Below are 144,179 nucleotides of genomic sequence, written 5' to 3' on the forward strand. Positions count from 1 at the left end.
ACTGATTCCTGGACATTGGTCTCCAGAATCTGCTGATACTGAGTGGAATCCATGCGTCCCTCAACTTTGACAAGATTCCCTGTCCAATTGTGCTTTAGTCCACCTCAAGAGGCACTTTTTGTGCTGTGGGCGGAGAAATGGCTTCCTCTGCATCACTCTCGCATACAGCATCTCCTTGTGTAAAGTGCGCCGAATGGTTGAACGATGCACAGTGACTCCATCTGCAGCAAGATTATGTTGTAGGTCTTTGGTGCTGGTCTATGGGTTGACTCTGACTGTTCTCACCATTGGTCGCTTCTGTCTATCCGAGATTTTCATTGGTCTGCCACTTCGAGACTTAACTTGAACTGAGCCTGTGGTCTTCCATTTCCTCAATATGTTCCTAACTGTTGAAACAGACAGCTGAAATCTCTGAGACAGCTTTCTGTATCCTTCCCCTAAACCATGATGGTGAATGATCTTTGTCTTCAGGTCATTTGAGAGTTGTTTTGAGACCCCCATGTTGCTACTCTTCAGAGAAAATTAAAAGAGGAGGGAAACTTACAATTGACCCCCTTAAATACTCTTTCTCATAATTGGATTCACCTGTGTATGTAGGTCAGGGGTCACTGAGCTTACCAAGCCAATTTGAGTTCCAATAATTAGTTCTAAAGGTTTTGGAATCAATAAAATGACAACAGTGCCCAAATTTATGCACCTGCCAAATTTTGTTTAAACAATTATAGCACACTTTCTGTAAATCCAATAAACTTCATTTCACTTCTCAAATATCACTGTGTGTGTCTCCTATATGATATATTTAACTGACATTTTTTATCGTAACAACCAACGATTTATACAGGAAAATCATGACAATTAACAAGGTTGCCCAAACTTTCGCATCCCACTGTAATTCTTTAGGTGAGTGTATATACTTCCATTGTTCCAGTGCTGAAACACTCATCACCAACGTGCCTGAACGACTACCGCTCTGTAGCACTCACGCCTATAGTTATGAAGTGCTTTGAGCTACTGGTCCTGGCACACCTCAAGTTATGCTTGCCCCCCACACTGGATCCTCACCAATTTGCCTATCGAAGCAATAGGAGTACAGAGGATGCTGTATCCACAGCGCTTCACTGTATACTCTCACATCTGGACAACAAGAATTCTTATGCAAGACTTATGCATGGACTTTCTGACCAACAGACCCCAGCATGTTAGATCAGGAAATAACTGTTCCACCACCATCACACTCAACACTGGCACTCCACCGGGCTGTCTGCTGAGTCCGTTCCTCTACTCCCTTTTCACCTATGACTGCAAGCCTAGGTATGGATCCAACTCCATCATCAAGTTTGCAGATGACACCACGGTGATTGGTCTCATCACTGACAACGATGAGTCTGACTATAGGGAAGAGGTAAAGCACCTAGCTGTTTGGCGCACTGACAGTAACCTGCTCCTGAATACCAGCAAGACAAAAGAGCTCATTGTGGACTTCAGGAAGAAGAAGAGGAACACCCATGACCCCATCCACATAAATGGCATGGCTGTTGAACGGGTGTCCAGCTTCAAGTTCCTGGGGACCTACATCTCTGAGAATCTGTCCTGGTCAACTAACATCTCCAGCCTGGTCAAGAAGGCACATCAGCGCCTCTTTTTCTTGAGGATACTGAAAAATAACCACCTGTCTGCTGACATACTGGGTAACTTCTACTAATGTGCGATAGAGAGCATCCTGACCAACTGTGTCACAGTCTGGTATGGGAATTGCTCTAATGCTGACCGCAAGGCACTGCAGCGAGTGGTGAAAACCACTCAACGCATCACAGGGACTCCACTTTCTGCCATTGAGGATGTTCACAAGAAGAGATGTCTACGCTGGGCACGCATCATTCTTAGGGACTCCTCTTATCCTGCCAATAAACTTTCAGCTCCTCCCCTCCAGAAGGCGCTACAGGACCCTTCAGACTAAAACCAGTAGGTTTAGGAACAGCTTCTTTCCCAAAGCTGTCACCCTACTGAACTCAGTCCCCCGTTGAACCTTTTCATCCACACTCATTTAACCCTCTACACTCCTCCTCCCCTCCATCCTCCCAATGACCATGACTGTCATTCATTCTCAACATTCACTGTAAGTTCTGTAGGAAGGAACAAGGGGTCGTCATTGATGGGCGGTATGTGTCACCGAGGTTCCTGGCCTTGTTGAGGTAAGAGCTGTTTTTTCCCCCTGAAATGTCATTACTGCAGTCTGACACTTCAGCTGGTTAGTATGGCTGTAAAGCTGATCCGACTCTTACTGGGAGTAGCCAAAGTGCTGGGTGGGTGGCTACTCCCCACGTTCCAGGCCAGGACTTTCCATGGTGTGAACGAACACCAAGACTGCGAACTGTCATATTTTTTTTTGCCTTCTGTGTGAATAAACACTGAACTATATTGTGTCCGCTAACCTTCCTACCAGAGCGAATCCCCACAATTGGTAGAGAATGTGGGCAAACGCAGTGAGGCTGGCCTAAAGGCTGAAAAGTTTAAGTTTTTTCCCAGGCACGGGTGTATGCCCTATATTAAGCTGGCAATGTTAGGACCCGTGTCCCCTGACAAAATGGAGGCGGTTGTGAAAGTGCTCACCGAGGCTAGTTGGCAGCAGCTGGAGGCTAACAAGCAGCAGCAAGAAACCAATCACAGCATGTGATGGCGTTACAAGCGGCAGGAGCGTCTCAGAACATCCACGATGCCTGGAAAGCTGTCCGTGCGGTGATCCCCTAGATGACCCCTGCAGACGAGGTTGAGACCTATTTGGCGGTGTTCGAAAAGGTGGCCGTGAGGGAGAAGCTATCCCTGAGACCAATAGGCTGAGGTCGTCACTCAGTTCCTGGCATCCGAAACCCAGCAGGTGTTTTTTGACTTACCAGATGTGCAAGCAGCTGATACCCGACCGTATAAGGTGAGATTCTGGCAAGACTGGGGGTGAATGTGTTAGTCCGGGCCCAGCGGACAGTGGGAATTTAACCTGGCTGAACCTGCCAGACCGCAGTATTATGATCTGCTACACAGGTTGCAAAAATGGCTGCAGTCTGACGTACTGAGTCCCACTGCTATGCTGGACCATCTGTTGGCGGAATTGTTCTGGAGGGCTTTGCCGTACCCTCTCCAGCACTGGATCGGTCAGGTGTCTCCTGGTAATGCACTAGAGATGGTCGACCTGGTGGACTGCTATGAGGCCACCAGAAATCTACAGGGGGGTTCTTTTGGGAGGGGGCCATTTAAACCCTGGAAATCTCCACCCTCGACCAGGCGGCTAGTGCCAGCAAAACCCACTCGGGATATACTCCCTACAGACCCAGCTCCACTGGTCTGTTGGCGGTGTCAAGAGCCTGGTCACATAAGGGCCGACTGTCCACATTGGGGGGAACCAATGGAAACTAACTTTGGCTACCACCCCTCAATGTATGCCAGGAGGCTGTGTGCCACCGGTACCCCCGAGACAATAGACAATAGTCACCTGTGCCAGGTACAAGTGGGAGATACCCTGGCGGTAGCACTGCTGGACTCAGGGAGCCTGATGTCCCTGGTAAGGGCTGCCCTGGTGAAGCCCGCCGAAAATACTGGCCGAAAAGTCGGCGTTGTGTGCATCCATGGAGACTTTAAGGACTATCACACCGCCCTGGTCTCTCTGTCAACGGTGGCCGGCAGGTGGACTCATGAGGTGGCCGTCGCCACAAAGTTACATTATGAACTAATTGGGAGAGACTTGCCCGATTTCCCGTCACTGTGGTCTGAGGTGAGAGTCACCAATACACATGAGACAGGGATAACCCTAGCAGAGTGGTCCGGCTGAGGGGGGAGACCAGAACCCTGGGAACCTAAGACCGAAGGGCCAGCGGTAGTGGTGACCGCCACTTTGGTAGAAGAGGAGGAGACAACCCCGCTAAGTGTGATGGTGGGAGACATGGAGGACTTGCCGCCGGGTCCAGTGTTGGCAGACCTCAACTTCTCCGGAGATAATTTTGGTACAGCACAGCACCAGGACTCAACTCTATCTCGAGCCTGGATCCAAATCGCTATGGATCTCATTGGCCCAGTACCAAAGTCCACTAGAGGGCACCAACACATCTTCGTAGTTCTGGACTATGCCACTTGATACCCGAAGGCGGTGCCGCTGCGACATACAGTACAGACCAAAAGTATGGACACACCTTCTCATTCAAAGAGTTTTCTTTATTTTCATGGCTATGAAGGCATCAAAACTATGAATTAACACATGTGGAATTATATACATCACAAACAAGTGTGAAACAACTGAAAATATGTCATATTCTAGGTTCTTCAAAGTAGCCACCTTTTGCTTTGATTACTGCTTTGCACACTCTTGGCATTCTCTTGATGAGCGTCAAGAGGTAGTCCCCTGAAATGGTCTTCCAACAGTCTTGAAGGAGTTCCCAGAGATACTTAGCACTTGTTGGCCCTTTTGCCTTTACTCTGCGGTCCAGCTCACCCCAAACCATCTCGACTGGGTTCAGGTCCGGGTACTGTGGAGGCCAGGTCATCTGGCGCAGCACCCCATCACTCTCCCTCATGGTCAAATAGCCCTTACTTTCAAAGTTTTCCCAATTTTTCGGCTGACTGACTGACCTTCATTTCTTAAAGTAATGATGGCCACTCGTTTTTCTTTACTGAGCTGCTTTTTTCTTGCCATAATACAAATTCTAACAGTCTATTCAGTAGGACTATCAGCTGTGTATCCACCTGACTTCTCCTCAACGCAACTGATAGTCCCAACCCCATTTATAAGGCAAGAAATCCCCTTTATTAAACCTGACAGGGCACACCTGTGAAGTGAAAACTATTTCAGGGGACTACCTCTTGAAGCTCATCAAGAGAATGCCAAGAGTGTGCAAAGCAGTAATCAAAGCAAAAAGTGGCTACTTTGAAGAACCTAGAATATGACATATTTTCAGTTGTTTCACACTTGTTTGTTATGTATATAATTCCACATGTGTTAATTCATAGTTTTGATGCCTTCAGTGTGAATCTACAATTTTCATAGTCATGAAAATAAAGAAAACTTCTGAATGAGAAGGTGTGTCCAAACTTTTGGTCTGTACTGTACCTCAGCCAAACTCATAGCCAAAGAGTTAGTGGCGATGTTTTCCCGAGTGGGCCTACCTAAAGAAATTCTGACCGACCAAGGGACCTATTTTATGTCAAAAGTCATGAGGGAACTCAGTAAACTACTACAGATCAAACAGTTGCGGACGCCCGTCTATCACCCGCAAACGGACGGCCTGGTAGAAAGGTTTGATCAAACCTTAAAAAACATGTTAAAGTGGGTGGTGTCTAAAGATGGAAGGGATTGGGATCTGCTACTGCCCTATCTCATGTTCGCAGTGCAAGAAGTGCCCCAGGCCTCTACTGGGTTCTCGCCCTTCGAACTGCTGTATGGCAGACATCCGCGTGGGTTGTTGGACATAGCCAAAGAGGCGTGGGAACAACAACCCGCATAAAAGTGTGATTGAGTATGTCACTCAAATGCAAGAGCGGATGGAGACAGTATTGCCGCTGGTTAGGGAACATATGGAGGCAGCCTAGCGAGCCCAGAGTAGGGTCTATAATCGCCAGGCTAGGGTTCGGAATTTTAACCCGGGAGATCGGGTTTTGGTTCTGGTGCCGACAGTGGATAGTAAGTTCCTGGCTAGGTGGCAGGGTCCCTACGAAGTGCTTGAAAAAGTTGGGGAGGTAACCTACAAGGTACTCCAGCCTGGGCGGAGAAAGCCGGAGCAGGTGTAAACTTGTTGAAACCGTGGAAAGATAGGGAGACCATTGTGGACAACAGCCCCCAGACGGGTTTTCTGGGGGTAGAGTTTCCAGTCCCGCGGTCTGATACGAGGGAAGCAGTTGCCACAGTAAAGATTGCTGACAACCTTTCCTCTAAACAGACTCAAGAGGCCAGGGAGTTCGTCAGCAGAAACACGGATGTGTTTTTGGATCTCCCTGGACGCACTTCTATCATCCGACATGACATTGTCACTGAGCCTCAGGCCAGAATCCGGTTGAAATCATACCGGGTACCTGAGTCGCGGCGACAAGCCTTCTCGGAAGAAGTGCAGCTGATGTTACAGCTAGGTGTCATCAAGGAGTCAAAAAGTGAATGGGCCAGTCCGATAGTCTTAATACCCAAGCTGGACGGGACATTATGATTCTGTAACGACTTCCGCAAACTTAATGAGGTTTCCAAGGTTGACGCATATCCCATGCCCCGAGTGGATGAGCTTATTGAGAAGTGAGGCCAAACCCAGTATTTTTCTGTGTTGGACCTCACCAAAAGGGTACTGGCAGGTACCCTTGATGGGTGCTGCCAAGAAAAAAGCGGCTTTCATCACATCAGAGGGGCTGTATCAGTACAAGGTATTACCCTTTGGTTTACATGGTGCTCCCGCCACGTTTCAAAGGCTAATGGACCTTGTACTCCGTCCACATCATCGGTATGCTTCGGCGTACTTGGACAATATCGTTATCCACAGCACCGACTGGAAAAGTCACCTACCTAAAGTACAGGCGGTAGTGAACTCCCTTAGGAAGGCTGGCTTAACCGCTAAACCAAAAAAGTTTGCGATAGGGTTAGAAGAGACCAAGTACCTGGGGTATGTAATTGGGCGCGGAATTACCAAACCTCAGGTGAACAAAACTGAGGCAACTTGGAATTGGCCCCGACCTGTCACTACTCGGCAAGTAAGTCATTCCTGGGAATGGTGGGGTACTATATGAGATTTGTCCCCCACTATGCTACAGTCGCCGCACCATTGACAGGCCTTTTGAAGGGATGCAAGTCAATGACGGTCCACTGGAATGAGCAGGCGGAAAAGGCTTTCTCCGTTTTGAAGTCGCCCCTGCGTGGGTCTCCGGTTTTGGTGACGCCTGACTTCAAAAGGGAGTTTATAGTGCAGACCGATGCCTTCGAGGTAGGTCTCGGTGCTGTACTGTGTCAGGAAGTCAACGGGGAGAAGCATCCCGTTGTCGTCCTCAGCCGGAAGCTTACCCCACCCGAGGTATAGTATAGTGGACAGAGAGTGCCTGGCTATCAAGTGGGCACTCGAGTCTCTCCGCTATTATTTGTCGGGGAGAAAGTTTCATCTGGTGACCAACCAGATCCTCTCAAATGGATGAGCCAGGCCATAGACAGATATGCCCTGGGTCACCCGATGGTTTCTGTCTTTGCAGAATGTCAAGTTTTCGGTCGAACACAGGGCAGGCCGGTTACTAGGAAACGCGGATGCCCTGGTCCGAGTACACTGTTTAATGTGTGTCCACCTCAGGGTTGAAAAAAGGGAGGAGGTATGTAGGAAGGAACAAAGGGTTGTCATTGATGGGCGGTATGTGTCACCAAGGTTCCTGGCCTCGGTGAGGTAAGAGCTGTTTTTTCCCCCTGAAATGTCATTATTGCAGTCTGACACTTCCGCTGTAAAGCTGATCCGGGACGGCTCTTACTGGGAGTAGCCAAAGTGCTGGGTGGGTGGCTACTCCCCCCTTTCCAGGCCGGGTCTTGGGAGGCTTATAAAAAGCAGTCAGCACTGTCAGGTGGTATGGATTATCCTCCATCTCACAGTGATGCTGTGGCGTCTCTGTGTTTTGGGATCTGAAGATGTGTGCCGTGCTAAAGGGCTGAGAGTCGCATGCTGGAATACAGGCCCCTAAAGTCTGCTGGGGACTGCTGATGAAAAACTGCTAACAAGATGAATGTTTTGTTCTGTGGACTTTCCATGGTGTGAACGAACACCAAGACTGCAAACTGTCTTTTTTTTTTTTGCCTTCTGTCTGAATAAACACTGAACTGTTTAAGTTAACCACTTAAGGACCACAGGTTTATACCCCCCTAGTGACCAGGCCCTTTTTTCCAAATCGGCACTCCACAACTTTAGCGGTTTATTGCTCGGTCATGCAACTTACCACCCAAATTAATTTTACCTCCTTTTCTTCTCACTAATAGAGCTTTCATTTGGTGGTATTTCATTGCTGCTGATATTTTTACTTTTTTTTGTTATTAATCGAAATTTAACAAAATTTTTGCAAAAAAATGAAATTTTTCACTTTCAGTTGTAATTTTTTTTTAAAAAAACGACATCTATATATAAATTTTTCTCTAAATTTATTGTTCTACATGTCTTTGATAAAAAAAAAATGTTTGGGGGAAAAAATCGGTTTGGGTAAAAGTTATAGCGTTTACAAACTATGGTACAAAAATGTGAATTTCCGCTTTTTGAAGCAGCTCTGACTTTCTGAGCACCTGTCATGTTTCCTGAGGTTCTACAATGGCCAGACAGTACAAACACCCCACAAATGACCCCATTTCGGAAAGTAGACACCCTAAGGTATTCGCTGATGGGCATAGTGAGTTCATAGAACTTTTTATTTTTTGTCACAAGTTAGTGGAAAATGATGAATTTTTTATTTTATTTTTTTTCCTTACAAAGTCTCATATTCCACTAACTTGTGACAAAAAATAAAAACTTCCATGAACTCACTATGCCCATCATGAAATACCTTGGGGTGTCTTCTTTCCAAAATGGGGTCACTTGTGGGGTAGTTATACTGCCCTGGCATTTTAGGGGCCCAAATGCGTGCGAAGTAGTTTGAAATCAAAATGTGTAAAAAATGGCCTGTGAAATCCGAAAGGTGCTCTTTGGAATGTGGGCCCCTTTGCCCACCTAGGCTGCAAAAAAGTGTCACACATGTGGTATCGCCGTACTCAGGAGAAGTTGGGGAATGTGTTTTGGGGTGTCATTTTACATATACCCATGCTGGGTGAGATAAATATCTTGGTCAAATGCCAACTTTGTATAAAAAAATGGGAAAAGTTGTCTTTTGCCGAGATATTTCTCTCACCCAGCATGGGTATGTGTAAAAAGACACCCCAAAACACATTGCCTAACTTCTCCTGAGTACGGCGATAGCACATGTGTGACACTTTTTTGCAGCCTAGGTGGGCAAAGGGGCCCACATTCCAAAGAGCACCTTTCGGATTTCACAGGCCATTTTTTACACATTTTGATTTCAAACTACTTTGCACGCATTTGGGCCCCTAAAATGCCAGGGCAGTATAACTACCGCACAAGTGACCCCATTTTGGAAATGAGTTTGAAATCAAAATCTGTAAAAAATGGCCTGTGAAATCCGAAAGGTGCTCTTTTGAATGTGGGCCCATTTGCCCACCTTGGCTGCAAAAAAGTGTCACACATGAGGTATCGCCGTACTCAGAAGAAGTTGGGCAATGTGTTTTGGGGTGTCTTTTTACATATACCCATGCTGAGTGAGAGAAATATCTTGGCAAAAGACAACTTTTCCAATTTTTTTATACAAAGTTGGCATTTGACCAAGATATTTATCTCACCCAGCATGGGTATATGTAAAATGACACCCCAAAACACATTCCCCAACTTCTCCTGAGTACGGCGATACCACATGTGACACTTTTTTGCAGCCTAGATGCGCAAAGGGGCCCACATTCCTTTTAGGAGGGCATTTGGATCCCAGACTTCTTCGCACGCTTTAGGGCCCCTAAAATGCCAGGGCAGTATAAATACCCCACATGTAACCCCATTTTGGAAAGAAGACACCCCAAGGTATTCAATGAGGGGCATGGCGAGTTCATAGTATTTTTTTTTTTTGGCAGAAGTTAGCGGAAATTGATTTTTTTTGTTTTTTCTCACAAAGTCTCCCTTTCCGCTAACTTGGGACAAAAATTTCAATCTTTCATGGACTCAATATGCCCCTCAGCGAATACCTTGGGGTGTCTTCTTTCCAAAATGGGGTCATTTGTGGGGTGTTTGTACTGCCCTGGCATTTGAGGGTCTCCGCAGTCATTACATGTATGGCCAGCATTAGGAGTTTCTGCTATTCTCCTTATATTGAGCATACGGGTAATGAGATTTTTTTTTTTCGTTCAGCCTCTGGGCTGAAAGAAAAAATGAACGGCACAGATTTCTTCATTCGTATCGATCAATGTGGATGAAAAAATCTCTGCCAAAAAAAAAGGAGGGGAAAGGCGTCTGCCAGGACATAGGAGCTCCGCCCAACATCCATACCCACTTAGCTCGTATGCCCTGGCAAACCAGATTTCTCCATTCACATCAATCGATGTGGATGAATAAATCATTGCCGGGATTTTCTTTTTTTTTTTTTATATATACAAAGTGTTTGCCAAAGCATATGAACACCGCCGCCTCCTCAGCTCATATGCCTCGGCAAACGTATCTTTTACTGCAGAGGAGAAATCTCGTCCTGCAGCGCCGCATACACCGACTTTTGTGTAATCTGACAGCAGCGCAATGCTTCTGTCAGAATGCACATCAGTGCTGCAGCTGCTTGATCGTTTGGTCCACCTAGAAGGTAAAAAAAACAAAAAAAAAAACAGGCCGCAACGCAATAAATTTATTAACATTAACTTTAGAGAACAACTTTTTTGCTTATCGGTGATTTTTTTAAATTTTTTTACCTTTATAGGACAAACCTCTCCTTCCCCATGGGACAATGTGCAAAGCGCAAATCGCCCAAAGATGTGGCGAAGTACATTATGCACTTTGTCCCAAGTGAAAGGAGAGGTTTGTGGCAGCTCTGTGTGAAAGGGCCCTAAGACCCCTGTGTGCCTGTCCTGTGTACGCAATCCCTATGCTAATAGTGTACCTGAGTGTGGAACTTGCGGAAACACTCCCCTATGCATAGGGCAGGCTGGTCAGGACAGTCAGGACAAAAAAAAGGTGGTGTCATGCCTTATTTCACCCCTGCTACAGACACAAGATCTTTTTCTTGGGGAACGTTGAGTTGGGGTACCAGGATAGACAGACGGGAAGTGTCTGCCATGTAGCCGGCTCACTACATCAGGGCCTTGGGGCACGGACCCTCCTGGATACAGGATTTCCGAAATGATCTCTTCCTGGAATTTTAGGAAGGATCTTGTTCTCCCAGCCTTACTGTAGAGAACAAAACTATTATACATCGCCAATTGAATTAAATAAACAGACACCTTCTTATACCAGCGTCTGGTGCGTCGGGAAACTAAATAGGGAGCCAACATCTGGTCATTGAAGTCCACCCCTCCCATGTGAAGGTTATAGTCGTGGACAGAGAGGGGTTTCACAATGACTCCAGTTGCCCGTTCAATTTGGACAGTCGTGTCTGCGTGAATGGTGGACAGAAGGTAAACGTCCCTCTTGTCCCTCCACTTCACCGCGAGCAGTTCTTGGTCACACAAGGCAGCCCTCTCCCCCCGTGCAAGTCGGGTACTAACGAGCCGTTGGGGGAAGCCCCGGCGACTAGGTCGCGTGGTGCCACAGCATTGAATTCCAACTAGATGTAAGTGCCGAAAGAGGGCCACGCTTGAGTAAAAATTGTCCACGTATAAGTGGTACCCCTTGTGGCGTAAGGGTGACACCAAGTCCCAGACAATCTTGCCACTGCTCCCCAGGTAGTCAGGAAATCCGACCGGCTCCAGTTTTGAGTCTTTTCCCTCATAGACCCTAAAACGATATGTATAGCCTGTGGCCCTTTCACAGACCTTATACAGTTTGACCCCATACCGGGCGCGCTTGCTGGGGATGTACTGTTTTATGCCAAGGTGCCCGGTAAAATGTACTAGGGACTCGTCTATGCAGATGTTTTGATTAGGGGTATACGCATCTGCAAATCTGGATGACAAATGGTCTATGAGGGGCCGAATTTTGTGGAGCCGGTCATAAGCAGGGTGGCCTCTTGGATGACAGGTGCTATTGTCAGCGAAATGCATAAAACACATGGTGACCTCAAAACGTGCCCTAGACATTGCAGCAGAGAACATGGGCATGTAATGTATTGGGTCTTTAGACCAATATGACCGCAATACATTTTTTTTAGTTAGACCCATGCTGAGGATAAGGCCCAAAAAAAAATTCAACTCGGAAACTGTGACTGGTTTCCACCGGAAATGCTGGGCATAGTAGCTTTCCGGATTGGCGGTAATAAACTGTGGCGTAGCGGTTGGTTTCTGCCACAACTAGGTCATAGAGATCCGCGGTGAAGAACAGCTCAAAAAACTGAAGGGCCGATCCTAAATGAGCCGTCTCCACGCGAACTCCAGACTGGGCGGTGAAAGGGGGCAATACGGGTGCGGCGGAATCAGGGGATTGCCAATTAGGATTTGCCAGCACCTCTGGGAGACTAGGGGTTCTACGGGCCTGTGAACGCGGTGGCTGCGATGGGGGAGTTATTGCACGTGGCACCGCACCAGCTGGAACTGCCCTTCTGGTGCTCGCCACTTCACCAGGGAATACGGCAGTGCTGGTAGAAGGTCCAGGGTGTGCTGCGCTGCTGGTGTATGCCGCACCATAAACAAGATCAGCGCTAGCACCACTCTGCTGCAAATGAGGATCATCATGCGGGGTAGGCAGAACACTGACATGGGATCGGGTACGCCTGACCGTAGCAGGGACCTCTACCTCGTCATCTTCGCTAGCGGTTAGAGTGCCACTGCTGTCTACAGGTTCATATTCTGAACCACTGGATTCAGCGGATGAGGCGTCCCCATCGCGTCCCCATATTCAGCGGAATACCCCTTGTTCGACATTTTGGGTTCACTAAATTTAGGGGGTATTCCTCTGAGACTACCCAGGAAAAAGAGCAAACCTACCTAGTAAAAAGGAGTGCTTGCGAAGTAAAGCTGCGATCGCTAATAAAGATCCAAAAAGCTCAAAAGTGATCTTTATAGCGGCGCAGCGATTTTACAGTGTTTTTGCAGTGATCAGAAGAAAAAAAATTCTGTCACTGCGGTGGGGCGGACTGAACGCAAGTGTGCGCACAAGATCAGGCCTGATCAGGCGAACACTGCGTTTTGTAGAGCCTAAGGTGACCCTAATGTACTTATATAGATCTGAATGCGATCAGTCTTGATCACTTACAGATACTATATAGTACACTGCTCAAAAAAATAAAGGGAACACTTAAACAACACAATGTAACTCCTAGTCAATCACACTTCTGTGAAATCAAACTGTCTACTTAGGAAGCAACACTGAGTGACAATTAATTTCACATGCTGTTGTGCAAATGGGATAGACAACAGGTGGAAATTATAGGCAATTAGCAAGACACCCCCAATAAAGGAGTGGTTCTGCAGGTGGTTACCACAGACCACTTCTCAGTTCCTATGCTTCCTGGCTGATGTTTTGGTCACTTTTGAATGCTGGCAGTGCTTTCACTCTAGTGGTAGCATGAGACGGAGTCTACAACCCACACAAGTGGCTCAGGTAGTGCAGCTTATCCAGGATGGCACATCAATGCGAGCTGTGGCAAGAAGGTTTGCTGTGTCTGTCAGCGTAGTGTCCAGAGCATGGAGGCGCTACCAGGAGACAGGCCAGTACATCAGGAGACGTGGAGGAGGCCGTAGGAGGGCAACAACCCAGCAGCAGGACCGCTACCTCCGCCTTTGTGCAAGGAGGAACAGGAGGAGCACTGCCAGAGCCCTACAAAATGACCTCCAGCAGGCCACAAATGTGCATGTGTCTGCTCAAACGGTCAGAAACAGACTCCATGAGGGTGATATGAGGGCCCGCCGTCCACAGGTGGGGGTTGTGCTTACAGCCCAACACCGTGCAGGACGTTTGGCATTTGCCAGAAAACACCAAGATTGGCAAATTCGCCACTGGCGCCCTGTGCTCTTCACAGATGAAAGCAGGTTCACACTGAGCACATGTGACAGACGTGACAGAGTCTGGAGACGCCGTGGAGAACGTTCTGCTGCCTGCAACATCCTCCAGCATGACCGGTTTGGCATTAGGTCAGTAATGGTGTGGGGTGGCATTTCTTTGGAGGGCCGCACAGCCCTCCATGTGCTCGCCAGAGGTAGCCTGACTGCCATTAGGTACCGAGATGAGATCCTCAGACCCCTTGTGAGACCATATGCTGGTGTGGTTGGCCCTGGGTTCCTCCTAATGCAAGACAATGCTAGACCTCATGTGGCTGGAGTGTGTCAGCAGTTCCTGCAAGACGAAGGCATTGATGCTATGGACTGGCCCGCCCGTTCCCCAGACCTGAATCCAATTGTGCACATCTGGGACATCATGTCTCGCTCTATCCACCAACGTCACGTTGCACCACAGACTGTCCAGGAGTTGGCAGATGCTTTAGTCCAGGTCTGGGAGGAGATCCCTCAGGAGACCGTCCGCCACCTCATCAGGAGCATGCACAGGCATTGTAGGGAGGTCATACAGGCACGTGGAGGCCACACACACTACTGAGCCTCATTTTGACTTGTTTTAAGGACATTACATCAAAGTTGGATCAGCCTGTAGTGCGTTTTTCCACTTTAATTTTGAGTGTGACTCCAAATCCAGACCTCCATGGGTTGAAAAATTTGATTTACATTTTTTTATTTTTGTGTGATTTTGTTGTCAGCACATTGAACTATGTAAAGAACAAAGTATTTCAGAAGAATATTTAATTAACTCAGATCTAGGATGTGTTATTTTTGTGTTCCCTTTATTTTTTTGAGCAGTGTACTAGTGCTGATTAGCGACAGCGATGACGCTAATCAGCAACTAATCAGTGACTGCGGTGCGGTGGGCTGGGCGTTAATTAAACTACCTAGCAAGTAGCTAACTACCTGGCAAGGATGAGGGACCCTTACAGGGGGGGTGATCAATGACAGGGGTGTGGACAAGGGGGTGATCAGGGTGATCAGGGAGTCTAATATGGGTGATCAGGTGCTAAATAAGGGGTTAATAAATGACAGGGTAATGTGTAATGTGTAGTGTGGTGATTTGGTGCTACTTACAGAGCTGCCTGTGTCCTCTGGTGGTCGATCCAAGCAAAAGGGACCACCAGAGGAGCAGGTAGCAGTTATATCAGACGCTATTTTCAAAATAGCGTCTGATATATCGATTTCATTGGGCGATTCAAAAATCCACAGCCTGCCAGCCAATGATCGCGGCCGGCAGGCTGTAGATGAACTTGTGCACTACGCGATCCTGTGAACGCGCGCTCCTGTGTGCGCGCGTTCACAGGAAATCTGGGCTCACGCGAGATGACGCCAATCGGCGTTAGTGTGACCTGGGAGCGCCGCAGCAATGACGCCTTTCGGCGTTAGTGTGACGGGAGGTGGTTAAAGACTTTGTGGTTGCCTCTATACTGCATCCGCTGACCTGCCTACCAGAGCGAATCCCCACAGTTCACATTGGTTACTGCTATAGTTTGGGACACTTGCTATAGTTGGGATACTTGTTCATAGTACATCTGTATATTTGCCTGTTTGTATAGCACTATAGAACAGTCCATCTGTATATATGTATACATTAACACATCTGTATATATGTATACATCAGCACATCTGTATATTTGCTCTCTGTATAGCAATATAAAACACCTGTACATTTAACTTATTTGTACATAACTATTCCCGCCTTCTACACTACCCTTATCTGTATATAACATGTTTTTATTGCACTTGCTGCTCTTTGCACTTTTGATTAGATGCAAACTGCATTTCGTTACCCTGTATTTATACATGTGTAATGACAATAAAATTGTCAAATATTCACACACACATAATGGAGGGCATTGCTACTAATGGGGACCATTATTACTATTGGGGGTACTGTAGGTGGCACTGTTGCATCCGATAGTGCCGGATGCGGTGAATACTAGCAGACTGTTCCGGAGGTGTGAACGTAGCCTAAGATGTCTATGTGCCAAATTTTGCAGAGAAGAGACGTGGCTCATTATGGCTTCCTGGTCTGAAAGGACTAGATCAGTGATGGTGAACCTTTTAGAGACTGAGTGCCCAAACTGCAACCCAAAACCCACTTATTTATCACAAGGTGCCAACACGGCAATTTACCCTGAATAATACAGTCCAATATAGTGCATCTTCCATGTACTTTATCACTTAGCTATAATAGTTACATTCAGTGCGCCGTCTGTGCTGTTCATAGTGCGCCCTGCGCTGATGAATGGCAGGAAAAGTCTAAGGCATATTAGACTTTTTCCAGTGGGTGCCCACAGGGAGGGCTCTGAGTGCCACCTCTGGCACCCGTGCCATAGGTTCGCCACCACTGGACTAGATGAACAAAGATAACCTTTAAATCAGAGGAGACGTCACTGGATGTAAGAGGTATGTGGTGCTGTATAGTCCTGTATGTTTTTTTGCTATATATTTAATGCCCATCCAATTATGTCTTTACCAGAAGGGCTGGACGTAAGGGGTTAGACTCAGCGTACCCTCATACAAACTGGCACCTCGTTTCCTTAGTCCATTTGAAGTGATTCATAAATTGAATCCAGTCAGTTACAAGTTGCATCTCCCTGTCTCTCTCTGTATATATAATGCATTTCAAAACTACTGTGAGCAGGCACATATCTGGCATAACTACTGTGAGCGGGCACATATCTGGCGTAGCTACTGTGAGCGGGCACATATCTGGCGTAGCTACTGTGAGCGGGCACATATCTGGCCAAACTACTTTGAGAGGGCACATATCTGGCGTAATTACTGTGAGCGGGCACATATCTAGCGTAACTACTGTGAGCGGGCACATATCTAGCGTAACTACTGTGAGCGGGCACATATCTAGCGTAACTACTGTGAGTGGGCACATATCTGGCGTAGCTACTGTGAGCGGGCACATATCTGGCGTAGCTACTGTGAGCGGGCACATATCTGGCGTAGCTACTGTGAGCGGGCACATATCTGGCGTAACTACTTTGACAGGGCACATATCTGGCGTAATTACTGTGAGCGGGCACATATCTGGCGTAACTACTGTGAGCGGGCACATATCTAGCGTAACTACTGTGAGCGGGCACATATCTAGCGTAACTACTGTGAGTGGGCACATATCTGGCGTAACTACTGTGAGGGGACACATATCTGGGCATCACTACTGTGAGGTGGCACATATCTAGCGTAACTACTGTGAGGGGGCACATTTCTGGGCATAACTACTGTGAGGGGGCACATATCTGGGCATAACTACTGTGAGGTGGCACATATCTGGCATCACTACTGTGTGATGGCACATATCTAGCGTAACTACTGTGAGGGGGCACATTTCTGGGCATAACTACTGTGAGGGGACACATATCTGGGCATCACTACTGTGAGGTGGCACATATCTGGCATCACTACTGTGTGATGGCACATATCTAGCGTAACTACTGTGAGGGGGCACATTTCTGGGCATAACTACTGTGAGGGGGCACATATCTGGGCATAACTACTGTGAGGTGGCACATATCTGGCATCACTACTGTGTGATGGCACATATCTAGCGTAACTACTGTGAGGGGGCACATTTCTGGGCATAACTACTGTGAGGGGCACATATCTGGGCATAACTACTGTGAGGGGGCACATATCTGGGCATCACTACTGTGAGGGGACACATATCTGGGCATCACTACTGGGAGGGGGCACATATCTGGGCATACCTACTGTGAGGGGGCACATATCTGGGCATAACTACTGTGAGGGGGCACATATCTGGCGTGGCCTAGTGCCAAAGGAATTTGCCTGCTGCACATACTGCCCCTCTTCTTTATTTTCAAAAGTTGGGAGGTATGCAGGGGCATTTGTGGCCGAATTATTGAATAGATACCAAGACAAAAACTTTTATAGGAGCCTGGGGCATTATTTTATTACACTTGGCATTATTGCAGGCTCTATAACAGTGGTACAAGAAATATTAAAGGGAAGTTATATAGGCAGGTACTGCAGAAATGTATTGTAGTGACTCATTTGCTCTACTCTAGAGGCACTCTGGCTGGCATGATTTGGACACTGCCAGTTATAGAAACTGTGGCTGATAGTAATAGCCTGCTGCAGCCGCTATATACTATTAATTAGTATATGGATACTCTAGTCTAGATCTAGAAGTCAATATGTAGTTACTTATATTATGCACCGTTATAATACCCTGGTATCAGCATTGTCGCACGCTCCTCTCGGAGTGAACAGCAGGGGGCGCTGCGAATAAAAAGTCAATGAATCATGGATAATCAGAGAGTCAATGTTGTGCGACAGGATGGCGCGTCCTAAGAACCTGTTCGCCGGTGGACCGCAAACACGGAAGTGGCGTGGAACGCACAGACGGCAGAGTGATCGTCCACTGGAGACGTGCGCCGCGCAGTGGGAAGTGTGGACGTGACTGAGGCGGAGCGCTCGGTGTGCCTCGTCACTTACCGTCAGCACGACAGTCTGCCAGACCAGGTATGAATAATGTATTAATATGGGAGTAAAGGAACTTCTGCCAAGCGGAGAACCCCCGGTGATGAGTGGCACCTGCAGTGCCCATAGAGATGCCGGCCTGGATCCATAGGCTTCCCTTCCCACTCGCAGTGTATGTTTGGATGCACAGCGGATAATGTGCCCTGTGTGTGAACAGAGTCTGAATGCCACAGTACTTCCCTAGTAACTGCAGACACCGTGCCCCTGTACAGAGGTGACAGCCAGATTGGTCCTATCACTCCAGTACTTAGGACTGAGTCTCTTTTAACCCCTTTGTGGTATATATATATATATATACGTCGCTGTTGGGAAGCACTTCCTGTAAAGCGCTGTACATGTCTGGCGCAGTGGGAAGGGGTCAGCAGGCCAGCATTAATTATCACCCAAAAAGAAATCATGCCATACCCCCCCAACTCCCATGCCCGTGTGCAACGGCTATCATTGTGATTGTGGCCTGCCAATCGCAGACATTTTCAGTAGAATCCAAGCACAGACCAACCAAACGGGACATCAGTGGACATTTGCACTAACAAAAGGAGGCCCTGCACTGTTTTGCTATGCCAGGAATTAGCCGAGTGGAGTGGGCACAGCACCGAGCTCACTGCACCTGTATTCCAGTAGTATTGGGGAATCTGTGCACCGCATACATGTCAGCAGTGTTCGAGTCTATGGGTTCCAAACACTTAGACACCCTGAACTTCAGGTGACTATTTTTTCAGTAAAACAGTAAAATCGATAGTTTATTAGAAAATTTAGTTACAGTGCATATCGAATATTGTTACGCTTTAAGTTTTACTACTTTTGCACAATAAAACCCCTTTAAAAAAAATAATATTTTTTTTTGCTTTGCTTCATCCCAAGACCCATTTTTTTTATATTTTATTTTGGAGTTCATGAAACTATTGGATGTTTAAAGGGAACCTGTCACCTAAAAAAAAAAAAAAGCCCCCCAAACCGCCAGCATTACCTTAATAGCCAGCAGTATGTTCCTAAAGATCCTTTTCTTCCTCCGGCCAGATGCACCAAAATCTTGAAAAACAAACTTTAATCCCCTGCACGCGCTATGTAACAGCAGAGTTTGAAGTCAAGAGGGCAGCGGCCTCCTCGCTTCAAGTCAAGCTAAGCCCGCCCCTTACCTGCCCTCCCTTCACTGTGATTGACATCCTGCTGTGAGGCCGGGATCGTGCAAGTCTCGCACATGCGCAGTGCGCTCCTTGTCACTGCGCAATCCCGGCTCCCGCACTCAGCCGGCCGCCTCCGCTCCTCTGCGCATGCGCCGGGCGCGCACGATGGAAAAGCCTGGCGCATGCGCAGAGGAACAGAAGCGGCCGGCTGAGTGCGGGACTTCAAACTCTGCTGTTAGCGCGTGCAGGGGATTAAAGTTCGTTTTCAAGATTTTGGTGCATCTGGCCGGAGGAAGGAAAGGATCTTTAGGAACATACTGCTGGCTACTTTAAAGGGATTCTGTCACCTGGATTTTAGTGACAGAGCTTTTAACATCATCACATCAGTCTGCTCGTTTTGTATTAAAATATACTAGTATTACTACCCTAAGACTGGGTTCACACGGGCAAGACTTCCGCGCGGGTGCAATGCGTGAGGTGAATGCATTGCACCCGCACTGAATCCGGACCCATTCATTTCTATGGGGCTGTGCACATGAGCAGTGATTTTCACGCATCACTTGTGCGTTGCGTGAAAATCGCAGTATGCTCTATACTGTGCGTTTTTCACGCAACGCAGGGCCCATACAAGTAAATGGGGCTGCGTGAAAATCGCAAGCAAGTGTGGATGCGGTGCGATTTTCACGCATGGTTGCGAAGACTAAAGTCTATTCACTGTATTATTTTCTCTTTATAACATGGTTATATGGGAAAATAATAGCATTCTTTAATACAGAATGCTTAGTAGAAGGTCAATTGAGGGTTAAAAAAAAATAAAAAGAATTAACTCACCTCCTCCTCTTGATTGCGTAGTTGCCGGTCTCTTCTTACTACTTTAATCATGAGCTGCCGGCTAAAGGACATGTGGTGACGTCCAATCACATGGTCCAATCACATGGTCCATCACTGTGCTGATGGACCATGCGATTGGACCATGTGATGAGCTCAGTGACGTCATCACAGGTCCTTTGACAGGTCCTGAAGAAAGAACAGGTGACCGGCAGCTACGCGATCAATTGGAGGAGGTGAGTTAATTTTTATTTTATTTTTTTAACCCTCAATTGACCTTCTACTAAGCATTCTGTATTAAAGAATGCTATTATTTTCCCTTATAACCATGGTATAAGGGAAAATAATTACATCTACACAACCTTGAACCCAAACCTGAACTTCAGTGAAGAAGTTCGGGTCTGGGTGCCACATTCAGTTTTTTATCACGCGCGTGCAAAACGCATTACACCCGCGCGATAAAAACTGAACGGAACGCAATCGCAAATTGCGTACCTACTCGCGTGGGTTTGCTGCAATGCACCCGGGACTCATCCTGAGTCAAAACGTGACGCCCGTGTGAACCCAGCCTAAGTGTTGTCCTTTGTCTAGAAAATCACTTTCATTATTATGGTAATTACCTGAGTAAGGTGCCCAAGGGGCTGTCCCTCCGGCCGTTGGTGCCCAGCCGCGCCCCTTCTCCTGGAGCCCAGCACCGCCCCACTGCTAATTTATTCACTCCTCATTGCTGGCTGGCGCATGTGCAGTGTGTCCTGTGAGGCCGATCCTGGCGCTGACATGAGTATCCACGGCGCACGCGCGAGCTTATGGCTCAGCGAACGCATTCCGTGGATACACATGTCAGCGCCTGGAATCGGCGCAATATCGCTTATAGCTATCTCCATGCTGGATAAAGAGAGCTATTGAGTCCATAGTTAATAAAACATGTAGAATTATACATTAAAAATCCTGCGAGTCTCACAGGTAGTAAGTGCTTTCTAATTTACTTAACCCAACAAGTATTCCTTGTATACTAACCAAGTATCACCTAATGAATACGTGGCATTTTTGTATATACTAACAACCCATTAATACCTAGGCTGCTACTGGAGGTGGCATGTGGGATGAGTTATTAAGTATGTCCGTCTTAATGTATTATAAGCCCATTTATATTACTCCATGCGCCAATAGTGCTATATGTGTTAAACGCTCTTAATGTTTGTTTTGGACGTGGAGCAGACGTTACTGCTGACCTTACTGACTGAACCGATTCCATGGCGTGCCATAGCTCCAGTTACTCCCCATTGCGAAACCACAAGGAATATATGTGATTAGCGCTCCACCTAATAGAGTATAGCTTCCTCTCGCCATGGATACTATTTACAGCGCATGCGCCATGGACATGTACTGTTGGTATATAGAGATTCCCCTTTCCTATATTGGCCTTTGTCATGGAACACAAGTTACTATCGACCTTACTGATAGCGGTCTTTTGTTATTTTTACATGGGCTGCCCAAGTTTTATTTGAACTTAGAGAATCTCTTTAAATGTGTACAGTCTTGAGACCACTATCTTGATTAGTATATATTTGTATATTCTTATACTTTACATGGGATTGGATCGCAGTCAGTTTTTTTTTTTCAGTGTCACATATATGAGGAAGGGTTTGCTTTATTATTCTCATGTGTGTTCTCTGTTAAGAACAAAAGAATTGTGGGTGGGCACTCATACTACAGACAAGGCAGAAAGCAATTTATGAGGTCAATAAAATATAAAATACAAACATAAATAGTCCTAGTATTGATGGACAAATAGCATGTATATTGCATATAAAATCCTAGTATGCTAGGCAAAATGTATATCAAGACCTGCAACATGTACAATCCTAAAGTTGCAGGCAATGTAGATCACAATGTGTGTACTAAGACCTGCAACAGTATAGCAATAGGACTGAAACTTGCAGCAATGTGAAGACTAAGTTGCTTGAGACATCCAAAAAGTCAGTGAGGACCAGTCTTAGTGAATGCTAACACAATGTCTCTAGTCATGGAGTTCAGCAGTGGTATATTATGGCCCAATGTCTCTGGTAACATGTGCAAGGCTAAACAGCCTCAAAGGAATTCCTTCTGGATGAAATCCCGTATGGATAAAATAGCCAGCCTATATGTAGGTAGATATAAGAGGGAGTATAACAACTTATGTACCGATATCTTCCTGTGCGGCGTCCCGCATCAACGGTACAGTGGACTCACCTCTATGTCCGTATATTAGATATTGGAAGCTGCCCTCCTCTCCGCCGAAAGTTCAGCAGTTTCACTTGTCAGTGGTGGCGGGGAGCAGACTGCAATCAGGGCCGGTGCTATAATAAGGCAGACCAAGTGGCTGCCTTAGGGCGGAGAGACAGGGGGAGGGGAGGGCGGAAAAAAGGAAATTTTTTTTAAATACCCTGTATATTTCGCCCCTGGGTCTTATGGGGCGAATACTAATGAAGCGCTTCATTAGTACCGGAGGACCGGGAAGCGGTCCTCCGCTCGGCTGTCTGCTGTAAAGGGCTGCGCACCATGTGACCTCACTGTGCAAAGCCTTCACAGCTGAGAACCAGGAAGAAGAGAGAGAGCGCTGGTGATGAGGAGCGGCGTCGTCCAGGAGCAGGAGAGGTAATGGCGCTAATGGCTGATATGGAGGGCATGATTGATGGCGGGCATGATGGCTGACATGGGGGGCATGATGGCTGACATGGGGGGCATGATGGCTGACATGGGGGTCTGATCTGAGGCATTGGGGGCCTTATCTGAGGTCTGATTAACATTGGGGGCCTGATTGCTGGTCTGACCTGAGGTGCAGTGGAAAATATTTTTTTCTTATTATCCTCCTCTAAAACCTAGGTGCGTCTTATGGGCCGGTGCGTCTTAGAGGGCAAAAAATACGGTCCTCAAACCAGCTATTGTCTGAAGCAGAGAGAAGATACCAGGACCACACAGAGGAGAAGCCAGCTGCTGCAGACGGGACCAGGGCCAGGAGAGCTGTGAGGGGAGGGGGCGCCAAAATGGAGCTTGGCTTGTGTTGGCAAAAATCCTTGCACCGGCCCAGACTGCAATCACTGTTCAGCTGGTCGATTTTCATGCACCAGTCTCACGATATTTTGCAGTGTTGGTTTCGGCTATATTGCCGCTCCAGCTGTAAAATTTCTTCAAACAAATTCCATCGACTGTGTACAGCTTGGTAATTCCTACAGCATATATTTCCACGCCAAACGCATTTCGAAACGTTTCAACCTCAGTGGCTAAAATATGCTGTTTCTCATGATACTTTTATAGGGCACCATCTTGGGATATTGGTAAATCCTGAGTTGGAATTCTTCATTGCATCATCTGACAATTTCATTCACAGTAACACTAAAAGGGTCTATGTGCGGTTCATTTGCGATTTTTCATATTGTGATTTTTCGTCCAATAATTTTTCTTTATACAGTCCAATTTTGTTGCATTTTCCTATGTACATACTGTTGCGAATCTTTATTTTTATTTCATTTGATCTTATGTAAATTTTTTTTTTTTTTTGGGCTAGTTAAATTCCTTATACTGCGATATATGAAAATATAATGGTCTTACTTACTTTCCTTCAGCAGTTTCTTATAAAAACGAACTTTTATAATATGTAAATTAGGTCTCTACCAGCAAGTAGGGCGTCTACTTGCTGGTAGCCGCCGCAAAAAACCGCCCCCTCGTCGTGTTGATTGACAGGGCCAGCCGCGATCTCCTCCGGCCGGCCGGCCCTGTCAGCACTTCAAAAATCGCGCGCCTGTGTTCATTCGGCGCAGGCGCTCTGAGATGAGGAGGCTCACCTCCTCAGCACTCCCTCAGTGCGCCTGCGCCGATGACATCTTCTCTTTCGGTGATGTCATCGGCGCAGGCGCACTGAGGGAGTTCTGAGGAACACAGGCGCGCGATTTTTGAAATGCTGACAGGGCCGGCCGGAGGAGGAGATTGCGGCTGGCCCTGTCAATCAACACGACGAGGGGGCGGTTTTTTGCAGCGGCTACCAGCAAGTAGACGCCCTACTTGCTGGTAGAGACCTAATTTACATGTTATAAAAGTTCGTTTTTATAAGAAACTGCTGAAGGAAAGTAAGTACCGGTAAGACCATTATATTTTCATATATCGCAGTATAAGGAATTTAACTAGCCCAAAAAAAAAATAATGACTTTAGTGGGGTGACAGAAGCCCTTTAAATTTGATGCTTTCGTATATACGAATTTAGGACTATCGGCCAACAGGGAGCCTATAATTTTATCCTTTTTAATATGAAACCAATATTTTTTGATTTTTTCTATTTTTTTATGGTTAGTACTATACGGCAGAACAATGTATGGAGTGTCATCTCCATTCACTGTATTGTCCACAATCTGTGCTTCTTCCTGAGTATCAAAGGAGGTTTGTCTATTCATCAGTATGACCTTCTCAAGTGATTGGTCAACTGCGTGTATGGGATAATTTTTACTGAGGAATTGTTCCTTCATCGTATTGGCTTCTTCCCTAAAAGTCTCGTCCTTCGTGCAATTTCTTTTTAACCTCCTAAACTGTCCTAATGGAATGTTTAGTAGCCACCTAGGTAAATGGCAGCTACTAAACAAAATGTAGCTATTTCTGGAGGTTGGCTTTTTAAATGTACTACAAATTAACTTTTTATTTTCCATTTTTATTAATAAATCCAGAAAGTCTGTTTGTTCTTTATTTACACTTGCTGAGAACCGCATCTTCAGGGAATTGTTGCCTATTTCCTCCAGAAAATGGGAAAGTTCTTCTTCATCTTTTTTCCAGATAAAGACTATATCATGGATATATCTATGCCAGAGCACCAGGTCCGTCCCCAGCCTTGGGTCGATGAATTCATCTTCCCAATTAGCCATAAATAAATTGGCATAGATGGGGCGAACCTGGTGCCCATGGCAGTCCCGATCTTCTGGAGGTAGTAGTCCGTCTCAAAATAAAAATAATTATGGGACAATATAAATTTAACACCTTCCACTAGATACTCAATCTGTTCTATGTTTAGGTCACTCTCTTTTTCTGCAATTAGGATCTCATTGCCGCTATCCCTTGTTCGTGATTTATGATAGTGTATAACGAGTTCACATCCAACGTTCCCATGATCCAGTGGGATTCAAACTCAAGTTTCTCTAAGATTTTTACAATTTGGGTAGTGTCCTTTTATATAGGATCTTGCTTTCCTCACTGTAGATTGTAATAAACGGTCAATCTACTGGGAAAGGTTGGATGTGAACGACCCAATGCCCGAAATTATGGGGCGTTCAGGAGGATCTTGTAAGCTTTTGTGGACTTTCGGGAGACAGTAGAAAACAGGTCATCTTAAATCCGTGCCTACTATAAAATCAAATTCTCGTTTTAGTAAAATGCCTCTATCTAGGCCTCTTTTACAATATTCAATCAATTTACCGTTGAATTATTTTATCGGATCTCCTTTTAATTAGACATATGTCTTATCATCTGTCAGTTGCCTAAGACATTCTGCCTTGTTCTTATCAGCATCCATCAGGACTATCGCACCCCCCTTATCCGCAGGGTGGATCACTAGATTCTCTTGCTCTTGAAGTTGTTTAATTGCATTGCGTTCTTGTCTAGTTAGATTATCAGTTTTAGTATGTATTTTCATTTTTCTGATAACTGCTTCCACACATTGGCGGAAGGCCGCAATTTCTTGATCTATTTCCTGCTTAGGGAAGTGATTTGAAGCCTTTTTCAAACCCGTATGTTCAAATGTATGTCTCTTTTCTTCTGTGGAGTTAATGGGATTTTTTTAATAATATTTTTTAAGGCAAAGTTTTCTAATAAATTTTTCAATATATAGGTCAAATTTGCTTGAAGTTGTAGTAGGAGTAAACTTAAGGCCCTTATTTAGTAATTTGCTCTGAACCGTGGTTGGTGAGAAGGAGCTCAAGTCAGGGATGTAATCTGATGTGCCCTATAGAGACATCCCAAATATGTTCTAAGAAAAAACGAAAAAGATACAACAAAATCGTATAGATAAAAAATGTAATAGAAAAATATGCAAAAAAAAATCGCATGGTTTTTCTGAGAATGCAATTTTACATGAGATCAAATAAAATAAAAAGAAAGATTCGGAACAGTATGTACATAGGAAAATGCAACTAAATTGGACTGTATAAAGAAAAATTATTGGAAGAAAAGTCGCATATGAAGAAAAATCGTAAAGAAAAATCGCAATATATAAAAAAATCGCAAATAAACCGCACATAGACCCTTTTAGTGTTACTGTGAATGAAATTGTCGGATGATGCAATGAAGAATTCCAACCCAGGATTTACCAATATCCCAAGATGGTGCTCTATAAAAGTATCATGAGAAACAGCATATTTTAGCCACTGAGGTTGAAACTAGTCGTTTTGAAACGCGTTTGGCATGGAAATATATGCTGTAGGAATTACCAAGCTGTACACAGTCGATGGAATTTGTTTGAAGAAATTTTCCAGCTGGAGCGGCAATATAGCCGAAACCAACACTGCAAAATATCGTGAGACTGGTGCATGAAAATCGACCAGCTGAACAGTGATTGCAGTCTGCTCCCCGCCACCACTGACAAGTGAAACTGCTGAACTTTCGGCGGAGAGGAGGGCAGCTTCCAATATCTAATATACGGACATAGAGGTGAGTCCACTGTACCGTTGATGCGGGACGCCGCACAGGAAGATATCGGTACGTAAGTTGTTATACTCCCTCTTATATCTACCTACATATAGGCTGGTATTTTATCCATACGGGATTTCATCCAGAAGGAATTCCTTTGAGGCTGTTTAGCCTTGCACATGTTACCAGAGACATTGGGCCATAATATACCACTGCTGAACTCCATGACTAGAGACATTGTGTTAGCATTCACTAAGACTGGTCCTCACTGACTTTTTGGATGTCTCAAGCAACTTAGTCTTCACATTGCTGCAAGTTTCAGTCCTATTGCTATACTGTTGCAGGTCTTAGTACACACATTGTGATCTACATTGCCTGCAACTTTAGGATTGTACATGTTGCAGGTCTTGATATACATTTTGCCTAGCATACTAGGATTTTATATGCAATATACATGCTATTTGTCCATCAATACTAGGACTGTTTATGTTTGTATTTTATTGTAACATTTTATATTTTATTGACCTCATAATAAATTGCTTTCTGCCTAGTCCGTAGTTTGAGTGCCCACCCACAATTCTTTTGTTCCTAACTTTATTTATACTGGCAGGGTGAGCCACGTTGGTTGGTTGCGCCTACATCCATATATTGTCAGACCTTTAGCCGTCCCTTTTTTTGGATCTATTATTTGTGTTCTCTATGTACTTACTTTGGCCGAGAACAAGATCCAAGAAGGACTGAAATGTTATTGAATATTGTGTGATGATGGAAGGATAAATGAATGCATATTTGGAGTGCTGAATGCTGATCTCATTGATTATGTCATCAGTGACATCTTACTGGGAAATCTTCATCTTACCTTATTTGTTCTGTGTCTGTAGATAGAAGTGTGGATCCAATGTATTATGGTTGTCTGCTGACGATGATCCAGCACTTCTGGAAATGGGGAAACCTCAGAGCCAGCTGAATGAGAGGATATTAAACATCACCTTGGAAATCATCTTCCTGCTGACCGGAGAGGTGACTGCTTGTGGGAACTGTAACAAGACATCATTATTATTTCTTTCAATAAAACATGGACAAAACTGGAAAGAAGAGAGATTTTGAAATATCATGACATAATTTTCCGTGTATAGCAAAAAAAAAAAGTGATCAGGGAGCAGATTTAGTATTCTAGTCATTTACGGTATTTAGACAGCATGAATGTAATCTAGGCAGTCTAAACTACTATGATACATTAGGTGCATGTTTAGTAGACATTTTAGACACTGTTGTCTAACTTTACACCACCTATTGGTTTTGCGCCAAATATTGGCATGTACTGTCGCATTGCAAGCCACACCCCTTGTCTAGTAAGACAAAAATGATCTAAAACACATCACAAATGTGGTTCAAGACATGTACACCAGATTTTGGCCATAATTTAAACAGGGCTGTGGAGTCGGTAGATAAATGTTCCGACTCCTCAGTTTTATGTACCTCCGACTCCCCAACTCCGACTCCTCTGTATTATTATGCGAATGTATTTTATACATTCCTTGAGGGAAAGAAATGCAACCTACCACAGAACTACTGGCTGGGAAGCCAACAGACTACTGTATTGCACAGTTTAAGCAAAAGACAAACACAATGAAAACAAAGTTTTATAAAAAAAAATTATTAATCCATCAAGTGGCTGGATAGTAGCAGCAGGCATAAACATCAGGAACAGGATCTTTACCAGTTCAAAAATAAAAACCACATTATTTGGTTGTTTTAGAACAAAAACAAAGCTTATCTATAATGAACCAAAAACAAAATCTGTAAAACCTAGAAATGGTTTATATTAATCTTGAAATGTAGTTATAGGCTTAGCAAATGCAAATCAATTCAATGTAGAGTTCTAAGGAAGAGAATTGCCTCTGCAAGATCTGCTTTCATAGAGGCTCTTAAGTCAGACTTTATTATTTTTAGGGCTGAAAATAATCTTTCGACACTGACTTGGGTGGGTGGCATTGCAGTAACTATTCTGGCCACATCACTAACGATCTCTGGATAAACAAGGATTGTGCGTTGCGTGCCATATAGTGAAGCACATGAAAAGCATGCTTCTTCACGGTCACTTAACGTGTTCGTTTTGCGGTTACGTGAGGCACTGCATGCATTGGTCTTTATTCTTACAGTAGAGAAGTCATTAATTATAACTTTTTGTGAATTGGGACATTTAAACTTGCATTTTTTTTAAAATTCCAATCTAAATTTAGTAGGAGTCGGAGTCGGTGCATTGTTTGCCGACTCCGACTCCAAGTACCCAAAATTTCCCCCGACTCCGACTCCTCGACTCCGACTCCACAGCCCTGAATTTAAATGCAATGCACTCCGAAAGCAGCATGTTATAGAGCAGATAATATAGTTTTGTGGGGAAAGATTCAGTAAAACCTGTAATTTTATATATTTTTCTTAGCTTTTTCCACCTCCTGCAAACATCTATCGGTACAGGCGGGAGGTATTATCAGTGACTGACAGCTATCTCTTATGCACTCTAAAGGCTGTATTACACTGGCCGATATTTGGGCAATAATAGCCAACAAACGTTTGCATGAACGCTCGCAGATTCCCGATGAATGAGCAAATGCTCGTTCATTGGGAAATTCTGATTTCTAAGCATGCTTAAAAATCAGCATTTGCCGCCGGCGGATCGTGCTATCTAATAGCGATCTGATGGCAGCAAACCACTAGACAGTATGGGGATGAGCGATGGCATAGCGATGCTGACATAGAATTCCTTTATGGTCCTTGGTAGCGGAATCCATAACGGGATTCTTAGATAACCCTAACCTGTACACCAAACTTGAAAACACAATTTCGCTCAACACTAGTGACAGGTCCTCCTTAAAGGGGTTGGCCACTTTCTGGTTACTGTTGACCAGTGTGTTTGTGAGATGATTATATGGCACTTACTAATATTGTCTATTGAAATTTTCCACCATTTTCTATATTTCATAAGCCATGCCCCTTGTTTACAAAGTCTTTTGAGCTGTCCACACAAAGGTCCTGTCCATAAAATGGCTGCTGATGGAGGGTCATGTGACCAGGCAAATCACCTCCATGTGATGTCTCCTCCATTCTAATACACTGCACCTGCCATCTGCCAATAGTGGAGACATCACATGGCGGTGATTTGCCTGGTCACGTGATCCTCCATCAGCAGCCATTTTATGGACATGACCTGTGTGTGGACAGCACAAAAGACTTTGTAAACAAGGGAGCATACCTTATAAAAAATAGAAAATGGTGCAGAATTTCAACAAAGGCTATATTAGGAAGTGCCATATAATCATCTCACAAACACATTAGTCAACAGTAACCAGAAAGTGGCCAACCCCTTTAAGCCTGAATTCTGGTGCATTTAACTTAGAAATTCTACCCTATTATGTTTTTAAAATTTGCTTATTTTGAAGGATTATGGACCTGTAAATGAAAATGTGATACGCAGCAGTGCCCACCATGTGTCTGGAGGATGTAGTAGCACTCAGAAACCCATCACAGAGCCACCAATTCACTCACTGATACATGAGGAAAACCATGAACACCAGATCCTGGACCTCACCAAGAAGATCATTGAGCTGCTGACTGGAGAGGTGAGCGCTGCTGGGAATTCTGGGACATTATACAGTAATACAAGGGAGGTGTCAGGTTGGTGACTGTATCATTGTGTGTGTCAGGTTCTTATAAGGAGTCAGGATGTCGCTGTCTATTTCTCCATGGAGGAGTGGGAGTATATAGAAGAACACAAGGATCTGTACAGGGATATTGTCTTCACTTCCCCGGGTAAGAGGAATTATTGGTGTCTCTTGTGTTGGTATGTGGGGATTGTGTGTTTTTGTTTGCCTTTATAGAACAATTTATGAAACCATCTAGGCTGGAGAAGTACATGGTTTCAGAAGTGGCAGACTGCTTATCGCTCTTCACTTTCAGCCAGTGTGTGGCCATTTATTTAACTAGTTAAATGGCTAGCCAATACAAGAGTAGAAAGGGGCTTTTTGTTATTCATAGCTTGTCATTCCCAGACTTTAGAATTGTTGGATGAAAGACCTTTTCCTGAGGAGTAGAAAATCTGGCCATGCAGAGAATTCATTCAACGGTAGTGTTTTACAAAGAGAGCTTGATACTAATAGTTGAATGAAGTGTGCAGTTACCCGGTCAGAGAACCATCACCTGTGCCTGTATGGTACCAGACATCCTACTGTGATTTCACCATCATGTAGGGTCACACTAAGACTTTTTGTTGCACTACCAATTGAGTCATAAAGCTGCACTGAGCTGTATGCAAGCATAAGCACTCCAAAAAGTCTGCTTTGTAAGCATTTGGACGGGGGCTATAGTTCTATTACTCGGTAGCAGTACAAAAAGTCTGAGTAGCCCTGGTCCTAATGGTACATACATGCAGAATAAAACCAAAGGTTCTGTGGAAGAGAAATTGCATGTCTGTGTATGGTTAGGTAGCTGCTAAATACTATGCATGTCTGCATAAACATATCAAATATACAGGTTTGTTGTGGGAACCAAAGTACATAACATGTACAATCATGTCAAAAAATTAGGACATGTCAAGTTTTTTATTTAACATATGTCAAACTCTTTCCTGTACCAGTTTTTCTTTTTTCTTTTTCGTCTCCCCTATAACTTTATTTTTCTGTTCTGCCATGTTTTTTGGATTTTGCTTTTACGGTGTTCTCTGTGCTGCAAAAATTACATGATAACTATTTTGCAGGTCAGTATGATTATACTAAATGTATAGCGTTTTTCTTGTGCTTTACTGCTTTAACCCCTTCCTGACATGTGATGGACATGTACAGAGCACGTCAGGTCTTTGAAGATGGTGCCCGCTCCAGAGTGGGGCAGGCGCCATGGCTGACACCCGGAGCTAATGTCTGTGATCGGAGATAACATTTAAAGGCTATGTACACCTTTAGTGGCAATTTGTTTATTATTGCATTGTACTTATTTTGAGCTAAAAATAATTTTTTCAATTGGTCTTTATTAACAATATAGAATCCTTTTTTCTGTACAGAGCGGAGATGCTCTACTAGCCGCCTGTCTTTTCCATCATCCGGGGAGCAGACGAACACCTTATCTCTGACCTCCTAAACACTCATTATAGCTCAATTCTTATGTTACTGGTAAGAATGTGGCTTAAATAAGTGTTTATAACCTCTTAGAAGTTTAGAGATAAGGGTTATTAGATGACCCAAAGTGAAAGTACCAGTCACACAGAAAAACAGTTAAACCTTTGTGACAGAATGGCTCAATATTTTTAATAAAGGCCAATTGAAAATATGATTTTTAGCCAAAAATGAGTAAAATATATTCATAAACAAAAATTGCCTCCAAAGGTGTACATAGCTTTTAACCCCTCAGGTCAGTTGTCTTCATGGCAACTGAGAGGCTTTTCCCTGAATGGCTTTCCCACGTGTACATTGTTGGAGCCGTTCATTTTTTCTGATAGCCTCGAGCCTGCTAAAGGCTCTGAGGCTACCACAGCAATACTTCCAATGGAACCCTGCCTGTGGTAGGGCTCCATAGCAACATGGCGAATCTCCCATAGACTGCAATGGTAATTCTTTCCCTAAGGTGACCTAATAGGTGTAAAAAGAAATAAAATTAAAGTTTTTAAAAATATACAAAACATATAAAAATTCAAATCAAATAAACGGTTTAAAAAATAAAAAAAAGATGATTTGCCCCGCTTTGTCTCAAAATGCCCATATTATTAAAATACAGTCCTGATCAAAAGTTTAAGACCACTTGAAAAATGGCAAAAAATCATATTTTACATTGTTGGATCTTAACAAGCTTCAACATGCAAGAAGAAGAAATGAGAGTGAGACAAAACATTTTTTGAGCATTCAATTAATTGAAAATAACGATTAAACTGAAACAGGCAGTTTTTCAGCTGATTCAAATTTTAGGACCACATGCCTTTTAAAAGGCCAAATCTGTGAAAAGATGTGGATTCATTGTCATTTTCTGTCAGGTAGTCACACGTTGTGATGGCAAAGGCAAAAAAACTCATTTTTTGAACGTGATCAGGTTGTTGAACTGCATAAGCAGGGTCTCTCACAGCGCGCCATCGCTGCTGAGGTGGGACGCAGTAAGACAGTAATTTGGAATTTCTTAAATGATCCTGAGGGTTATGGAACAAAAAAGTCAAATGGAAGACCCAAAAAAATGTCATCAGCACTGAGCCAGGGGATCCAATTGGCTGTCCGTCAAGACACTGGACGATCCTCGACCCAAATTAAGGCCCTTACTGGTGCTGACTGCAGCCCCATAACAATCAGACGGCATCTGAGACTGAAGGGCTTCAAAAACAAAAAAACATCTTCAAAGACCTCGTCTCCTTGAACGCCACAGAACTGCTCGTTTGGACTTTGCAAGAGAGCACCAAACATGGAACATTCAAAGGTGAAAGAAAGTTTTATTCTCTGATGAGAAAAAAATTAACCTTGATGGTTTCCAACGTTATTGGCATGATAAGCAGATCCCACCTGAGATGTTTTCTACGTCCCACAGTGGAGGGGGCGCCATAATGGTCTGGGGTGCATTTTCCTTCAGTGGAACAATGGAGCTTCAGGAGATGCAGGGGCGTCAAACGGCCGCTGGCTATGTCCAGATGTTGCAGAGAGCATTCCTCATGACTGAGGGCCCTCGTCTGTGTGGTAACGACTGGGTTTTTCAACAGGACAATGCTACAGTACACAATGCCCGCAGGACAAGGGACTTCTTCCAGGAGAATAACATCACTCTTTTGGCCCATCCTGCGTGTTCCCCTGATCTAAATCCAATTGAGAACCTTTGGTGATGGATGGCAAGGGACGTTTACAAAAATGGACAACAGTTCCAGACAGTAGATGGCCGTCGTGCGGCCGTCTTCACCACTTGGAGAAATGTTCCCACTCACCTCATGGAAACGTTTGCATCAAGAATGCCGAAACAAATTTTTGAAGTGATAAACAATAACGGCAGAGCTACTCATTACTGAGTTCATGTTTGGAAGTTGGATTTCTCTTTTGGGAGGGGTTTAGTTTTTTTTTGGAGGTGTGGTCCTAAACTTTTGATCAGCTGAAAAACAATCCTGTTTCAGTTTATTCGTCGTTTTCATTAAATTGAATGCTCAAAAAATGTTTTGTCTCACTCCCATTTCTTCTTGTTGCATGTTGAAGCTCTACTTGGAACCTTGTTAAGATCCAGCCATGCTTAAACTTTTGATCAGGACTGTATTAACTTATTTATCCTGTATGGTGAATGGAGTAATATGAGAAAATCTGAATGGGTGATTCGCTGTTTTTTAAGTTCCTTCATTTCACAAAAAATTTAATAAAAAGGCATACACACTCCAAAATGGTATAAAAGCTGAAATGAGCCCTCACACAGTTCCGTAGATGAAACTATAAAAAAAATGTTAGGGGGGGTCAAAATATGGTGATGTAAAGCACAAAATTATTTTTTTCCCAAAGTTTAATTTTTCTTTATTAAAACACAAAAAATAAAAATGTGGTATTGCTCTAATAGTACTGACGTGGAGAATGAAGTTTACTTGCTAGTTTTACTGCATAGAGAATGATGTAAAACTAAAACCCATAACACTTTATTCACACAGTCCAGTGTTTGGTCAGTTATTTCCATCAGTGATTGTGAGCCAAAACCAGAAGTGCAGCCTCCACAGAGATGAGGGAAAGATTTGCACTTGTTCTGTGTTTCTGATCCACACCTGGTTTTGGCTCACGATCATGTATGGAAAACACTGACCAAACACTCAAGGCCTAAGGCCGGGTTCACACGAACGTGTGTGACCCGTGCCTGTGAAGCGGCCCGCAAATAGCGGGCCGCAATGCTTGTTCGCCGGCCGTAGGTCAGCCGCATCGGATCGCGGACCCATTCACTTTAATGGGTCCGCGATCCGGCTGTTCCGCGAAAAGATAGGACTTGTTCTATCTTTTAGCGGAATGGAACAACGGGACGTAACCCCAGGAGGCACTCCGTAGTGCTTCCGAGGGGTCCCGTCCCGTGCGGCCGTTCCGCGTTTCCGGATTAGCGGACCCATTGAAGTGAATGGGTCCGCATCCGTGATGCGGAATTCACACAGAACTGCGGCCGTGTATTGCGGCCCGCGATTTGCGGGCCGCAATACGGCCACGGGTCACGCACGTTCGTGTGAACTTAGCCTAAGGCTGGGTTCACACTTGAGCGTTTTACAGCGCGTTCAAACGCGCTGTAAAACGCTCAACACATGAAAACCAATGCTTCCCTATGGCCCTGGTTCTCACTTGAGCGTTTCACAGCACGTTTGAACGCGCTGAAAAACGCCCTACGCTCAAACAAGTTCTTGAGCTTCTTTGGGGCGTTTTGACGCGCGTTTGTGGCCATAGGACACTGCAGTCAATCACACAAACGCGCGTCAAACGCGCGTTTACTATTTCAAAAAACGCGCATAACAATGCGCGACAAAAACAGCTTCCCACTATACAATATTAAATGGTGCCATTAAAAAGTACAACTTGCCCCGCAAAAAACAAGCCCTCATATGGCTATGTGCACAGAAAAATAAAAAGTCATGGTTCAAATGATATGCCCAGCAATCTCCGTAAAACAGGAACTTTATTACATGCTTTATATTTATAGTATATGCTATTACATGCTTTGAGAAAGGGCCAGTTTATCCTGAAACATATCAACGTTACTTGCATTTTACGCCCGCTATAACAAAGTTCCTGTTTTAAGGAGATATTGCTGTGGCGGACATATCATTTGAAGTCTGTCTTGGAGCTCCAACTGGGTCCCAGCCACGCCACTTTCCAGGTGAATTTTATTTAATTAGATTACACTGTAGCTGGTGAGAATTGTTATTGTGCTTATGTTTTAATAAAATATTATGGCTCTGGGAAGGCAGAGAATGAAAATGCAGAAATGGAAAATCACCCAGTTGGGAAGGGATTAAAAAAAGTATACATCTACAGAGCTGTGTGACAGCTTGTTTGTTTTTTTTGTTTTTTATCACATTTATGCAATACTCTGATAAGCTTCAATGGGCTCTACAAAAAACCATAATGCTGCTGACAAACTGAAGGAATTTGCCCAATTGCAGCCAGATGAAGGCTCGTGCTCATAACTTCCTCAGCATGCTGTTCAGACATGGGCTCACAGTATCCCAGATCCCACTAATGTACAGTCGTGGCCAAAAGTTTTGAGAATGACAAAAATATTAGTTTTCACAAAGTTTGCTGCTAAACTGCTTTTAGATCTTTGTTTCATTTGTTTCTGTGATGTAGTGAAATATAATTAGTCGGTTTTTGTTTGTCCACCCGCCTCTTGAGGATTGACAACAAGTTCTCAATGGGATTAAGATCTGGGGAGTTTCCAGGCCATGGACCCAAAATGTCAACGTTTTGGTCCCCGAGCCACTTAGTTATCACTTTTGCCTTATGGCATGGTGCTTCATTGTGCTGGAAAATGCATTGTTCTTCACCAAACTGTTGTTGGATTGTTGGAAGAAGTTGCTGTTGGAGGGTGTTTTGGTACCATTCTTTATTCATGGCTGTGTTTTTGGGCAAAATTGTGAGTGAGCCCACTCCCTTGGATGAGAAGCAACCCCACACATGAATGGTCTCAGGATGCTTTACTGTTGGCATGACACAGGACTGATGGTAGCGCTCACCTTTTCTTCTCCGCAAGCCTTTTTCCAGATGCCCCAAACAATCGGAAAGAGGCTTCATCGGAGAATATGACTTTGCCCCAGTCCTCAGCAGTCCATTCACCATACTTTCTGCAGAAGATCAATCTGTCCCTGATGTTTTTTTTGGAGAGAAGTGGCTTCTTTGCTGGCCTTCTTGACACCAGGCCATCTTCCAAAAGTCTTCGCCTCACTGTGCGTGCAGATGCGCTCACACCTGCCTGCTGCCACTCCTGAGCAAGCTCTGCACTGGTGGCACTCCGATCCCGCAGCTGAATCCTCTTTAGGAGACGATCCTGGCGCTTGCTGGACTTTCTTGGACGCCCTGAAGCCTTCTTAACAAGAATTGAACCTCTTTCCTTGAAGTTCTTGATGATCCTATAAATTGTTGATTGAGGTGCAATCTTAGTAGCCACAATATCCTTGCCTGTGAAGCCATTTTTATGCAACGCAATGATGGCTGCACACGTTTCTTTGCAGGTCACCATGGTTAACAATGGAAGAAAAATGATTTCAGGCATCACCCTCCTTTTAACATGTCAAGTCTGCCATTTTAACCCAATCAGCCTGACATAATGATCTCCAGCCTTGTGCTCGTCAACATTCTCACCTGAGTTAACAAGACGATTACTGAAATGATCTCAGCAGGTCCTTTAATGACAGCAATGAAATGCAGTGGAAAGGTTTTTTTGGGATTAAGTTAATTTTCATGGTAAAGAAGGACTATGCAATTCATCTGATCAGTCTTCATAACATTCTGGAGTATATGCAAATTGCTATTATAAAAACTTAAGCAGCAACTTTTTCCAATATTTATGTAATTCTCAAAACTTTTGGCCACGACTGTAGATATGCCCATGGAAGATGAGTTGGGAGAACCCACGCTTAAACAAGTTACGGTGTAGTTCCTTGCAGCCATCACAACATATAAAACCACCATCACTGGCAAAATAGAGGACATAAAAGTAGATGTAGGAATCCTGAGGCAAAACTTACAAAATCTGTGAAATAGGGTTCACACTGCAGAAGAATCCATTTCTCGCCTGGAAGATACTACTGCTAACATACCTAGAACCATTTCAGATCTGACCTCTAAGTCAGAGATGTGGAAGCAAAAGGCTGATGATCTGTAAAATCACTTATGCTGTAATAATGTAAGAATCATCGGTCTTCCTGAGAGAGCTGAGGTCAGATACCCTGATGAATATGTTGATAGATGGATAAAATAACTTTTTTCAGAAACTGCCTTTTCTGCGGCCTATGCAGTCAAGTGGCTCACAGAGTCCCTGCCAGGAGCCCTACCGCACCCCTTATTAGCAAGATTTGTAAATTGCAAAGACCATGATAAAATCCTGATGCTGGCTAGGAAAAAGCAAGACCTAAAGGTTGACAACATGCGGGTATCCATTTTCCTGGACTTTTCTATGGAGCTGCAGAAACACAGAGCTTTGTTCCTGGATGTGAAAGGACTCATCAGACAAGCGAATATTCCATATTCCATGGCATACCCTGCCAGACTTTGCGTGGTGGATGGGGAAAAAGCTGTATTCTTCACCACTCCCAGAGAGGCATCTGAATGGCTATTCTTGCAGAGACGTTCCCCTAGAAGATCTATTTGTCACAGGTTTGGACTTGGTCTACCTGATATCCTTTTATTTCATGGTTACAGCTAAGCTTGGTTCTGCCCAGTAGATGCATGTCTTTGCTGTTTCAAACTTGAGTGGAGGTTTAGAAATGTTTATCTTCTCTTTTAGATTTGTTTGTTTTGTTCTGGATTTGTTTGTTAATAGTAGCTGGCTGGGAGTGAGTTCATATCTGTCTTCCATACCATGGCGAAACTATCCACTTCTAGACCATGCCATTTACTCCCTTCCTGACCAAGCCTAATGCCTCATTCACACGTCAGTGTTCGGTCAGTGACTTTGAACCAAAACCAGGTGTGGTTCTAAACACAGAACAGGTGCAGATCTTTCCCTTATACCTTATGTCTGTGGAGGCTCCAATCCTGATTTTGGTTCACAATCACTGATGGAAATCACTGACCAAAACACAGACGTGTGAATGAGACATCAGTTTGTGAATCTGACACGTGTCACTTTATTTGGTAATAACTTTGGAATGCTTTTAATTATCCAAGCCATTGTGAGATAGTGGTTTTTTTTTTCCCACACATTGTATGTCATGTTAATGGTAGATTTGGAAAAATTCACTATTTTCTAAATTTGAATCGCTCAGTTTATAAGACAGATAGTGATACCTCATACAATACTTATTAATTACCATTCACCCTATGTCTACTTTATTATTTTGGTAATGTTATTTAATTTTTTAAGGACGTTAGAACGTTTAGATTTTTAGAAGAATTTTTTTTTTTAATTTGAGAAAATTTCCAAAATCAATTTTTTTAAGGACTAATTTAATTCTGAAGTCCACCCATAAATTACCCATTTTAGAAACTACACCTCTCAAACTATTCAAAACTGATTTTAGAAATGTTAACCATTTAATTCCACAGGAATTCTACAGGAACTGTAGGTGAAATTTCACTTATTTTGCAGATTTTCCATTTGAATCCTTTTTTTCCTGTAACACATCAATGGTTAACTTCAAAACAAACATCAATATTTATTACCCTGATTCTGCAGTTTACAGAAACACTACATATGTGGTTGTAAACTGCTCTATGGGTACATAGCAGGGCTCAGGAGGGAAGGAGCGCCATATGGTTTTTGGAGGGCAGATTTTGCTGGAATGGTCTTAGTTGTGCTTAGTGCTATGTTGCATTTGAAGAGACCCTGAGGTACCCCCACAGTGAAAACCACCAAAAAGTGACCACATTTTGGAAATTGCACCACCCAAGAAATTTTTAATTGGTGTATTAAGCACTTTGATCCAACAGGCTTTCATAGAATTTATAACGCTTGGCTGTGAAAATAAAAAATTCCTTTTTTTTTAAATTTATTTTTTAAACAAGAAAATGGTACTTTAAGCCCAAACTTTCTTTTTCAAAAAGGGAAAACAGGAGAATGCCACCCCACAATTTTCTACCCATTTTCTCTTGAGTACAGAAGTACTATAATTAACTAGATACCACTGGTGCGGGATTGTACTTCTCTATTACTACTCCAATAGTTCTCTTCCTGGAAGAGTTTTACTGGATTGATTTATTAGAGACACATCAATCCCATCACTAAGGAATTTTCATGTCCTAACAGTAGTCACAACTCGCTATCTCGCATAGATGACACTGTTGGAACTAGGAATTTATTCCTTCAGCTTAAATCCATAAGTTATCTACCTGGAGGAATATTAGACCATTCTCCACTATTAGGTATATTTGAGCGCTTTGCCCCATCAGTAAGATATAAAAATGAACATACATCCTTTCTGGCTCACTCTTCTTGATAGTACAGATAAAAGACCACTTAAATACTTTTTTACAGGCCCACTCGAATGAGCATAACCAAATCCTGCTTTGGGATAGTCTCAAGGCCAATCTGAGAGGCAGCCTACAATCCCATATATCATATATTAAAAAGGAATCCGGCAAGAAAGAGAAGGCTCATGCAAAAACCTGTATGGATAAGTAATGTCAATATATTACACAACCTGGTGATTCCAACAAGGCTGAATGGTTAATGGCAAGTAGACCATGCCTAATCGTACTGAAAGAACAGGTGGATAGGCAACCGTTTTTCTTAAAACAGTCTGCATTTGAGCTAGGCAACCAGTGTGGGTGGTTATTAGTACACCAGTCTACCCCATCTTCAACCATACTGTCGATTCGCTCTCCATCAGAGCAGGTGATGACTACTCAGTCCAATATCTTACACACCTTCACACAATTCTTTGAAAACCTATATTAATCTAGCATTGACAGGTTTGAGGCGGACAGTCTTATTTGGCAGAGCTGTCCTTTGCTACACTGGACTCTGCACAAAAAGAGGCCCTTGATACACCAATTTGTTTGGAGGAGGTTAAACCAGCCATATCAGATCTCAATAATGGCAGATACATTAAAGATATGGATATTTTGGCACCTGTATTGTTAACCACATATCATTTGGCACTAGACACTGGTTCGCTCCCTACATAATTTATGGAAGCATCAGTCATTTTATTACTGAAAGCAAAGAAAGGCCCCCCTAGATTGTGTATCATATATAAGCTGATAGCATTACTCAATTTATAGATTATAAAATTCTCACTAGTATATTGGCCTCTAGACTTAACCAAGTAATATTATTCCTGATACACACAGACCAAACAGGCTTCATACTTGGGAAATCTACCACGGATAATATAATGTGGGTGCAGGTGGTGACCCAGATAGGTTTTGCTACAAAGGTGGATTGGGCCCTATCAATGCTTTTGATTCTGTGGAGTGGACTTTCCTGACTGCCTGAAAAAGTTTGGTTTTGGTCCTAACTTCTTGCAAAAAAGCCATGACGTCGCGGTTCCTGGGACGCATCGCCGCGCCGGGCCGCCTCTCCCTGCGTTCCACCGGCCATGTGACTTCCTTTACTCGGAGTCACGTGGGCGGAAGTGGGGCGGGTCCGGGACACTGGCGCGCTGGTCTGGGTTTTTAAAAGCGCTGACAGGTAAGCGTCCTTTGCTGACAGCCGTTCTGGATAACTTAAATCCTGGGTCATATTTGGACCTTTATGGGCGTCACCCACTGGTGAGCTTGTACTTAAGCTATCTGTGGTTTGTGGTGGTCTTGGCTCCACTGGCCTGGCCCCTCTTATACCTGCTGGAATATCTGTATACCAGCTTCAACCACCGTATGCTTATTCCTTTTTCCCCATTTTTTGTTTTTTTCAATGCAGGCTTCACCATCAGCCTGGCATTGTATTTGTACATCTCCCCTGATGAGTTTGTCTTGAATGAAACGTGACACGTCGGGAGTCTACCTTTTATAGGGTGTACTAGGGATTCCGCCCGTTATTAGGGATAGGTATTCGGACGGGGACGCTCCTTGCGGGGCAAGTACCTCGTATAGGTAGGCAGGGTGATTTAGCCCCTACCCCTTCACCAGGGTTGATTAGGGATTCCTTGCTCCTGTTTCCTGCCTTGCTGAGGTTGCTATGTTGGAATTATCTCCGTTGGTAACACATCTATGCAATCCATCGTATGGGAGGCCGCATGCATTCAAGTGACTCCACCATCTACGCCTACAGCACCTGATGTGTGAGAGCGTTTTTTTTTTTTTTGTCTGCTTTCCATCAGTGTTACCCATTTGTGTTTGTATGTCCTGGCCCCATTGGGCTGTCTTCATGTTAGTCTGTTTAGAGGCCCTCCAGGCCGATACTTTGTTAGTGCTTCACTTTTTTTAGACTTCGGAATAAATGTTAAGTTTTACCCCTTTGTCAAATAAATATTCACAATAATCTAGTAAAGAAGTTTTACGTCCAATATTACATAAAATTATCTGCCTGAGTAGACGTATGAGGAAAAAAATAATAAAGGATTTATTAAATATAAATAGGGAAAACTGAATATCACGTCTGTGACAATCAGGCTTCCAGACTCCAATGGTGGTGTAGGAGAGGGATTAAATCCACACCACTATAATAGAGTCCGGACTAGAATCCTATACAGCTAGCACTGCGGTGCTAATATAAGCTGATCAGGAAATTGCACACGGCTCAAGGGGTTAAACCAGGCACAGGTTTGTCAGGTGTGGATCAACCTGGCTGGGCGATGTGGGATAGCTGACGAGTGAATCAAGCCCCCTTGGGGTAAAGCATCCACCAGATGCCACAATATTGTGGACGCTCACTCAGCCATCTCCATCAGCCCAAACAGCCAAGGTGTAATGATAATCACAAACCCTAAGTACACAAGTCAGCTGTAGCGCTGCCTGAGTCAAGCACACACCCTGCCTAAAGAGCCGTGTAACAAACACAGGATCACCGGCTCAACGCGTTTCCCTATGGCCATATGAGCCACAATTCATCAGGAGCGAAGCGAAGTGTTTAAACAGTATTAGCCTGTGGAGCAGAACCGCCTCACACTGTTGTGTGTAGAGGCATTCGGCGCTGTGATGGCGGTTCTGCTCCACAGGCTAATACTGTTTAAACACTTCGCTTCGCTCCTGATGAATTGTGGCTCATATGGCCATAGGGAAACGCGTTGAGCCGGTGATCCTGTGTTTGTTACACGGCTCTTTAGGCAGGGTGTGTGCTTGACTCAGGCAGCGCTACAGCTGTCTTGTGTTCTTAGGGTTTGTGATTATCATTACACCTTGGCTGTTTGGGCTGATGGAGATGGCTGAGTGAGCGTCCACAATATTGTGGCATCTGGTGGATGCTTTACCCCAAGGGGGCTTGATTCACTCGTCAGCTATCCCACATCGCCCAGCCAGGTTGATCCACACCTGACAAACCTGTGCCTGGTTTAACCCCTTGAGCCGTGTGCAATTTCCTGATCAGCTTATATTAGCACCGCAGTGCTAGCTGTATAGGATTCTAGTCCGGACTCTATTATAGTGGTGTGGATTTAATCCCTCTCCTACACCACCATTGGAGTCTGGAAGCCTGATTGTCACAGACGTGATATTCAGTTTTCCCTATTTATATTTAATAAATCCTTTATTATTTTTTTCCTCATACGTCTACTCAGGCAGATAATTTTACCCCTTTGTCCCCTAGGGGATCAGTACATTTTGTCACATATTATTGGGAGTAACCTGTCAAGTGTACAGTCGTGGCCAAAAGTTTTGAGAATTACATAAATATTGGAAATTGGAAAAGTTGCTGCTTAAGTTTTTATAATAGCAATTTGCATATACTCCAGAATGTTAGGAAGAGTGATCAGATGAATTGCATAGTCCTTCTTTGCCATGAAAATGAACTTAATCCCAAAAAAAACTTTCCACTGCATTTCATTGCGGTCATTAAAGGACCTGCTGAGATCATTTCAGTAATCGTCTTGTTACCTCAGGTGAGAATGTTGACGAGCAAAAGGCTGGAGAAAATTATGTCAGGCTGATTGGGTTAAATCATTGTTCTTCCATTGTTAACCATGGTGACCTGCAAAGAAACGTGTGCAGCCATCATTGCGTTGCATAAAAATGGCTTCACAGGCAAGGATATTGTGGCTACTAAGATTGCAAACTACAAATTGGCGTGGTATTAAAAAGCAGGAAGTGCTCAACCCCGTATGCAGTGGTGCATCTATACCGGGGGGGGGGCAGATCCTGCACTTGTGGCCCGTTGCTAATGGCAATCCCCAGCAAAAATGCATACAATGGAGGATGCCTGCAGCGGACCACAAGTACCACAATGGACATCCTACACAGGATAGCAATTGTGTGGATGTGATAGACAGTCAGTCTACTAAGATTGCACCTCAATCAAAAATTTATAGGATCATCAAGAACTTCAAGGAAAGAGGTTCAATTCTTGTTAAGAAGGCTTCAGGGCGTTCAAGAAAGTCCAGCAAGTGCCAGGATCGTCTCCTAAAGAGGATTCAGCTGCGGGATCGGAGTGCCACCAGTGCAGAGCTTGCTCAGGAATGGCAGCAGGCAGGTGTGAGCGCATCTGGGCAAAGACTTTTGGAAGATGGCCTGGTGTCAAGAAGGCCAGCAAAGAAGCCACTTCTCTCCAAAAAAAAACATCAGGGACAGATTGATCTTCTGCAGAAAGTATGGTGAATGGACTGCTGAGGACTGGGGCAAAGTCATATTCTCGATTGAAGCCTCTTTCCGATTGTTTGGGGCATCTGGAAAAAGGCTTGTCCGGAGAAGAAAAGGTGAGCGCTACCATCAGTCCTGTGTCATGCCAACAGTAAAGCATCCTGAGACCATTCATGTGTGGGGTTGCTTCTCATTCAAGGGAGTGGGCTCACTCACAATTTTGCCCAAAAACACAGCCATGAATAAAGAATGGTACCAAAACACCTTCCAACAGCAACTTCTTCCAACAATCCAACAACAGTTTGGTGAAGAACAATGTATTTTCCAGCACGATTGAAACGTATGAAGTGCGTGTAATTATATTTCACTACATCACAGAAACAACTGAAACAAAGATCTAAAAGCAGTTTAGCAGCAAACTTTGTGAAAACGAATATTTGTGTCATTCTTTAAAACTTTTGGCCACGACTGTAGTTACTTGGCGTTATAGATTCGTTGTATCCTAACTTCTTGCGATGGATATCTCCGTTTATACTCAACCCCTACTAGCAGACTTCTAATAAATGGAAGCACCGGCTATTAGAATACAAACCACCGAATTGTATAAGTGTGCTACACTGGGAGAAAGAGCGATCCGTATTGATTTATATGCAGATGACATCATTCTTTTTTTATCCTTACATAATCCATCACTAACCCATGCCATTGCTTTTATTGATACATATGCCACTTTCTCGGGACTCCCAAGTGAATTGGGAGAAATCAGTATATATGACTCTCGACAGGGCTAGTTGGACAGGCCTACACCTGTGCATCAGTTAAAAGTTGTAGACTACTTTATTTAGGCATAATTATCACTAAATCATATTCACAAGCTCTACAGCTTAAAGGGGTCGTCCCACGAAAAATATTCTACAGCTTTCAAACCAGCATCTGGATCTGAATACTTTTGTAATTGCATGTAATAAAAAATTTTGCATAGTCACTGAGTTATTCAATAAAATGTATCTGTACAGCGCCACCTGCTGTTTGTTTTTCTTATTTCTTTGACCTGCTCACTAAGAAGGCCGCACATGCTCAGTTTCATCCTTTGACTGCCTCCTGAGCTGTGATAGGGAGAGCTGAGACACGCCCCGTTAGCTGCAGCAGAGAAGACACTGCCCTTGATCTGTCAGCTTGATATAAATCTAGCAGAGCAATGAATGAGGAGATCTCTGGACCCATGTGAGCTACAGGGCAGGTTCTAGCTTTGTTAGAAAGAGGTTGTCATGTACTATATGATGTCTGATTTTCATTTTTTTACATTAGTCGTGGGATAATCCCTTTAACTGCCTCCGGACCGCCTAACGCAGGATTGCGTTCCGGAGGCGGTCGATTTGTTCCTCTTCGGCGCGTCATCCCGCGAGACGCGAGATTTCCTGTGAACGCCTGCACACAGGAGCGCGCGTTCACAGGATCGGGAGGTAAACGAGTACATCTACAGCCTGCCAGCGGCGATCATTCACTGGCAGGCTGTAGATGCGATTTATTTTTCTTAACCCCAAAAAGGTATATTAGACGCTGTTTTGTTAACAGCGTCTTATATACCTGCTACCTGGTCCTCTGGTGGTCCCTTTTGCTTGGATCGACCACCAGAGGACACAGGTAGCTCTGTAAGTAGCACCAAACACCACTACACTACACCCCCCCCCCGTCACTTATTAACCCCTTATTAACCCCTGATCACCCCATATTAGACTCCCTGATCACCCCCCTGTCATTGATCAACCCCCTGTAAGGCTCCATTCAGACGTCCGTATGTGTTTTGCGGATCCGCAAAACACGGACACCGCGGATCCGCAAAACACGGACACTGGCAATGTGCTTTCCGCAATGTGCGGATCTGCACATTGCCAGAACTATATAGAAAATGCCTTTTCTTATCCGCAATTGCGGACAAGAATAGGACATGTTCTATAGGCTCTACAAAAAACGCAGTGTTCGCCCGATCAGGCCTGATCTTGTGCGCACACTTGCGTTCAGTCCGCCCCACCGCAGTGACAGAATTTTTTTTTTTTCTGATCACTGCAAAAACACCGTAAAATCGCTGCGGCACTATAAAAAGATCACTTTTGAGGGGCAAGGCGAGTTCATAGAAGATAATTTTTTTTGTCACAAGTTAGCGGAAATTGTTTTTTTTTTTTGTTTTTACCATACCCCTCACGGAATACCTTGGGGTGTCTTCTTTCCAAAATGGGGTCACTTGTGGGGTATTTATACTGCCCAGGCATTTTAGGGGCCCTAAAGCGTGAGAAGAAGTCTGGAATCCAAATGCCTAAAAATGCCCTCCTAAAAGGTACTCATTGGAATTTGGGCCCCTTTGCGCACCTAGGCTGCAAAAAAGTGTCACACATGTGGTATCGCCGTACTCAGGAGAAGTGTTTTGGGGTGTATTTTTACATTTACCCATGCTGGGTGAGAGAAATATCTCATGTAAAATGACAACTTTGTATAAAAAAAAATGGGAAAAGTTGTCTTTTACAGAGATATTTATCTCACCTAGCATGGGTATATGTAAAAATACACCCCAAAACACATTGCCCTACTTCTCCTGAGTATGGCGATACCACATGTGTGACACTTTTATGCAGCCTAGGTGTGCAAAGGGGCCCAAATTCCAAAGAGTATCTTTGCGATTTCACAGGGCATTTCTTACACATTTGGATTCCAGACTTCTTCTCATGCTTTAGGGCCCCTAAAATGCCTGGGCAGTATAAATACCCCACAAGTGACCCCATTTTGGAAAGAAGACACCCCAAGGTATTCCGTGAGGGGTATGGTGAGTTCATGTAAAATTTTATTTTTTGTCACAAGTTAGTGGAATATGAGACTTTGTAAGAAAAAAATTAAATAAATCATTTTCCGCTAACTTGTGACAAAAAATAAAAACTTCCATGAACTCCCTATGCCCATCAGCGAATACTTTAGGGTGTCTACTTTCCGAAATGGGGTCATTTGTGGGGTGTTTCTACTGTCTGGGCATAGTAGAACCTCAGGAAACATGACAGGTGCTCAGAAAGTCAGAGCTGCTTCAAAATGCGGAAATTCACATTTTTGTACCATAGTTTGTAAACGCTATAAGTTTTGCGCAAACCAATAAATATACACTTATTGCATTTTTTTTTTATCAAAGACCTGTAGAACAATAAATTTAGAGAAAAATTTATATAGAAATGTAGTTTTGTTTGAAAAATTTTACAACACAAAGTGAAAAATGACATTTTTTGCAAAAATTTCAGGCAATTTCGATTAATAACAAAAAAAATTTAAATGTCAGCAGCAATGAAATACCACCAAATGAAAGCTCTATTAGTGAGAAGAAAAGGAGGTAAAATTAATTTGGGTGGTAAGTTGTATGACTGCGCAATAAACCGTGAAAGTAGTGTAGTACAGAATTGTAAAAAGTGGTCTGGTCATTAACCCTTTCATGACCAAGGGTCATTGATGCCCTAATGTCCAGGTCAAAATTTACAAATCTGACATGCGTCACTTTATGTGGTAATAGCTTTGGAACACTTTTACTTATCCAAACGATTCTGAGATTGTTTTCTCGTGACATATTGTACTTCATGATAGTCATATATTTGAGTCAATATATCTCACCTTTATTTATGAAAAAATCCAAAATGTACCCAAAATTTAGAAAAATTCACAATTTTCCAAATTTCAATTTCTCTGCTTCTAAAACAGAAAGTCATACCTAATAAAATATTTATTACTTAACATTTCCCATATGTCTACTTTATGTTGGCATCATTTTGGAAATGTCATTTTATTTTTTTAGGACGTTAGAAGGCTTAGAAGTTTAGAAGCAATTCTTAAAATCTTTAAGAAAATTTCCAAAACCCACTTTATAAGGACCAGTTCAGGTCTGAAGTCACTTTGTGGGGCCTACATAGTGGATACCCCCATAAATGACCCCATTGCAGAAACTACACCCCTCAAGTTACTCAAAACTGATTTTACAAACTTTTTTAACCCTTTAGGTGTTCCACAAGAATTAAAGGAAAATGGAGAAGAAATTTCTAAATTTCACATTTTTGGCAGATTTTCCATTTTATTGCATTTTTTTATTTAACACATTGAGGGTTAACAGCCAAACAAAACTCAAAATTTATTACCCTGATTCCGCGGTTTACAGAAACACCCCACATGTGGTCGTAAACTGCTGTAAGGGCACACGGCAGGGCGCAGAAGGAAAGGAATGCCATACGGTTTTTGGAAGGCAGATTTTGCTGGATTGGTTTTCTGAACGCCATATGTTTTTTATTTTTCTGCCGATCGTCTTGTGCAGGGGCTCGTTTTTTGCAGAAAGTGTTGAGGTTTTAATTTGTACCATTTTTGGGTACATAGGATTTTTTGATCATTCATTATTACACTTTATAGGGCAAGGTGACCAAAAAATTGGCTGTTTTGGAACAGCTTTCATTTATTTATTTTTACAGCGTTCATCTGAGGAGTTAGGTCATGTGATAGTTTTATAGAGAAGATCGTTACGGAAGTGGCAATACCTAATATGTATACTTTTTCTTATTTATTTAAGTTTTACACAATAATAGCATTTCTGAAACCAAAAAAATTATGTTTTAGTGTCTCCATAGTCTGAGAGCCATAGCTTTTATATTTTTTGGGCGATTGTCTTAAATAGGGTATCATGTTTTGCGGGATGAGGTGACGGTTTAATTGGTACTATTTTGGGGGTCATAAGCCTTTTTTATCGCTTGCTGTTGCACTATTTGTGATGTAAGGTGACAAAAATAGCTTTTTTTGGCACAGTTTTTTTTTTTTTTTTTAATAGTGTTTATCGGACTGGGTCTATCATGTGATATATTTATAGAGACGGTCGTTACGGACGCGGTGACACCTAATATGTGTATTTTATTTTTTCATTTTTTTTATAGGAAAAGGCAATTTCTTTTTTTAATTTACATTTTTATTTATTTATTTATTTTTCATTTTTATTATTTTCACTTTCCTTTTTTATCAAGTCCCTCTTGGATCATGAAGATCCAATGGGGCTGATGGCTGTACTATACTTTGCAATGCTCTTGCATTGCAAAGTATAATACTATTAGATGCCCTGTAGGTGGCAGCACCGGATGCCTTTGCCATGGCAACCGGACGCCTTTGCAAAGCGTCCGGTTGCCATGGCAACCATCGGGCGCTGCTATCAGCGCTGCAGCCCCGATGGTTCAGAGAGGGAGCTCCCTCCCTCTATTAACCCCATGGATGCTGCAACCGCAGCATCTATGGGGTTACAGCAGAGTGTCAGCATAGAGCTGACACTCGCTGCTGATGGCGGCGGCTCAGGAATGGAGCCGCCGCCATCACACACAGCGGGGGCACAGGATCGGGGGCAGCGCTGGATGGGGGGGGGGTATTGGGGTACGGGGGCTAACCTTGAGGGTGAGGGAGGCTGGGGCAGGAGGGGCGGGGAGACAGCATGGGGCGGATCGCATCAGGGAGGGACTACATGAATATGGATCGGGCGGGGGAACTACTGCATCAGGGGCAGGCGCGCACAGGGGGGTGTTGGAGGAGCACAGATCGGGGGGCACAGGAAGGGGGCACAGATTGGGGGCCACAGAGACACTACCTGATTTCAGGCTGTGATCTGCAGAGCGCAGATCAGAGCCTGAAACCGGCATTTTTTCCACTGCCGCGATCCGATTGGTTAGTCTGCACAGACTAACCAATCGGATCGATTGTCGGCAAGGGGCCACTCTGATTGGTCCCTTGCCGACATTACTGCACTGTATGCTGTCCGTGACAGCAGCAGGGCAGGGGCAGAAGCTTTAATCCAAGCGCTTTGCAGCGCTTGGATTAAAGAACTGTCTTGACGTTTATAGACGTGATAGCTGCACGGGGCATGTGCAGCTATCACGTATATATACAGATTGCAGTCGGGAAAGGGTTAAGGGGGTTTAAGCTAGGGGGGCTCAGGTGGTTAATATCCCTCCCCTATTGGCCTATACCTGTGATGTCTAATCTCCGGAACTCCAGCTGTGGTAAAACTACGATTCCCAAGATGCACACTTGCTTGGCTGTTCTCAGAACTCCATAGAAATGAATGGAGCTCACAAAGTTCCTACTAGATCATTGCATCCAGGTTCATCTCCCAGTCCTGTAACATATGGGGTCATTGATCAAAGTGGTCTAAAGCAGAACTGGCTTAGTTGCCTATAGCAACAATCAGATTCCACCTTTCATTTTCCAAAGGAGCTGTCAAAAAAGAAAGGTGGAATCTGATTGGTTGCTATGGGCAACTAAGCCAGTTCTACTTTACACCACTTTGATCAATGACCCCAATAGTTTGTTAGGCTGAAAGAAGACATACATCCACCCAGTTCAGCCTGTTATCCTGCAAGTTGATCTAGAGGAAGGGAAAAAAAAACTGTAAGGTGCCAATTTTTGTCAGTTTAGGGAATAAAAACTCCTTTCCGACTCAAATCAGGCAATCAGAATAACTCCCTGGATCAACAACCCCTCTCTAGTAGCTATAGCCTGTAATATTATTACACTCCAGAAATACATCCAGGCCCCTCTTGAATTCCTTTAATAAACTCACTATCACCACCTCCTCAGGCAGAGAGTTCCATAGTCTCACTGCTCTTACCGTAAAGAATCCTCTTCTATGTTTGTGTACAAACCTTCTTTCCTCCAGACACAGAGGATGTTCCTTCGTCACAGTCCTGGTTATAAATTGATCTTGACAAAAATTAAATGAACATTAAGGACAGAGATACAGGGAATATTCAGAATTACAAATAGGTTGCACCAAGATGGCAATATGTCTGGACTTTTCTACAGAAGTACAAAAATAAAGGGTGCAGTTTAAGGCTGTAATAAGGAGACTCCAAGCTCTTAAAGCATGTTACTTAATGGCATTCCCAGCTAGACTGCAAGTGGTTGCACTAAATACGTTTCTTTTGACAAAAGCAGCAACTGGCTGGGTTGATATGCAGATCCATGGGAGCACTATCTAAGGCCTCATGCACACGTCTGTTGTGCGGCCGTTCCGTGCATTGGGGACCGCAAGTTGCAGTCCCCAATGCACGGGCAACATCCGTGCGGCAGACGGGACGGATCGAGACCCATTCAACTTGAATGCGTCCATGATCCGTCTGCATCGTAAAAAAAATAGAACGTGTTCTATTTTTTTGCGGTGCGGAGCCACGGACAGAAACACCACGGAAACACCTCCATAGTGCTTCCGTGGGCTTCCGTTCCACACCACACCTCCCGGATTGTGGACCCATTCAAGTGAATACTTTATCTATAGTTATAGTTGCTGTTTTGTGTTTCTGGTCTTGTGGAGATGCATATAATTGGAGCTAGGCTGGATAGTGGGAGCAATAGTGAGCAATAGTGAAAATAGTAAGGCTGGGTTCACACGAGCTTGTCCGGATGCGTCCCGGTGTATTGCGGCAAACCCGCGCGAGTAGGAACGCAATTGCAGTCAGTTTTGACTGCGATTGCGTTCCGATGTTCATTTTTTATCGCGCGGGTGCAATGTGTTTTGCACGCGCGTGATAAAAAACCGACTGTGGTACCCAGAGCCGAACTTCTTCACAGAAGTTCAGGTTTGGGTTCGGTGTTGTGTAGATGTTATTATTTTCCCTTATAACATGGTTATAAGGGAAAATAATATCATTCTGAAAAAAGAATGCTTAGTAGGTGATCAATTGAGGGTTAAAAAAAATAAAAAAAATTAACTCACCTTCTCCTCTTGTTCGCGTAGTTCCCGGTCTCTTCTTTACTTCTTTAATGATGAGCTGTGGGCTAAAGGACCTTTGTTGACGTCAGATCACATGCTCCAATCACATGGTCCATCACCGTGGTGATGGACCATGTGATTGGAGTATGTGATCTGACGTCACCACAGGTCCTAGCCGGTAGTTCATCATTAAAGAAGAGACCGGGAACTACGCGAACAAGAGGAGAAGGTGAGTTTATTTTTTTTAACCCTCAATTGATCACCTACTATGCATTCTGATTTCAGAATGCTATTATTTTCCCTTATAACCATGTTATAAGGGAAAATAATATAGTGAATAGACTGTCACCTAGCAGCCATGCGTGAAAATCGCACCGCATCCGCACTTGCTTGCGGATGCTTGCGATTTTTCACGCAACCCCATTCAATTCTATGGGGCCTGCGTTGCGTGAAAAACGCTGAATATAGAGCATGCTGCGATTTTCACGCAACGCACAAGTGATGCGTGAAAATCACCGCTCATCTGAACAGCCCCATTGAAATGAATGGGTCGGGATTCAGTGCGGGTGCAATACGTTCACCTACCGCATTGCACCCGCGCGGAATACTCGCCCGTGTGAACGCAGCTGTCACGGCCACGGTTATGGCCGTGACTCCTTGGGAGCCGCATACTGTTGCCCGCGGTTTTGGGTTGTAGTGTCAACTGCAGCTTGAGGCATAATGTAGTTGGCCTCAGGTGCGGTTGCCGCGGACAACAGCTATGTGTGCGGTTCCCTGGGAGTTATGTGCACGTTTGTATGCACTTATGTATGTCTGTGTGCACTCTGTTTTATGTTTGGTGTGCACTGACATCTTCCCTTCACTGTGGTTGCCCGTGGCAACGTTAGGTTGTATTATGTACATGTGGTGGCAGTGTCCCGGCCTTCGGGCTGACTCCCAGGACACGCTTGCCACCCATGTCGCTGCCTGCGGCAACAGCCACAGTGTGTTTGTTGTTTTGGACACTTCCCCTTTAAGTTGTTTTCCCTTTCTGTGGTTTTGGAAGGGTTAACTCCCTTTCAGTGTGTGTGAGTCACGGGGTGTGTCTGATTGTTGGGTGTGGCCTCTTGGCCCTATATAGCCTCAGTTGTAGGCAGTAGCCAGAGAGGGTGTTTCAGCCATGCTGGCTGTAGACATCCTCCTGGTTACTTTCCAACTGCCAGTGGGGGCCAACCTTCTGGTCATAGTTTGAGTTTACAGTTCATAGTATAGTTTTATGTTTGCCTATGTCTTTATGTGTGTGTTGTAGCAAGTTTGTCTGTTGGGATTTTCATATGTGTTTGTGCAGCATAACGGTTCTGGATCCCTGTCTGTTTAGGGATCCAGTCAGCAGGGCTGTGGCAGGTTGGTGAATGTCTGTTCACCTGCCATTTCCGTATTGCTGTTTCTGTTCCCCTTTTCCCAACAGCTTGGCCATTGAGGCTCCTGCTCCTCCGTGTCAAGGAGGAGTAGGTTGCCTTACCCAGCTCCTAGCTCAGGGATCTGCGGAGGGTAAGACAGGGCTCCGAGGTTCCGGCGCATGGGCCCTCCTACCTTAAAGGTCGGCCCATGCAGGTTAGGAGTTAGGGTCAGGGTAGGGACGCTGTAGGAGGTGACCTGCTCCCGGTCCTGTGGCTTCATGGCCGAGTAGCTACTTCAACACCTGGCACCTCACGGCTGAGGGTTTCCCCCATCCTCAGCCGTGACAGCAGCCTTAAGAGTGATAGCAAATAGAAATAGTAGTATAGTCGTATCTATGAATCTCAGTGTCCTGTTAATATTGCTTAGATTGCAGGATTATATGATGCCCTATGGGTAGTAGTTGGGGGGGCAGAAGATGTAGGTTTGTTTATGGTATATACATTTTTTTTTTTTTTTAAGTATGAGAGTTATTTTTCAGTGATTACTGTAAAACAGATCACCTATATATTACCTTGGGAACTAGGGGGTGTGAGAAATTAGATCAATATATTATATTTCCTATTTTTACAAAAGGATACAGTGATCATGGCAAAGCTAGTGAATTTTGTGGCATTGAATGTGAGAGGACTGGGAAGTGCTACTAAATGAAATATTTTTGGGGAATTGAGTCAGCACAACCTGTATATAGGTGCAGACCACTATGGCGAAATACATATACAAACGGAGAATACAAATGTGATCGCACTCTATATCCAGCATTCTGCCCTGCCTCCATGCTGGATGAGACATTGGTGTACATTTTGGCCAAAGCGTAATAAGCCACTCACCACGTCAAGGTTGCCTCCATTTGAGTGGTCCCTAACGCTAGTTCCCACCTGTTCATGGGCCATGACAGCCACACAAAATCCAGGGAATGCAGGTCAGCGTGCACGCCAAGCACACTCTGCTTTTAACCCCGTCCGGTGCCATTACAGCTTTCATCGGATCCAGGGATGCAAGTACCAACATGCACGCTGAGCCCACCATATACTTCTCCTGGAGCCAAATGGCCACTGGTAGGTTCTATATAAGCAGACTCAGTTTTATACTGACTTTAAAACCAGCCTCCAGGACAGATTGACTGGTCAGGTGTGCATGACTCAAAGGAGATCGCCACGCCTCCAATACATGCTACAAAGAAATTTTTGGGGGCAATTGAGTCAGCACAACCTGTGTATATAGGTGCAGACCACTATGGCGAAATACATATACAAACGGAGAATACAAATGTAGTATGTATTGGAGGCGTGGCGATCTCCTTTGAGTCATGCACACCTGACCAGTCAATCTGTCCTGGAGGCTGGTTTTAAAGTCAGTATAAAACTGAGTCTTCTTATATAGAACCTACCAGTGGCCATTTGGCTCCAGGAGAAGTATATGGTGGGCTCAGCGTGCATGTTGGTACTTGCATCCCTGGATCCGATGAAAGCTGTAATGGCACCGGACGGGGTTAAAAGCAGAGTGTGCTTGGCGTGCACGCTGACCTGCATTCCCTGGATTTTGTGTGGCTGTCATGGCCCATGAACAGGTGGGAACTAGCGTTGGGGACCACTCAAATGGAGGCAACCTTGACGTGGTGAGTGGCTTATTACGCTTTGGCCAAAATGTACACCAATGTCTCATCCAGCATGGAGGCAGGGCAGAATGCTGGATATAGAGTGCGATCACATTTGTATTCTCCGTTTGTAAATGAAATATTTGTATTATATTATTTTCTATACTGCAGACATTATATCTGGCTGTCATTTGTCTTTCTGAGACACATCTCCTACCAGATAAGGCTACTTTCACACTTTCGTTCGGGGTTCCGCTTGTGAGTTCCATTTGAAGGCTCTCACAAGCGGCCCCGAACGGATCCGTACAGCCCCAATGCATTCTGAATGGATAAGGATCCGTTCAGAATGCATCAGTTTGGCTCAGTGCAGCCCCCCTCCCTCCCTCCCCCAGTATTATATTCATTGGTGGCCAGTGCGGCCTCCCCTCTCCCCCCCCCCTAATTAAAATCACCCCCCCCCCCTATCATTGGTGGCAGCGGAGAGTTCCGATCGGAGTCCCAGTTTAATAGCTGGGGCTCCGATCGGTTACCATGGCAGTCAAGACGCTACTGCAGTCCTGGCTGCCATGGTTACTTAGCAATTTTAGAAGCATTATACTTACCTGCGATGTCTGTGACCGGCCGGGCACTCCTCCTACTGGTAAGTGAAAGGTTTGTGCGGCGCATTGCTTATAGCACAGACCTTTCACTTACCAGTAGGAGGAGCGCCCGGCCGGTCACAGACATCGCAGGTAAGTATAATGCTTCTAAAATTGCTAAGTAACCATGGCAGCCAGGACTGCAGTAGCGTCTTGGCTGCCATGGTAACCGATCGGAGCCCCAGCGATTAAACTGGGACTCCGATCGGAACTCTCTGCTGCCACCAATGATGGGGGGGGATTTTAATTAGGGAGGGGGGGGGAGAGGGGAGGCCGCACTGGCCACCAATGAATATAATACTGGGGAGGGAGGGAGGTGAGCCGCAGTGGCCATCAATGAATATAATACTGGGGAGGGAGGGGGGGCCGCACTGGCCACCAAATGAATATAATACTGGGGAGGGAGGGGGGGCCGCACTGGCCACCAAATGAATATAGTACTGGGGAGGGAGGGGGGCCGCACTGGCCACCAAATGAATATAATACTGGGGAGGGAGGGGGGGCCGCACTGGCCACCAAATGAATATAGTACTGGGGAGGGAGGGGGGCCGCACTGGCCACCAATGAATATAATACTGGGGAGGGAGGGGGGACCGCACTGGCCACCAATGAATTTAAAACTGGGGGGGGAGGGAGGGGGGTCTGGCCCCTGCTGCCTGGCAGCACCTGATCTCTTACAGGGGGCTATGATACGCACAATTAACCCCTCAGGTGCCGCACCTGAGGGGTTAATTGTGCAGATCACGGCCCCATGTAAGAGATCGGGTGCTGCCAGGCAGCAGGGGGCAGTTATGTACACAGTTTTTTTTTGTATATTCTAACTTGAAGCGTCCCCATCACCATGGGAACACCTCTGTGTTAGAATATACTGTCGGATCTGAGTTTTCACGATCTGAAAAAACTGTTATGCAGACGGGTCCGTTCTGAACGGATGCAAGCGTTTTCATTATAGGTGCGGATCCGTCTGCAGATACCAGACGGATCCGCACCTAACGCAAGTGTGAAAGTAGCCTCAAACACATTTAAAGGCTATGGACACCTTTGTGCACTAAAAATCAATAACCCCATATCTTACCGTAGTGCAGCACATAATACAATTGCACTTGTTTGTTTACTGGTATCAGCTTTGCTCTCAGAAATGTTTTTGCTTCACATGCTCTCTCTGTTTTGCTCTGTGCAGTCATCTCCTGTTAGGCTCTGTGGGCGTTCCTGTTGATTTCAGCAGCTGCCCCGCCCCCACATCCTGTTACACAGCACAGCTCTCAGCTACTTGTATGCTACAGCCTGTAATCCGAGATCTATTTTCCCTAACGCCTCCACAACGGCACTTATTGGAGGAGTGTCCCCGCCTCGGACAGGAAACAACGACGTAGAAGCAGAAGATTTAAGAACCTCCTCCCCCTTTACCTAGTCAGTCGTTGTTTCCTGTCCGACGGAAGACGTGGAAGCCGCTCCTGTTGCAGGAGTAACTTTTCTTCCGCCCAGCCTCACCTCGATCCTGGGGTTCTCCCCACTTCATGTGGGAGGGCTGGAGCAGGGAACGGGCCCAGCGGGGACGCATGGCCTCCCTTCCTGTTCCTTGGAGTAAGTCCTGGGTGCAGGCGTCCCCGGGCGCATGCGCGGTAGTTGCCAGAAGCTATCACGGGATCCGGCGTGTGACGTCAGCGGTTGAGATTCTCCTTGGGCAGGAGAATCTCGCGAGAAGGCGGAGCTCCAGCGGCGCGGATTTTAAAAAGAGTTCCTCAGACACAGCGTCCTCGTGCTACGAGGACGATGCAAAGCCCTGGAGATATGGACACCGCTAGAAAACCCGTGAATCCTTCAGCCTCAGCCCGGTAAGCCTCCTCCCAGAGGAGAGATATGCTTAATAGTGTGTGTTTCTGTTCTTACCTAAAGTATGTACACACTTGGTGCTTGCTGCTTTCCACCACCGGTGAAGGGTCTGGCCTCTTAAACAATTTCTAAGCCACTGGTCTCTAAATATTTCCCATTCTTTTGTATAATTGATCTTAGGCCAGAGAGACCGCGACCCTGAAACCGCCTGGTGGAGATTTGGCACGGAAAAAAAATGTGGCATTTGTCGCAAAGCACTCTCCTCCAAATCAAAAAAACCTCTGTGCCCCAAATGCACAGAAAAAATTGTCTCAGAGGAATCCCCTTCCCTGCTCGAGTCCATGAGGTCAATAATTAAGGAAGAAGTGAATGCGGCAGTAGACCTAAGAATGCCGTCATCCCCAAGGCCATCCACCTCTCAAAGATCCCTAGCCTCTGACGCCGGGTTTGAATGGGATGAAGGGGAAATCTTTTCTCAGGTAGTCTCCTCCTCTGAAGACGACTCGGGTAAACCCCTCTTTCTGCCGGAAGAGACAGATGGATTCTTAAAAATCATCCGAGCAACTATGAACATCGAGGAGGTGAAGGAGGCTCACTCTGTACAAGACCGGATGTACCAGGGGTTAGGGGAAAGGAAGAAAAGAACCTTCCCCATTCACAATAACGTCAAGTCCCTCATTGCTAGGGAATGGAAAGATCCAGAAAAAAGGGTGGCTATATCGGGTGCCTTTAAACGCAAATACCCCTTTGATGATGCTGATTCTAACCTGTGGGAAAAAACCCCAAAGGTAGATGCACCAGTAGCCCGCATCTCTAAAAGAACCTCGCTACCCTTTGAGGATAATGGCCTCCTCAGAGACCCCATGGACAAAAAGTGTGAGAGCCTCCTAAAGAAATCATGGGAGACTAACACAGCTATGCTGCGACCAAGTATAGCTTCCACCTGTACTGCAAGAACACTCTCAGTATGGCTGGCTACAGGAGGCTGTGAAGGCGTCTAATTTTCTTGCCGATGCATCTGCAGACTTAGTAAAGTTTTCTGCCCGGTCAGCAGCCTTATCGAATGCCACAAGAAAAGCTGTCTGGCTCCGCACCTGGTCAGGGGACGCGAGCTCAAAGAATCGCCTATGCTCCATCCCGTGTGAAGGCGATAGACTATTTGGGTCCACCTTGGATGATATTCTGGATCAGGCGGCGGACAGGAAGAAGGGCTTCCCTATAGAGAACCGCTATTTCCATCAGAGGCGTTCCTTTCGGAATCAAAGAAAGCCCAAAGGAGATCCTAAGGAAAAAGAGGGTTCAAAGAGGTGGCAGCCCTCCAGAGGTAGGGGTAGAGGGTTTCTCTTTAACCCCGAGAATGCTTCATCCTCAAAACAATGAAGCTAGACATCAAGTGGGGGGCAGACTAATCCACTTCGCTGCCGTCTGGGAAAATATAGGAGCATCTCCCTGGGTGGTGGACACCCTAAGTCATGGCCTAAAGTTAGAATTTCTGTCAGTACCCACAGATCATTTCATGATCAATAGAATCCTGCCTCATCGAGAAAAACAATCTTGCCTAGAGTCAGAAATTACGTCACTCATTCAGAAAGGAGTAATCTGTCAGGTTCCTGCGGAAGAACAGGGTAAAGGGTTTTACTCCCCTGTCTTCTTAATCCAAAAACCCAACAAAACCTATCGACTGATTATTAACTTAAAAGGCTTAAACAAGTTTATCGTTTACAAACGTTTCAAGATGGAGTCAGTGAGATCCACCATAAATGTCCTTCCCCAAGACTGCTTCATGGCGACCATGGACCTTCAGGACGCCTATTACCACGTCCCGATTGTTTTGGCCCATCAAAAGTATTTGAGAATTGCTATCTATATAAATAACCGGCTCTGTCACTTTCAGTTCATAGCCCTTCCCTTTGGGCTCTCCTCAGCCCCAATGGTGTTTTCAAAAGTTATGTCTGATGTCGTCAAGGCCCTCCACCTAAGGGGCATCCAAATTGTACCTTACCTGGACGACTTTCTGGTAGTTGCTCCCTATGCAGAGACCCTTCTGTCCCACCTAGCAGACGTTCAGAAATTTTTTACCACCCTAGGGTGGATAATAAATTTCAAAAAGTCAGACCTAAATCCAGCACAAAGGAAAACCTTTTTAGGGGTAACATTAGATTCCCATCGATTAATGTCTTTTCTTCCACAGAACAAACAGATCGAGCTCCAGGAAAAAGTCTCACTATTCTGCAGTCAAAGATCCACAACGATAAGGAACCTCATGACCATTCTAGGTATCCTTACGTCCACGATCCAGTCAGTAAGGTGGGCCCAACACCACACAAGACCACTTCAGGCGTTCCTCCTATCTTCCTGGGATGGCACCTCCTCGGCCCTAGAAAAGCGAGTGTTGATTCCGAAATCGGTAAAAACATCTCTTCTGTGGTGGAGAATCAGAAAACACCTTCAGACGGGTGTTTCCTGGAGACAAGGAGATCAAATGATCATAACCACAGACGCCAGCAGCATCGGCTAGGGAGGTCACTCAGGCGGGAGAGTCGTCCAAGGCACTTGGGGAGCGGATCTACTACAAGCCTCCTCCAACTTAAAAGAACTCTCTGCGGTATACAAGGTCATGGTCGCTCTCTTTACGCCCGCATCACCAAAAAGTATAAAAGTCTTCTCAGACAATACTACTACGGTCGCCTATTTAAACAAACAGGGAGGAACCAGGAGTCGCTCCCTAGCAGCCGTAAGCGAAAAAATCTTCTCCTGGGCAGAGAGCAACCTAATTTCCCTTACAGCCTTACATGTCAGAGGAGAAGAAAATACTTTGGCCGACTTCCTCAGCCGTCAGACTCTGAGAGAAGGAGAGTGGTCCCTAAATCCACAAATATTTCACCAATTGTGTCTCAAGTGGGGGACTCCAGAAATAGACCTGTTTGCGACAAGGTCCAACAAACAGACCAAACAGTTCTGTTCCCTCTCCCAAAGGGACCAGCCACTATGGATAGATGCCCTATCCCGACCATGGCCAAACAGCCTTCTCTATGCCTTTCCTCCCTTCAGCCTAATATCGAAGACTCTGATAAAGGTACAGGAAGAGAAGGCCAAGGTAATCTTTATAGCCCCTCACTGGCCGAGAAGATCCTGGTTCCCCTTATTACTTCACCTTTCAGCAGGGGAATCCTGGGTCCTCCCATCCATTCCGGATCTCCTTCAGCAAGGCCCAGTAGATCACCCAAGCGTCAAAAACTTGAATCTGAGGGCCTGGAGACTGAACGCAACACGTTAAGAAAGAAGGGACTCTCGGATTCAGTTATCTCTACTCTCATGCTCAGCCGAAAACCCATAACATCCAGAATTTTGTTGCGGACCTGGAAAGTCTTTCAGAAATTCGCGGGTGACGCGGGTTTGCCCAACATTCCTCAAATTCTGCAGTTCCTTCAAGCCGGACTTGACAAAGGCCTCAGGCCAGCAACCCTTAGAGTGCAGGTATATGCCCTAAGTGTGTTTTTGGACGTCAAATTGTCAGAATCCTCTTTAATAAAGCGTTTTCTCAAGGGCGCAATGAGAAAGTCTCCTGTAGCCCGTCCGACCATTGCTCCCTGGGACCTCAACTTAGTGCTGTCTGTACTTATGTCTCCTGTGTTTGAACCTATAGAAGATATATCCCTGAGACTTCTAACGTTGAAGACAGTATTCCTTACGGCCATTACAACGGCTAGAAGAGTCGGGGAGATACAAGACTTTTCATATAAACCTCCTTATCTAACAATCTTCGATGATCGCATAATTCTGAAACATTGCCCAGCCTTCCTACCTAAGGTAGTGTCAAGATTTCACTGCGAACAAGAAATATCGCTGCCCTCGTTCTGTCCTTCACCAACCTCGGAAAAGGAGAAGAGTTACCACAACTTGGATGTAAGAAGGGTGGTAATCTGCTACCTCAACAGAACTTCATCTTTCAGGCACTCAGACCAACTGTTCTTACAGTACCAAGGGCCCAACAAAGGTCACGGGGCAAGCAAACCTACGATATCCAGATGGATAAAAAATATGATCCAGTTAGCTTACCTGCAGAAAGATCTCCAACCCCCGGTTGGAATAAGGGCTCACTCCACCAGAGCAGTATCATCCTCATGGGCGGAGGCAGCATCAGTATCATTAGAACAGATATGTAGAGCCGCAACCTGGGCCAATCCTATGACTTTTTTTCAATCACTATAGGTTAGATATCCTTAAGAACCAGGACTTATCCTTTGGGCGCAGGGTACTTTCTGCTGCTGTCCCTCCCTAAATCCTATTACTCTGTTAATCCTCCAATTTTGTCCGTTGTGGAGGCGTTAGGGAAAATAAAAAATTACTCTTACCGGTAATTGGTTTTTCTAATAGCCTCCACAACGGCACTGGGATTCCCTCCCTGATATATTATTACTTGGGTCTAAGTTTTGAAAAAACTTATTGTTTCTTTAAATGATGTAATTGTCCTTGGTTATTAATACATGATTTATTTTGGCATCACTTCCGTGTCCTCTCTTATTGACTGACTAGGTAAAGGGGGAGGAGGTTCTTAAATCTTCTGCTTCTACGTCGTTGTTTCCTGTCCGAGGCGGGGACACTCCTCCAATAAGTGCCGTTGTGGAGGCTATTGGAAAAACCAATTACCGGTAAGAGTAATTTTTTATTTCTTACTTTCTATTCTATAGAAAGTCCATTATTTGTAGACACAATAGATATTTCTGCTGATAACATTAGTGCAGTGATCTACAGTCAGAATAATGGCGTTATAAGCAGGATATAGATCCCATTTACTGACAGCACAATGCCATGTATGCAGTGGGGGAGATTTATCAAAACTAGTGCAAAGAAAAACTGGCTTCGTCGCCCATAGCAATCAGATTCCTCCTTTCATTTGAAAGGGACTGAAAAATTAAAGGTGGAGTCTGATTGGTTGCTATGGGCAGCTAAGCCCGTTTTACACCAGTTTGAAAAATGACTAATATATATGTGCTGCTACTTCATCTATTTGTTTGCTGTATTATTGCCAGGTAGCTTGCACCTGCGATTTGTCTCAGGAGGTGCTGTTCCGTTTCTGTTCTCTATATATAAAGAGAGAGAGAGAAGAAAATGTCCGCACTCTCAAACACTTTATTCACCCCTGTGGTTGCAATGTTTTTAGCTCATTCACAGAGCCTTTTTTTCAAGCTATGAGCTGAAACGTTGCAACTAGTGTTTCAAGTTCGGCGTACAAGTTTTGGGTTATCTAAGAATTCCGTTATGGATTCCGCTATCATGGACCATAACTTATGGTCCGTGGTAGCGGAATTCTTCGATAACCTGAACCTTGAAAACGCAAGTTCGCTCATCCCTAGTTGTGACCACAGGAGTGAATAAAGTGTTTTTCTTTTCACTAATTTTTTGTGAGAGTGCTGCTATTGTTTTTTATTCTTACATTGTCCTGGATTTGTTGCCGGATCCATTGGCCTGCACCTCCATATTGATATTTGGCCTGCTGTGCTGCCATTGTGTGTGTTATATTTATATATTTTATATATTTTTATATATATTAGGGTTACTCCTGCAGTATATAAATCTTTTGCTAAAGTTAGTTGTGTGTGTGTGTGTGTGTGTGTATGTGTATATAGGCAAGGTAACCCAAAAATTGCTGTTGTGGCACAGTTTTTTTATTTTTTTGTTTTTTACAATGTTCACCTGACAGGGTAGATCATGTGATATTTTTATAGAGCAGGTAGTTACGGACACGGCAATACATAATAATATGTCTATTTTTTTATTTTGGTTTTACACAATAAAAGAATTTTGGGAAAAAAATAGTTTTTGAGTCTCCATTTTCTGAAAGACACTTTTTTATTTTTTAGGCGATTGTCTTAAGTAGGGTCTATTTTTTGCAGAATGAGATGATGGTTTGATTGATACCATTTTGGGGAACATATGACTTTTTGATCACTTGGTATTACATTTTTGGTGATTGTAAGGTGATAAAAAATGGCTTTTTTGGCATATTAAATTTTTTATTTTTTTATGGCGTTCACCAGATGGGTTGGATTACATGATATTTTTATAGAGCAGGTTGTTATGGACACAGCAATACCTAATATGTGCATTTTTTTTATTTTATTTTACACAATAAAATCATTTTTGGGGAAAAAAATGTTTTTATGTCTCCGTTTTCTGAAAGCCTTATTTTTCGGGCGATTGTCTTAGGTAGGGTTTCATTTTTTGCTGGATGAGATGATAGTTTGATTGGTACTATTTTGGGGCATATATGACTTTTTGATCACTTTGTATTACACTTTTTGTGATGTAAGGTGATAAACAAAAATTTATTATTATTTTTTATTTTTTACGGTGTTCACCAGATCGGTTGTATCATATATTTTTGTAGAGCAGGTCGTTACAGACATGACTATACCTAATATGTGCATTAAATTTTATTTTACACAATAAAAGCATTTTTGAAAAAAAAAAACATGTTTTTGTGTGTCCATTTTCTGAAAGCCATATTTTTCTTATTTTTTGGATGATTGTCTTATGTAGGGGCTAATTTTTTTGCGGGATGAGGTCACGGTTTGATTGGTACAAATTTTATTTTTTTTTATCACTTTTTATACCATTTTTTGGGAAGTGCGTGAGCAAAATTGCAATTCCATCATAGTTTTTCATTTATTTATTTTTTATGGTGTTCACCGTGTTTTTTTACAAAGGTGTCCATATCCCTTAATACAGAAACCATGGGTTAGGTATTCATACCATTCTATGTATGCTAGTGGGGTAAGCATATTAGTTCATCAAGCGATTTTTGTTTTTGTCAATCCTTCTTTATTGATAAGAAGGGCCATGTTATATGTTTGGATTGCTCTGTTTCAGATGCCATTCATATTGGATGCCTTTTCTATTCGGCCCCTTATTCCAGCTACTGTGAATAAATACCCAACCTCTCGAGAATTGATGGTGGGAGATTATAATAACTACTTAGATCCATACTTGGATAACATTCATAATGACACTATTCCACCTACCTCCACACCCACTATATTGGCTAGACCACTACAGTCCTAATAGATTGTAAGCTCTTGTGAGCAGGGCCCTCTTTCCTCTTGTTTTAGTTGTTGACTTGTCTGCTGCTATGGTATTTATGACTGTTTGTACATGAAACTTCCGATTGTAAAGCGCCACTATATAAAGATTATTATTATTACAGGAAGTTGATATGTGTGATATGGAGAATATGATATCTGGATCTGATGCAATATTCATATTACTCTAGCTCACACCGGTCTCTGTCAAGAATATGTCTACTGTATGGGAGACAATGAAGGCATATATGGGGTTTTATATTAAAAAAAGTTAGCATTCATAAAACTAAGAGTAAGGCCTCTTTCACACAAACGTAAGGGCTCCGTGCCCGTGCTGCGAACCGCATCCGTCTGTGCAGATCCATGACGAATCTGCACAAAACGCGAGTGTGAAAGTAGCCTAACATAGACAGATTGTAAAGTATGTACTGGGACCTGCTTATACTGGAGTGAGTGAGGTTGGCAGTGGGACGCTCACTCCACCCGGGCTTCGGTCCTAGGCTTCCATAGCCCACAGCTGCGGGTCACATGGTTCGTTAGGGCCTAATTTAAAGCTCAGTGTAGAGCTGAGCAGTGTGGCCATACCTGGAGAAGCTGGACTACAGAAGGTATTGCATGTGTCACCCAATACTTACCATTTGTACCTGTGGGCCGGGTAGCTGGTCCCACGTATAGTCAGGGACTGTCTCTTTGTATTAGGTACTTGCTCAGCCGAGCAGGGTTTGTTTGTTCAAGCCTATTTGTTAAGGCTATGCTTATGTTTAACCCTTTCACGCCCAACACCGGGCAGGTGTTTAAAGATGGCACCCGCTCCTGCCCGCTGCGGGCACCGTAGCCGCAGGTGGCCGCCTGCTTATTTTAACAGACACCCGCACCTCATGTCCACAACCAGCAGTAATTCCGATCACAGACACTCAACCCCTCAGATGCCGTGGTCAATCCTGACCATGGCATCTGAGTGCACTGAAACCAAAAGTGCGCACCCCGTGAGGAGCCGAAGCGTGTAGGCAGTAGCCCCTGTCTTTATGAATGACAGGAGGCTGCTGCATAATATTTCCTATGGAGCCCTTGCCTGTAATAGGGCTCCATAGGAAACTAGTAAAATCATCATAGATTCCAATGCAAGTGCATTCGAATCTAGATAATAACAATCAAATGATTGATTGTTATAGTTCCCTATGGGAACTATAAAAGTGTAAAAAATAAAATATTGCCTATAACAGACCATGTGACACAGGCTACCAGGTGCAACAGAATGCTACCAGCAGTACGCAATGGCACATTCCGTACATCAGTTGCATATCATTGTGGTTCACCTTTTGCAGTCATTTCGATCGCTTAATTTTCTAAAAAGATTTAGTATAAAAAGTGATCAAAAAGTCATATACACCCCAGAATAGTATCAATGAAAAGTTTAGATCGCCCCGCAAAAAATGAGCCCCCGTACAGCTCCGAAAACATAATTACAAAAAAGGTATAGGGGTCAAAATATGGCAACAAAAAAAATTTTTTTTATTTTTTTTTATCACTATCAAAACGCAAGAAAACTATACATATAAGATATCGCCGGATTCGTACTGACCTGTAGAATAAAAGTAGCCCGTCAGTTTTATCGCACATCGAACACCATAAATAAAATAAAAAAAACGCAAAACTGTGGTGGAATTGCGTTTTTTTTTTTTTTTTTTCCCCCATTTGGAATCCCCCCCCCTCACTCACACACGCGCACACACACACACTCACACTCGCACACTGTGCAAAACCTAAAACAAAACAAAAAAATAGACAATTTGGGTATCGCTGAGTCCGTAACTACTGGCTCTATAAAAATAAATAAATAACATAATCAGGTAAATGCTGTAAAAAAATAAATGAACACTGCATCAAAAAATCATGCCCAAAAATGTGTAATACTGAACGATCCAGAAATCATATGTACAGTACTCAATAATGGTACCAATAAAAATTCAACTCTTCCTGCAAAAAATGAGCCCCTACACAAGTCGATCGACAGAAAAATGAAAACAATGTGGCTTTCAGAAAATCTAGACACAAAAACATAATATTTAAAAAATATATATATGCTTTTATTGTGTAAAACTGAAATAAATTTAAAAAAGTAGACATATTAGGTATCGCTTCGTCTGTAATGACCTGCTCTATAAAATATCACATGATCTACCCCCTCAGGTGAATGCCGTAAAACAATAACATAAAAACTGTGCCAAAATACACTTTTTTGGGCAAGGTGACCAAAAAAATTGCTAATATTGAACTATCAAAAAATCATATGTGCCCAAAAATAGTACCAATAAAAACATCTCTTGTTCCTGCAAAAAAATTAGCCCCTAAACAAGACGATCGACAGAAAAATAAAAAAAATATGGCTTTCAGAAAATGGAGACACAAGACCATGATTATAAAAATGCTTTATTATGTAAAACTGAAACAAATAAATGAATAATAGACATATTTGGTATCTTCGTGTCTGTAACGACCTGCTCTATAAAAATAACACATGATCTATCTTGTCAGTTGAATACCCCAAAAAAACTATGCCAGAACAGCCATTTTTGGTTACCTTGCCTAATATAATAGGCATAATATTAAATAAAATCTGCCCTCCAAAAGCCATATGGTGCTCTTTCCCTTCTGAGCCTTGCGTTGTACCGATACAGCAGTTTACAACCACATATTGGAAGTTTCTGTAAACTGCAGAATCAGGATAATAAATATTGAGTTTTGTTCGTCTATTAACCCTTGCTGTGTTACAGGAAAAAAATGGATCAAAATGGAAGATCTGACCAAAAAAGGTGAAATTTTTTAATTTCACCTCCATTTTCCTTTAATTCTTGTGGAACACCTAAAGGGTTAACAAAGTTTGTAAAATCCGTTTTGAATAACTTGAATAGGTGTAGCTGCTAACTTGGTACCAAAATGATGCCAACATAAAGTAGACATATGGTGAATGTTAATTAATAAGTATTGTATGAGGTATCACTATGTAATTTACAAAATGATGCCAACATAAAGCAGACATATAGGAAATGTAAAGTAATAACTGTTTTATGAGGAATCACTATCTGCCTGCTGTCAGCGGCAAAAATCATCCCCAAACCGCCAGCAATACCTTCAAGTAGCCGGCAGTGGGTTTCTAATGATGATTTTCTTCCTGCAGTCAGATGCGGTAAAAGCAGGAAAAAACGTTCTTTTATTGCCTGAGCGCGCTATTTTCGAGTCACTCTTGAAGTCAAGGGGGCAGCGGCCTCCTTGCTTTAAGTCAAGGTAACCGCGCCCCCTTCCCTGCCCCTTTGCTGTGACTGACAGCGCTTATGCCCGACAGGTTTGGAGTGTTTTTGCCAAGAAGAGTGGGCAAATCTTGCCAAGTCAAAATGTGCCATGCTGATAGACTCATAGACTGAGTGCTGTAATAAAATCAAAAGGTGCATCACAAAGTATTAGTTTAAGGGTGTGCACACTTATGAAACCATCTTATTTTAGTTTTATATTTTTTTTCTTCCCTCTACCTAAAAAATTTCAGTTTGTTTTTTAATTGAGTTGTACAGTTTATAGGTCACATTAAAGGTGGAAAAAGTTCTAAAATTATTTATCTTTGTCTCAATTTTTTACATCACAGAAACCTGACATTTTAACAGGGGTGTGTAGACTTTTATATCCACTGTATATGTAGTTCAGTCACTCCACTGTGCCAGGTGTGCAGAGGGTGGGAGTCTAGGGGCCTCTCTGAATTGTCCTCCTATACCCCAAAGTAATGGCCTGGACATATAAATTAGTAAAACCGTGTTGCTACAGCAGTAAAAAAGTACACTTTTCAGACACACAAAGTTCATCTGATATGGTCGAATCCAACAAAGTGACTTTGACTTCTACAAGTATCAGTGCTCTTAACCACCTCCGGTGGGTCACGCATATACGCGTCATCTCGCGAGACGCGAGATTTCCTGTGAACGCGCGCACACAGGCGCGCGCGTTCACAGGATCGGAAGGTAAGCGAGTGGATCTCCAGCCTGCCAGCGGCGATCGTTCGCTGGCAGGCTGGAGATGTGATTTTTTTTAACCCCTAACAGGTATATTAGACGCTGTTTTGATAACTGCGTCTAATATACCTGCTACCTGGTCCTCTGGTGGTCCCTTTTGTTTGGATCGACCACCAGAGGACACAGGCAGCTCTGTAATAAGTAGCACCAAGCACCACACTACACTACACCCCACCGTCACTTATTAACCCCTTATTCACCCCTGATCACCCCATATAGACTCCCTGATCACCCCCCTGTCATTGATCACCCCCTTGTAAGGCTCCATTCAGACGTCCGTATGATTTTTACGGATCCACTGATACATGGATCGGATCCGCAAAACACATACGGACGTCTGAATGGAGCCTTACAGGGGGGTGATCAATGACAGGGGGGTGATCACCCCATATAGACTCCCTGATCACCCCCCTGTCATTGATCACCCCCCTGTAGGGCTACATTCAGATGTCCGTATGTTTTTTACGGATCCACGGATACATGGATCGGATCCGCAAAACACATACGGACATCTGAATGGAGCCTGACAGGGGGGTGATCAATGACAGGGGGGTGATCACCCCATATAGACTCCCTGATCACCCCCCTGTCATTGATCACCCCCCTGTCATTGATCACTCCCCTGTAAGGCTCCATTCAGACATTTTTTTGGCCCAAGTTAGCGGAAATATTTTTTTTTTTCTTACAAAGTCTCATATTCCACTAACTTGTGTCAAAAAATATGAACTCAACATACCCCTCACGGAATCCAAATGCGTAAATTTTTTTTAACATTTATATTCCAGACTTCTTCTCACGCTTTAGGGCCCCTAGAATGCCAGGGCAGTATAAATACCCCACATGTGATCCCATTTCGGAAAGAAGACACCCCAAGGTATTCGCTGAGGGGCATATTGAGTCCATATTGAGTCCATGAAAGATTGAAATTTTTGTCCCAAGCGGAAAGGGAGACTTTGTGAGAAAAAAAAATCAATTTCCGCTAACTTGTGCCAAAAAAAAAAAATTTCTATGAACTCGCCATGCCCCTCATTGAATACCTTAGGGTGTCTTCTTTCCAAAATGGGGTCACATGTGGGGTATTTATACCCCATTCCACACAAGGGGAAGGTGTGCCTTTGTTATGATTTATTGTATGTAATCCCCTAATATTAGATATATAATATGCATTTATGTATTTAGACCAGGCTGTGTTTCAGTTTAGACACAAAATGGGACATGCGTCTAAATTTGCAACTTTCCGAAGCTATAAAACTGTTGTATAAAACTGATCCATTCACCCCACAGCATTCACCTGAACAGTCGTTGACCCTCGGAGTCACTAGTGACCGTTCTCATTCGGCACAACTGTGCTTGGATTCCTAACACTGCTCAGAGTCCTAGCAATGCTCTACTAACTTGGTTATTTCATAATGAATTTCATTTTAAGGGATTTTCCCATCTGGGACATTTAGGGACATTTATGGCATAGCCATAGGATGATGCCCCCAAAGTGTACAGACAGCAAGATGTGCATGCCTAGCCACCCTTCCTTCACCGCTATGGAACTTCAGAAAATAGCTGACCGATGGTTTGACAATTTTCAGGAGTCCCATAGTGGTGAATGCAAACTTTGAAAAATGAACTCAAGGACGGTCCCATAGAGGTGAATGGAGAGATGGCCGCGCTTCTGCTGCTTGATCTCCATTCGCTGCTATGGACCTTAGAAAAATAGCTGCGCGTGCTCGCTATATTTGGAACTCCCATAGCAATGAATGGAGAGGACGCCGCGCATGCGCAATGTTCTCTCCGTTTACTTCGGACTCTTGTTCTGGAGATATGAGGAGGTCCCAGAGGTGGGACCCCCACCTATAGGACATTTATAACACATCCTATCGATATATGCCGTATATGTTCTAGATGGGAATACCCCTTTAACCTCCTCCCTGAGAAAATCATGCATACATCCCTGAAACAAAAGAACGCAAATTAAAGAAACAGAATAAAGACACAGAACACGTTAATTGGGGGATAAATGGCCAAATTGTTTATTTAAAATATGAAGAAATGGCAAACCCCCCGACTCATGGAGAGTCACCCTCCAGCACTCAGGAGAGGAAAAACCCCTGTGGAGGAAACCTCTAGGGAACCTTCCCTTGGGCTTAGAGGGTAATGCCACTATGTGGCTGCCACATAAATAGTACGCGGGTGGGGGGGGGGGGGGGGGGGTGGTGCAGCAGCAGGGCTGATCTGGTTGGCTAGGCAGATGTCCCTTTTCTCCCGTTGGGCGATGGGCTTCCTGCTAGAACCTCCAAATTTCATCAAGATGTGATGGTCAGGGGTAGTCAAGCTCAAGGTCCTCAGGCCATCAAGTACGGCACCAAACATGGCCGCTTGCCTGCTTTTTACAAGGGTTTTTCTCTTATGACACTCCTTCTTGTGATGTCACACGTGTCTATGACTAATGTTTGTGACAGTGTTCTAAAGGGTTAACTGTCAATTTGCCATACTGCAGATGCCATTAACACCTTCCTGACCACACTGTGTCAATGTACTCCAGTTTGGATAACCACTGTCTGTCTTGTCAGGACCACGCTATGGAGGCCATTAGACACTCTCTTCCCTCCTCCCAACTGTCCTCTGATATCACATAATAGCCTAGACATGCTGGGGGTTGTAGTCCTCTCCTCTTATACTCCCTCCCCGAAATATCCTCTGATATCACAATTTATCAGCCTGGACATGCTGGGAGTTGTAGACCTCTCCAATTATACCTCCTCCCTGTAATGTGCTCTTCTATCATATTATATCAGCCTGGACATGCTTAGAGTTGTATTCCTCTGAACATAGATCTCCAGTCCCGCAGTCCCGGGTATTGTTTTCTCCTTTTGGGGGTTATAAAAGTGGTCACCCGAACCTATATGTATGCCTACATATAAGGTTGCCACTTTTCTCAGCGGATTACTGGTAATTCCAGATAGGCCAGTGGTTTAACAGGCAGGTGGCAACCCTAGTGGGGACCTGTCACCCCATCGATTAGCTGTTTTCGGCAGCTTGTAATGAAAACAGTGGATGGAACCAGAAGCAAAAGGCTCCTTGAAGTTGCCAGCATACTATAGCTTGTATAGGGGTGGTGCTAAATGATTTTATCCATGCTTTGAGTATAAGAGATGGTGTCCCTGATGTGCAGAGGAAGCTTGGAGGCAGTTGAGGGGAAGATGACAGTTGGGAGAGGGAAGAGAGTGTCTAATGGCCTCCATAGCGTGGCCCTTGCAAGAAAGCCCTGATCCACGTGCCCCGCCACATCAAGTTGTCAGAAACTGCAACAGAGATTTGTAACTAGAGGGCTGTGTGCCTCAGTGAAAGACTGACACAATCAAGCTGTTTACCTGATAGACTGTTCAGTTGCCCATAGTAACCCCCAAGCTTATAATAACAATGTTACCATCAGGCTTTGTGCCCAATGGTGACTGTAACCGCTATGCACTGCGCCTCCTGCTTGAGTAAATTCAAGATGCAAGTGTCTGTTTCATGGCTGCACCGTCCTCAAGTGGAATCCCAGGATAGGGTCAAGGGTCACATATAAAACTGAACGGACCATGCTGTTAGTCTGTTCGATTACACGGTGCAATCTGGAAGGTGTTAAATAAGATCCACTGGTCCAGGGGTTCAGTTTCGACACCTGGAACAGTGGCTGTCAGTTACAGAGCAAACCTGCTCCTACAAAACGGGGAAACCCTGTGATTGTCGGGGGACCATAAATATACAGTGGTTATCCAAACTGAAATACATTGACACAGTGCGGTCAGGAAGGGGTTAATAGCCTCTTCAGTAAGGCATATTGACAGTCACTAAAGGGTTAACCCTTTGGAACACTGCTACAAACATTAGTCATAGACACGTGTCAAGAAGGAGTGTCATAGGCGAAAAACCCTTGTAAAAAGCGGGCAAGTGGCCATGTTTGGTGCTGTACTTGATGGCCTGATGACCTTGAGCTTGACTACCCCTGCCCACCACATCTTGATGAAATTTGGAGGTTCTAGCAGGAAGCCCAACAGGAGAAAAGGGACATCTGCCTAGCCAACCAGATCAGCCCCGCTGCTGCACCCCCCGTACTATTTATGTGGCAGCCACATAGTGGCATTATCCTCTAAGCCCAAGGGAAGGGCAGCCGTCCAGTAATGGTTCCCTAGAGGTTTCCTCCACAGGGGTTTTTCCTCTCCTGAGTGCTGTAGGGGGGGCTCTGTGTGAGTCGGGGGTTTGTCATTTATTAATATTTTAAATAAACAATTTGGCCATTTATCCCCCAATTAACGTGTTCTGTTCTGTGAATGTATGCATGATTTTCTCAGGGAGGAGGTTAAAGGGGTATTCCCATCTAGGTAGGACATATACTGCATATATCGATAGGATGGGTCACCTCTGGGACCTGCTCATGTCTGCAGAACAGGAGCACAAAGTAATCGGAGAGCACATTGCGCATGCGCAGCGTCCTCTCCATTCATTGCTATGGGAGTTCCAAATATAGCAAGCACACTTGGCTATTTTTTCGAAGTCCCATAGCAGCGAATGTAGAACAAGTAGCAGAAGCGCAGCCATCTCTCTATTCGCTGCTATGGGACTGTCCTTAACCCCTTCACGCATTTCACATACACGTACGCAAGGGAATGTGGCTTCTTGCCGCATCTTCACGTGCATGTACGTGATGTGATCGGGCGGGTGCAGCTCCGACTGTAACTGATAGCCAGGACCGTGCTGCATCCACCGGTATTTCTGTATGCGCTGATGCCGGCGGATTAACCCTTTCACATGCTGCTGTCAGCACTGACCGCAGCATGTGCGGTGTTTACAGAGGGAGGGGGCTTCCACAGGCATCGGAACCTGCCAGCTACAGAAGCCCAGGAGATACAGCTTAAGGGCTGGGTCTCCTAGGCAACTGTCAGCGTCTTACTGTGTAAGACGCTGACAGTTCAATTCAGTACTGAATTGAAACCGGGGTCAAACACTGAAAAGGTGAAGTCCCACAGTGGGACAAATATAAAAAGTGAAAAAAAGTTGTTGTTTTTTTATATAAAAAAATTTGTTTCAAGTAAAATAAAAAAAGAAGAAAAGCGTCCTTTTCCCAAAATAAAGTAAAGTTAATAGTTAAAAATAGGGAAAATAAGAAAAGTAGACATATTAGGTATTGCTGCGACCGGCTCTATAAAAATATCACATGACCTAACCTCACAAGTGAACACAATAAAAAAAATAAAAATAAAAACTGTGCTAAAAAAAACAACAATTTTTTTTTGTCACCTTACATCACTAAAAGTGCAACACCAAGCGATCAAAAAGGCTTATGCCCCCCAGAATAGTACCAATTTAACAGTCACCTCATCCCGCAAAAAATAAGCCCCTAGCTAAGACAATTGCCCCAAAAAGAAAAAAAAAACGATGGCTCTCAGACTATGGAGACACTAAAACATGATTTTTTGGTTTAAAAAATGCTTTTATTGTGTTAAATGTAAAATATTAGGTATCGCCGCGTCAGTAACAACCTGCTGTATAAAAATACCACAAGATCTAACCCCTCAGGTGAACACCGTAAAAAAAAAATATTTAAAAAACGGTGTAAAAAGCCTTTTTTTTTTTCTCACCTCGCATCACAAAGAGTGTAATACCAATTGATCAAAAAGTCATACGCATCACAAAATCGTACCAATCAAACCGCCATCTCATCCCGCAAAAAAATTGACCCTAACTAGGACAATCGCCCCAAAAAAAACAAAAAACTATGGCTTTCAGAATATGGAGACACAATTTTTTTTTTTTTTTTTTTATAAAATGCTTTATTATTTAAAACTCAAACAAACAACTAAAAAAGGTACTCATATTTGGTATTGTTGCATCCGTAACCTGTTCTATAAAAATACCATTCAGATGAACATTGTAAATAACAAAAAATAAAAAGTGCCAAAACAGCTATTTTTTGTTACCTTGCCTCAAAAAAAGTGTAATATAGATCAACCAAATCATATGTACCCTAAAATAGTACCAACAAAACTGCCACCTTATACCGTAGTTTCCAAAATGGGGTCTTTTTTTGGGGAGTTTCTACTCTAGAGGTTAATCAGGGGGGTCTTCAAATGTGATATGGCAACTTAAAATTATCCCAGTGAAATCTGTCTTCCAAAAACAATATGGTGTTCCTTTCCTTCTGCGGCCTGCCGTGTGCCCGTACAGCAGTTTACGACCACATATGGGGTGTTTCTGTAAACTACATTATCAGGGCAATAAATATTGAGTTTTGTTTGGCTGTTCACCTTTGCTTTGTTAGCGGAAAAAATGAATTAAAATGGAAAATCTGCAAAAAAAGTGAAATTCTGAAATTTCATCTTCATTTTCCTTTAATTTTGTGGAACACCTAAAGGGACACCAAACTTTGTAAAATCTGTTTTGAATACCTTAAGGGGTGTAGTTTCTAAAATGGGGTTATTTATGGTCGGTTTCTATTATGTAAGCCTCACAAAGTGACTTCAGACCTGAACTGGTCCTTTAAAAAGTGGGTTTTCAAGATATGCTTCTAAACTTCTAAGCCTTTTAACGTCCCAAAAAAAGGAAATGTAATTTACAAAATTATCCAAACATAAAGTAGACATATGGGAAATATAAGGTAATAACTATTTTAGGAGGTATCACTATCTGTTTTAAAAGCAGAGAAATTGAAATAAATAAAAAAAATTCACTTTTTTCCAAATTTTCTTTTATTTTTATAAATAAAAATGAAATATTTTGACTCAAATTTACCACTGTCATGAAGTACAATATGTGACGAGAAAACACTCTCAGAATGGCTTGGATAAGTAAGAGCGTTTTAAAGTTATCACCACATAAAGTGACACATGTCAGATTTGCAAAAAATGGCCTAGTCCTTAACCCCTTAGTTCACCTTAAGGACCAGGCCATTTTTTGAAAATCTGACCAGTGTCACTTTAAGTGCTCATAACTTTAAACCGCTTTGACTTACCCAGGCCGTTCTGAGATAGTTTTTTCGTCACATATTGTACTTCATGACACTGCTAAAATTGGGTCCAAAAAGTTAATTTTTTTGCATAAAAAAATAAAAATTTTACCAAAAATTTTGAAATATTTGCAAATTTCAAAGTTTCAGTTTCTCTACTTCTGTAATACATAGTAATACCCCCAAAAATTGTGATGACTTTACATTCCCCATATGTCTACTTCATGTTTGTAGCATTTTGGGAATGATATTTTATTTTTTGGGAATGTTACAAGGCTTAGAAGTTTAGAAGCAAATTTAGAAATTTTTCAGAAATCTTCAAAATCCCACTTTTTATGGACCAGTTCAGGTTTGAAGTCATATTGTGAGGCTTAGATAATAGAAACCTCCCAAAAATGACCCCATTCTAGAAACTACACCCCTCAAGGTATTCAAAACTGTTTTTTCAAACTTTATTAACCCTTTAGGTCTTCCACAAGAGTTAATGGCAGATGGAGAAACAATTTAGAAATTTCTATTTTTTAGAAAATTTTCCAATATAATCAATTTTTTCCAGGAGTAAAACAAGGGTTAACTGCCAAACAACACTCAAAATGGGTTGCCCTGATTCTGTAGTTTGCAAAAACACCCCATATGTGGTCGTAAACTACTGTTTGGCCGAACGGTAGCACATAGAAGGAGGGGAACACCATATGGGTTTTGGAAGGCAGATTTGGCAGGACTGGTTTTGTTTATACCATGTCCCATTTGAAGCCCCCTGTTGCACCCCTAGAATAGAAATTTCAAAAAAGTGACTCCATCTAAGAAAGTACACCCCTCAAGGTATTCAAAACTGGGTTTACAAACTTTGTTAACCCTTTAGATGTTCCACAAGAGTTAATGGCAGATGGAGAAACAATTTTGAAATTTCTATTTTTTGGAAACTTTTCCAATATAATCAATTTTTTCCAGGAGTAAAACAAGGGTTAACAGCCAAACAAAACTCAAAATGGGTTGCCCTGATTCTGTAGTTCGCAGAAACACCCCAAATGTGGTCGTAAACTACTATTTGGCTAAACGGCAGGACATAGAAGAAGGGGAACGCCATACGGTTTTTGGAAGGCAGATTTTGCTGGACTGGTTTATTTACACCATGTACCCTTTCAAGCCCCCTGATGCACCCCTAGAGTAGAAACTCCATAAAAGTGACCCCATCTAGGAAACTACGGGACACGGTGGTTGTTGTTTTGGGACTATTTTAGGGGTAAATATGATTTTTGGTTGCTCTATATTACACTTTTTTGAGGCAAGGTAACAAAAAAATTAAATTTTAAAATTTTTCTACATTCGCTATTTAGTTTTGTGGAACACCTAAAGGGTTAACAAAGTTTGTAAAGTAACTTTTGAATACCTTGAGGGGTGTAGTTTCTTAGATGGGGTCACTTTTTTGGAGTTTCTAGTCTAGGCTACATCAGGGAAGGCTTCTAATGGGACATGGTGTCAAAAAAAAAACTGTCCATCAAAATCTGCCTTCCATAAACCATATGGAGTTCCCTTCGTTCTATGCCCTGCCGTGCGGCTATATAGCCATTTACGACCACATATGGGGTGTTTCTGCAAACTACAGAATCAGGGCCATAAATATTGAGTTTTTTTGGCTGTTAACCCTTGCTTTATTACTGGAAAAAAAGGATTCAAATGGAAATTTTGCCCAAAAATGGGTGTTTTGGCACCGTTTTTATTTTATATTTTTAACGCTGTTAATCCGAGGGGTTTGGTCAAATGTTATTTTTATAGCGACGACTTTTACGCACGCGACGATGCCCAATATGTATGGCTCTCAGACTTTGGAGACACTAAGCAGGCATCCTAAATCTGCGGCCCTCCAGATGTTGTAAAACTACAATTCCCACCATGCCCTGCTGATGGCTGTAGGTTGTCTGGGTATGCTGGGAGTTATAGTTTTACAACATCTGGAGGGCCGCAGTTTGAGGATGCCTGCACTAAAACTAATATTTTTTTGGGGAAAAAATTTTTTTGTGTCTCCAAAGTCTGAGAGACATAGTTTTTTATGTTCTCTAGGGGACTGTTGGAGATTATAAAAATTTAGTACTCCATGGAAGTGTGATACTCCCTGAAGCAATCGATAACGCAGAGGCCCGGATGATCGGGGCAAGTGTCACATTGAGTGGTGGTGTCCTTCCGTATCCCCCTCTTGTGACACACTCTGCATCTTTTTTGGGTTCGTCCCTTCTTTCCAGTATGGGGGACCACACCTGGAAAGTGTTGGCCAAGGACGATCCGGGCGCCTCCAGTTCCCGAGGTACTCCGGCCTGCTCTTTCCCGGTCCGAAAAGATCAGGGCCTTGAGGACTGCCTCATAGAATTGGAGGAATGTCCCTGTGCTGCCAGCGCTTCGGGATAGTACAAAAGAGTTGTACATGGCAACCTGTACCAAGTAGACCGCAACTTTTTTGTACCATGCCCGGGTTTTGCGCATGGCTTTATATGGCTTGAGGACTTGATCAGAGAGATCAACTCCTCCCATATACCGATTGTAGTCGACGATACAATCGGGCTTGAGTACCGTTGCCGTGGTACCTCGCACAGAGACGGGGGTGGTGCTGTTACTGTGCATTGTGGACAGCATAAGGACATCCCTCTTGTCCTTATACCTGACCAGCAACAGGCTTCCACTGGTAAGGGCACGGGTCTCACCCCTGGGGATAGGTACCTGGAGGGGGTGGGCAGGGAGGCCGCGTTGATTTTTCCGCACGGTCCCACGAGCGAACGTGGATCTGGCGGCAAGGGACCTGAACAAGGGAATGCTGGTATAAAAGTTGTCCACGTACAAGTGGTAACCCTTATCCAGCAGTGGGTACATAAGGTCCCACACGAGTTTCCCGGTAACACCCAGAGTGGGGGGACATTCTGGGGGTTGAATCCGGGAATCTCGCCCCTCGTACACACTAAATTTGTAAGTGTACCCTGAGGTACTCTCACAAATTTTGTATAGCTTCACACCATACCTCGCCCGCTTTGTGGGAATGTATTGGCGGAAACTGAGTCTCCCCTTGAACGCAACGAGAGACTCATCAACCGCGACCTCCCTTCCAGGTACGTAGGCCTGCTGAAATGTGGCCCCAAAGTGATCGATGACCGGCCGTATCTTATACAGCCGGTCATAGGCAGGATCACTTCGGGGGGGACATGCTGCATTATCGGAATAATGCAGACATTTCCGGATGGCCTCAAACCGGGAGCGTGTCATGGCCGTACTGTACAGTGGGGTCTGGTAGAGTATGTCCCCACTCCAGTATTGCCTGACACTGGGTTTTTGCACTAGACCCATATGCAGCACGAGGCCCCAAAATGTCCTCATCTCGGCTGCACTGACCGGCGTCCAGCCACCGAGTCTAGCCAAAAATGAGCCCGGGTTTTGAGCGACGAACTGTTGGGCGTACAGATTCGTCTGCTCCACCATCAGATTCACCAGTGGGTTACTGAAAAAAAAACTAAAAAAGTCAATTTCAGTAAACCCCACTGTGGGAATCTGGATTCCTGGATTGCCAGCAAAATCCGGAATCTCGGGCTCAAAGTCCACTGGGGGACACCAGCTAAGTTCATCGGCAGGGGGCTCCGGTGGGCTTATTTGGTGGGCCGGGAAACCAGTACGAACCCCAGGGCGGCTCGTACTAGGGTGGGCCACAGGATCCCTAGCATGTGGGGCCCCTGGCTCTGCCTGGCGGCGTCTCCGCCGCCTTGGTGGCTCATCGTCATCCGATGATGATGAGGAGGATGCGGATGACAAAAGGAACGTGGGGTCATCCTCATCCTCACTGGGGCTCTCGGAGTCGGAGGCAATCTGGGTGTATGCCTCCTCCACCGAGAACATCCGGCGGGCCATGGGTGTGTGTGTGTGTGCGTGTGTATGTGCGTGTGTATGTGCGTGCGTGTAAACCTTTATTCTATGTGCGTGTGTGTGAGGGCACGGGTGTTCACGTACTAAAAAGTCCAGGCCAAAAAATGGGCAAGTGTTTAGGAAAAAAAAAAAGTTCAAACTTGCTGATCAGCGGTTCAACGCACGCAGAAAAAAAAAAAAAGTGGTGGTGGGGAAAGGGGCCGGTGGGGGGGGGGGGGGAGGGGGGGCTGGTGGTGGTGGGGATGCGGGGGGGCAAGTGGCAGGGGGTCTGGGGTCTGAAAGCTGAAACAAAAAAGTTTGGAATAAATGTGCTTTTTTTTTTTTTTTTTTTAACTTTTCCCTTCTATCCCTGCCTAAAGGTGCCTCTCCCTCACTGACCCTAACCTACCTGGGTGGCGATGGGTGCAGGAGGGTGATGGATGCCGATTTGGGGGACACAGGAGCTGGTGCAGGACGATGCTGCACGGTCAGGGTGCTGGACAGGAAGAGGAGGGGAGAGGGGAGCGCAGGAAGTTTGAATCTCGCGCCTCTCTCCCCTGCACCAATCAGCACCCTGGACAGCGGCATGCAGCAGCAGGGCCAGCGCCGCCTCTCCAAATCCTCGGACTGCGATAGGTGGTGTATAATTACGCCACCGATCGCAGTCTTTTTCCGGTTCATCGAGTCACAGGACACCCAAATGGACCGGATCGTCGATGCGGGGGGGTCAAATGACCCCCCCCTCCCCCCCTGCATTGTTACAGGATGCCGGCTGAATGATTTCAGCCGGCATCCCGTTCCGATTAACCCCCGCGGCGCCGGCATCACGATTTAAAGCCATGACGTACCGGTACGTCATGTGTCCTTAAGGACTCGGGAAACATGCCGTACCGGTACGTCATGTGTCCTTAAGGGGTTAAAGGGATTCTGTCACCTCGTTTTAGCTTATAGAGCTGCGGACATGCACGGCTAGATTGCCGCTAGCATGTCCGCAATATACCTGTCCTATAAAGCGGTGTCCTTTTTATTGTGTTTAAAAAATGATTTTATAGATATGTAAATAAGCCTGGTAAGGTGCCCAAGGGGCTGTACTAACCTTCTTGGTGCCCAGCCACGCCCCCCTGTGAAGGAGCCCAGCACCGCCTGCGTCCTCCGAATCTCCTCCTTTCTTGACAGTTAGATTGCCGTAATCTCGCGATGCGCAGTGCCGGTATAGTGTTCCTTCCCTGTGCTGGCATCAGCCTCAGGGAAGGAACTGCGCATGCGTGAGCTCGCGCATCGCGAGATTACGGCAATCTAATTGTGAAGAAAGGAGGAGATTCGGATGATGCAGGCTACCTGCGATCTAGCCGTGCGTGTCCGCAGCTCTATAAGCTAAAACGAGGTGACAGAATCCCTTTAAGGTGAAAAATGGCAGGGTCCTGAAGGAGTTAGGTTCTTCCAGGGGATGTGGATTGTTAGCGAACACTTTCTGTTTTAAATTTCCCTACAGATAAAAATCGTATGTGGACAAGTCTGGGGAACATGGTGGCCATAACCCCTTGCTCTCAGGTCGCTCCTCCGTAAACCGTTCATGAACCTATGCCAGTGAGTTCTGTGAGGTGCGGCATGTTGCCCCATCTTGTTGTAAAAAGCAGGACATTTTTTCTTCTGGTGTTAGGCTAGTTTCACACTAGCGGCAAGGAACTCCGGCAGGCCCCCATTATAGTCAGTGGGGCGGTAGTCCGGGGGCATGCGTGGATCCGACAGGCTGTTCACCTGCCGGAGTTCCTTGCCGCTAGTGTGAAAGTACCCTTAGTTGGTTATAAAACTGTTCAAAGATGTCCAGGTAAATTGTGCTATTCACAGCTGATTTTGATAACGTTGGGTCCACTATTCATGTTCCTGAGCAGGGGGCGAGGCAGAGATTGTTGTTATTGCAGGCAAAAGAGAAGAGAACCAGGGAAATGAGGAAAAATATATATTTTTTTTTACCTAAAACTTGCTTAGCTCAGTTATATATTGCTGCCCGTCAGATTTATTCATAACTCGGACATCCCCTTTAAGGGTTAGCGGATTGTGTGTGTACTATACTTACGAGGATTATTAAGGCTACAGGTACATGAGTGTGGAAAAAGTCAGTTGAAAACAGAAACTGTCAGTTTTTAACGGACATTTTTTCACTGATGTCTTTCAAACGGACACTAAAAATGGTCCCATTCAATTGTACGGGGGCTGTCAGTCAGTGAAAACAGGCAGGATAGAACATGTTCTATTTTTTAACGTTCTTTATTCACTGGCCATCAAACTTCCGTGTGAATAACCCCAAAGACTACCATTGGTCTTTAAACGGACGCGTGACGGCCATTAAAAAAAATTCCGTCACACGTCCGTTTTTCACGTAGCCTAAGTATATCTTTATCGGACTACACTATGTTGACCTTATTAGAAAGAAACTTTGATTAAAAAAAAGTATCTGATTAAAACAAAAAACATTATCATTCCACTGTCCTGAACATCACCTACTAGTGGCAATAAGTTATAACAGCTCTTAGCTTGGTCAGGCCACGCAGGCAAGTTGCATTTTGCTGCATTTGTAACACCATTTTTTTAAACAAGGTATTACTTCTAACGTCAGTGTTTTTATTTTTTCTTAAACAGCACCTACTCTGGGCATAACATGTCCCTTAGGCTTCTCTATAGGACTTTAAAGACTCTGTAAACAACAACAAGAAAAGCTCTCAAAATTCCTGCGCTTTTTATTTTTATTAATTACTAAAAAATATCACGCTTGAGGGAGTCCTAAGAGTCACAGAATTTAATCACTGGACCTTTGGTTAGAACTCGTGGGTCTACCATTGGAAGGAAGCTTTAAAGATTAGGAAACCTTTGCTAGATACATAATGGAAAAACTAAAGTCTGTCCATAAACATCTGAGTTAATACCAGTAACAATACATTTAGGTGAAAACCAGGCCCATTATGAACATCCTTAACTGGGGATTCCATTATTTTTTCCTGGACTTGTATGGTATCTGAAAATGCATTTGTGGATATTTCCATGTAATACAAGGTGTGGATGATTAGATCTCAAACAATGACTCCCTTGTGTCATTACATTTCTCTTTTTTTGCTTTTTAGATTTGTCTACAGCTACACATGAACTTGGGGAACGCTGTACACCTGTTTCTTCGCCCTTTTATTTGAAGAATACAAACTGTCTCCTTGCGACCATACAGGACGTAAGATGTTCATCAATAGGGAAACAAAATATGACAAACCATTGGGACACTGTTGCCAAAAAAGCTATTTCTTGTGAGGCAAGATGTCTCCGCAACAGCATTATTCCACCCACAGGTCATATAGAGCAAGCTCCACAAATAAACTACGGTAGTTTACATACTGAACTTTCTAAAGAGCATAAAAATGCCATTAATTACAACCATCCTGAACTTTTAGACCATACATATGCAATTACTGCACGTTATAAACCACTATTACTTGAGGAAAGAAACCCCACAGACGCAGGCATTTCTGCACCCACAAATCATGCTCAGTTTAAGGAAGAACCAAATTTATATGATGACGGCAGTGTAACATACACTGACCTCCACACTCCCATGGGTCCAATACAATATACATCTGTCCATATTAAGGAGGAATCTATGTCATGTGAAGGAAATACCATAGATAGTATCACAGACCATAAGCAAGAATATCAATTTACTCATATTAAGGAGGAGCCAACCTCATGTGAAGTGTCCTATTTCACAGACAGTAAATGTTATACACCCACAGATCCTACGCAAGCTCTGTTTCATATTAAGGCAGAACCAGACTCGTATGATGGAGAATGTCTTGAAAACACAGCCATTCGCACCCCTATATACCATATGCACCAATATACATCCCATCTCCAAGAGCAGCAGCCATCAGAAATTGACATATACTTACCAACAGACACACAACATGCAGGTGGTGGCAAAGATGTCCATAAAAAACATGTTCAACAACATAAATCGCGAGACAAGCCATTTTTATGCACTGAATGTGGGAAACGTTTTCTGTGTAAATCAGGACTGTCCACGCATAAGAAAATCCACATGTTTAGGAAACTGCACACTTGCACCGAATGTGGAAAATCTTTTCTCAGTCATTCCTATCTTGTAAGACATCAGAAGATTCATTCTGGAGAAGAAGCTAATTCTTGTGAAGACTGTGGTAAGTGTTTTTTGAAAGCATCAACTCTCAGTGTTCACCAAAAAGTCCACACTAGGAAAGGCCCATTTTCCTGTACCAGATGTGGAAAACGTTTCCTCAGGAACTCGAACCTTAGCCGACATCAGAAAATTCATGGACTTGAGAAACCGTTTGCTTGTTCAGAATGTGACAAGTGGTTTTCTAGCAAATCTGAACTTGTTGATCATCAGAGACATCACTCGGGAGAAAAAACATTTTCCTGCCCCACTTGTGGGAAATCTTTTATTAAAATACAGAACCTGTTGAATCATCAAAGGCTGCACACTGGGAAGAATCCATTTTCTTGTATCGAGTGTGGAAAGCTCTTTACCAGTAACACCTATCTTATACGCCACATGAATCTGCATACAAGGAAGAAGACGTCATATCCTTGTCCAACCTGTGGAAAATATTTTAATAGTAATTTAGATCTCACTATACACCAGAGAATCCACACAGAGGGAAAACCAGGGACAAGTTCTGAATGGCGAAAATGTTTCATCCGTAAGTTAGGCTTTGTTATACATCAGCGGAACCATGCTAAAGAAAAACCTTTCTCATGTCCCATATGTAAAGAGCGGTTTGTAAAGAAAATACATTTGTTTCGTCACCAGAAAGTTCACAGTGACGAGAAATCTCTGAACGCATAGGAAATTTCTTATAACAGGATAACGGATTATACCGCTATCTGCGGAAGTCCCACACAGATGAATGGAGTGGCAGCATACATGCGTGACGTTTCTCCGTTTATTTAGGGGACTCCAGTTTCATGAATGGGGGTTCCAGTGGATGGACCCCCCACTGATCAGGCACTTATCATCTGTCCAGTATATACTGTAGGTGATAAATTATCAAGGTGGGACAACCCCATTAAATGTAATTCAGATGTATTTAGTTTTCAAAGTATTTAATAAAGTGAAAGAATTATACAGATCAATTTCCCTTCAGAGCAAGAGTTTCTGAGAAACATGGAGGGGTCATTGTTACAGCATTCACATGACATTGATAAGGAAATACGTCTACAGACTTGCCTCACTTGGTTCACTATAGCTTTTTGTGATGACTACTGGTGCTATTCAAAGCTGCTTGGAGGAGCATACACAGCCTGCTTCGTCAGTGTCGCTGATGCAATCACATTTATGGTACCTGGAATATATTCTTATTGAGTTGTCAGTATACATAGATTTTTGCATTATATTCAGGTTTTGAATGCTATTATGGTCTGACTTACTATGTACTCTCCTTTGTTTAGGTCCGTTTACGTACAATTGAAGTCATAAGTTTACATACCTTCATTAAAACTCTGTTTTTCACAATTCCTGGTATTTAATCTTGGTACACATTGCCTCTCATAGGTCAGTTTTCAAGAATGGGAAATGTCAGAATAATAGTAGAGACAATGTTTTATTTCAGCTTTTATTTCTTCACATTTTCAGTGGCTCAGAAGTTTACATACATGTAGTTAGTAGCACTGCCTTTAAATTGTCTAAGTTGGGTTAAAGGTTTTGGGTAGCCTTCCACAAGATTCTCCCAATAAGTTGCTTAGTCAGGGTTGTAGGCCTTCATGCTCACACACACTTTTCTAGTTCTGTCCATATATTTTCTATGGGATTGTGATGGCCACTCTGTTAAAGGGGATGTGCAGGCCATATATACTGATGACTTATCGTTATCAGTATCTGATTGCCAGGTGTCGGACCCCCGCTGTTCAAATATTGGTCATCAATATATATGGTCAAAGTAATCAGGGCTAACGTGAAAAAAGACTATTTATAAAATACCTTTAATATATCACATGGATGGGTAAGGGAACAAATCCGGAGATGCGGAAGGGTGCAGAACGGAATCACGGAACGGAACACTACGTAAGCACTACACAGTGCTAGCGTGGGGTTCCATTCCGCACTTCCGTTCCACCGAAAGATAGAGCATGTCCTCTTTGCAGAATTGTGCTTTCCTGGGTAATATACCCGGAGAGGTGAACATGACATCACACTACACTGTATGTACAGCACAGTATGACCCCTGCTGTAGGATAGGTACCCATTCTATGTATTGCTGCAGGGCTGACACCGACTGTAGTCTGTCCCCATGGTCTGAGCCCCTGGTAACCAGTGGAGTAGCTAGAAATGACTGGGCCCCACAGCAAATTTTTAAACGGGCAGGCAGGCGTCATACAGTGGCATTTGATTCTTTAACATACATGTGTTTTTACTGGACTATGACGTACACGATACAAAAATGCAGTACTCCACGTTCTTGTATCCTGCACAATCCAGTAAAAAAAAATTATACTTTTTTTTTTTTTTTTTTTTTTTTTTTTTTACACAATGAAACTCTATGGTGAACGGATGTCACTGTCATGGCATCAGTATGAGGCATCCGAATACGTTTTTTTGTATACGTTAAACGGATGGGAAAAACGTGATGTGAACTAGCGGTGCATTGTACAGTTGAAAAAAACCGTACTCGCCTGCTCCCCGCCGCTCTGTGATCTTCCAGTCCCCATTCTGGCCTCATATTCGTGTCCCCAAGCTGCACATGGGCGCCCAGAGGAGTGTGGCATCAGATGGATAGGGGGCCTAGAGGGCAGGGCATCAGATAAGTAGGGGGCCCACAGGACAGGACTGGGGGGGGGGCTTCTGAAAGGACAGCAGATGAATGCAGCTGGGGAAGGGGGGCAAAGGACAGCAGATGAATGCAGCTGGGGGGGCAAAGGACAGCAGATGAATGCAGCTGGGGGGGGGGCAAAGGACAGCAGATCAATGCAGCTGGGGGGTGGTACATGAGATGCAGGACAGCTAGGGTTGGCAGGGATAAGCCTGGAATGTATGGGCTTCTGATAGTGACAGGCACAGCATCTTCTTTCTGCAGCACTTCCTGTCACTATTCAGTCTCCCCTCTCCCTCCTGTTACTGCCGACTACAGAGCAGTCTCTGCAGCAGAAGCTGGGCTGTACTAATAGTTAGGAGAGGGAGGGGAGACAGGATCTCCCTGTAGCACACTGTACTGAGCCCTGGCTGCCCTATTAAGCAGCCAGGCTCCTCCTATTAATGGTCCGTGCTGATGGGCGGGGCTTAGCTCCCTGCTCTGCTCCGAGGAAATTCTAAAGCAGCAGTGAAGTGAGTGTAGAGGGGGTGTGGCCAATCTGACTGTTTACTACTGCTCCGGGCCCCTTGTCAGCCCGGGCCCCTGGTAGGTACTTCACTGGTCACTACATGAATCCCAGGAGAGAAGGTACTTGGTTGGACAGAAAACCTCTTGGTCTTTTTAGATGTAGCACCTGCAAAGCCTGTAACTTCATACGTATGACAAAAACTGTTACATGTTCTGCTACGGAACATACTTTCCCAATTAGGGACTTTATAAACTGCAAAACTAGGGGCGTTATTTACATCTGCCAATGTACATGTCCCAAGGATTATATTGGGAAGACTTATCGCGAACTCAGGCGGAGAGTGTGTGAACACATCTATGATACAGTGAGATGTAATACACCGGTGGCAAATCATGTCAATGATTGCCACAATGGTGATCTAAAAGCTATTCGTTTTTTCCGCTTTCGAAGTGGTACCCCCTTCCCTGGGATCGGAAGATCCTACAAAAGGAGACAGAGTGGATTAACCGCTTTCGATTCCAGTCACCAGTTGGCCTTAACGAAAGATTGGCGTTCACTTGTTTTATTTAATTGACCTTTCCTGTGTCTCAATGTCACAGAATTTCTTAGTCTTAGAAACTCTTGTAGCCTGTAACCGACCTCATTGGTGCGAAAAGCACCTTTTATTGGTGACCTATATTTTATCACCTTATCATTTTGTTTGGATTATAGGGAGCCCTACATAACAATGTGGGGCCCCGTTTCAGTTTCATTATCTGATTCACATTATCTTATTTTGACTTCTTCCATATAAAAAATACAGTGCTGATGGTTTTTTCATAACCATTTCATCCTTAACCACCTCCGGACCGCTGTACGCACAGACGCGTCCTGGAGGTGGTTGATTCATTCCGAGTGGACGCATATACGCGTCATCTCGCGAGACGCGAGATTTCCTGTGAACGCGCGCACACAGGCGCGCGCGCTCACAGGAACGGAAGGTAAGAGAGTTGATCTCCAGCCTGCCAGCGGCGATCGTTCGCTGGCAGGCTGGAGATGTGTTTTTTTTAACCCCTAACAGGTATATTAGACGCTGTTTTGATAACAGCGTCTAATATACCTGCTACCTGGTCCTCTGGTGGTCCCCTTTGTTTGGATCGACCACCAGAGGACACAGGTAGCTCAGTAAAGTAGCACCAAGCACCACTACACTACACCCCCCCCCCCGTCACTTATTAACCCCTTATTAGCCCCTGATCACCCCATATAGACTCCCTGATCACCCCATATAGACTCCCTGATCACCCCCCTGTCATTGATTACCCCCCTGTCATTGATCAACCCCCTGTAAAGCTCCATTCAGATGTCCGCATGATTTTTACGGATCCACTGATAGATGGATCGGATCCGCAAAACGCATCCGGACGTCTGAATGAAGCCTTACAGGGGCATGATCAATGACTGTGGTTATCACCCCATATAGACTCCCTGATCACCCCCCTGTCATTGATTACCCCCCTGTAAAGCTCCATTCAGACGTCCGCATGATTTTTACGGATCCACTGATAGATGGATCGGATCCGAAAAACGCATCCGGACGTCTGAATGAAGCCTTACAGGGGCATGATCAATGACTGTGGTGATCACCCCATATAGACTCCCTGATCACCCCCTGTAAAGCTCCATTCAGATGTCCGCATGATTTTTACGGATCCACTGATAGATGGATCGGATCCGCAAAACGCATCCGGACGTCTGAATGAAGCCTTACAGGGGCATGATCAATGACTGTGGTTATCACCCCATATAGACTCCCTGATCACCCCCCTGTCATTGATCACCCCCCTGTCATTGATTACCCCCCTGTAAAGCTCCATTCAGACGTCCGCATGATTTTTACGGATCCACTGATAGATGGATCGGATCCGCAAAACGCATCCGGACGTCTGAATGAAGCCTTACAGGGGCATGATCAATGACTGTGGTTATCACCCCATATAGACTCCCTGATCACCCCCCTGTCATTGATTACCCCCCTGTCATTGATTACCCCCCTGTAAAGCTCCATTCAGACGTCTGCATGATTTTTACGGATCCACTGATAGATGGATCGGATCCGCAAAACGCATCCGGACGTCTGAATGAAGCCTTACAGGGGCATGATCAATGACTGTGGTGATCACCCCATATAGACTCCCTGATCACCCCCCTGTCATTGATTACCCCCCTGTTATTGATCACCCCCCTGTAAAGCTCCATTCAGACGTCCGCATGATTTTTACGGATCCACTGATAGATGGATCGGATCCGCAAAACGCATACGGACGTCTGAATGAAGCCTTACACGGGCGTGATCAATGACTGTGGTTATCACCCCATATAGACTCCCTGATCACCCCCCTGTCATTGATCACCCCCCTGTCATTGATCACCCCCCTGTCATTGATCACCCCCCTGTCATTGATCACCACCCCTGTCATTGATCACCCCCCCTGTCATTGATCACCCCCCCTGTCATTGATCACCCCCCCTGTCATTGATCACCCCCCCCTGTCATTGATCACCCCCCCTGTCATTGATCACCCCCCCTGTCATTGATCACCCCCCCTGTCATTGATCACCCCCCTGTCATTGATCACCCCCCTGTCATTGATCAACCCCCTGTCATTGATCAACCCCCTGTCATTGATCAACCCCCCTGTCATTGATCACCCCCCTGTCATTGATCACCCCCCTGTAAGGCTCCATTCAGACATTTTTTTGGCCCAAGTTAGCGGAATTATTATTTTTTTTTCTTACAAAGTCTCATATTCCACTAACTTGTGACAAAAAATAAAATCTCACATGAACTCACCATACCCCTCACGGAATCCAAATGCGTAAAATTTTTTAGACATTTATATTCCAGACTTCTTCTCACGCTTTAGGGCCCCTAGAATGCCAGGGCAGTATAAATACCCCACATGTGACCCCATTTCGGAAAGAAGACACCCCCAGGTATTCCGTGAGGGGCATATTGAGTCCATGAAAGATTGAAATTTTTGTCCCAAGTTAGCGGAACGGGAGACTTTGTGAGAAAAAAATAAAAAATATCAATTTCCGCTAACTTGTGCCAAAAAAAAAAAATTTCTATGAACTCGCCATGCCCCTCATTGAATACCTTGGGGTGTCTTCTTTCCAAAATGGGGTCACATGTGGGGTATTTATACTGCCCTGGCATTCTAGGGGCCCCAAAGCGTGAGAAGAAGTCTGGTATCCAAATGTCTAAAAATGCCCTCCTAAAAGGAATTTGGGCCCCTTTGCGCATCTAGGCTGCAAAAAAGTGTCACACATCTGGTATCGCCGTACTCAGGAGAAGTTGGGGAATGTGTTTTGGGGTGTCATTTTACATATACCCATGCTGGGTGAGATAAATATCTTGGTCAAATGCCAACTTTGTATAAAAAAATGGGAAAAGTTGTCTTTTGCCAAGATATTTCTCTCACCCAGCATGGGTATATGTAAAAAGACACCCCAAAACACATTCCCCAACTTCTCCCGAGTACGGAGATACCAGATGTGTGACACTTTTTTGCAGCCTAGGTGGGCAAAGGGGCCCATATTCCAAAGAGCACCTTTTGGATTTCACTGGTCATTTACCTACTTACCACACATTAGGGCCCCTGGAAAATGCCAGGGCAGTATAACTACCCCACAAGTGACCCCATTTTGGAAAGAAGACACCCCAAGGTATTCCGTGAGGGGCATGGCGAGTTCCTAGAATTTTTTATTTTTTGTCACAAGTTAGTGGAAAATGATGATTTTTTTTTTTTTTTTTTTTTTTCATACAAAGTCTCATATTCCACTAACTTGTGACAAAAAATAAAAACTTCCATGAACTCACTATGCCCATCAGCGAATACCTTGGGGTCTCTTCTTTCCAAAATGGGGTCACTTGTGGGGTAGTTATACTGCCCTGGCATTCTAGGGGCCCAAATGTGTGGTAAGGAGTTTGAAATCAAATTCTGTAAAAAATGACGAGTGAAATCCGAAAGGTGCTCTTTGGAATATGGGCCCCTTTGCCCACCTAGGCTGCAAAAAAGTGTCACACATCTGGTATCTCCGTATTCAGGAGAAGTTGGGGAATGTGTTTTGGGGTGTCTTTTTACATATACCCATGCTGGGTGAGAGAAATATCTTGGCAAAAGACAACTTTTCCCATTTTTTTATACAAAGTTGGCATTTGACCAAGATATTTATCTCACCCAGCATGGGTATATGTAAAATGACACCCCAAAACACATTCCCCAACTTCTACTGAATACGGAGATACCAGATGTGTGACACTTTTTTGCAGCCTAGGTGGGCAAAGGGGCCCACATTCCAAAGAGCACCTTTCGGATTTCACTCGTCATTTTTTACAGAATTTGATTTCAAACTCCTTACCACACATTTGGGCCCCTAGAATGCCAGGGCAGTATAACTACCCCACAAGTGACCCCATTTTGGAAAGAAGAGACCCCAAGGTATTTCGTGATGGGCATAGTGAGTTCATGGAAGTTTTTATTTTTTGTCACAAGTTAGTGGAATATGAGACTTTGTAAGAAAAAAAAAATAAAAAAAAAATCATCATTTTCCGCTAACTTGTGACAAAAAATAAAAAGTTCTATGAACTCACTATGCCCATCAGCGAATACCTTAGGGTGTGTACTTTCCGAAATGGGGTCATTTGTGGGGTGTTTGTACTGTCTGGGCATTGTAGAACCTCAGGAAACATGACAGGTGCTCAGAAAGTCAGAGCTGCTTCAAAAAGCGGAAATTCACATTTTTGTACCATAGTTTGTAAACGCTATAACTTTTACCCAAACCATTTTTTTTTTACCCAAACATTTTTTTTTTATCAAAGACATGTAGAACAATAAATTTAGAGCAAAATTTATATATGGATGTCGTTTTTTTTGCAAAATTTTACAACTGAAAGTGAAAAATGTCATTTTTTTGCAAAAAAATCGTTAAATTTCGATTAATAACAAAAAAAGTAAAAATGTCAGCAGCAATGAAATACCACCAAATGAAAGCTCTATTAGTGAGAAGAAAAGGAGGTAAAATTCATTTGGGTGGTAAGTTGCATGACCGAGCAATAAATGGTGAAAGTAGTGTAGGTCAGAAGTGTAAAAAGTGGCCTGGTCTTTCAGGGTGTTTAAGCACTGGGGGCTGAGGTGGTTAACACTATCTCGGCACATCCACGCGCTCCTGTGAGTTGGACGCGCTCCGCGATGCGTTCCACTCACAGGAAATCATTTGTTGCATTCCAGAATGCGTTCCACCACACCGGAAGTAATTACCCCAGCGTCCGGAAGTCCCATGTGGTGCTGGCGCTTAAATATGGGCGCTGACGCTGCAGACATCAGCTGCCTAGGCTCTCTTCTAACCGGACTATCAGTACGTGGGCTCCCCATTAGTAGGAAGTAATCTATTTGGATGTCTTTATATCTCATTTATCTTTTCATATATATCGCTATGACATCTCTATATCCACTCTTTAGGATATCATCTGACTTCACCATTCCACTCTGGGGATCATCTTGTCCCACCTGCATCCGGGAGCTAAGTATCATCAGCAGTCATCTGCTTTTCTGTGTCTCAGTATCCCTACGTTCTTCTATTCTTTACTACTGTTTACCACCCCCTGATGAACCTCAATTTAAAGGGGAAACGCGTCAGGGTTACTGTACCAGCTTCATTCTTGTTTATGGTTAGGAGCATATATTGCTTCATTACATTACTCTTGTAGGGAAGCAATAGGGATATAGCAGCCTTAGGAATGGTGACAGGGAACCTCCACCATCAGGGGTTTTCCCTGGGCTAAGGGATACACAGGATGACGTAGGGATAGGTCACCACATTCCATCCCCCGATTTACCTATTGCATACATATTTATTCCACAGGCTTTTTCTTCTGTTTTCCTTCTTTTTTAGCGTTGGAGTTCGTTATTGGCTATATAGCCATTTTAAAATGGGCACATTTGTTCCCTTACCCATCCATGTGATATATTAAAGGTATTTTATAAATATTTTTTTTTCACGTTAGCCCTGATTACTTTGACTTAATATTCTACGTGATCTATTGCATATCCAGCTATATCTCAACCTTGATTTTCCATCAATATATATGGCCGGCACAACCCCTTTTAAGCCTTGTGCTACAAATTTGGATGTATGCTTGGGTCATTAACCATTTGGAAAATCCATTTGCACCCGAGCTTTAAAGGGGTTGTCAAAGACATAAAACCTGGTTTAGTGTGCCTCAATGTAGTCCCCAGTACAACCTTCTAATTCACTTACCTTTAAAAATCTGCAGTGTTCGCCCGCACGCCTGCCAGCTTCACTTGAAAACATCCACTCCAGTTAGTCGTCAGATCCAATAATCCCCAGCGCTGATGTCGAAGGAACGTCTATGATGCACTGCTGCAATTCCCCCCTTGCGGCTCCTCCCTGTCAACCACCCCAGTTTCCATCCACTGTTACTTGATAATCCCCGTCGACGGGTTCAGTATGCAGCTTGGACTGCACATATGCAAGCCATACTCGTCAATTGGCCTACTAAGACACCAATCAGCTGCCGCACTATTTGTGCTTGCATCTGATAAATCTCATCCTTACTCTGCAGTTCTACAATATGCAGCTGGATTTTTTAATATGGCTACCTGCTGCATATTGTAGAACAGGAGAGGAGAGTATGCATGAGATTTATCAGATGAAGGCATGAACAATGTGGCAGCTGATTGATGACTTAGGCCAGTTGATGAGTACGGCTTGCGCAGTGTGCAGTCAAAGCCAGACACGTCAACGGGGAAAAGTGGGTGGAACTGGGGTGGCGAAATAGTTACATTTTCACCAGACCTTTGTCCCCATGTGCAGATGCAAACTGTAACCTAGTTTTGAAGCAGTGTCTTCTTCCAATGTCTACAGAGTGGGTTGCCGAGTGTTATGGTGCACTAATATCTGCAGAGTTACAAACCTCCTCTGGGATTACGATCAGCACAAAAACTGTGCATTTCTAGCTTCATGGCATGGGTTTCCATGACTTTTTTTTGCTGCATGCAAGCTTTATATCACCAAGCATAATGTCAAGCATTGGATTGAGTGCACAAAGCAAGCTCGATAAAGGCATGGTTGGGTGAGCTGGTGTGAAAGAACTTTACTGGCCCACACAGAGGTGTGACCTCAATCCCATCTAACACCTTTGTAATGAGCTAAATAGGACATTGCGAGCCTGGTCTTCTGGTTCAACATCAGTGTCTGACCTCACAAATACTCTTCTAGATGAATGGGAGAAAATTCCTACAAACACACTCCAAATCTTGTAGAAAGCCTTCCCAGAAGAGTAGAAGCTGTTTTGGCTGCAAAGAGGGGACAGATTTCTATGGCTTTATAAGAGGATGTCCTAAAAGCTCCAGTAGGTATAATGTGTAGCTGTCCCAATACCTTTGCTGCTATAGTGTACTTTTACCTGTTTCCTACAGCATCTTCACAAGGTTGTTTGCTGTTCCTGGATTGATTTGTATTATTTGCACCAAAATACGTTCATCTCCAGGAGACAACAAAGATCCTTCCTAAACTGTATGATTCCTGCGTATTTCAATGGTGTTTAAACTGTTTGGACAGATAATTGTGTTCCAAAAGATGTACCCGACTTGTGGAGGTCCACAATGTTTTTCTGTGGTCTTGGCTGATTTGTTTTGACTTTCCCATAATGCCAGTCAAAGAGCCAAGAAGGCTTTGAAGGTAGACCTTAAAATAAACTCAGTGAACTCAAATGATGTAAATTAGGAGAAGCCATGATGTCATTTTCTGGAATTTTCCAAACTAAGTAAAGGCACATTCATCTTGGTGTATCTAAACTTCTGAGACACTGGGGATATGATGAAAGAAATACAAGCGGAAATAAATCATTTTCTCTACTATTATTATGGTTATTTAATATTTTTTTTTTATATAGTGGTAACCCTAACTGTTAAGAGGGCAAATGTGTACTAGGATTAAAGTGTACCTGTACTTTTAATAAACCTTTGACATGTCATAGTGACATGAAATACCAGGACATGAACTAGAGACAGGCTTTCTAGCCTTTGCTCTGTCATCAGCAACAAAGAGAGACTGTATGAGCACTTCTTTGTCTTCGTTTTAGCAAATGTTGGGGTCACAGTACTCAGACCTTAACACCAGTCAAAACCTCTAATATGTCAATATGACATATGAAAAGCTTGTTGAAATGTACAGGTACACTTTAAAGGGAACCTGTCACTATGAAAATTCAACAAAATCTACAGACAGTATGTTATAGAACAGGAGGAGCTGAGTAGATTGAGATATAGTTTTATGGGAAAAAATTCAGTATAACTTTCTCATGTTCACATTCTCATTTTACTTACCGTTTTTAATCTTTTTTTTTCGTCATGTATTTTTTATGGTGGCTGGGTATAGCATGCACATTAATAAAGGATCCGCTTTAGTACAATATTAATTTAATTGTTCCTGCAGTTTTTTTGTTGGTTTCATGATTAATGTCCTTAAAAAACTGCTGGCTTGGAATTTATTCTTATTTTGCTGTCCTTTCTGTCTACTACATGTTTAAGCCTATCAGAGAGCACAATAAAACTGTCAGTAATTCCAATTCTCCACCTATTATTATTAGAAACCTTTGCAGATAAACCCTTCCCTGTATAGCAGTTATAAACTGATATATAAATAGGCTAAATAAATGAGAGGGGCACACCTACATCTAAAAGTCACATTGAACAGCAGCCAATACGTTTATAAAACTATTTATTAATTAATTCAAAACAAATATGGTACCTCGATATATTACATTAAAAATAATTTACTTAAGATCATAAAATTATATAACCATCTGTAGGGAATAAATAGCAGAAATATAGTAGAATCGCTATTACAGTTGCAAGAAAAAGTATGTGAACCCTTTGGAATGATATGGATTTCTGCACAAACTGGTCATAAAATGCAATCTGATCTTCATCTAAGACACAACAATAGACAATCACAGTCTGCTTAAACTAATAACACACAAAGAATTAAATGTTACCATGTTTTTATTGAACACTCCATGTAAGCATTCACAGTGCAGGTGGAAAAAGTATGTGAACCCTTGGATTTAATAACTGGTTGAACCTCCTTTGGCAGCAATAACTTCAACCAATCGTTTCCTGTAGTTGCAGATCAGACGTGCCAACGGTCAGGAGTAATTCTTGACCATTCGTCTTTACAGAACTGTTTCAGTTCAGCAATATTCTTGGGATGTCTGGTGTGAATCGCTTTCTTGAGGTCATGCCACAGCATCTCAATCGGGTTGAGGTCAGGACTCTGACTGGGCCACTCCAGAAGGCGGATTTTCTTCTGTTTAAGCCATTCTGTTGTTGATTTACTTCTATGCTTTGGGTCGTTGTCCTGTTGCAACACCCATCTTCTGTTGAGCTTCAGCTGGTAGACAGATGGCCTTAAGTTCTGCTGCAAAATGTCTTGATAATCTTGGTAATTCATTTTTCCTTCGATGATAGCAATCCGTCCAGGCCCTGACGCAGCAAAGCAGCCCCAAGCCATGATGCCCCCACCATCATACTTTACAGTTGGGATGAGGTTTTGATGTTGGTGTGCTGTGCCTCTTTTTCTCCACACATAGTGTTGTGTGTTTCTTCCAAACAACTCAACTTTGGTTTCATCTGTCCACAGAATATGTCCACAGTACTGCGGTGGAACATCCAGGTGCTCTTGTGCAAACTGTAAACGTACAGCAATGTTTTTTTTGGACAGCAGTGGCTTCCTCTGTGGTATCATCCCATGAAATTCATTCTTGTTTAGTGTTTTACGTATCGTAGATTCGCTAACAGGGATGTTAGCATATGCCAGAGACTTTCGTAAGTCTTTAGCTGACACTCTTGGATTCTTCTTCACCTCATTGAGCAGTCTGCGCTGTGCTCTTGCAGTCATCTTTACAGGACGGCCACTCCTAGGGAGAGTAGCAGCAGTGCTGAACGTCCTTCATTTATAGACAATTTGTCTTACCGTGGACTGATGACAGCAAGGCTTTTGGAGATACTTTTATAACCCTTTCCAGCTTTATGCAAGTCAACAATTCTTAATCGTAGGTCTTCTGAGAGCTCTTTTGTGCGAGGCATCATTCACATCAGGCAATGCTTCTTGTAAATAGCAAACCCGGTACTGGTGTGTGTTTTTTATAGCGCAGGTAAGCTTTAACCAACACCTCCAATCTCATCTCATTGATTGGACTCCAGTTGGCTGACACCTCACTCCAATTAGCTCTTGGAGATGTCATTAGTCTAGGGGTTCACATACTTTTTCCACCTGCACTGTGAATGTTTACATGGTGTGTTCAATAAAAACATGGTAACATTTAATTCTTTGTGTGTTATTAGTTTAAGCAGACTGTGATTGTCTATTGTTGTGACCAGGGCCGGCCTTAGGTGTTCAGGCACCCTGTGCGAGCTAACCTTGTGGCGCCCCCCCCCCCCAAAAAAAAAAAAAAAAAAAACACTGCTTGTTGCTGGCATCATGGCATAGGCTGGCTGACTATCCAACCAAGTAGTTACCAGCCCACACACCCCAAAGGCCGGTGTAATGTTATACTTCCCTACTTCGTGAGATTTCCCTACCCTCGTCACTTCCAGTCGCACCGGACATGACGTGAGGAGATGTGCAGCGCCGCGCAGGCGCACAACGACAGGTTAGGGAAGTTTCACAGCAGAGTGCGCATGCGCCAGGAGCCTCGCCGGTGGTTAGGGTAGGGAAAAACTATGGGCCAGTGCGCAGGCGCAGTGATCGGATGGATGTTCTCAGCTGGACACCGGCCGACACTGCGCATGCACTAGGCAAATTACGTACGGGCCAGTGCTTTTTCCCTACCCTAACCGTTGGTGAGGCTCCCAACGCATGCGCAGTGTCGGCCGGTGTCCAGCTGAGAACATCCATCCGATCACCGCACCTGTGCACTGGCCCATAATTTTTCCCTACCCTAACCGCCGGCGAGGCTCCCAGCGCATGCGCACTCTGCTGTGAAATTTCCCTAACCCATCGTTGTGCGCAGTGCGCCCCCCCAATATAGTAAACATTGGCGCAGTGCGCCCCCCCAATATAATAAACATTGGCGCAGTGCGCCCCCCCAATATAATAAACATTGGTGGCGCAGTGCGCCCCCCCCAACACCCCAGTATAATAAACATTGGTGGCGCAGTGCGCCCCCCCAACACCCCAGTATAATAAACATTGGTGGCGCTGTGCGCCCCCCCAACACCCCAGTATAATAAACATTGGTGGCGCAGTGCGCCCCCCCCCAATATAATAAACATTGGTGGCGCAGTGCGCCCCCCCTCAATATAATAAACATTGGTGGCGCAGTGGGCAGTGCCAATAAGGGTTAAAAAATAATTAACTCACCTCCTCCAATTGATCGTCTTCTGTTCTTTCTTCATGACCTTTCAAAGGACCTGTGGTGACATCACTGTGCTCATCACATGATCCATCACCATGGTAATGGGTCATGTGATGAGCTCAGTGACGTCACCACAGGTCCTGAAGAAAACAGGAGATCGGCAGCTATGCGATCAACTGGAGGAGGTGAGTTAATTTTTTTTTTTTAACCCTCACTGGCACTTCCCACTGTGCCACCAATGTTTCTTGTACTGGGGTGTTGGGGGGGGGGGGGGGGTGCACTGTGCCACCGTTTCTTATACTGGGGTGTTGGGGGGGGGGGGGCGCACTGTGCCACCAACGTTTCTTATACAAATACAGGAGGCGGGTGCTGGAATCAAATAGCCGGCACCCGACCTTTGTGACAGGGAGCTGCGATCAGCGGCAGTTAACCCCTCAGGTACCGCACCTGAAGGGTTAACTCAACTGCAGCTGATCGCAGCTCCCTGTCACAGAGGTCGGGTGCCGGCTATTTGATTCCAGCACCCGCCTCCTGTATTTGTATTTCAGGTCAGTTATCTTCATTGGTGGCGCAGTGGCCACAGCCCCTCCCCTCCTCCTCCTGTCTCTCTTCTTATTGGCAGCGGCGGGGGCAGCAGGCAGGTCAGACACAGGGGAGGAGGAACGAATCAGGTCAGACAGGGGAGGGGGAGATGGAGGGGGCGCCCCGAGGGAGAACACAAGTTCAGCCTCGCCTGCCGCATATTACATTGCGAGCTGTCGGCCGCCCAGCGCCCCTGTTACTATGGCGCCCTGTGCGGCCGCACAGCCCGCACACCCCAAAGGCCGGCCCTGGTTGTGACTTAGATGAAGATCAGATCACATTTTAAGACCAATTTGTGCAGAAATCCATATCATTTCAAAGGGTTCACATACTTTTTATTGCAACTGTATATGCTACTTTGCAGTGGAGGATCGTGACTGTCTATCTTTGTATACAGTCTTTGATACAGTTCCGATACGTAGAGTTTCATGTGCAATGTCTCTGCTGATATGTGAATACGTAGGTTGCAGTTATAACTGGTAATTGGCAAGTTTATATTCGCAGTATTTTTCTTACTGCTAGTTGTCTTCACAGCATATGCCGAATTAGTCTGCTGTAAAACCTGTTAAACTTTATTGTGTGTAATCACACTACTCACTGTTCTGAAGCGGTGGAGTGACCGATCACTCGTGCTTAGCATGGCGTCCCACGTGTTACAGCATAGCAGGTCTCAGTTCCGGTCCGCTCTTTCATATAAGTGAGTTAAATACCAAGGCAGGGAAAAAACTGTCCGTTTAAGCGCCGGGGTCTGGAGTGATTAAGACCCACTTGAATATTCGGCATTACTTAGTGTCTTTTAGTATAGACACAGATGGACTTGTGTTTCTGGACCACTGAGGAAGGAGTCACTGCCAACTCCGAAACGCGTCTAGTGTACACAAAGCTCAAGCAAGAAAGAAAACCGCAGCCTATCATCTGCGCAATACCTTTGAATTTTTGGAAGCGCTTCTGCAAAGCCGATCGGAAGAAACACAAGTCCATCTGTGTCTATACTAAAAGACACTAAGTAACGCCGAATATTCAAGTGGGTCTTAATCACTCCAGACCCCGGCGCTTAAACGGACAGTTTTTTCCCTCTACGTATCGGAACTGTATCAAAGACTGTATACAAAGATAGACAGTCACAATCCTCCACTGCAAAGTAGCATATAATAGCGATTCTACTATATTTCTGCTATTTATTCCCTACAGATGGTTATATAATTTTATGATCTTAAGTAAATTATTTTTAATGTAATATATCGAGGTACCATATTTGTTTTGAATTAATTAATTAATAAATAGTTTTATAAACGTATTGGTTGCAGTTCCATGTGACTTTTAGATGTAGGTGTGCCCCTCTCATTTATTTAGCCTATTTATATACTCTTAAAAGATTGGGGATATCTTTTTTTAGGGGGAGCACCCATCCATAATATTTGGAGGGTGAGCCAATCCAATTTTTTCAATTTATAAACTGATATAATTCCTCCCTATTTTTGAGGATTGTTATCTTCATATACTTACTGCTACAGAAGAACAGTATTTTGTATTTAACTTTTAATAGCATAGTGTAACGATCAGTGGGTGTGGAACCACTGTGCCAACCAAAGATCTTGACTTGAGGCTAAACATAAGGGTGTTATTCTGGTGGCTCCCTTGTATTTACCCTTTAACCCCTATACAAGAATCTTGTCTTCCCTGCAGGGGATGTACCAGGCCACTACTTGGAATAGTGTCCGTGTAGTCAGTTGCAGCTGTGTCAGAGACACCAGTGAGTAGCAATGAAGAAACAGGCAAACTAGTCAGTAACAGGCCGTGTTCAGGACAGGCAGAGTACATGCAAATCCATGAAATAGGTTCAAGATCAGGTGAGGCAGCAAATGGTCAATACGGTAATGAGGCGCAGGTCAGGACAGGCGGTGGAGGGTCAGAGTCAGGAAACTGGCAGAGGTCAGTACACAGGCAGACAAATGAAAGAAAACACCTTAGCAGGGACTAGTACACTAGAGCACGTATTGCTCAGGGACACTCCCCTAGGGAAAAGTGACTTAAGTACCCTGAGGTGGCCAACCATAGGCTGGAAAAGATTAGGGTGCGTGCACTGGCCCTTAAAGATCCAAGGAGCGAGTGCGAGCCCTTCAGGCAGACCAAAGAGGCCTAGCAGTCTGCAGAAGAGAATGGGCACAGGACTCCGGAGGCTGGGCCTGCTACTGGAGGAAAGAGGTGGGCCAACGGGTCCAGACTGCTAGAGAGCACCATCAGCCAGGTATGTGGAGTGGTGTCTGTGCCCACCCAGAGGAGTGGGCATGGGCCACCAACATAACACATTACATAAAAAAAAAAAAAGGTATTGTGAATATTGTTTTCTATGAACATTGCGAACAAAAAACTTTCTGACAAGTGTCTCGTTGACGTTGAGAAAGATTTATACAGCATAATCCTGGACTTACGCATATACTATCGCACTGACCGGTGACCGTAAGTAGCACAAATAGTGCATTACAGCATACACCACTATATCGACCGGAGACCGGTAAGAGGCGCAACAGCGCATCACAGTATTTATAAAAAGTGCTATAGAAAAAGCAAACCGTGTGCACTCAGGGCACACACATGTGCCAGTATATACAAACCAGTATGGAAGCTGTGTTGAGCAGCAGTGCAGTTGAGCAGGAGTCGCGAGGTAGCGGCATGACGTAGGGGTGCGTGCCGCGCTCCTCCCTTCGCTACAGCCCCTCCCTCCATGCCTCCCGTTTGGATGTGGTACGCTGAGCCCTGGTGGTCTTGCCGGCAGCTGTACCTGTGCTGAGCCGGGAGCAGCCGCTGACTCCGAAGCTGGACCTGACGCGACCTGGCGTCCCCTGAGGACAATGCTCTGAAACCTCTAAGCGGCCGTGGCTATACTCCTGGCTTACCTGCAAAGTGAGAGACCCGGCGGTGTTTGGTGTGGAACGGCTGAGGTACAATCTTTTACCTTGGGTGGGCGTCGGAAGCTGACGAGCCCTCTCTGGAGTTGAAGTGTGAGCGCTGCGGTGCTCCGTCCCGTCCTGGTCCTGCTGACTTTGCGGTGGAGGCTGTGTGCCTCGCTCTGTCCTGATTCTGCGGTGGATGCCGTGTGCTGGCCCTGCTGACCCCGCGGTGGGTGCTGCACTTTTTTTCTCCGGATCCGGCGGTTGATGCTAGTGAGTGGCGGTGCCTGGCCGTGGACGTCGGTGGATCCGTGAGTGGCGGCTGGATCCTGTTGATCTGTGGAGTGGGGTCCTTGGATGCACTCTTTGGTGTGCGTGTGAGGGTTGGAGATCACGGGCAATTATCTGTTGCAATCGGCGGCACCATTGGTTACGGTCAGTTGTATATGCAGAGATTCAGGCTGGATGGCCCCCTGGTTAAATATCAGGTGCTGAAGAGGATTATGTCTGTATGACTGGTTATTTCTCTGGGGATTGTCTCCTGGGGGGACCAGGCCCTTCTGGGGTCTTTAACGGCAGGGCAGGTTCGTGTGGTCTGAGGAGGCATCTACTGGATTTTCTACAGAGGACTTATGTACTATATTATTCCACTCCTATAAGACCTACAAGCCATTTTTGAAGCAAGCTTTTTTGGCCCTATATTTACTTTGGTTTGATGTTTCCTGGACCAGCTGAACTAGATCTTGATCTAGAGCTAAAAGGAACTTGTATTTCTATAAGGTGCCCCTAAGCTGGTATACCGGTGGGAGGGTGTCAGCAGAATATCTGTACGCCGTTCCCCTAGTTTAGCATGTCCCTTGTCTATATACTCTCCTTGATTTATTTTCAGCTATTTTTCTGAAGCCCGGACTAATATTTGTATTTAATTTTAGTAGGAGTCATTAGCCTCTGTACGAATGTGAAATAGGTCCTCTCGAATCTACATTTGATGACGGGCATTTCCTGGTCCGGATCCGGACTATTAGGGGATCAGGCATTGGAAATTCCTATGTATGTATAACCTTAGGCTCTAATACTGCTAGTATATCTCTGTTTTCTGTACGGGGCCCGATAAAATGCCGCCAAAGTTCCGTAAGTCAGGTGGACTGACTTCGCCGAAAGGTGGTCAGGGGGGAAGCCCCCAAGCCCGTTTAGATAAATTTATGAAGTCCCCGCCACCTAAAACTAGGGGAGGTACACAGAGATCTGTCTTACAGGTTGAGCAGGGAGTGGGTAACCCGGATCGGCCAGTTAGCATCACAAAGGTCAACATGTCCCAGAGTGAAGGTCTTGAAAGTATTAACAAAAAACTCTCTGATATTCTGGGAGTAGTAAATGTCACTAACACCTCGGTTGCAGAGATGGCTTTATTCCCTCTCGGCAGTACAAGGTGACATCATGATAATTAGAGATGAGCTGTCTAAACTAAGAGTGAAGGTGAAGGAGCTTGAATCTGCAGTGGATTTGGCCACTTCAGAGACCAGCTTTTTAAAAAAGAGATTGGAAGAGGTAGATGCAGATCGATCCTGGCTTAGAGGGAAACTGGTAGATTTGGAAGATAGATCTCGTAGAAATAACTTGCGACTAGTAGGCTTCTCAGAAGGGACAGAACAGGATAATCCCTCAAACTTTATCCAAAAATGGTTGGTGGAAAACCTGGGGCCGGATCATGATGTTTCCACTTTCTGTGTGGAAAGGGCTCCTAGAATTCCTTTTAAAAAACCTCCACCAGGGGCCCCCCTAGGGCAGTTTTGGCGAAACTAGTGTGTTCAAAAGATCGGGATTGGGTGCTTAGACGGAAAAGAGAAGTATTGGAGACATATTTTAACGGTAATTTGATATCAATATACCCAGACTTCTCACGGGAGACCCAAATTAAAAGAAGATCCTTTTTGGAGGTCAAAAAAAGATTAGCTGCAGCTAAAGTTAAGTACTTAATGATGTACCCAGCTAAGTTAAGGGTAGTATATGATGATACGGTCCGGTTCTTTTCTACACAGGCAGAGGCAGCTCAATGGCTGGACACGGCGGGGCTTTAAAGAAAATAAGGTTGTGGGAGGAGGGAGGTCAGGGGGAAAGGTGGTTTGGAAGAGGTTGATGGGTAAAGTGGTTTTCCTTATCAACCACGGAGGGGGTATTTTGGGGGAGGGATTGGCTGTCGTCACTCGCTTTAAGGACTTTTGTGTCTCTCTCCCAGACGGGAGACCAGGATTATTAAGTATTAATTTTTCATGCCAGGTAGTATTCTATTTTGGAACGTGAGAGGGTTGGGAGACAGGGTGAAGAGGACGGTGGTGTTCGACCAGGTGGCCCGCCATTTACCTGCAATTGTTGTATTGTTAGAAACCCATGCAACATTGGACAGGCTCTATACATTAAAAAGAAAATGGGCCTCTCTTGAATATCACGCTCACTTCTCCTCTTATTCAAGAGGGGTTAGTGTTTATATCCATGGTGGTATGGAATTTCTACCGGTGGATAACGTGATTTGATAAAGAGGGGAGATTTGTCTTCTTGCATGGGTATTGGAAAGGACAGGAGATCATAATGGCGTTTGTTTATATCCCTCCACCATATAAATCAACGTTCTCTCTTTATTAGTTAAATATCTGGCCACAAAAAAACCCTGCCCGCTATTAGTAGCTGGAGATTTTAACTCCGTACCTGACCCTGTGCTGGATCGTTTCTCTTCTTCTGGTCAAAGTCGGACTGGTTCTACTTTGAGTTTGATTTGCCAGGAGCTGGCGCTGGTCGATATCTGGCGGCAATTCTATGGCAACAAGATAATCTACTCTTGCTTTAGCCAGTCCTATGGGTCAATGTCCCGTATTGACTTGGCTTTCGCAAGTCAAGATTTGTGTCAACGAATTTTGAAAATGAAGTATGAACCTCATGGAATATCAGACCATTCTCCAGTCCTGATTTTGCTCAGAGAGGTGGATCCTCCACCCCCAGGCAGAACCTTCAAATTGAATGCGCACTGGCTGGATGTGATAGGAGAGCAGGGTCAGGTAGATCTTGAAATACAGGAATTTTGGGGATTTAATGCAGGCTCGACGCATATTCATTATGTGTGGGATGCATTGAAGGCCCATATAAGGGGTATATATTTCTCTAAAATTAACTGGCATAGATTTGAACTTCGGCAAAGGGAACAACAGTTGAAAGAGAGAATTAGGAGATTACAGGACGTATTGAACATTAACCACAACGAACAAAACATAACCCAGTTAAAAGACGCGAATGCACAGTTAAAGATACTGTTATATAGTAAAGCTCAACATAAGCTTCTTTTCAAGGGCCAAAATCGTTTTTGTGAATCAGGTAAAACAGGAAAAATTTTGGCACGGTTGATTGCTAACCAGAGAGTGGCGACTACTATAAGCGAGATCAGGAACTTAAAAGGTAATAAGGTGAGATCTTCATCGCTGATTAGGGAAGAATTTGTGAAATACTATTCTGGACTTTATCAGTCGGATATTACGTGTCACGGGGTTCCGAAGGTGCACTCGGTCCCCCATTGCCCGCAGAACTGTTGCTTAGCTTTTGGAATGAGGTTCTGTGTTTGACCTCATTCCCAGGGCGGCTTTACTAGCTGGGTGGCTCCCTGCTCCTAGTCTGCCTTGAGCGCCGAGCTGATCACTCGGTGCTCGACTGGTTGGTCTGTCGGTCATGTGACGCTGGCCACGTCACATGACCCTCACTCCCCACTATAAATACAGGCAGCCTGCTGGCTACAGGTTGCCTGTTAATTTCTAGGTTCCTGGCTATTTGTTGGACTGCTGAATACTTACCTGATCCTGTTCCTTGACCATCCTTTTGCCTGATCCTCCTGTACTGCGCATCCGTCCTGGTATTGTGACCTCGGCTCCCACCTGACTACCCTCTTAGGACTCCTCTTGTACTTCTCTGCTCTCCTGGTATTTATGACCCCGGCTTCTCCTGACAATTCTCTGCTTGCTCCATTTGTACTTTGCAGCTTTCCTGGTATTGACTCGGTCCGTTCACGTCCTGTTGTTTGTCTGTCTGTCATCTCTGCACTTACTCCAAGTTAGGGATTGCCGTCCAGTTGTCCCCTGTCATTAGGACTCGCGAGGCAAGTAGGCAGGGCCAGGGGTAAGGGTGGAGCGCAGTGGTCACTTCCCTCCCCCCTGTGTGTGTGTGTACGCGACCGTTACAGATTAACAGGCCCAATAACCACTGTATTATGAATCCTCTGGTGACCCTGACTGACCATGTCTCTAATCTGACGCAGAGGGTGCAGGAGTTAGGGGAAAAACTCAGTTCTTTTTAGTTAGGGCAAGGTTCTTCCACTCCTCAGGCCTCCAGTCCGCATTTTGAGCCCCAGATTAAGCTCCCAGAACCCTTTTCTGGAGACCGGAGGAAGTTTCTCTCTTTTAAGGAGAGTTGCAAACTTTACTTCCGTTTGCGCCCCGTGTCCTCTGGCCCCGAGAGTCAACGCGTGGGCATTATCATTTCCCGATTACAGGGTGATCCCCAGGACTGGGCGTTCTCTTTACCTGCTGGCACCAGTTGTTTATATTCTGTGGAGGGGTTCTTTCAGGCCTTGGGTACCCTCTATGATGAACCAGACAGGGCTCTAGTAGCCGAGACGGCTCTAAAGGCACTGGTTCAGGGCAATTTACCAGCGGAGGATTATTGCACCCAATTCAGAAGGTGGTGTGTCCCCTCAGGATGGAACGAACCAGCCCTGAAGAGTCAGTTTAGGTCAGGTCTGTCTGATAAATTAAAGGATCTTCTGGTCAGTTATCAACTTCCAGAGACCTTAGAGGAGATGATGACCCTTGTTGTCTGACTTGACCGACGGGTTAGAGAGAGACGACAGGAACAACAGTTCTCTTCCCAGATGGTGGTCCAGCCAGAGGCCTATCCCAGAGACAATGCTGAGGTCTCCACCGAGGAACCCATGCAGGTTGGCATGACCCGAGGGAATCTTCGCCGCAGACGTGGAGAATGCTTTTACTGTGGCGATCCTGACCTTTGGATCAACCAGTGTCCTAAGAAGGTCCTCTCTGTCAAGTCTCCTAAGACAAGGCAACCTAAAGACCAGGTACACCCTGAATTTTCTAAATGTAAGCTTTCGGTACCCATTACGATTTCTCTGGGAGTAGATAAATGGCCGGGTAAGGCCTTTATTGATTCTGGCTCAGCGGCTAGCTTTATTGACTCTGAGTATGCTGTAAGATTGGGTATTCCTATGTTTGCCTTACCAACTCCTATCCATGTCATGGCTATTGATGCTACTCCTCTTATTGGTGGTACGGTGAGCTTATGTACCTCAGAGATTTCTCTAACCGTGGGTGTGTGCCACTCAGAGAGATGTTCGCTTCTAGTCCTGGAGAACCTACCTGCTGAGGTGGTACTAGGGTTGCCTTGGCTCCGACTACATAACCCCACTATAGATTGGTCCAATGGGGAGTTGGTGAGATGGGGGCCTAAGTGTGACTCGTGCTTGTCCGTGGTACAGGCTGGGGTCTCAGTAAAGTCTGATACTTTACCCTCTGTTGTTAGAGAATATTCTGATGTATTCTCATCACCAACCCCAGAGGTTCTACCCCCCCATAGACCTTATGATTGTACCATAGAGCTAGTAGAAGGGGCCAAGTTTCCTAAAGGACGAATTTATAATCTTTCTATGCCCGAACGCAAGGCCATGGAGGATTATATTAAGGAGAGCCTTGGTAAAGGGCATATTAGACCTTCTGTCTCTCCTATGGGGGCGGGGTTTTTCTTCGTTAAGAAAAAAGATGGTGGTCTTAGGCCATGTATCGATTACCGGAGATTAAATAAAATCACTGTCCAGAATAGATACTCCCTCCCATTGATTCCGGATTTATTTAACCAGGTTCTGGGGGCAACCTGGTTTTCCAAAATTGACCTGAAAGGGGCATACAATCTAATCCGAATCAAGGAGGGAGACGAATGGAAGACGGCGTTCAATACTCCGGTAGGACACTTTGAATATCAAGTGATGCCTTTTGGACTCAGCAATGCCCCAGCTGTGTTCCAAAACTTCATGAATGACATTCTTAGGGAGTACTTAGGTAAATTTGTTATTGTCTATCTTGACGACATTTTGATATTCTCTCCTGACTTCGAATCCCATGTGTCTCATGTTAAACAAGTATTAGAGGTGTTGAGGGAGAATCAGCTATCCACTAAACAAGAGAAATGTGTCTGTGGTGTACAGGAGATTCTGTTTCTAGGGCATGTTCTGACTCCTCACGCCTTCAAGATGGATCCTGGTAAGGTACTAGCAATTAAGGAATGGGTAAGACCTTCATCCTTAAAGGCCTTACAACGGTTCTTAGGTTTCGCCAATTACTATCGTAAATTTATTATGAATTTTTCCGTAATTGCTAAACCGTTGACCGACCTTACTAAGAAAGGGGCGGATTTGGAGAATTGGTCTACTGAGGCCATTTCTTCATTTGAAAAATTAAAAAAGGCATTCAGTAGCGCTCCCATTCTGATCCAGCCTGATCAGGAGAAACCTTTTATTGTGGAGGTGGATGCGTCCAAGGACGGCGTAGGAGCAGTCCTTTCACAAGGTCCTGCTAGCCTCACTAATCTGAGACCATGTGCCTTCTTCTCCAGGAAATTCTCTCCCACGGAGAGAAACTACGATATAGGGAATAGGGAGCTGCTGCCCATTAAATGGGCATTTGAGGAGTGGAGGCATTTCCTGGAGGGGGCAAGACATTGTGTAACTGTTGTCACTGACCATAAAAACCTTATGTTTCTCGAGTCTGCTAAGAGGTTGAATCCCCGTCAAGCCAGATGGGCTCTGTTTTTTACTCGTTTTGATTTTTCCATCACGTTCAGGCCGGGAAGTAAAAATGTGAAGGCGGACGCATTATCTCGGAGCTTCCAGGCTTTTCAACCTACTGAGGTACCACCTGAATCCATCCTACCAGCAAAAATCTTCTTAGCAGCTCTTACCCAGGATATCTCGGCTCGCATTAGGTCTGAACAACATCTGGCACCGGTATTCACCCCAACAGATAAGTTGTTTGTTCCCGTACAATTTCGTCTCCAGCTGTTGGGTGAGTGTCACGATTCTGCCTTTTGTGGACATCCGGGTGTTGAGGGCACTAAGGATCTGGTTTCTAGATCTTATTGGTGGCCCACTCTAACTAGGGATGTCAAGTCCTACGTGTCAGCCTGTGAGGTTTGTGCCAGGTCCAAGACACCTAGGACTCGCCCTGCTGGTAACCTACGACCCCTACCCATTCCCAGTAGACCCTGGTCCCATATCTCGATGGACTTTATAACTGACCTACCGCTGGCGGAGGGTAAGACTGTGGTTTGGGTAGGGGTCGATAGGTTTAGCAAGATGGTTCATTTCATTCCCCTGTCTAAACTTCCGAATGCTAAAACCCTGGCGTCTATTTTTGTGAGAGAGATTGTTCGTTTACATGGCATCCCGGAGAATATTGTTTCTGACAGGGGTGTGCAGTTAGTGTCCAAATTCTGGGGGGCCTTCTGTCAAAGATGTAAAATTTCATTGTCTTTTTCTTCCGCCTACCATCCTGAGAGTAATGGGTAGACTGAACGCCTTAATCAGTCTGTGGAACAATTCTTGAGGTTGTATGTTGCTGATGACCAGAAATTATGGGTCAAATTCCTTCCGTTGGCTGAATTTGCTTTGAATAACCGTGTCAATTCTTCTGCTGGGGTCTCCCCTTTCTTTTGTAACCATGGTTTTCATCCCCGTTTTCATTCTGGGTCGTCCGTCTCCTCCTCTAACCCTGAAGCGGGTAAACTCTCCTCCGAACTGTGCACAGTTTGGGCCCGGGTTCAATCGAACCTAGAAAAGGCTCAATGTTCTCAAAAACTCAAGGCCGATAGGAGACGTTCAAGGGGGGTAAACTTTCAGGTTGGGGATAAAGTATGGTTGTCCTCCAAGAATCTATCTCTCAAGGTAACTTCTAAAAAATTTGCTCCTCGTTTTATTGGACCATATAAGATCACGGAAGTGATTAACCCGGTATCTTTTAGGTTGGAGCTGCCTGAGTCATTCCACATTCATAATGTGTTCCATAAATCTCTGCTTAAAAAATATTTTGAACCGGTAGTACCATCAAAAGCCTCGCCTCCGCTGGTTCTTGTTAATGATGCTATCGAGTATGTGGTGTCTAAAATAGTGGATGTCAGGAAGGTACGTAATTCCTTGCAGTACCTGATTCACTGGAAGGGGTATGGACCTGAAGAGAGATCTTGGGTACCTGCCAGGGAGGTTCATGCTCCTAGACTTGTTCGTAAATTTCATTTAGAACACCCTGAAAAGCCATCGCCTGAAGTCTTGGGTCCGGTGGCCCCTCGTAAAAGGGGGGGTACTGTCACGGGGTTCCGAAGGTGCACTCGGTCCCCCATTGCCCGCAGAACTGTTGCTTAGCTTTTGGAATGAGGTTCTGTGTTTGACCTCATTCCCAGGGCGGCTTTACTAGCTGGGTGGCTCCCTGCTCCTAGTCTGCCTTGAGCGCCGAGCTGATCACTCGGTGCTCAACTGGTTGGTCTGTCGGTCATGTGACGCTGGCCACGTCACATGACCCTCACTCCCCACTATAAATACAGGCAGCCTGCTGGCTACAGGTTGCCTGTTAATTTCTAGGTTCCTGGCTATTTGTTGGACTGCTGAATACTTACCTGATCCTGTTCCTTGACCATCCTTTTGCCTGATCCTCCTGTACTGCGCATCCGTCCTGGTATTGTGACCTCGGCTCCCACCTGACTACTCTCTTAGGACTCCTCTTGTACTTCTCTGCTCTCCTGGTATTTATGACCCCGGCTTCTCCTGACAATTCTCTGCTTGCTCCATTTGTACTTTGCAGCTTTCCTGGTATTGACTCCGTTCACGTCCTGTTGTTTGTCTGTCTGTCATCCCTGCACTTACTCCAAGTTAGGGATTGCCGTCCAGTTGTCCCCTGTCATTAGGACTCGCGAGGCAAGTAGGCAGGGCCAGGGGTAAGGGTGGAGCGCAGTGGTCACTTCCCTCCCCCCTGTGTGTGTGTGTGTACGCGACCGTTACATTACGCTTAGACAGGATGATATGGAGCAATATTTACAACAATTAGGACTGCTCCAGTTAGAACCATAGGATAGGGAAATGTTGGACCGTCCTATTGATCTTGAGGAGTTGAGATCGATTCTTCCACTACTGAAATATAATTCATCCCCTGGTCCCGATGGCTTGCCGTTTGAACTCTATAGGTATTATGCTAAATCGCTCCTCCCAATTTTTTTGCAGGTCCTGAATGAATCCTGCGGTTTTGGTGCTTTACCTCCGTCATTCATAGAGGCAGTGATTACCCTGGTGTTGAAAAAGGTTAAAGATGGATGCGATATGGGTTCATATAGACCCATATTGCTCTTAAATACAGATTATAAGATCTTTGCCAAAATATTGGCTAACCGCCTGAAAAGGGTCATAGCCTCTCTGGTACATGGTAATCAGACAGGATTCATTCCGGGCCGACAGATTCAGATGAGCTTGTATAGGGTATATTTGAATCTTTCGGTTGGGGGGGATATAGACCACTCCATCTTGTCCTTGGACGCATCAAAGGCGTTTGACAGGATGGAGTGGTCTTTCCTTTGGGCTACTATGTCTCATTTTGGATTGGGGACCGTATTTATAGAGATGACCCAAATGCTATATGATCAGCCGTTAGCTCGGTTAAATATCAACGGCATTAGTTCCTCTCCTATTACGATGCGGCGGGGGATGAGACAGGGATGTCCTCTCTCTCCCCTGCTTTTTGCCTTATGTATTGAACCATTGGCGTGTAAGATCCGTTCAGACAATAGTATAGACTACTTTGGGGTGGCAGGAGTGAGCGATAAAATAAGTTTGTATGCGGATGATGTTATTCTGTTTTTGGACCGGGGATGGAAAGTCCTCCCTTATGTGATGACAGTAATAGAGGATTTTGGTAGACTCTCGGGCTATCGGGTTAACTGGTCCAAGTCATCGCTCCTCCCGCTTAACCGTAAGGCCATAGATGAGGGGAGTGGAGTAAAGGTCCTTGCTCCGAATGATACCTTAGAGTATTTGGGGATTAAGATAGGTCTCCCTATAAAGAGGTTTTATGAGCTCAATTTAACTCCGATACTGAATAAAGTAAAGACCAAAATATGTGCCTGGCAGAAATTGATTCTGGGGCAGACGGATCGAATAGCGCTTATTAAGATGATTGTCCTCCCCATTGTGTTGTACCCGATGTGTGCTTCCCCAGTATGGATTGATGATATTTTCTTTTATAGATTGGAGTCCCTTATTAATGACCTAATATGGGGGAGAAAGAGGGTTAGAATAAAACTAAAAATATTTATGGCTGTCGGAATTAGATGGTGGGCTATCACTCCCTGTCTTTCAGGGATACTATTTGTGTGCACAGATTCAGCGGTGTTGTAGATACACTGATAGTTTATTAGCACAATATTTGAGGCATGTTTTGGGGAAACCAATAGAAAATATTTTTTCATGTTTGGAATCTGGCTATCTGGGGGTGAGGAAGTCCTTATTGATTCCTTGGTCTTTGCAAATGGCCTGGAATAAGCTTAAGAGGACTTTGCAAGTTTCACACCCTTTTGTGTTCACCCCTGTGTTGGAGAACAGGAATCTGCCGGAATTTTTTTAAATCACTGATTTTGTTTACTGGTCACGTAGGGGGGGTGGTTAATTTGTGTCACCTTTTTGTACACGGACACTTTAAATCCTTTGCTGATTATAACTTCACAGGTAATACATGGATAGATGTGTTTATGTATTCACATTTAAAACACGCCTATGAGGCCTCTAGGAATTAGGATTGTATTTGCCCACGGCAGAATGTATTCTTTGATTATTGTTATTCCCAGATAGGAGGGAGGGTTAAGATAGCTAGCCTATATACACTGCTCAAAAAAATAAAGGGAACACTTAAACAACACAATGTAACTCCAAGTCAATCACACTTCTGTGAAATCAAACTGTCCACTTAGGAAGCAACACTGAGTGACAATCAATTTCACATGCTGTTGTGCAAATGGGATAGACAACAGGTGGAAATTATAGGCAATTAGCAAGACACCCCCAATAAAGGAGTGGTTCTGCAGGTGGTGACGACAGACCACTTCTCAGTTCCTATGCTTCCTGGCTGATGTTTTGGTCACTTTTGAATGCTGGCGGTGCTTTCACTCTAGTGGTAGCATGAGACGGAGTCTACAACCCACACAAGTGGCTCAGGTAGTGCAGCTTATCCAGGATGGCACATCAATGCGAGCTGTGGCAAGAAGGTTTGCTGTGTCTTTCAGCGTAGTGTCCAGAGCATGGAGGCGCTACCAGGAGACAGGCCAGTACATCAGGAGACGTGGAGGAGGCCGTAGGAGGGCAACAAGCCAGCAGCAGGACCGCTACCTCCGCCTTTGTGCAAGGAGGAACAGGAGGAGCACTGCCAGAGCCCTGCAAAATGACCTCCAGCAGGCCACAAATGTGCATGTGTCTGCTCAAACGGTCAGAAACAGACTCCATGAGGGTGATATGAGGGCCCGACGTCCACAGGTGGGGGTTGTGCTTACAGCCCAACACCGTGCAGAACGTTTGGCATTTGCCAGAGAACACCAAGATTGGCAAATTCGCCATTGGCGCCCTGTGCTCTTCACAGATGAAAGCAGATTCACACTGAGCACATGTGACAGACGTCACAGAGTCTGGAGACGCCGTGGAGAACGTTCTGCTGCCTGCAACATCCTCCAGCATGACCGGTTTGGCATTGGGTCAGTAATGGTGTGGGGTGGCATTTCTTTGGAGGGCCGCACAGCCCTCCATGTGCTCGCCAGAGGTAGCCTGACTGCCATTAGGTACCGAGATGAGATCCTCAGACCCCTTGTGAGACCATATGCTGGTGTGGTTGGCCCTGGGTTCCTCCTAATGCAAGACAATGCTAGACCTCATGTGGCTGGAGTGTGTCAGCAGTTCCTGCAAGACAAAGGCATTGATGCTATGGACTGGCCCGCCCGTTCCCCAGACCTGAATCCAATTGAGCACATCTGGGACATCATGTCTCGCTCTATCCACCAACGTCACGTTGCACCACAGACTGTCCAGGAGTTGGCAGATGCTTTAGTCCAGGTCTGGGAGGAGATCCCTCAGGAGACCGTCCGCCACCTCATCAGGAGCATGCACAGGCGTTGTAGGGAGGTCCTACAGGCACGTGGAGGCCACACACACTACTGAGCCTCATTTTGACTTGTTTTAAGGACATTACATCAAAGTTGGATCAGCCTGTAGTGTGTTTTTCCACTTTAATTTTGAGTGTGACTCCAAATCCAGACCTCCATGGGTTGAAAAATTTGATTTCCATTTTTTTTATTTTTGTGTGATTTTGTTGTCCGCACATTCAACTATGTAAAGAACAAAGTATTTCAGAAGAATATTTAATTAACTCAGATCTAGGATGTGTTATTTTTGTGTTCCCTTTATTTTTTTGAGCAGTGTAGTAAATTGCGAACAGCACTTGCAACTGTAAATGGGAGCAAGAGTTGCATTGCGCACCATTGCAATGGCCCAGTATTTACAGGAATGTGAGAAAGGCAACATTCTCTAATGCTCACAGATTAATCCAATTTAAGATCCTCCATTGGTTGTATTATACAACAAAAACCCAAGCAAAATTCTCCCGGAATGTAGGACGAGACTGTTGCTGCCCGAAATGTGGGTATGTGAATGCAGATTTTAGGCATCTACTCTGGGAATGTAGCAGGATAAAAAGGTATTTGGGAACAAGTTTTTGAAGCCCTACAAAAGGAGTCCGCCTCGAGATACAGCCCTGGGATGGTGACAGTGTTGTTAGGAGATTATGCGCTAGATATGGAAGTCCCGCTCCGGGTTAGACAGATATGGATGAGGGGTCTGATGGTGGCAAAAGTTATTTTAGTTAAACACTGGGGTTCTGTTTCACCACCCTCGATAAATGAATGGATCCTGTGTCTTCAACAAGTTAAAGTGTATGAGGATATGGAAAGGAAAAGGAGAGCGGCACATAAGATTGCCCAGATACAACGACCGGGGTAATTAGTCTGTTTTTTTTCTAGAGCTGCAGTGACTACAGCCAATAGGGGGAGGAAGGGAAGGATGTTTATAGCTTTATTACACGTAGTAAGTATGAATTCGCAGCCCATTGCATAATCCTTGAAGGATTTTAATATACGTATTTTGAATATTTGTCTATTCTTGCATGGAAGTTCCGTTGTATTGGCTGCTTTTTCTACTATAATGTGTTCTGTGTGATATTATGATGAAAATAGGGGGCGGAGCCTAGCAGCAGAGCCGGATGCACGCACCCGTGTGAGCTCTGCAGAGGATCGTCGGTGTGCAAGCATTTTAGTGACCTTCTAAAGCCCCAACATGGGAAAAATTACTAGGGACAAGTCTAAGGAGACCCCTGGGACCAGCAAATCGCTATCAGGGCAAGGAGATCTGGACCGATTTGTAAGAAAAGCGGGTCCCCAAAGCGTGAGGCGAATTGACAAGATGGCGCCGAGAGCAGAGACGCTGGAGGCTTCTGACTCTGATGAAGGGGAAGGCAATGAAGCGGCGGCTCCCGCTGTAAAAGAGGACTTGCCTGTCTCTAGAGCCTTCATGAGACAGCTTTTAGCGGAGGCAGTGGCGTACCGCCAATATAGGCAGACCACGCCGTTGCTATGGGGCCCGCGGGGCCCAGAGCGCATGGAAGGCTCCGCCCCCTATGTCTACTCTGCACAGTTTATTCACAAAATTAAGTTTTCCCTCGGGTCCAGCCGTCCTGCCCCCTCCCAATCCATGATCCGGGCTGCGGGCTCGCTCGTTCCCTGCATTTTACACTGGCCAATCAGCGTTTAGCAGCGCAAAGATCCTGCTGCTGATTGGCCAGTGTATGGCCTGGCAGGCAGGAGCAGGTGCCGCTGAAGCACAGACAGAGACGTGCACGTGCACCCAGAGTAGTATCCTTCTGCTGCGCTCATGTCTGCCTCAATTCATCATTACAGTGAGTTCAACTGCACAATCCCACCCCCCCCCCCCCCCCCCCCGCTTAGACTGAAGGACCGCTCCGTCCGGACAGTGAACAGTGCACATAAACACACTGTTGTCTAATGTGCCAGTGCCACAGTAAGAGGGGGAGGGGGGCCCTGTAGGCTCGTAGAGATGACTTAGTCAGGAGGACAATGTGCTTGGATCATAAGGGTATTCTTGATGGGGGAGTGCAGCAGCAAGCAGTGTTTTTTTTGTTTAGTTTTTTTTTAAGAGGGGGGGTCTGTAGGCTCATAGAGGATTCAGGAGGACAATGTGCTCCAGTGTGCTTTCCTCCTACTCCTCACCCCCCCCCCTCCACCCCCGGGCATTTTGGGGTGGCATCATAGGGGTTTTAACTCCTTGCTGCTGATGCCGGGTGTGCACATAGCCACCAATCATATCCCCTCCCACCAGCACATAAGTGACTATGTGCACACTCAGCATCAGCAGCAAGGAGTTGAATGGGTTATCCAACCCCTAATGCCCCCCAAAATGCCCGGGGGAGGGGTATGACACAGCCAGGAGGAGCTATGTGTATGCGGGCTCCTGCCCTGCACTCGTGCAGCTGTGCTCACATACATATCGTGTCCTGTATCCACTGTCCTGTGCCCGTTCTGCTAAATCCTAACATAGCCCATCTATGCCCGGCTTTACCAAAGCAGACAGGCAGGAGCAGTGATGTGTGATGTGATCATATTTATTCTATGTATGTGTGTGTGTGTCTGTCTCTGTGTGTCACCATCACCATGCCCACAGTGTTCCTATGTCTTGACACAGCTGCATCAGGACGTTCTGTGCGGGGCAAGAAGAAGAAGATGGAAGAGGAGGCAGCGCCACCAACATGGATTCCCGTGGGAGAGACACAGGGAGGCACACTAAGGACATAAGTAACACTACCACATGATCTACACTAGTGGTATCTGTGGTTTTACATAGGACTGCAGGTAACACTACCACATGATCTACACTAGTATTATCTGTGGTTTTACATAGGATTGCAGGTAACACTACCACATGATCTACACTAGTATTATCTGTGGTGTTACATAGGACTGCAGGTAACACTACTACATTTTAGGTAATCAGAGAGCCATCACTGTGTTATCTGTATTCAGAGAGCTATCACTGTGTTATTTGTGCTGTTACATAGGACTACAGGTGACATCTACTACATTATCAGTACTCAGAGAGTTATCACTGTGTTATTTGTAGTGTTTCATAGGACTGCAGATAAAACGTTTATGGAATATCCACAGGAGTCCCATAGATACAGATACCACAGGGTTTTGTTCCTACGGCATTCCCTTTGCCGCAAAACTGACCTGTGCGCTTCATTCTCTGGGTCAGTACGAATACGTACAAACGTATGTATACATTTCTTTATTGGCAAATGGGGGTGTGGCAGGGAGGAGCCAAGAAAGGAGGTGGGATGGGCCAGGCGTGGGTAGTGGGTGGGGTTAGGGGGCCCAATTCATATTCTTGCTATGGGGCCCAGTGATTTCTATGTACGCCCCTGAGCGGAGGCACTGGATCCACTGGTCCTGGAGCTTAAGGAGCTTAAACAGGATCTCAAGCAACAAAGTGACCGGGTGGAGGTGCTGGAAACTGCACAAGCGTCCATTGTGGATTTTAACACTGCGATCTCCCACAACATGGATCACGCGCATGCCCACTTGAACTCTCTGTATAGCCAAATCGGGGATCAAGACAATCGGGGCAGGCGAAATAACTTAAGACTCAGAGGATTCCCGGAGTCCATACAGGCTGACGCCATTATGCCCACGCTGATTGACTTCTTCAAGAGTTTATTACAGGAGGAGGAAAACCTGGATTTTACACTGGAGAGAGCTCACAGAGCCCTGCGACCACCTCCAGGACCAACTGAGCCGCCAAGGGACATAGTGTGCAAATTGAACAGCTTTCAGGCTAAAGAAAGTGTGCTTAAAGCAGCCAGATCTTTCGCAGGCTCCAACATCCTGATATACCAGGACCTTTCACTGCTGACCCTGAGAAAGAGGAAAGCACTCAAACCATTATTGGACACCTTGAGAGACCACAAGGTAACCTACCAATGGCTGTATCCCTTTGGTCTGCTGATAAACTTCCCAGACAGGAACATCACGATTAGATCACCAGCGGATCTCAGAAGAGTCTATGAAAAATTGGACATTGCTGATCTACAGATCGAGGACTGGAACTCGGTCCAAGAACTTACACAGCTTCCAGCTTTGCCACTGATTACCCCCTGGACACCGGTGAGCTCGGGGCGACCCCAGCGTCAGAGGAGAAGACTGGAGAAACTCCGTTCCTGTAGTCCCTCATTTGAAAAGGACTGAGTATATTTTGCATAAGCCTAAGATTTAGTATTATAAGTGCCTTATGTTTTCTCTACCTCTTATACTGGTTAGATATTTACCATTTAACCCATTGCTGTTCCTGTGTTGCAATAGCTGCCTGCACACCCCCCTAGATCCTCTAGGTGGCAGCCTACGCCCACGATTCTCATAACCACTTTTGAGAACCACCAGTTGTTCCTTTAAAGGAGCTATGTTGATGTTTATAATAGCTCTAGTTTACATTAAGATGCTATCAACCGCACCAATGAAGCTTGCACATGATATTGAGATTGCTGCAATAGTTAGGAGATGTGCGATTTTTCAGATGCCAGAACTGTTCAGTTTTGTTTTTTGCGACGGAGATGATTTTATGTTTTATATATTGGGAATACCTTCTTACTTCACTAGCTGTATTATGGAAGTCCTAAAATGTGAATGGCTGTAACCACTGTATGTTCCTTTAACGCGCGAGGGATGAACGCGCCTACTAAAAGGGGTCAGGTCTGTGCTCTAATGAAAAAGCAAAAGGTAGATATTTTACTACTACAAGAGACCCACTTTAGGACGAATCATATGCCCAGGCTTAACCACATGACCTATAATCAGTGGTTTCATAGTACCTCACCGAATTCTGCTTCTAAAGGTGTTAGCATAGCAATTCATAGGCATGTCCCCCTTGAGGTGCGTTCATACCTTTGTGGATACAGAGGGCAGATATATATTCGTTAAGGGGGTGATAGGACAACAAATGTATACATTTGGAAGCATATATGTTCCGAATACAGCACAGGCGGCCTGACTTGGGGATACATTGGCACTACTCCAGGGGTTCGCAAAAGGCCTGACAATTTTAGGTGGAGACCTGAACGTGGCTATATTTCCAGACATGGACACTTCCCTCGGGAGGTTATCGATTTCACATGTAGCGTTGAGGTCTATTAGGAGAAACATTATCAACATAGGACTAGTTGATAGTTAGAGAGCCCTTCACCCGGGACAAAAAGATTATACTTACTACTCACCGGCGCACAAATCCTACCAAAGGTTAGATTATGTCTTTGTGTCTACCTCACTGCTGCCTTACTGTACGAAGACTTCCACTGGTTCCATATTGTTGTCGGATCATGCACCGTTTTTCATGAGCTTCCAAATGCCTGATATTCCAAAAAAAGAAATGATTTTGGAGACTCAATGAAACTCTCCTGCATAATCCGCATCATTTAGAGTGCATGAAGGAGAAGATTGTAGAGTATTTTGCTCTCAATGACTCACCAGACATATCCCCTGGAACGGTTTGGGAGGCACATAAGGCAGTGGTGAGGGGACACTTCATATCTCTAGACTCATACCTCAAAAAGCGTAGAGAGGCAGACATACTTGAACTACAAAGCCAGATACATAAGGTAGAATCTCTGAATAAAAAAAGGCAGACACCTGAAGCACTAAATCAGCTAGATCTTCTTAGATCACAAATGAAAAATTTGCTGAATACTAAGTCGGCAAAATTATTTTTATCCGCCAAGTTTAAATATTATGCCCACGGTGACAAGGCCTCTAAATTTATGCTGTCCTAACTAAAAAAACAGCCCACTCCTATATTCAAAAAATACAGCCCTCACCAGCGTAAACGGTTTACCAAACGGAGCAAATTGCGACATGTTTCACAGAATATTATACCTAGCTATATAATCTAAACCAAGGGGTAACCCCCTCAGAGTGTCAAGTTAAACTCTTAGACATGACGCAATGGCTATCAACACTTGAGCTCCCTAAGTTAACGGGAGAGCAATCACAGGCATTGTCTCGTCCTTTTAAGATTGCAGAATTGAGGAAAGCCCTTAAAGACTCCCCCCTCCATAAAAGCCCAGGCCCAGACGGATTACCAATTAAATACTATGACTCCTTCCAAACTACGCTCCTGCCTAAATTTCTACTTGTCTGCAACTTGCTATGGGAAGGGAGACCCCTGCATCCACATATGCTTGCGGCTCAAATAACAATTATCCCCAAAGAAGGGAAAGACCCCTCATTGTGTGCTAGTTATAGACCGATATCTTTGCTCAATACAGACCTGAAATTGCTAGCTAAGATGCTGGCCTCTTGCCTCCAATCGCTCCTACCCAGTTGATCCATATGGAACAAGTGGGCTTTGTCGGAGGACGTGAGGGGAGAATGAACATAAGCCGTCTGATTAATATTATACACCATGCCCACTCCACTTCCACTCCACTAGTTCTTCTTGGCACAGATGCCGAGAAGGCTTTTGATAGAGTGGACTGGACTTTTATGTGTGAAGCTCTTAAAATCTTTGGCATACCTAAAAGCTTTATTGAGGTAGTAATGGCAATGTATAGCAACCCAAGCGCAAGAGTTCTAGTAAATAATACACTTTCTCCCCCCTTTACAATTGGCAATGGCACCAGGCAGGGCTGCCCCCTTTCCCCGCTCCTTTTCATCTTTCAGTGGAGCCATTATTACAGGCTATACGGCGGGATCAAAAGATCCAGGGAATGACTATAAAAGGGAAAACCCATTCACTTGCTGCATTCGCAGACGACCTCCTCCTTATTATTACAAACCCCCTAGAAGCCTTCCCAGCAATTCATACTTTGTTGGAGTACTTTGGATCCCTCTCTAACTTTAAGGTAAACCTCACTAAGTCACAGGTCTTAAACATATCACTTGACACACAAACGCAAACCCTTTTAGAACTGAACACCCCATTCACATGGTCTAACAGCAGCATTCCCTTCCTGGGTGTGAATATCACCTCCCATTACTCAAAGTTGTATGCAGAAAATTTTAAAAACATACCACGCAATATAAAGGATCTTATGACATCATGGGATCTACCGTTTACCTCCTGGTTCGGCCGCAGAACCTTAATTAAATCGATGGTCCTCCCGAAGGTACTGTACTATCTACAGGCACTACCAATCTGTATATCTAGAGCATTTTTTCTACAACTAAAGGGGATACTGACGCGCTTCCTCTGGAGTAGTGCCAGGCCTAGACTGCCTTACAGCCAAGTGGTTAAACCCCAGAAATCGGGCGGTTTGGGAGTACCAGACTTTATTATAAATCAATTCAGGGTCTAAGGGTCTTAGAATGGTTACGTAACCCGCCAGAGAGGTTAGATGTGATGTTAGAACAAGATCTAGCGAGATTCCCTCTGCGCTCCTTAGCATTACTCACGAGTCACAGACAGGAGACTATGAAACAAATAACCAATCCCCTTACACGTAATACCCTCAAGGTATGGTTCGCGGGAGTTTAGGGGAAATTGATATCAGGGCAAATTTCACCACTATTACAGGTCAGAGATGTTTTGTGGGACTCCACCCCCGAGTTTAGATCCACGTTAGGTGACGGGCCTAAAGCGAATTCAATCCCGATACTTGATATATTTTCTAATCCTCAAGAGGAGGATGATGTAGTTCTGGAGCACCCCCAAATAGGGAACCTAACCCATTTTCAGTACGCCCACATCTTAAAGACCACTACAGGGAGACTGTTACAGAGTCAAACTACCCCCACTCAATCGAACAAATGACCTTGGGGAAGAGTGAACCAAGTAGGAAAATCTCCAAAATCTATGCCTCCCTCCTCGAAGTTCCCAAAGCATCTACACCCCCTTTCATTAGGAGTTGGGAAAAAGACCTGGATGTCACGTTCTCCCCTGACGAAATAAAAATAATGTTGGCACAAACTAACAAAATATCTAGATGCGTACGACTGCAAGAGAATTACTATAAGTTGGTTACTAAATGGTACTATACTCCGACAAGGCTGCATAAGATTTTTCCCTCCTCCTCGAAGTGCTGGAGATGTTTAGACACTGAGGGCTCGTTCATACACATATGGTGGGACTGCCATTTAGTAAAACCTTTTTAGAAAGGAGTATGTGACATCATCTCCAAACTGCAGAGTAGTGCTTTCCCACTTATGCCGCAATATTGCCTGATAGGTCTGAAACCACTGAGTTGCCGCTCCCCCCATGCCAACCGCCTACAACAACACCTGTTAGCAGTAGCTAGACTCCTCATAGCCTCAAATTGGAAGTCAAGAACAGTGCCTAATGTTCCTCAATGGATGTCTCGCTGCGACCAGGTCTACCTGTTGGAACAAATAGCACACTGGGAGATAAACAATACCCCTTTGTTTGATAAGGTCTGGGGGGTCTGGAAGAAACTCCGCAATTTTACTTAAAGGAGACTTGCCATGCTGTTTTATGGGACTGCCATTTACTATATGTTGTACTCAGTTCACCACATTATAATAATGCCTTAGCGGAGTAACAAAGATGGTTGCAATGCAAATGATAAATAATTTTCTGTCGCTTGTTGATGTTGATGTTTGTTATTGCTCTACAAAAATTGTCACTGCAATGTGTCTATGTAGATGTCAGATTCTAAGCCGCCTTGTGCGTGAGCACACTATGATGTAACTCATGTGAATTAGATGATGACATTTTCAATATTATTCACAATAAAATATTTTACAAACTATATTATGAGGAAAATAAAAAATCTTTAAAAAAAAAAGTATGGAAGCTGTGTAAAAGAAGCACAAAAATGTGAGTGCTTCTAACATCTATCCCAGCTAAAATCAATTGAATAAAAAGCTAAAACAATTGAGTGTATTACCTAGCATCGTTGGACTTTTGGTAAAGAGCGCATAGAGTCTATAGAGCACAGAACATCTATTACAAGTATAATACAATTACTTGAACTTTGTCACAAGAGCAACATTGCAGTTGAAGTTTAACCTTATAGCTGTATGTGTAATATACCTTATACCAAATACATCTAATACCGATACGTGAAACATTGTGAAACCTTTATGAGCACACTAAAAATTCGCTCTGTTACAGAGAATATCACAGCGTATGAACTGTCACTAAATTTGTAGGTTGCGTGAGCGCCGCAACCCACACTATATGAGGGGCCGTGACTGAATGTAATCTATTGTACTTATTTTTATAGTTATGTTTTAATGAGTGTATTTTATATATATATAATCAGTGCTATTAATAAATTTAATTGATTACTTGTGAGCCGACCATTAACACTTATTGTATTCATTTTGACATTTCCAAAATTATCCATAAATTGTTAAACCCCTTTAAAGAGGACCTTTCACTAGAATAAAAAATGTAAACTAATCGTACAGACATGGAGAGCGGCGCCCAGGGATCTCCCTGCACTTATTAGAGGGGTTTTTTTCTCTCATGCTATGAGCTGAGCGCTGCGATTGGCCAGCACTACAGCATGGGAGAAGGAGACGTCGGCAGGCTCCACCCAGTTGAGCCGAACATATGAAGATACCGGAGCCTATACCGGGAGAACGGAGCGGTGCCCAGGGATAATAGTAAGTGCAGGGAGATCCCTGGGTGCCACTCTCCATGTCTGTATACTTAGTTTACATTTTTTATTCTAGTGAATGGTTAAAGAGGACCTATCTTAAATACATCAGAGACTTAAAGCTTCATATGGTAAAATAAAAGATCAAAGTTTCATAGTTGGGAGAGTTCTATACAAGTATAGTGTGTCTGTAAAAATGATCATTTTTGTGTTGTGTATTAATTCAATCCAAGATACATATTACCTGTCCTATCTACTTGTATGTGTTCTGTTATGGAGTTTTACAATACAACATAATTGGATGAATGGGGATAATGGCGAGTTGAAAAAATTCCTAGGTAGGGAATGTTCTATAAACATGGTTGGAATTTGTAGTTCAAGTTAATTAATTTGATGGTGTGGGATATTACAGTCAGGGTTTCATCACCCAGGAGGACTTAGGGGTCCTCCACCAGCATCAGAACATCAGCGCGGTCTTCAATACACCGGCACCGACCTTGGGGCCGCCGCATGCAGATCGCAGACCCGTTCCTTTGAATGAAGTCCGCGATCCGCACTACTTTTTTGCGGTGTGGAGACCCAGACAGAAAACCAGTGTTTCCGTGGGCTTCAGATTCGTGCCTCCGTTCCGCACCGCATCTCTTGAATTGCGGACCCATTCAAGTGAATAGGTACACATCCGTGATGCAGGGTGCAAAAGACCGGTGCCTGTGTATTGTAGACCCGCTGTTTGCGGGCCGCAATATGGCCACGGCTGGGCAACGGCCGTGTGTATGAGCCCTTAAGGACCAGATCAGTTATGAAGACAAAAGTGTTTGTAGAGCAGCACCCACGGACATAAATGGCCACACCGGTAGTGCAACAGCCGAGCCACAACCGCAGATCCTCAGCAGTCGACCGTATAGCAAATGAAGAAAGGTAGCGGCAGCATCTCCAGTGATTCCTTTATTGGACGGACTTTACAGAAAGTGTGCCATAAAATAAAGCAGCTGCTGCTTGATTTTATGGCACACTTTCTGTAAAGTCCGTCCAATAAAGGAATCACTGGAGATGCTGCCGCTACCTCTCTTCATTTGCAGTTCAGTTATGAAGTCACTTTGTGGGGCTTACATAGTAGAAACCACCCACAAATGACCCCATTTTAGAAACTACATTCCTCAAGGTATTCAAAATTGATTTTACAAAGTTTAACCCTTTAGGTATTCCACAAGAATTAAAGGAAAATGCAGATGAAATTTCTAAATTTCACTTTTTTAGCAGATTTTCCATTTTAATCCATTTTTTTTTCTGTAACACATCAAGGGTAAACAGCCAAACAAAACCCTAATTCTGCAGTTTACAGAAACACCCCACATGTGGTGGTAAACTTCTCTAAGGGGACACGGCAGGGTGCAGAAGAAAAGGAACGCCATATGGTTTTTGGAAGGCACATTTTGCTGGACTGGTTTTTAGACACTATATCCCATTTGAAGCTCCTCTGATGCACCCTACAGTAGAAACTCCCAAAAAGTGACCCCATTTTGGAAACTACAGGATAAGGTGACAGTTTTATTGATACTATTTTGGGGTACATATGATTTTTGCTTGGTCTATATTATGGTTTTTATGAGGCAAGGTAACAAAAAAATGACTATTCTGGCACAGTTTTTATTTTTTGTTTTTTTTAGTGTTCATCTGACAGGTAAGATCATGTGCTATTTTTATAAAGCAGGTTGTTCTGGATGCGACAATATCAAATAAGTAAACTTTTTTTGTTTGCTTTAGTTTTACATAACAAAGCATTTTCTGAATGCCATATTTTTATAAATTTTTTTGCCGATCGTCTTGTGCAGGGGCTTGTTTTGGCAGCAAGAGTTGACGGTTTGACTGGTACTATTTTGGGGTGCATATGACATTTTGATTGCTTGGAAAAAAAAAATGTGGCCAGTTTTTTTTTTTTTTTTTTACGATGTTCACCTGAGGGGTTAGGTCATGTGATATTTTTATAGAGCAGGTCATTACAGACATGGCAATACCTAATATGTGTAATTTTCAAAATTTATTTAAGTTTTACACAATTAAAAACCTTTTAGAAACAAAAAAATGTTTTAGTTTTTCCAGATTCTTAGAGCCTTATTTTTAATCTTTTTTTTGGGCTTATTTTTTGCAGGATGAGGTGACTGTTTGATTGGTACTATTTTGGGGTGCATATGACTTTTTGATCGCATGGTATTGCACTTTTTGTGAAGCAATTGGTTGTTTTAGCACAGGGCTAGAACTGTAGAAGGCAGGTCCCGATGCTTCTGCAAGGCATCGGACTGCCTTCTTACCGATGGGAACCCTCATCCGCCGCAAACACCCAGAGATGCCGGCGGATACAGGAGGAACCTGCACTGATCAGCATGACGTAGTAAGTAGTACATCAAATTGCAGGAAGTCACTTCCCGCTATGATGTACTATTACGTCATTGGTCAGGAAGCAGTTAATGAGTTGTAACTCCTCCTGAGGAAGCAACTATACGCGAAACGCGCGTTGAGGAGCGCCATTGCCCTGTCACCTGTCCCTATTCTGTAGGTATGTAGCCCTATATACACTTGCGTTACCTTATAGTGTTGGATCTTGTGTCTGCTATTTTTGGTATTAATGCATACTGAGGTATTGAGGCTAGTGAACCTGTGTGATATATACTCTCCATGTTTCCAGTACTATATCCTTTAGGATAAAATATCATCTCTCTTTATATCACGTACATGGAGATTCACCTACGTCCGTCTTATGGATGGGGACGGGTAGCAGTGTGATGTAGGATTGTGGTGGTCCCTGCTCATTTTTTATCTTATAATATGCATTATGTATGTCTTTTATGGATATTGAATAAAATTGATTTGTATTTTCTCATACCGGTGTGTCAAGCACTCTTTTTCTTTATTGTGGTATTATGTTGCATATGTTTATAGTGTCATCTTTGTAGTTAAGTAATTGTAATTATTGTTAAGTCTCTCTGTATGTAATATTTTTCCGTGTTCCATTATAACTCCATATACTTAAAAACTGTAACATCAATTTTCCACATTAAATACAATATACCTTTATTTATACGCTCTTTTTTTTATAGAGTCTGATTTTCTGAAACGTCATGGAGCTGTTATTGATGTGGTTTGAAGGAAAAGGTGAATATTGTATTATACCTGATTCCCATGCGGTCTATGCAATAAAGAAACCAGAGCCCTTTGCTTTACTGACTCCTACTCACCAAAGGTATTAGAGATAATACAAGAGTATCACATGGTATTTGGGAGGCACAAACATGATTGTAGAAATCTACAAGAGGAAGTGTTTATTCCAGGAAGAGCTCATAAACCTCAAAAGCAGTATCCACTCCCCAAAGGGAGCAAGCCATATATAGGTGCTTCTGAATAAATTTTGAATATCATCAAAAATTTAATTTATTGCAGTAATTCAGTTTAGAAAGTTAAATTCATATATAGATTCATTACACACAGGGTGATCTATTTCAAGTATGTATTTCTTTTAATGTTGATGGTTATGGCTTATAGCTAATGAAAACCCCAAAGTTAGTATCTCAGAAAATAGAATATTTTATAAGACCAATTCAAAAAATAATTTTTAATACAAAAATGTTGGCCTACTGAAAAGTATGTACAGTAAATGCACTCAATACTTTATTGGGGCTACTTTTGCATGAATTGCTGCATCAATGCGGTGTGGCATGGAGGCAATCAGCCTGTGGCACTGCTGAGGTGTTATGGAAGCCCAGGTTGCTTTGATAGCGGCCTTCAGCTAGTCTGCATTGTTGGGTCTGGTGTCTCTCATCTTCTCTTGACAATACCCCATAGATTCTCTGTGGGGTTTAGCTCAGGCAAATCTGCTGGGCAATCAAGCAGAGTGATATTGTGGTTATTAAAGGCCAAGTCCTGCTAGAAAATGAAATCAGCATTTCCATAAAGCTGATGGAAGCATGAAGTGCTCTAAAATTTCCATATACTGCTATTCTGACTTTGAACTTGATATAACACATTGCGCCAACACCATCAGACGTCATGGCTCCCCAAACCATCACTCACTGTGGAAACTTTACACTGGACCTCAAGAAACTTTCTTTGTGTGCCTCTCCTCTCTTCCTCCAGACTCTGGGACCTTGATTAACAAATTTAATGCAAAGTTTACTTCCATCTTAAAACAGGACTTTGGACCACTGAGCAACAGTCCAGTCCTTTTTCTCCTTAGCCCAGGTAAGATGCTTATAATGTTGTCTCTGGGTCATGAGTGGCTTGACACAAGGAATGAGATAGTTATAGCCCATGTCCTGGATATGTCTGCGTGTAGTGGCTCTTGAAGCACTGACTTCAGCCGCAGTCCACTCCTTGTGAATCTCCCCCAAATTCTTGAATGGCCTTTTCTTGACCATCTTTTCAAGGCTGTGGTTTTCCCTGTTGCTTATGCACCTTTTTCTACCACACTTTTTCCTTTCACTCAACTTTGTGACTTTTTGTGGCCCTTAATATTTTGATAAAAAGGTGAGACTGAATACAATATTGGGGACTTAGTAATGATAAGAGATTTTTTTTTGGCAAAAAGAACATTCTTTCACTCCTATTTGGAAAGGTCAGTTTATAATAGGACCTAAATGATGACAGAGTGTTAGCAGTGGTGTTGTGGAAAAATTATTGTTTGCCGTATGGTCGCCATCTATCCTATGGAGATGCGCAGATTCGTTCGCATCGCGCAGTAACTTTTGCACGATGGTCTGGTCGTCCCGACCTGTAGCTTATTTGTGCCGGCCTGGTATTACTGCAGGATAACAGTGTCATGGTGCCGGCTGAGGCAGGAGGGATTGGGACCGTCGAGCAAAGGTTTCTTCATCCACGAGGATAAGCGCGGCAACGAAAAGGGCGTGAATAAGTGTGTGAACGCGCGAACATAAGTTTGCGCGATCATTCACATCTTGGCCAGCCAATCACTTCATACCATAACCTGTCTCCCCATTGGTCATGATTGTAAGACCGCCTTCCAGCCAATCACCTGTCTCCCCATTGGTCATGATTGTAAGACCGCCTTCCATCTTCTGGTATAAATAAAACTCGTCTAGCTGTTGGAAGCAGGCACATTATTGGATCCTACTTGAGAACGTCTCTGTGATGTTATTTTGGAGGAATTCCGCACACATCGACGCACATAACACCAAGGATTTCCTGATTGCACTTCTGGCGCTCGTTTTCGGTTGTGAGAATGAGACAAAGGAGCAAACTGCGATATCAGTGGTTACCATGAACACTGGGGAAATGTTAGATAATGCTGTGAAAGAACAAACATTACATGGTTTAAAGGAGACAGCACTAAAAATTTCTCAGCATTTAAATTAACATTAGTGGATAAATTTGTAAAATGGGAATATCCTGGGGCTATGGATATACATTCCTGTATAGAAATCTACTGCGCACGGTGGCTCAGTAGTTAGCATTGGTGCCTTGCAGCGGTGGGGTCCTAGGTTCGAATCTGACCAAGGACAACATCTGCATGGAGTTTGTATGTTCAACCCGTGTTTATGTGGGTTTCCTCCCACACTCCAAAGTGGTACATTGGTGCTAATGTCTGTAAAGCACTATATAAGTGCATAAAATAAATAAATACTGTACAAACGCTACAGGAGAAACCATACAAAAAATTGTACTATGGAACAATTTGACCATAGAAGGAGGTTGGGCCAAGGGACAGTGGGACAGTAAAATTGAAGTTGATCTATACCAGCAAATGGGCTAGTCACTGAACCAATTTCAAGCGTTCTTTACAATAATGTCAATATATGCATCTTCCTGTTGTCTTGGATTTTAGCAATTTGACCTTGCCTATTTGTATGTGTGATAGAGGTACAGTTAACATGTATGACATATTTATAAGGGATAAAATGCACTCCTTTTGGAGACAGCGTACTGGGCAAGAGAAGAGACAACAGAGCTCTCAGAGTTAGTTTACTAGAAAGCATGCTAAAAGAGATCAAACTGGAATTGTGGGTACCATTTCAAGTCTTTTTGGTTCAGCTATATCTGGAACAGAACTGATTTATTGACCCTGTGGGAAAATGAGCAGAAATGCTTTAGGTAATAAAATTCTTGATCCCCTTGCAACTGCTTAGGCTACTTTCACACTAGCGTTTTTGCTGGATCCGTCGGAGTTCGGCAAAAACGCTTCCGTTACTTATCAGTAACTTATTATACAACCATCTGCATCCGTTATGAACGGATCCAAATGTATTATTTTTAACATAGCCAAGACGGATCCGTCATGAACTCCATTGAAAGTCAATGGGGGACACATCCGTTTTCTATTGTATCAGATTGTGTCAGAGAAAACTGATTCGTCCCCATTGACTTCTATTGTGGGTCATGACGGATCCGTCTGAGGACGCTAAGTGTTTGGCGAAACATGTCGGGGGGCAGAGTGTGATTCATGTATGTTTTTTAGCCAGCTAGTGTACTGCAAAAGCAAGGGTCATGGAGCAATAATGAGCGAATAGGGAGCGCTAGTAGGGACCTCACTAATCCAAGGGTAGCGCACTGTGACATTAACAGTGTGCACTGAACATAGCACGGTGGACTCCATGTGGAAACAGAGGAGCAAGCTAGGCAGCATTAAGTGTGGTCCCCTAGCTAGCCCCACTGCCTAACCAAGGCCACCAATAGCGGTATTGCAGACACAGCTGATAATTTTAACAATGTTAGTTCTAGGCAGTAAGTTTTAGTGACAAGCAATAAATGTTATATTTTAGACATAAGGCAAAATAACACGTGTAAACCCAGAGACAACCAACCACTGGTCCTAGTGACTAATTGTAAATAATTAGTATGATAGGCTGGGCACAGACGTGAGCATGTGTACTCAGCAAAAGTTACTGTACATACTATTAAATGCAGTGACAACTTCAGCAAAATGTTCCCACTGATTATATCCTTGACAATAATACCCCCATATGTAGTATATAAGGGCATGTTGCAATTCATTCTGTTGGGCTCCTGGAAGGCAATGTCCTAAAGAAGTTTCAAAAGCTAAAAACAGTTGCTAGTGAGATGTCAATCTGGAGAGTGGCAATCTCCACACATATCTTGCTGTTGCAGCGATCATAACTACTATTTACCTATGGTGATCAGGAGTGTACCATAAACATCTCTAACTTTTGCCTTCATATGACAAAGGGAACCTGTCACCGGGATTTTGTGTATAGAGCTGAGGACATGGGTTGCAAGATGGCAGCTAGCACATCTGCAATACCCAGTCCCCATAGCTCTGTGTGCTTTTATTGTGTAAACAAAACGATTTGATACATATGCAAATTAACCTGAGATGTGTCCTGTCCCTGCGGATGTGCTAGCGGCCATCTAGCAACCCATGTCCTCAGCTCTATACAAAAAATTCAGGTGACAGGTTCCCTTTAAATCTACATTTATTAAAGTTAAAGCTGGGTAACAGTTAGAAAGCGGGGTAGAGGGAAGAGTGCCAGGGAGGCTAGCCCTGATTTGACACACCCCAACAAGTCTGCACGTTTGGCAGATGAGGGGGATGTCAGTCCAGGGACGGCACTACTGCAGCCGGACACTTCCTCTGCCAGTCAGGGGAATGTCCGCTCCGGTAAGCAGGGAACCAGGAGAGCCGGGCAGGCCAGACAGGTGCTGGTAGTGGGAGACTCCATTATTAGGGGAAAAGATAGGGCAATCTGTCACAAAGACCGTGATCGCCGAACAGTGTGCTGTCTTCCTGGCGCTAGAGTTTGACAATTCGCGGATCGGGTTGACAGATTACTGGGAGGGGCTGGAGAAGATACAGCGGTCATGGTCCATATCGGAACCAATGACAAAGTTAGAGGTAGGTGGAGAGTCCTTAAAAATGATTTCAGGGATTTAGGTCAAAAGCTTAGGGCAAGGCCCTAAAAGGTAGTATTTTCCGAAAATACTGCCTGTACCACGGGCCACACAAGAAAGGCAGCGGGAGATTAACAAGTGGCTCAAGAACTGGTGTAGGAAGGAGGGGTTTGGGTTCCTGGATAACTGGGCTGACTTCTCTATCGGCTACAGGCTGTATCGTATGGACGGGCTGCACCTCAATGGGGAAGGGGCAGCTGTGTTGGGGAGAAAGATGGCTAGAAGGTTGGAGGAGTGTTTAAACTAGGGACTGGGGGGGAGGGAAATTACATGATAGTGCAGATAGAGCCTGGGGGCAAGGTAGGGGGACTGGGGAAGGAATAAAAGCAGGGACTAGAACAGTTCAGAAGGAAAGGTGTAGGGTAAAAAATATACATAAACCTCTCAAATGTATGTATACTAATGCCAGAAGCCTGACTAATAAAACTGGGGAACTGGAATTAGTGATGTGTGAGGAGGACTATGACAGTGGGAATAATGGAAACATGGCTGGATGATAGCTATGACTGGGCAGTTAATGTTCAAGGTTACAGTCTGTTTAGAAAGGATTGTCAAAACCGGAGAGGGTGGGGGGGGGGGGTATGCCTTTATGTAAAGTCCTGTCTAAAGCCCACACTCCGTGAAGATATAAGTAAGGGACATGAACATGTGGAGTCACTGTGGGTAGAGATACATGGAGCTAAAAACAATAATAAATTACTAATAGGAGTTTACTATAAACCACCTAATATACCAGATTCCACAGAAAATCTACTACTAAACGAGATAGACGAGGCGGCAAATCATAATGAGGTGGTTATTATGGGGGACTTCAACTACCCAGATATAGACTGGGAAACTGAAACTTGTATATCTCATAAAGGAAACAGGTTCTTGGCAATAACCAAAGACAATTACCTCTCCCAACTGATTCAGGACCCGACTAGAGGGATGGCCATAATGGACTTAGTATTAACCCATAGCCGTGACAGAACAACAGACGTGCAGGTTGGGGGACACCTGGGAAATAGTGACCATAAAGTAATAACCTTCCAATTATCATTCAAAAGAGCGTTTCTACAGGGAGGAACAAAAATACTAAATTTCAAAAAAGCAAAATTTAGCCAACTAAGAGAGGCCATAGGCCTAACTAACTGGGACAAAGTCCTCAAAAATAAAAATACAGCTACAAAATGGGATATCTTTAAAAGCATCCTAAAATCTCAATGAGAGAGGTACATACCGTATGGGAATAAAAGGTTAAGGAACAAAAAGAAACCAATGTGGCTAAATATAACTGTAAAGAAAGCAATAAATGACAAAAAGAAAGCATATAAATCACAAAGACAGGAGGGTGGCACGGAAGCACTGAAAAAGGAAAAAAATTGAATATGTAAAAAACTAATAAAAGCGGCCAAACTAGAGACCGAGAGATTAATTGCCAAAGAGAGTAAAACTAACCCTAAAATGTTCTTCAATTATATAAATGTTAAAAAGTATAAATCTGAAGGTGTCTGCCCTTTAAAGAGTAATGAGGGGGGAGTCGCAGAGAGCAACGAGGAGAAAGCAAAGCTGTTAAATATTTTTTTTCTCCACTGTATTCACTGAGGAAAATAAACTGTCAGATGAAATGCTGAATGTTGAAATAAATTCCCCATTAAAAGTGTCCTGTCTGACCCAGGAAGAAGTACAACAGCGACTTAAAAAGATTTAAAAAAGACAAATCGCCACGACCGGATGGCATACATCCCCATATCCTAAGGGAATTAAGTAATGTCATAGCCAGACCCTTATTTCTGATATTTGCAGACTCTATACTGACAGGGAATGTCCCACAGGATTGGCGCATAGCAAATGTGGTGCCAATATTCAAAAAGGGTCCAAAAACAGAGCCTGGAAACTATAGGCCGGTAAGTTTAACATCTGTTGTAGGTAAACTGTTTGAAGGTTTTCTAAGAGATGCTATCTTGGAGCATCTCAACGGAAATAAGCAAATAACGCCATAACAGCATGGCCTTATGAGGGATCGGTCATGCCAAACTAATGTAATCAGTTTCTATGAGGAGGTAAGTTCTAGACTTGACAGCGGCCAATCAATGGATGTCGTATATCTGGACTTCTCCAAAGCATTTGACACTGTACCAAATAAAAGGTTAATATATAAAATGAGAATGCTCGGACTGGGAGAAAACATCTGTATGTGGGTAAGTAACTGGCTCAGTGATAGAAAACACTGGTACACACTCAGATTGGGTCACTGTCACCAGTGGGGTACCTCAGGGGTCAGTATTGGGCCCTATTCTCTTCAATATATTTATTAATGATCTTGTAGAAGGCTTGCATAGTAAAATATCAATTTTCGCAGATGACACTAAACTGTGTAAAGTAATTAATACTGAAGAGGACAGTATACTACTACAGAGGAATCTGGATAGATTGGAGGCTTGGGCAGAATAGTGGCAAATGAGGTTTGCACATGGGTAGGAATAATGCAAGTCACCCGTAGATACTAAATTAGGCATGCTCCACCTGCGGCCCTCCAGCTGTTGCAAAACTACAACTCCCAGCATTCCCGGACAGTGTACAGCTATCAGTCTACAGCAGGGCATGGTGGGAGTTGTAGTTTTACAACAGCTGGAAGGCCGCAGGTTGAGCATGCCTAATTTAGTATCTACGGGTGACTTGCATTATTCCTACCCATGTGCATAACCTTACATTTGTCAGTGTTAAACCTCATCTGCCACTATTCTGCCCAAGCCTCCAATCTATCCAGATCCCTCTGTAGTAGTATACTGTCCTCTTCAGTATTAATTACTGAGCATCTCTGTACTAAATGGTAAAACACTCGGTAACACTGACATGGAAAAGGATCTAGGAATTTTAATAAACTGCAAACTAAGCTGCAAAAAACAGTGTCAGGCAGCTGCTGCCAAGGCCAATAAGATAATGGGTTGCATCAAAAGGGGCATAGATGCCCGTGATAAGAACATAGTCCTACCACTTTACAAATCGCTAGTCAGACCACACATGGAGTAATGTGTACAGTTCTGGGCTCCTGTGAACAAGGCAGACATAGCAGAGCTGGAGAGGGTCCAGAGGAGGGCAACTAAAGTAATAACTGGAATGGGGCAACTACAGTACCCTGAAAGATTATCAAAATTAGGGTTATTCACTTTAGAAAAAAGACAACTGAGGGGAGATCTAATTACTATGTATAAATATATCAGGGGTCAGTACAGAGATCTATCCCATCATCTATTTATCCCCAGGACTGTGACGAGGGGACATCCTCTGCGTCTGGAGGAAAGAAGGTTTGTACACAAACATAGAAGAAGATTCTTTACGGTAAGAGCAGTGAGACTATGGAACTCTCTGCCTGAGGAGGTGGTGATGGTGAGTACAATAAAGGGATTCAAGAGGGGCCTGGATGTATTTCTGGAGTGTAATAATATTACGGGCTATAGCTACTAGAGAGGGGTCGTTGATCCAGGGAGTTATTCTGATTGCCTGATTGGAGTCGGGAAGGAATTTTTTATTCCCCTAAAGTGGGGAAAATTGGCTTCTACCTCGCAGTTTTTTTTTGCCTTCCTGTGGATCAACTTGCAGGATGACAGGCCGAACTGGATGGACAAATGTCTTTTTTCGGCCTTATGTACTATGTTACTAAACCACATTATGAGAAGAAAATAAGGAAGGAAACTGATTCCACATTTTAAGAAAAGGAATCAAACAGGACATTTTATAGCTAAAAAAAAGTGAACTGGTGGGATTCTGTATATAATATAGAAGAGCATCCAATACTGTGGTTTTCATTTTGCTCATCATTCAGTGCATATTGATAGCATGTGGACTAGTGATCTTTTGCAAAATAAAAAGCGCCATCAGGACCCGCTTGTGTGCCATTCACTCTTTAGGTGGGGATTTATGTAAGGTTTTCAGAGACTTTCTGTTAATTTATGTAATAATTTTTCTGTATTCATACTCATGTCATTTTATTAAACCGTTATATTATGATTACTATTACAGAGCATTTTTTTGTATTGTTGATTATATTTGTTATAGGTGTGCTTTGGTTGTATAGCTTAGTGGTGTATGTTTCACTTTAGTGTTGGATATTTGTAGCTTGGTAAATAGGTAATTTGCTTGAAATTGACTATGTTCATTTGAGTTTTCATTTTATATAAATATTAATTATTAAACCATCCTTTATTAAGCTATTTCTTTGCCACGTCATCCTAGAACCACCAAACATTTATAGTAAATATTCTTACATAATTGAAAAGGGTTTTCTGAGATTTTTATGCTGATGACCTACAAGGGAGATGATGCATAGTATAATGAACAGGAGTGCTAGCTTCAGACAGCTGATCGATGTGGGTGCTGGGTGTCGGATTCCCGACAATCAGATATTGATGACCTGTCCTGTATTTTTTCCTTGCAGACAAGAACTAGATATTAGAGGACCTTACTGTATTTGTTTTGCCATGTTTAAGGAGAAACCTCTACGGGCTAAATTCTAAATGGACTTTTTGTTTTATTTTCCACCAAACACCTGCACTGTATTGAAAGAAGTAGCTGCCATTGTGAGGCAAATGTGATATGAGGATATGTCATGATGGTATTTGGGGACAATTACACCTCTCTAGAAATGTGTCTGGCTTTAACAGGGAGCCGTCTCATTCACACATTCTGATTGTACACTAGTTAGCATATCTTTGAACAGATTACATGCTCCTTTAATACCAGTAAAGACATCCATGATAGAATAATGATATATGAAGAAGCATTCCATTTGGATTTTTATTTTTACTTGTTGTTTGGTCTTCTCTAGGTATTACTCAATGTCTGTTTCAATAAATACATTGTCTGTTGTCTGGTTATTTGTAGCTCCCACAAGAGCCATAATTAGGCTACTTTCACACTATCGGCAGGACGGATCCGTCAGGCTGTTCACCCTGTCGGATCTGCAATGAGCAGGACACTGGGTCAGTGGGCATGCCATGAAGTGGGTCAGTATATGTGTATAAGAGTTTGTGACGCCAGTTGCAGCTTGCGCAGGTACTGTAGAAGGGCCCTTTAAGATGGTATGAGCACACGTACTAGGTGAGGAATGCCAGAGGGGGATATTGTCTCTGTATTGTGTCAACGGTGTCTCCTACCTGTAGTACGGCTGGACTCCTGTATCCTGGCTCACATACAACAAAATTGAGTGCTGTCAATAGGAGTAATGGAGGAATGATGGAATTCCACACAGAAAATAGGGTCCAACTTGTCTTTACTTGATGTTGTTATATGCAGCTTTAGGTCCATACAATTTACAGCAATAGTCTCGGATCCCAGCAGGTATTGGCAATATGTGGCAGAAATTATATATATATTCTGCATCTGGTACATACGCCTATTGGAACTGGCAGGTATCTATCTTCTGCTCTGTCTGAGGTCTGCTTGATATGGGACTGACTAGCTGTGGATGTACTTATCTTCTCCTTGTTCTGGAATCTGTACTTACAGGACTGCTCGCAGGGTATGGTGGTTTCTTCCTGGAGATCTGATAGTTCTGAAGATGGCTGCTTCCTTGGTCACCAGCTGAGGTAAGGGACTCAGGCTGGGAAGGTTGATCTTGGGCCTCAGCAGAGGCTTGGATCCCTGGTTGGGGTCCCTGTTTCTGGGAGCTCCTTTTGACACAGCCTACCCCAACAGGGGATGGCTGGTACACTGCTAGAACTTTTCTTCCTCCCTCTGAAGTAGGATGTGGGAACATTCCACTCCTCCTCAGATAGGGGGAAGCTAGCCTGGACTGGTCTATTCCAGTCTAGGTCTATTAACTAACTATGTTCTACCTACATATTGCTGCCACCTGCTGGTGTACATTAAGAATTACAGCAAATATATACAATACAGACATAGAAAATGCACATTATGGAGAAAGTGATGCAACCTTATACCAGATGACAATATACATACACTTGACATTATGAAGCAGGGGAACAGAAGTTTAGTGACATACTTCAGGATGTTACAGATCCGTCCTGCTGCTATTTCGCCGGACCGCCGCTCCGTCCCCATTGACTATAATGGGGACGGGGCGGAGCTCCGGTGCAGAACGGCAGTGCTGCATGTCCGACTTTTTAGTCCGGCGGCCTCTCACCGCGAACTGCCATGCGGCACGGCGAAATAGCGGCAGGACGGATCCGACAGGGTGAACAGCCTGTCGGATCCATCCTGCCGCTAGTGTGAAAGTAGCCTTAGATGTTATTTTATGGTACACTACGTTATGGGTTTTTCTAAATTTATTATCAAAGTGACCTTTGATAATAGTAGACCTGTTTTTATAGTAGAACTTGAAGCTGATTTGGAGGTTCTGAGACATACTATAAGTGACAGGGGCAACCTTAGCAATTAGCTAAAAGTACTAATTTGGGTACATTTACTAATAATTCCTGAAGCCGCTGGTATCAAGTGTTATCTTGCACCACATGTGTTGTTTTTTTGTATGTGCTCGTGTTTGCATTGCTGCTCTAACCTGAATAGTGAATGCTCTAACACCAGTGCGTCAGCGAGCAAAAATCTGTCCTGCAATGTGTATTTTCTGTTATGGACTAAAGACTGAAATGGATTAAATGGTGTGAACGGCACCGAATGAAGGAACAAGCGCAGTGAGATCCAAGCAGATGACCAGAAGAGGCCTATATTCTCAGAACTGGCAAAGAAAGCCACAGATGTCTGAGAGCCCAAAGAGGACAGTCTTAGCTTGCATAATAGTGGTGGTCACAAGTGGGTTAAAGAGCAGATAGAGTGGACTTTGTTTTAAAATAAAATGTGATCGTACGGTGCAAGCTGTTGGAATGTTGCTGATGGAAAAAATTATATATTGAAGTGTCTGTGAATATTAGTAGGTACTAATTAGGCCTCTTTCACACTTGCGTTGTTGGGATCCGGCATGCACTTCCGTTGCCGGAGGTGCCTGCCGGATCCGTAACAACGCAAGTGTACTGAAAGCATTTGAAGACGGAACAGTCTTCCAAATGCTTTCAGTGTTACTATGGCACCCAGGACGCTATTAAAGTCCTGGTTGCCATAGTAGGAGCGGGGAGCGGGGGAGCGGTATACTTACAGTCCGTGCGGCTCCCGGGGCGCTCCAGAATGACGTCAGGGCGCCCCATGCGCATGGATGACGTGATCCATGTGATCACGTGATCCATGCGCTTGGGGCGCCCTGACGTCACTCTGGAGCGCCCGGGGAGCCGCACGGACGGTAAGTACACTGCTCCCCCGCTCCCCACTACACTTACCATGGCTGTCAGGACTTTAGCGTCCCGGCAGCCATGGTAACCACTCTGAAAAAGCTAAATGTCGGCTCCGGCAATGCGCCGAAACGACGTTTAGCTTAAGGCCGGATCCGGATCAATGCCTTTCAATGGGCATTGATCCCGGATCCGGCCTTGCGGCAAGTCTTCAGGATTTTTGGCCGGAGCAAAAAGCGCAGCATGCTGCGGTATTTTCTCCGGCCAAAAAACGTTCCGTACCGGAACTGAAGACATCCTGATGCATCCTGAACGGATTTCTCTCCATTCAGAATGCATTAGGATAATCCTGATCAGTATTCTTCCGGCATAGAGTCCCGACGACGGAACTCTATGCCGGAAGACAATAACGCAGGTGTGAAAGAGCCCTTAACTTCACATTACATGAAATGATATTGATGGTTGTCAGATCAAGTATGTCTCGGTAAATCTGATCACTTCCACAGCAGGAAATGTATCCCCCAGTATCAGCGCAACACTTGGATGTCTTGTTATCATTATGGGTTTGTTATCTTAATCGATGTAGAAGGCTCATTCCTCTGAGAGTTATTCGCCCTTGTCGGGCAAAGGCCCCAATGCCGGATGAGCAGTAGATTCCGAATTAGAAATAGTGTGTGCAAATGCTATGTACCAAGTTTACATCATTAACTCATTAAAACCATAATCTGAAATGAGCATCTCTTGGCCATATGCTGGGAGCATCTCCCTATTCTTAAGTGTGAGTGTTAATCACGTACCAGTCTTTCTAGCAATTATAGAAATTCCTTACCAGACCAGGGTCGTGGGGGCTAGGAGTGACCTTGAGGTTATAGTAACCTTAGCAAAGTTCACACTTTATAATATAAAATGGCAGTAGTAAGCACAAGATGGAATCTGAAGGCACAATATAAAGTCTCGACCCTTACAATTCCCCCATTTTGAGATATTCACTCATCACAGGTGACACATACACATACTTCAGTGGGACATTCCCCTTGCTGCTAGTTTCCCAGATTCTGCATATCTGTACTTGCATGAGGGATAATCTCATCACGTTTTCATAATCTCTCCTGTTTATGATTTTGTTTAAATCCATCAATATAAGCTTGATCACAATATAAATAAGTGCAACAACCAATAAAATCTGTATTATCCCTTGTACTATGCCCATACTTGAACAGTTCTATTTTTCAGGGCAGTAATATTGGCTTGCCACCAGGGGGCCCCAACCCACCCTGTGATGGGGGGGGGGGGGGACTGCTGTAGAATTGAGGTTAAGGCTATCACCTCATGGCCTCCTGATCGATAAGAAGTCTTTGCAGTTCATGTTAACTAATTCTGGCTAGATAAGGCATAGTCTTTGAACTCACAGGACTGTGAGTGCAGATCCAACAGTTTTTATAATTGTCTGAATTTGTCATGTTTTTCAACATAACCTGATAATACCTAATAAGGGCATTGTCACTTTTCAGGTTCACATGTAGAACTTGAATGCTCAGGGCCAGGAGTAGCAGTACAAGAATCATCATTCAAAGGGTTAGGCACTTTCTTACAGTGTAAGGCATGAATCCAGTTAGGCTTACCTTCCACCTTTACAGAGGTTGCGGTTTTCAGCAAAACTTGGAATGGACCATCAAATCTGGGCTCAAAGGTCTTTCTCACATGCCTCTTTATCACCACCCAATCTTCAGGCTCAAAACTGTGCGTGCCTTTTACTGAATTAGGGTCTGAAATGGAAACAAACACTTGTTTATGAGTGTGATCTAACCTTTCAGTAAGGGCCTTCATGTAGCTGACCATACTATCAGCCTGTAACTGCAGTTGTTGAGGAAAATACAGTCCTAGCCTTGGGGCACTGCCAAACAGGATCTCAAATGGGGATAACCCTGTCTTCCTGTTTGGGGTAGTCCTCACCAAGTATAGAGCCAAGGGCAAGCACTATGTCCAGGGCCTCTGGGTCTCCTGCATGGCCTTTTGTATTTTCAATTTCAATGTGCTATTCAGGCGCTCAACTTCGCCACTGCTGGGGATGGTAAGCTGTATGGAAGGCTTGGGTCACCCCTAATGCTTGCATAACTTTTCTCATCACTTTACCTGTAAAGTGCGAACCTCTGTCTGACTCAATAACTTCAGGAACACTATACCTGCATATCAGTTCACTGACCTCTTTGCAGTGTTCTTGGCACTGGCTTTGGCTATTGGGAAGGCTTCTGGCCAACCTGAAAAGAGATCAACACACACGAGAACAAACTCATACACTCCTACCTTTGGTAGTTGTATGTAGTCTATCTGCAGTCTCTGAAACGGGTAAAGTGGCCTAGGGGTATGTGTCACGACTGTGACTGATCCAGACAGGTCTGGGAGGAGAAGGTCGCAGCGACTTGCTACTCGCGATAGCTTGTGAGTTTGCTCCGTGGTTCAGGGTATGTCATCCGGGTTTTGCCTTGTGAACCTTTTTGTCCTGACTGGGAGTTTGTAGGCATCCTTCTCAGGTGAGTCCTGTCTGCCACTCCCAGATACTATATTAGTTTCAGTTTCACTTGCAGTCATTGCCAGATATAGTCCTTACTTCCAGTGCTATTCTGACCTTTGAAGGAGATCGTTTGACGGTGTTGCTGTGGAGCTCTTGTCCGGCGTGGACTGTCATGTTTGGGATCGCCTTCTCTGCTCGTGACTGGATAAGTCTATCTCTGCTGTTGATTGTTTGTTTGTTGCTGTCTTCCCCTGTTGTTCTCCTAGACGTGAGTGATGGTGACTAGTGCTCCCATCGGCCTTTCCCCAGTCTAGTCTTGTTAGGGTGACTGAGGGTTTAGGCATACTGCTCGCCGCACGGGTTCACACCCCGTCTAGGGTATCAGGGCAGACAGGTGCCAGCTTAGGTTTAGTCAGGGGTGGCCATTCTATTTCCCATCCATAGATAAGGGTCCCCCTTCCCCTCCGTCTGGTGCGACACGACTACTGCTGGGATAGCGGTCGTGACAGTATGCTTGCTTGGAGTCTTCACCACTTGGCCGGGTTTGTTCAATGCACAGACCATACATCCTTGTACAAATTGAGCGGCTACTGCAGAAAACCCTGGAGCAATCCACCCTGAATTTACCACACTTACCATGGCACCTTTCGACAGATGTGTAGGCCCATGGGCCTCCTGAGCCATAGCTGTGTACAGAGGGCGTGATAGACTGGTCATCTGGCCCAGCCCCTTGTTTAGTCCATAGTTGTTTTTCTTCAGGTGGGGCTTGCTCAGACAATTTGATCAGAGTCTTTGGATATAATCATCTAACTAAATTTAGCAAGAATCAGGTACGCAACCCCTGGTAGCTCAAATGTACTAATGAAATAATTGTGGGGTGCTAAAATAAAAAAAGTTTATTGGTGTACATAGAAAGTAGGTGATTTAAAATCCAACTTATGCATGGTGTCACGTCCACAAGACAAGGTACAAGTTACCAACTGGGATCTCAATTAACCTATATTGGAGTCCCATAATAAATGAAGCCCATCAGGCGGTATTGCACAGTTGTAATGGACAGTGAACCGTGCATCAAACTTAGGGTTTGAACGTGCAGCTGTCTCAGCAGCTGATCAAACACCCAAAGCCTGTTGAAACACCATACCTGTGCATGTGGGAAACACTGCCACGATACAATGCTCAGCTTGTCCCTAATATACAAGCCGTGCAGGAGAGAGAAACCACAATAAACTGCAAAGCAGAATGCAGGTTACAAGTTCCTACAGTGCCTATACCCCAGCACATCTGTAGAAGTTCCACTAATGCCTAGCTCACCCTGCACATGCTACACATCTAAAGACCTAGCACTTCAGCTCTACGCGTTTATGCATCAAATAAATGCCTTATCAGGAGCAACTAAGGTGAGCGTGGAAAGGATCGGAAATACACTGCGATTAGGCACAAAAAGATGCTTTACCCCGCACACATAGGGGCAGCGATCCAGCGCTATGATGGCCGTGAAACGGCCGCCACAGCTGGGAATATTTATAGGGTAAAGCTCCACCTACCAGCGACGTCGTTTGCATAGCAAACAGGTCCGCAGCGCACCGAGCAGTGAAGATCACATGCTCCGCTCTGACCCGTGCTGCCTGTAGATAAGGGAAGTCCAAATCTAGTACCAGACTCATACTGTCTAACAGGGACCCCTAGCGGACGTCTGATGCTAGGACACTGAGGTAAAGGTTTACATAACCAGAACGGTGATGACAGATGCCAGATGTAAACACAAGTATGTAAGGCGACAGATGTTAGATGTAATTAAAAGTCAGTGCAATATAGAGATGTGTCAATCAATGTTCAGCAGACACTCTCCATATCACACCAATTACAGAAAAAATTTCAAACTGTAAAGTTGTGAAGCTAGATAGGAGAAGCCATTAAGGATGCGCTTAAAGGAAACAGAAATAAGAAATGTGGTCATTCAGACCCCTCGGATGCAATGTCCAAACTAAAGATCCACTGTGCCTCTTTTTGCAACACCCGTCTATCAAAGTCACCTCCTCTAACCGAGGGTCTAATGACTTCAATTCCTTGAAAACTGAAGGCACTGTAAGGACGTGTAACCTGCATTCTGGTTTGCAATTTATTGTGGTTACTCTCTCCTGCACGGCTTGTATATTAGGGACAGGCTGAGCATTGTATGCTGGCAGTGCCTCCCACATGCACAGGTCTGGTGTTTCAACAGGATTTGGGTGTTTTATCAGTTGCTGAGACAGCTGCACGCCCAAACCCTAAGTTTGATGCATGGTCCACTGTCCATTCCAACTGTGCGATACCGCTTGATGGGCTTCATTTATTATGGGACTCCAATATAGGTTCATTGAGATCCCAGTTGGTAACTTGTACCTTGGCTTGTGGATGTGACACCATACATAAGTATACATAAGTTGGATTTTAATTCACCTACTTTCTATGTACACCAATAAACTATTTTTGGCTTTGGATATATCCACAGGTTTTAAGGCTCTTACCGGGGTGGCATCAGCACTCAGTGGCAGGAGTGCAGCTTGCTTGGCTGCCTTATCAGCTCTGTCATTGCCTTTTGCCTCTGCCATGATACACCTTGTGTGAGCCTTTACCTTTACAATAGCAACTTCTTCTGGCAACAGTAAAGAGTTCATTAGTTCAAGCACAGAGTCTTTATTTTTAATGGGCTGACCTGCAGAAGTCACAAAGTCTCTAGCCCGCTATATGGGTCCATAGTCATGTACAATATCAAAAGCATACCTGGAGTCCGTGTAGATGTTCACCTTCTTCCCTTCGGCCATTTTACACACCTCAGTGAGTGCCTTCAACTCTGCCTCCTGCACAGACGTGTGCGAAGGGAGTGGTTCAGCAACAGCTACCTGATGCTGTGTGACCACTGCATATCCAGTGTGGAACCGGCCATCCTCTTCCATAAACCTGCTTCTATCTACAAAATACTCAATATCACGTTTATTAAGAGTTTTTTTATGCACATGAGAAAATCCAGAAGTTTCTTGTTGCATCAACTGTATACAATCATGAGGATCATTTTCAACTAAATCAG

General features: G+C 44.2%; 1 protein-coding gene across 2 annotated transcripts; it reads left to right on the forward strand.

Moving 5' to 3' along the window:
- Positions 1-17,975: 17,975 nt before the first annotated feature.
- LOC121004696 (oocyte zinc finger protein XlCOF7.1-like) lies at positions 17,976-85,249 on the forward strand. 2 transcript variants are annotated; one of them, XM_040436992.1, is made up of 5 exons: positions 17,976-18,208; positions 27,705-27,843; positions 30,264-30,443; positions 30,528-30,633; positions 82,553-85,249. In XM_040436992.1, exons 2-5 carry the CDS (start codon positions 27,766-27,768, stop codon positions 84,298-84,300), a joined length of 2,112 nt encoding a protein of 703 aa, XP_040292926.1. In that variant the 5' UTR covers positions 17,976-18,208; positions 27,705-27,765; the 3' UTR covers positions 84,301-85,249. The 2 variants fall into 2 exon arrangements, with proteins under 2 accessions (XP_040292926.1, XP_040292927.1); XM_040436993.1 differs by lacking the exon at positions 82,553-85,249 and adding an exon at positions 82,074-82,138.
- Positions 85,250-144,179: the final 58,930 nt, after the last annotated feature.

Source organism: Bufo bufo, chromosome 6 (genome assembly GCF_905171765.1).
Source record: "Bufo bufo chromosome 6, aBufBuf1.1, whole genome shotgun sequence".
Taxonomy (NCBI): domain Eukaryota; kingdom Metazoa; phylum Chordata; class Amphibia; order Anura; family Bufonidae; genus Bufo; species Bufo bufo.

Bases quoted from the DNA above. Each gene is read 5' to 3' on its own strand.
- LOC121004696 (XM_040436992.1), top strand. From the start codon at position 27,766: ATGGGGAAACCTCAGAGCCAGCTGAATGAGAGGATATTAAACATCACC. The intron at 27,844-30,263 runs GTGACTGCTTGT...CTTATTTTGAAG, and splicing joins TCTTCCTGCTGACCGGAGAG to GATTATGGACCTGTAAATGA. The intron at 30,444-30,527 runs GTGAGCGCTGCT...TGTGTGTGTCAG, and splicing joins TTGAGCTGCTGACTGGAGAG to GTTCTTATAAGGAGTCAGGA.